At 43.0% G+C, this 144,179-nt stretch overlaps 1 protein-coding gene across 3 annotated transcripts; it reads right to left on the bottom strand.

Moving 5' to 3' along the window:
* Positions 1-77,010: 77,010 nt before the first annotated feature.
* LOC133390308 (sodium- and chloride-dependent betaine transporter-like) lies at positions 77,011-142,099 on the bottom strand. 3 transcript variants are annotated; one of them, XR_009764371.1, is made up of 17 exons: positions 142,012-142,099; positions 141,796-141,848; positions 127,255-127,466; positions 125,070-125,204; positions 122,521-122,661; positions 118,967-119,054; positions 116,757-116,889; positions 115,188-115,322; positions 111,614-111,717; positions 110,481-110,605; positions 109,379-109,491; positions 108,332-108,469; positions 105,422-105,524; positions 92,563-92,663; positions 90,823-90,993; positions 78,315-78,708; positions 77,012-77,080 (listed from the first exon to the last, which is right to left on the bottom strand). XR_009764371.1 is itself a non-coding variant. In XM_061638670.1 (15 exons), the coding sequence occupies exons 2-15, from the start codon at positions 127,460-127,462 to the stop codon at positions 82,981-82,983; spliced, it is 1,848 nt and encodes a 615-aa protein (XP_061494654.1). In that variant the 5' UTR covers positions 127,463-127,466; positions 141,796-141,960; the 3' UTR covers positions 79,063-82,980. The 3 variants fall into 3 exon arrangements, 1 of the variants encoding a protein (XP_061494654.1); XR_009764372.1 differs by lacking the exon at positions 142,012-142,099 and having other exon boundaries at positions 77,011-77,080; positions 141,796-141,919; XM_061638670.1 differs by lacking the exons at positions 77,012-77,080; positions 78,315-78,708; positions 142,012-142,099 and adding an exon at positions 79,063-83,133 and having other exon boundaries at positions 141,796-141,960.
* Between the last annotated feature and the right edge of the window lie 2,080 nt (positions 142,100-144,179).

Below are 144,179 nucleotides of genomic sequence, written 5' to 3'. Positions count from 1 at the left end.
TTTGCAGCCCTGGGCTGCTACTGGGACAAAGGATGGGATATCAATCAATCAATCAATCAATTGATAAGCAAGTGCCCAGTTCCTTATTTGTGGAGGCACTGGGAAAGAAAAAATATAATTGGTATAGGGCAGGCATCATACACACAAAAGACAGCTGCAACAAAGGTTGTGATCCCAACTTGTTTCAAGAAAATCACTTTCTTTTTTGAGTTTGCCTATGTGAACTGCAAGACAAAGTATCCCAAGCAGTCTTCCATGAAGCACTGAAGAAAATCCCTTGAGAAAGAGACTAATATCCTCAAAATGCTCCAGGAACATAACCATAGGTGCAGTTCCTTCTTCACGTTGGCCTTTTTCAATGGTCATTTCTGATCTTCATTTGTCTTTTTTTGAGCATCATACTTAAGAGCAACCTTGTGCAAAATTGAAGTTTTCAGCCAGACAGAATGCTGGGGTATTTCTTATGGACCAATCTCCTTGTCATGGGGATGTATGATTCGGGAGGGGGGGTTTAAAAGCTTACTTTGGGATACAACCCTCCCATTCCTTATTCATTCATTAGGATTCATTCATTCATATGCATTAGGAAGGAAATACTATATATATTGGCAACAAATGAAATTGGCATCACTCGTGACAGCGGTCTTCACAGAAATGAAGCAATGGGCCAGACAAATATCTCATTATCTTATTGGAGATTATCAATAGCAGAGGTGAATGATTTTGGGTGGCTTATTGGGATGCAAAACCTCCAGTTCCTTATTCATATGGTCAGCTATGGTTTGCATGGAAGGCAGAACCCTTGAAAGCAATTTGCACAGAGCATTGCACCAAGCACAGTGTTCAGAAATCTCATCTGGAAAGCATTCCGGGGGGGGGGAGAGAGAGAGAGGGAGGGAGGGAGAAAGAGAGAGAGTTTGGGGTGGCCTGAGCCTGTTTGTGTGTGATGTTGTACTGATGTACATGTCTGCTCTTGTGGATGGGTAAAACGCTGCAACGAAATAATCATCATGCAACGAAATAATCATCATACAACTGAAGCTGATGAACAGTCGCATGAAGATAGCTTCTTTTTTGGCAGTGTTTTATCAAAGTGCACTGCAGTCAGGAGAGAGAGAGGGGGGAGGGAGAGAGAGAGAGCAGGGGAAAGATAAAGATGACCAGCTGCAGCAAGGTGCATATACCCAGAGCTCTCTACAAAATTTGGAAATAGAACAAGGAAGAATTTCTAATGAAATGATTCTACTTCCAAAAAACAAGTTCAGGTCACTAAGAATTCCAAATTCAGGGGAAAAAATTGACTGAGGAGAATTTTGGAAACCCACATTTTATTTTTATTTATTTATATAGAGATTTCTACCCTGCCCTCCTAGTGTCTGTGCACTACTCAGTGGCAGCTTACAAGAATTTAAAGATAACATTGTCATAAAATGCAATACAATATATATAACAAATATTTTTTTTAAAAAAACCAAAGTTAAATATGCAACATTAAAAAGGGGGTGATAGTCAGTGTTAGTCATGCTCAGAGTAGACCCATTAATTTAATGGACAAGTAACTTCATTGATTTCAGTGGGTCTATTCTTAGGTGGATTTTGACCAATAAAAGCAAAGACTTTTATTGTAAAATATGACATTTAAATCAGATACTTGGCAAGCAAAAGCCTGTTGGAATAAAAATGCATTTCCCAGCTGGTGAAAGACAGGAAAAGAGGAGGCTACCCACATTTCACAGGGCACAATATTGGGGCAGCCACAGCGAAGGCCCTATCTGTCACTGCCACCAACTGTGCCTTCATCTAAGGCAGCCTTTCCCAACCAGTGTGCCTCCAGATGTTGTTGGACCACAACTCCCATCAGCCTCAGCCAGCATTGCCAATGGTCAGGAAAGATGGGAATTGTGGTCCAACAACATCTGGAGGCACACTGGTTGGGAAAGGCTGATTAAGGTAAGACACAGAGAAGGGCCTCCTTTTCCTATGATCTTAGAATTCTCCCATATTGTCTGTCTGTGATTTCCCAACAATGAATATGCAATCTACAGAGGATATGGCATTAATTTAATTTTGCTTATTTGTTTGTTATTTGCATTTGTTGAACAAATAGGTTTTGCAATGACTATTCATTTTCTCCCCCCCCCATTGCTGATTGGCAAAATGTTTGTCAGAAGAACGCCCCCGCCCAGTTCTTAATTGGAAAGGCTTCAGGGGTAAGCCTTCATGACATATGTAATACTAATGGGTATGGTTAATAGAGGACAAGGATAGAGAGCTCTCAGATGTCACTCTTCAAAGGTCTCTTGCATGCCACACCCTGTGGGCCACTTCTGAGTGCAAACTCATTAAGAGGCATCACTAAAAGTCATTCATTTTAGAAGTATCTGAGAAAGCAGAGAGAGCTGTCACTTTAAATTAATTTGAGAGCCACCTTAGGGGGGGGGAAGCAGCATTTGGGAAAATCACATAAAATTAAATGCTTTAAATGAAAGGTATTTAGCAGAATAAAAAAGGACAATGAATTAAAGGAGTTGTTTGTTAGCATTTGTGTCTCTTTAAAAAGGTTTTTGAATTATGAACCAGGTCAATTCAGCCACAACTGCAGCTCCTAGGAGTATTAAATTATAAATAGCTGACACAATATATGGAAAAGAAGTGGATATTGTGGGAAAGTAAAGGGCTTATTTTTTTCTTCTTAAAAAGCTGGAACACATTATAAATTTGAAATCCAGTCAATTGGTCATTGATTCCATATCTATACCTGCAGTGAAAGCACATTGCACATTTCTCCCTCCCTAGATTATGTCATTTAAACATATGAAAGCAGAATATGAAAAAGAATTCTGTTACCCTCATTTTCTATGTTACAGCCACACTACCCTGAACATGTCTGATCTCAGAAGCTAAGCAGGGTCAGGCCTCGTTAGTACTCGGATGGGAGACTGCCTGAGAATACCGGGTGCCGCAGGCTTAGAGGAAAGTAATGGTAAACCACCTCTGAATACCTCTTACCATGAAAACCCTATGAATATATCCAAAAGATTCATAGGGTCGCCACAAGTCGTAATCGACTTGAAGGCATATAACAACAACAACAATTTATGTGCAAGACTTTCCCCATCACAACAGAGCATTTTACAAAGTGATTTTTTCCCTTGCCCCACCTGCAGTCTGAATTATACAGTCCAGGAAAAGGTTGTATTGCATGGTTCTGCTGTGTGCATAGATTGGCGCTGAGATGCAGTTACACTGTTACATTTTGTATTACTAGTTGGTGTTTATAGTTCATTTGCTAACAATTTATTTAGGGCTAACCTTACCATAACGCAATGTGAAACATAAGAATATAAGAAGAGCCTGCTGGATCAGACCGGTGGCACATCTAGTCCAGCATCCTGTTCTCACAGTAGCCAGTCAGATGCCTGTGGGTAACAAGCAGGATCTGCGCACAAGAGCACTGTCCCCTCCTGCAGTTCCCAGCAACTGATGTTCAGAAGCATACTGTGGAGACAGAGCATAGTCATTGTGGCGAGCAGCCTTTGATACCCTAATCCTCCATGCATTTGTCTAATCCTCTTTTAAAGCAGTAGCTTCAGATGGTAGATTCCACAGGAAGCACCAATTTCATACTCCCACCCACAATAAACAATCTCAGATTGTCATTAAATATGAGTGCCTCTCAAGAGCAGGATGGAGAGTGTTATCTTGAGTTTATATTTCACATTCATGAGCATCTAGAGGCCTCCGTCATTTTGTATTGTATTGACAAATTGTTTGGGTTTCAAATTTATTGCATTATTAGTCAACAAAGTACTGGGGTTTAAATTTCAAGCAAACAACTTTAGATTTAGATTTAGCCTTCAGGGGACCTATAAGGGTTCAACAATGGAATAAGATGGTTAAGAAAGTTGTGGATCTCCTTCATTGGCGGTCTCTGGGCAAGGTAATGTGTATGGCAGATCCATCTGCATCGTACATTTAACACAGTAACATTTAATCCCTCTTCCCAAGGAGGAACTCTGGAAACTATAGCTCTGTGAGGGCAATAGAGGTCTTCTAAAAACTCTTGGCACTCTTAACAAACTACAGTTCCCAGGATTCTTTGGGGTAAGCCATGACTGTTTAAAGTGGTATGATAGTGTTTTATATATATAGTGCAGATGAGGCCTTACAGAGAATTCTGGAAGGAACACCACCATTCTGTATATAACTGTGACCAAGGAAAGTACCCTAAAAACAAATCTCTTCAGCCCAACAAGCACAGCCTCAGTCTTGGTTCTTATTTCTAAGAGTCTCAGGCCTCATAACACAACAATGGCAACAGCCCAAGGCTATCAAGTGTGGCTGACTCATGATCCGGCAGATCCTGCACTGGCTCATCCCTCCCCTGGCCCCAGAACGTCCCATTTTGCCTCTCCAGCCTCCAATTTCATTGTAATGGTAATATTAAACTACTAGTGTGCCTGTGCAATTGAGAGGGGAGAAGTGCTGGTGGCACTCCAGTATCAGCAATCTCTTATTACGGGTGGGGAACCACTGACCTATGCAACCCGTGGGGCCTTCCCTGATCCTCCTGCAGCTTCCTGTCAGTGTTTTCCAGCCTAATTGCTAGGATGGGAGATGGCAAAGTGAGGGCAGAGGCAATCTTCACACACTCTCCCTTTGTGTGTTTGTGTGTGTGTGTATAAGGGAGGTTAACCATTCCTTCCCCAGCAGCAATCTCCATGCAAATCACCTCTCTCTCTCTCTCTCTCTCTGTCACACACACACACACACACACACATACACACACACAGGCAATTAGACCTGAAAAAAGCAAAAATGTTGGTGTCAAGTCTAACTGCTGGGTGGGGGGTGTACGTGTGTAGATTATGTTAGAGGAAGTGTATAAATCAGTTGGTGTGGGTGTGAATGAGAGCATGAATGAATGATTGCTTGAATGTGTGTGTCTTGTGTGTGTTAGATGTGAATGAACGCATGTGTGTGGAAGTGTGTGAATGACAAGTACATGAATGTGCATTAAGATTTTCTGAAGTTCTAATCCCAGAGCTACCTTCATTTCAATATACCAATAAAAGCAATCTTCTGCTTCAGATCTTAAGAGTCTGTACATGAAGAATGGATATGCAGAAATGATACCAGATCTTTCAGCCATTATTTGATATGAAACTCTGGCTGACAACCACAAAAGATCCTACAGAACCAAAATTGGCTCGACTTGCTGTGTGAACTGGGTCAATGGAACAACAAAGTCTGTTAACAGGGCCAGTGCCAGGCATGACCTGCCTGCCCTGGGCCTGCAATGTCGTAGCCCCCCCCCCATAAAGGTAGCACAGAGCTAATAAGCCTGCCTGCACAACCCACGTACCTCTCCCTTCCCTGTGAGTGAGGTGCATCGGGATCTGATGCTGCTGTGGATCACGGAATGGGAGTGTCATCATCCCGCCTAAGGAAGGGGCCCTTTAGGACTGCTCTGGGCTACAGGGGCCCTTGGCCAGGGCCTGCCCTAGCCATCCTCTGGCACCTGCCCTGCCTCTTAAACTCACTCCTGGCATGTAAAAATACAGAGGGGTTCTGCCAGAGTTCTGTCCATATCAGGGTCAAGCCAAGCCCTTTCACCTCCTGAGGCAAAATAAAAGATGGTGACCTCCCTTCCCCATTCCAAATATAGAAGCCAATCAGCCTGGCAGATGAATCTTACTTCCATGCTGGTGATGGACAGGGTCCTCCACCACACCTGAGGGCAGCAGACTAAGGAGCTTAGGTGGCATAAGGCAGGCTGCATGGTGAGCACAGCTGCCTGAGGCAGCCACCTCATGGCCTAATTATAGGGCCAGCTCTGATCCTTATGTATCCCAGCTGCTGAATTCTAGGCCTGAGCCAAATTACAGACATAAGGGAATGAGCAGCATAATAAGGGGAGAGCCATTGCCAGTGAAAGGTTTGTGATACGGGAGGTAGGCCTGTGGGAACAAACCTTATGTAGAGGACCAGATAGTAAGTCCCTCTAGGCCAAATGAGCTTGACCAGTGCAAAGGGGATTGTTTAAGAGAAGGAATGAACTAAATACCGTTTATTGTTACAAACTTCCATCTGTAAAAAATACTAGTGATGGCCACCAACTTAAACTGCTGAAAAAGGGGATTAGACAAATTCATGGAGCAATCAAAGGTTCCATAGTGTCTCCAAGATCAGAGGCGCCATGCCTCTGGATATCAGTTGCTGGAGACTGTGAGTAGGGGAGTGCTCTTACACTCAGGTCCTGCTTGTGGGCTTCCCACATAGAGATCTGATTGGCCATTGTGAGAACAGGATGATGGATTAGGTGGGCCTTTGGTGTGATCCAGCAGAACTCTTCTTATGTTTGTCCTTTACAGTGAAGCATGTTTTTCATTCCTGCTTCTATGCATGTTCTCACAGATTATTTTTAAAGTACCTTACCCAGCTGTCAAGGTCAAGCAACATTAACAGTGAAAAGAAGAGAATCAACCAGAGAGGGGACATGGGTAGCTATGTGACCACTTTTGGGTAGGCAAGAAAGGCTAGTCCTGGACCTGCAATCACAAAAACATGTTGAATGGTTACAGTTTTGCTTCAGACATGAGTCACAGCAGGACAAGGTACCACTTTTAGACAGTTATTGAGTATTTGATTGTGCATTTTAAAGAGGTCCTGAGTTAAGACAAGTTATTCTTCAAATGGATTCCAGAAGCAATTTCCCTCCTGTCATTACAAAAAATTCAGTGGTGTGAGGTGGAATTGTCATTTGATGCAAGGATATTGGGGATAAAATTTGGAAGCAATAGATCCAGTAGTTGGGTTTAATCTGAATTTGGACTTTTCTGTAGTGCTACTGAATATCTGGAATGATGGGATTTAACCTCTGATAAACATGGTTTCATGTTGTAAATCTTTTGACTGTTGCCAATATTATTTTATATAGGTATCAGAAAACTGACAAGACCAACAATTATTCTATGGCAAGATTGTTGCCAAAATTGCCAAAATGGAGATGCTGGCAGACAGCATATGAAGAAAAAATGGGCCTTTTAACACCAGTCTCCATGTCAGATAAATGGAGCCATTTCATAACAATATTTTTGTAACCCACGCAGGGACCACTGGTGAAGGGCAAGCTATAAGTACAATCAACCAACCAATCAATTAATATAAATTGGACTTGCATCTCATTGAACAGGTTTGCCTTTGCAAACAAATGACAATAAACCCTCTTTGAGCTCCACCAAGATCACACCGACTCAACAGTTCTTTGAGCATGTATTGTAGTTAAGAATGGAAGAATCTGTCAATTTTGATTCTCTCAGTTTCTCATTTCCCCAATCTTAAATTCAGTTCTCCAGGTTTCTCCAGCAATTTGCAAAATTTAAAACAAACTAACCCTCATTAAAATTCTTCAGTATTTTTGTTCAAATTACTCCTAATAAACACATTTTTGCATTTCATTTTGACTTGTATGTATCTTTGCCACCAATTTCTCCTCGTATAATGCATTTTGCATGTTATTTTCACTAATATATTTGTTTTCACACACATTTCCCCCTAATATATGCACTTTTCTAAACATTCTTTGGTCGGAGAACTGCATCACAACATTCGGATAAGTACAAATTTTGAAGGATGCCTGTGTTTCGGCTCTCATATTGTTTCAGAAAGTGATAATTTGATACATTTAGCTTGAAATGAGAACTGAATTGAATTCCCCCCCCCATCCCTAACTACAGTGAAGGATGGTCCAGTCAGACTAATGGGGCACTGCCCCACCAACCTCAGCTTGCCCCCAGCCAGCCCCCACCTGCCTGCCTTCTTATTTATAACTCTTCCAGGGGATGGCCCTGTCTCTCAGCTTCTTCCTCCTTAGGCCAATGTAGAACACAGCCGGGGGGGGGGAAGAGGTGGAAGACAAAACAAGTTGGCTACACCTCTCGTTAGCTCTGGCTCCACCTACTGTTGGCCTCACTGCCTTCCACCTCACCAGTCCCAATGGGCACCAGCCACCACTGGTGTATTGTGTGCCTTTCCCTCACCATAGAACAGCCTTTCCCAACCAGTGTGCCTCCAGATGTTGTTGGACTGCAACTCCCATCAGCCTCAGCCAGCATTGCCAATGGCTGAGGCTGATGGGAGTTGTGGTCCAACAACATCTGGAGGCACACCGGTTGGGAAAGGCTGCCATAGAACAATGGCAGGCTTTCCCCAGGAACAGTCAATTTTTTAATAGAAAAATTTGACACTTAGCTTGTTCCCATACTGCTGCCAAATCAGCGCTGGTAACCCTCCTTGACTGTACTATCTCACATTCCCCATTGAAGAGACTATACCTGAGGATTTCAGTTTGGCTATTGACTTCTTGGTGATGTGAGCCATAAAACCAACGATGGAGAAAATAACAAATCCTGCAAATATGCTTGTTGTAGAATTTATGCCACAGAGAATGATGGAATCTTTGGAGAAGAGAGCACAATATTTATTTATTTATTTAAACACAATTTTTACCCCACTTTTCAACCCTCAAGATAATTTCTAGACAGGCGTGCAGTCATCCAGGGTCCCAGGAGGTCCCAGACCTCTTACTTTTTTGGGAACTGGGTCCCAGATGGGTCCCTAAGTCTCCAGTGTCCTACGAAGCCAATCAGCATGTAAGGGGAGTGTGTTAGCCACTGAGAAGAGTTCCAATGAGTGTCAATTGTAAGTAAGCCTTTATTAGTTCCTACTTCAAAAAGCTAAGACATGTTGCGGAGAGTGAGAATTCTGTAACTGCAGAAGACAAGAGTGAATCATGATGATAGCATCCCATCTACATCATCAACCAGTTTGGTAGCAGCAGGAGATAAATGTGTAGACACTGACTTTAGTAATTCAAGCAATATCTTGACAGTGAGAAAGGACAGTCAAATTATGATAGTAAAAGAGAAGCAGAAAGGAATATTCAAATCTGGCCAGATTATTCTATAATTTTAGAAGGCTGTATAATCTTAGAAGGGGGTGTGGCTGTGAGGGGGCGTGGCTGTGACTATCACAAATGGACCCTGCACTTCTGAATTTGCCACTACACTACTGCTTTCAGATTAAAAGACAAAAATGCAATTACAATAATGAGATGAAACCAAACACAGTATAAATTAAATCGTTAAAACAGCAGCACGAGTGAGGCATCAAACAACCGGGTTGCTTTACATTGCTGTTTCAGGTGGTTAAAACAGATGAAAGGCATGGTGGACTAGAAAAGTTTCCAAAAAGTCAAGTGAGAGGGTGCCAACCAAACTGCTTTCAGGAGGAAATGCCCACAACCTGGGTGCTACTGATGATAAGACCCACTCTCATGTCTCCACCAAGTTCTGAATCTATTGTTGTTGTTGTTATGTCCTTCAAGTCGATTACGACTTATGGCAACCCTATGAATCAGTGACCTCCAAGAGCATCTGTCGTGAACCGCCCTGTTCAGATCTTGTAAGTTCAGGACTGTGGCTTCCTTTATGGAATCAATCCATCTCTTGTTTGGCATTATGGTATTTTCTAGTGAATCATGTCCTCTCATTATGTGTCCAAAGTATGATAACCTCAGTTTCATCATTATAGCTTCTAGTGACAGTTCTGGTTTAATTTGTTCTAACACCAAATTATTTGTCCTTTTTGCAGTCCATGGTATGTGCAAAGCTCTCCTTCAACACCACATTTCAAATGAGTTGACTTTAAGTATAGGTAGATACATACAGGAGGTGGTATTCTGTTAGATCCGAAGGTCTTAAACCCTTTATATGTCAAGACCAGCAACTTGAATTTGGCCCGGTAGCAAATTGGAAGCCAGTGCAGGTGAGGAAGGACCTCTGTTCCACCACAACCTCTGAGGCAGACTAAGAGCATCCAGTTATGTCTACTGGGCAACAAAAGTGCATACAGAGAGCTGCTGAACCTCAACTGAACATAATTCTTTTAATGAAAAAAAAAATCAGTTGGTTTTTACTGGTGAGGGTCAGAGAGGGTGGTTTTTCATTATTCTGAAGGGCATTCTCATTCCAGCATCACTATTATATAATAGTAATTATGTATTTATTTTAGTTCAGGTAATTTTATCCCACTTTTCTGAGTTTAAAAACCAATGCAGAAATAAACATCACAACTTCTAAAACAACTACACAAATCAATGAAACCAGAAACTGATCAGTAGCAATTCACACACACATGAGAGAGAGGGGGGGGGAGAAGAGAGAGAGAGAGAGAGAGAGATGATTAATACAACAATACATTCATATATTAAAAGTTTGTGGGAATAATAATAATAATAATAATAATAATAATTTAACAACTACTTAAAAACAGAAAAGAAGCCTGATGGTTCTCCCTTGGGAGGGGATTTCAGAGCGCCACAACTGCAAAGGCCTTGTTCCTGGTACCCGCCATTTGAATATCCTGAAAGTCATCTGCTCCAGTACTTTGGGATGGGATGAAATATAGATCAAAGGAATGACTGAATGAATACAAAAGTAGAAATATAATGATCCACTATGAACTTTGACCCGGTATGGCACTGAGAGAAGGGAACAAAAGAGCATTGCACAGAAAAGTGTGAGATGGGGAAGAGAGAGAAATGAGAGCAAAGAGAAAGATCCTGTCCAATGTTTATGCAACAGCTTGGTTGCTACCACAAATTGTTTCTCCATGGTTGGATGGAGAGCCTTAAATTCAGCTTGAGGTTTATAAGCAAAGCCCAGGTTTCTAGTTAATGGATTGAGAGCAAGAAAGGGTTTAAGAGGTTTTCTATGTGAATGTTTAAAGCCTCTTCAACCACTCCTGGGACACAACTTATCTATGAATGAGCAGAGGGGCAGCAAAACCCAATTCTGAAGAACATCTGATGCTCAATGGCCCTGAGAAAGACTTCTTCATAATGGAAAGATTGGGCCAGGGCAAATTTAGAGAATTTGGGAGTGATCAACAATGAGGGGATATCTGGTATTGTTACCAATACCAATACCAATAGATGTTGTTAGACAACATTTGCAAATAAGCCATGAATTGTGCATGATGATGATGATGGACTTAAAAGCACTTTACTGTTATGGGAATGTTCTCATATTGCAGTCTACTGCCCATATTGGGCAACTTATGTGCCCCTGAATAGATCGTCAATGAGAGAAAGGGCCTTACAATTAGGGATCGAGGAGGAATCCTTGGCAGTTCAGTGGCAGATGTTCTTGGATGAAACTATCTCGACCCATTCCAATTTGGTTCAAGCTTTGTGTTGGGACAGAATCAGCCTTGGCTACCCTGATGGATGGCCCTTTTGGGGAGAGGGACAGGGGGAGTGTGGCCCTATTAATTTGCCTGGATCTCTCAGTGACTTTTGATACTGTTGACCACAATATCCTCCTGGACCATCTCTGTGAGTTGAGGGCACCATTTTATGGTGGTTTATGGGGTTGATTCCAGAGAGTCATACTGGGTAAATGAGCCTCAGCCCACTGGCAGCTGATCTGAACCATGCTACAGGGCATGATTTTGTCTCTAATGCTATTTAATATCTATAGGAAGTTGATGTGTTCGGTCATGAGGAGATTTGGGACAAGGTGCCACTGGTATGCTGATGACACCCCGCTCTATTTCTTTGTAACATCTGAATCAGGAAATGCCATGAATGTCCTAAATTGGTGCCTGGGTGCAGTTAAGGGCTGGCTGAGGACTAATAAACTATGACTGAATCCTGGTAAAATGGAGGCCCTGTGGATGAATGGTGCCCAGGTCTAGGAACTGGGTTGTTCAACAGCTGTGGATGGGGCTGCACTCTTTCTGAACAGCTGCATAGTTGGAGGTACTCCTAGATCCACTGTTGTCACTAGTGGCCCGGTGACCTCAGAGTGCCCATTACCAACTTTAGTTGGTGCATCAGTTATTACTGTTCCTGAACCGAGATAACCCCATACGATTAGACTACTGTAATGTGCTACATATGGACCTGGTTCAGAAGCTGCAGCTTGTACAAAATGCAGCTGTTAGGACCCTTAGTGGGACACACAGCTTTAAATATATTACCCCAATGTTGAAAGATCTGCATTGGCTGCCTATTAGCTACTGAGTCAAATTCTTGCGGTTGATATTTGAGCCCTAAACAACTTGGGACCAGGATATCTAGTAGACCACCTCCCCTGGTATAGACCAAGCTGATCTTTCAAATCTTCTAAGAAGCTCTTGCTCTTCATTCCATAACCAGCAGATTGGCACTTGGGGTCAATGCGGAAACAGACCATCTCATTGATAGCATCCATCCCCTGGAATGCTCTCCCCCGTGGGATTGCAACAGAGACACTCATTTATTTGTGATACACACTTGTGTTTTGTTTTTATCTATTTTTTAGGAAGTTTTATTGCATGTTGTTGCTATAAATCAGAGCTTGGAAAAGTTACTTTTTTGAACTACAACTCCCATCAGCCCCAGCCAGCATAGCCACTGGATTGGGCTGATGGGAGTTGTAGTTCAAAAAAGTAACTTTTCCAAGCTCTGCTATAAATGCTAAATAAAGTATTATAATAATTATTTTATTATATATAAATATATACCCAACGGACCTGTAAACATTGTTGTGAAATGTGTTATAGCTTCCCAAGGCAATCAGAGACCCCAGCCCTAGACCATAGGAGAAGAAGATTTGTGTAGCTGCATCCATCCAGACCTGCAAAGGAAGAAAATACTTTAAAATTCTATATGTGGAACATATTCTATGACCTCAGAGACCTCCAGCTGTTTAGAGATTGTCCCGCCTTGGGTAAATCATTGTGTGACAGCATAGCACTCCAATCAGATTGACTCCCAGTGCACCTTATAACCCTTAAAGCTCTCCTCTAGGTGAAGGCAAGCAGGGCTGATCTCACCATTTCCTGTAAGTCTCCCTCATTGTAAGGGATATCCTGTTTGCCTAACTACTGAAAGAGTGAAGTAGCTGAGATACATGAATGGGTGGAACAGTGAGTGAAAGAAAGAAGGCCAGTTATAAAAGAAAAAAGAATCTGGGTCTGAGTCCCAAGGGTAGGCAAATACCATAGGCAGAAAAACAGACAGAAGCACACAGGGAGACCTTGGTAGCTTCATTCACTGGCCAATTGCCCAGACCGATGGCAGAGAGCAATCTGGGAGCCTTATATCAGACACCTGATTGGCTCTCTGAGGTTACCTGACACACTGGCTAAGAGGCCTGTGGGCTGTTGTGGAAGCGTGCCAACTGGAACAGCCCACAGTTCGCTCCTCTGACTGGCAGCCCTGATAGCACAGGAAGCCAGTGCATGATCATGTAGCTCTCATATTGCTCAGGAAACATAGGAATTGGACTTTCTCCATTCTGATAGTTATCCTTCAGTTCTAGGAGTAGTTCTTGCAGCATAGTCTGTCATACAGAGAGCTTGGAAGAGTCCCATTTTTCAGCCCCTCTGTGCTACTTCCTTGGTATCAAGTGCTGTGGGATTTGAACCAGGAGTCCCTGGACTCTGAAAAGCCACTGCCAGTCACTGCAGACAATACTCCAGTAGGCAGACCAATGGTCTACCTCAGTATGCGGCAGTTTCCCATAATTTACACCCCTATACCTTTAACTAAACAGCTGGTATAGCACAGTGGGGAGGAGAGCCTGGCTGGGAGTCCAGAGTCGGTGAGTTCAAATCCCCGCTCATGTCTCCTGCGTGTCAAGGGCCATCTAAAGATCACCCCACAGTGAGTGGCTCAGGCGTTAAGTGCCCTACCACCTGTGCAGCTGTGGGCAAGCTGCATAGTCCCAAGGAGCCCAGTTGCTCCCCAGCTGGCAGTTGCGAACAAGGAAGGGGCTAGCTTGTGCAGCTGTGGCAAGCTGAGCAGGCCCTAGCCAGCTGGGGAGGACTAGCCTCAGAGGGAGGCAATGGTAAACTCCCTCTGACTACCACTTATCATGAAATCCCTACTCATAGGGTAGCCATAAGTCGGGATTGACTTGAAAGCAGTCCATTTCATTTTTCATACCTTTAACTGGAGGTGGCGGTGGGAATGGAACTTGGGACCTTTTGCATGCAAATCCTGCACTCTACCACTGAGCTGTGGCCCTTCCCACATAAGAAGAGCCTAATGGGACTGGCCCAAAGATCTGCATTCTGTTTCCAACTGTGACTAAACGGATGCCTCTGGGGAGCTCTCAAGCAGGGTATGAAGGCAATTGCCATCCCTTGTTAATGTTATTGTGATGTTGGTGTTGAGTGGCTACCATGTGGAAACATTTTCAGCAACCTCCACATGGCAGATATAATGCAAGGACCAGTCCAGCAGGGCATTTATGAGACATTCGTTTGGAAACATTGATCTAAATAATTCAATTCCTATTTACCTTTTAGATTCTGGAACGTGCTGGGAGAATTGACTGTTATTGTCTGTAGCAGTAATTAGTTCCTCCGTCACAGGTATCAGACAGGGATACAAACCTCAGACTGGGAAAGTTTGCTAAAATCAGGGGTGATATAAACGAGGATTCCCTCCTTCACTCCTGGCAAGGTGACTCCACAAAAGAACAGAATAAACAGCATGAAGTAAGGGCAGGTAGCTGAAAAGTAGACAACCTACAGGCAGGAAAGACAGAGAGATTTTGAAAGTTGCTGTGAAATGTAAAAATGAAACTAGTTCCCCATCCCTCCCAACAACGTGTCTCAAAATTAGGGTTGGGGGAGAAATCTGCAGAAGTCAGATTCTAAAGCAGATTCATCTGACTCGATCCAGGCAGATCATAACCCAAATCGTGAGTTCACTTCAGAATCTGCAGTTCAGCAGATCCCTTTATGAGGCATCCAGGAGCTGCAGCGCTGCCTCTGTCAGGTAAGTTGCTAACAGTTTTACTTCCCTTGATAAAGTTTGCCCATCCACCCACTCCCAGCCCAGAGAGGCTAGGATGCAGGGCTTCTCGCCACCATGTGCTTTGAATAGAGTAGAGCAAGTCCCCCTGCATTGTCAGGACTTGATGACAGAAGGATATAGGAACATAGGAAGCTGCCTTACATTGGATCAGACCATTGGTCCATCCAGCTCAGTATTGTCTACACCACTGTTCTTCCACCTTGGGTCCCCAGATGTTGTTGGACTATAGCTCCCATCATCCCCAGACAGTTGGACTATAACTCCCATCATCTCCAGACAGCATGGTCAACGGTCAGGGATGATACGAGTTGTCGTCCATCAACATTTGGTGACCCAAGGTTGAAGAACTCAGGTCTACACTGACTGGCAGTGGCTCTCCAGTCTGTCAGGTGGGGAATCTTTCCTAGCCTTACGAGGGGATGCTGGGGATTGAACCTGGGACCTTTTGAACGCAAAACAGATGCTCATCCACTAAGCTACATCCATCGACTTCAGGGGGAATTGCACAGGGAAAGTATTTTCATGGGGGCAGCCATGTTTTTTTCTGTACGATCCTCTCAAAGAATCATGGAATGTCATCAAGTCCCATCGTCCCCAGGGGGACTTGTTTTGCTTTATTCCAAGCATGCGGTGGCAAGAAGGCCCCTTTGTGCTAGCCACTCCAGGTTGTGGGTGGCTGGATGACCAAGCTATTTCCAAGGAAAGAAAATACGTGACCAACTTACCAGACAGTGGCAGTGCTGCACCTCTTGGATGCCTAAGTAATTTTTAAATTTTATTTATTTATTGTTACATTTGTGTTTCAGTGTGGAGTTTAAAAACTTTCCCCTTTAAAATCTGCATCCCATCTCCATGCAGAACCGGAACAGATCAGGGTTTATAGGACCCAACCATCACTACTCAAAATCCTCCTTTATAACCTTTGATCATGAATATTTTCTGGATATGTAAATATTTGATTATTTATGTTCATAACTACAGATTTCGAAGGAACCACCAACATTTTCTGACAATACCTGACAACTAATATGCAGAAGCTGTCTGCACTGGAAAATATCTAACAATTGCTAGTCAGTATGGGATATTATCTGCTTGCTAACATATAATAGCAGTCAGTATGTGACAGTATCTGATAGTTGACCTTAGGGATGAGTGACAATTTGATTCAATTCACATTTCAAGCTAAATTTATCAAATTTGCTCTTTCCAAAACAACATGAGAACTGAAGCACAGCCATCCTTTGAAGCTGGCACTTATTTGAATTTTGTGATGAAGTTCGCCAACCAAATAATGTTTACCAAAAATGTGTATATTAGGGGACGTATGCATAAAAATGAATATATGAGTGAAAATGACATGCAGACATGAATTGCATGATGAGAAACTGCTTGCATAAATGTATACATTAGTCAAAACTCCCTACTAAAATATGTTTATTAGAAATAAAGCACACTAAAATGCTGGAGAATTTTCAGGAGGATTTTTTTTTTAAAAAAATTACAAATTGCTACAGAAATGTGGAGAACTCAATTTAAGATTGGAAAAATGAGAAACTGACGGAACCCAAATTGACAGATCTTTCCATCTCTACCTGTAGTAGCAGTCAATATGTGAGAATATCTGATACAGACCAGTCTTTGAGAAATTATGGGAGTTGACATATAGCAGCAATCAGTATTTGATCATATCTGACAGATAGCTGTCAGTAAGTAGCAATATCTGGCAGCAAATATGCAGCAGCAATTGGTATCTGATGCGGTCCACATCAGCGAGCCCGGAGTGAAGAGATATGCTATCAAGGCAGAGTTCCATATCCAGCCATACCAGGGGCGTGACGACAACACAGTGCACAACAACATCCTGGGCAAGTGGGTGCTCCGTGACCAGGAAGTCCAAATGCCAAGTCAACTTCACCCACTTTGGAATGTGGCAACAAACTCTTGCTGGAGGGTCAGAAGGATAGGACAGGCCCTTGTGAGGCTTCCATAGAACAAAAAGGACATTTTCCCCTTAATAATGTTATTTGTTATTTAGTTTAATTTTTCTAAATTGTATTGCTTTTATTGATGTATTTTTATACTTGTGTTTATTTTTCTTTGTAAGCCGCCTTGAGGGCCTTTGGCCAAAAGGCGGGGTATAAATAATAATAATAATAATAATAATAGTATCTGACAGTATCAGAAAGCAGATTTTCAATGGAATGAGCACTGAGTTATTACCACCACCACCATCATTTATTTAACAAAAACAGGCAAGTCTCAAAACCTCAACAGCAAATTTCATTTCTGAAATATGAATGTTGTATTTTAGTTCAAATTTCATCATCAAAATGTGACTTGAAATGTGCCAGATTTCATTTTTTTTGGTGAAACTTCATTTCAGATGTATTTAAAAGCAATATGGCAAGGAGTCATTAAATGAAGCCACAACTCTCTTGGCACCAAAAGGTGCTTTGTGCTGAGAATCCCAAATTGAAGTCCAGCAACATCTGGAGGGCCACAGGTTCCCCATGTCTGCCTCAGCAATTTTAAATGGTCTAATTTTGTTTTAAAACTGTCCAGTTGGTTCAGTTTCAGAGGGCTGGGAAATGTTCCGGGGGGAAATGAGTGATGACTTTTGCTTTTGTGTTGTATGTTGATCTTGGTTTTATCCAGGTTTTGTTTAGGTAACTTTACTGAATGTTGTTTGCATTTTTATTGCTATTGTATTTTTATTATAAGCTGCTGAGAGATTTTTTTATATTAAGTAGTATAATATTTTTTTTAGCCAACAAACATTGTAAAAGCTGAGGGGAAATGTGAAAAATTGAATACCACCCACAGCTATTTTGCCTTGAAATGTAGAAGCCCTAATTAGAGACACTCACTCACTCACTCTCTCACACACAGATACACAAACCCCTGAAACTGGAGAATGCATTGGTGTTTTGGTTTTTTTGGATAAAAGAAGACACGCAGCAATCAAAAGTAGTACTGGAGAACACAATTAGCATGAAGTACCTTTCCAGTCCACTCAACACCTTTTCATATGGAGAAATAGTCCGGGATCCAGTCTAACACCAGTGTGCCAGCCAAAGGCCAGCGGGTATTACCTAGTTCCCCCAGGCCTCCAGATATCTGGTGCATATTTCTCCTGCAAAAAGGGGGAGAGAGAAAATCAGAGTCTGAACAATTAAGAATCTCCAGAGACAGAGAGTAGTTGCACTGGTAGCTGACAGTGGAAACTCTTGGCTCTGATGTCAGTGGGGCAATGAATCCACTCCAGGTTTTAGTCTGAATTTTCAAGGAGCTGTCCAAGGACCTTGGATAGCTCCTTGAAAGTTCAGACTAAAACCTGGAACGCATTCACTGCACCACTGATATCGGACCACCAGTCTTTACTTGGGGCTGATGCCCATTGGGGAGGGTGGGACAGAGGGCAGGGCAGCTACTGGTAGGTAGATTCAGTTGCAGGTGAAATCAGAGGCAACAGCAGGCTGAGTTAATAGTATTGACCCAAGGCAAACCGGCATACTTCTTTTAAAGCAAATACCACCACCACCACCACTACTACTATAAATAATAGGATCAAGATCCATATATTGATAGATGGGATGCCAAGAGGAATGAAAGGGAGAGGAGATGAACACCTGGACATTGTCAAGGCAAAAGTGATGGTCCAATGGAAGGAAGAGAGAGACGTTAGGAGCACAGCCCAGTTTACTAAATGCCTGCCATTGTTTTGTGGTCCAGGAGAAGGGAGGGGGAGCATAGAAAAGAGCATAGAAAGGGGGTTTCTCAGCTTCAGGCAGTGTTGATTGGATGATTACTTAGCTTCATTCCAATCCAGTTTCAAGACAGATGGAAATAGCCTCGCTCATTCAAGTGGATAACTTACACTGTGGATGGGCAGACAGGAGAGGCAATTGTTATTGGGATCACAGTGTCTGGGGAGGTGAGGTTCATCTCTTCCCTCTCCAGCCACAGTCGTGGCAAAAATGGCCCCCTCCCAGCTATGAGACTTAGACAAAAGTTTTCAGAGGTCTCAGCTTGGACTTTTTGTCTAAGCCTCATAGCTGTGTTGTTGGTGATTTTCATCATGATCATGGCTGGGCAGCGGCGGCTGGTATCTCCATGCCTTGGACACAGAGCTTGGAAAAGTTACTTTTTTGAACTACAACTCCCATCAGCCCAATCCAGCGGCCATACTGGCTGGGGCTGATGGGAGTTGTAGTTCAAAAAAGTAACTTTTCCAAGCTCTGCTTGGACAGGTCCTTGAAGGATCAGGCTAAAACCCAGAGCAGATTCCACTGCCTGTTGACATGGAGTCACCAGCTGCCACTGTGGCTGGGGAGGGAGCGTTTCCATGCTCATTCCCAATAACAATTGGGATTTAGCTCCCCACTCCCTGGTAACTAATTAAAGAAAAATATAAGATGCAGATATACACTTTGTATTCAGCATAACTTGTATTTTGGCCCTTACAGGCAGGGCCTCTTCTGCTTTGGAGAAGCCAGTCCAGGGATCCAATGGAAGGGGCACTGGTTCTCCTTTGTCACTCAGTCTGCACGTCAATGCACAAATTAAAGAAAATTCAAAGATGCAACTCCATACCACACATTCAGTGCAATGTGTCATTTGGAGCAACTGCCGGAGAGTGCTCTCCCCTGCACTTGTCCAGAGTTAGCCAATGATGAGAAACAAGACCATGTCTTACAGTACCAAAATCTGGTAGGATCTAGCATTCCTCCCATCCTGCCGAGGCAGAGATTAGCCCATGAGAACTCTGAAGCTTCTCCAAACCCCAGGCTGGGGTGGGGAAGGGGGATGCCATTCAAATTTTGACACTATCTGTTAGTTAAAAAGAGTTTCTGTGTTCAGAGTTTGGGTGCCCTCCTCATATTCCTTGTCAAAAATATTATGCTTAAATATGGGTGATGTAAGGACTTTCCTACAGAAGGTAAATGAGATGAGAAGAACCCACCACCCTCTTTAACATCCATCCATCCCACCAACCCCAGTCCCTACACTGAAGACCCCAATGATGGCAAAACCTGACTTAGGCTAGAGATGTACTCCCAGAACTCAGTCACAGTGCAGGTCAGGTTGGTAGTGCATCTCTCTGTGTTCCAGGCAGCCATGGCAGATCCTGGGTAGGAAAAGGTGCAGAGAGTAAAGGTCAGCTCCACCAGTTGAATTTCTGCTTGTCATGTAACTATCAGAGGAGGACTGCCATCATCTGAGGCTGCATTCAGATGGCCATTTATTCTGTTTTCCTGACATTTCCTTACCTGATATTTTTTTCATTTTATTTGATCTTTCACATGACATAAAAGTCATTTCTGGCAATCTAGGGGGATATAGTGGGCGTTTGGAGCTCATTTTCCATATTAACTGCTTCCAGAAAGAATCTGTGTACAACCCCATTAACCCAGGAAATTGCAGGAGTAAAGTGATGACATTTGGAACAGCTTATCAGCATACAGTTCTTTCCTGCTGTTCTCATGTGGGAATAGTGAGGGAACAGAAGTGTGCATATGGGGAAAGGGGCATGTCCAATAATGGTCATGGTTGTGTCACACCATGTCCAGTGGTGGGAATAAGATTTAGCACAACATGGTGGTCTATCGGTCAAAAAGCCACAGTTTCATAATGCAACAGGTACTGCAGCATGAAAGGAACATTAGAAATCAGGACAGACACACTACCATCATAATCAGTAAAATAACACAATAAACCCCATGTCTGAATGCAGCCATGGTGTTGGGCAATCCTATTATCTGCCACCTGCACCAGCAAACTCATTCAGGAGAAGGCATCAGATGGACAAACAGGCAGGCAGACAAATTTACAGAGGCAGGCAGATCCTTATGCAAGATAAGCTACTGTTTCACTGCAAAATTGGCATTAACCATTCTGTGCTCAGTAGAGGACTAAGTCCTGATCTAAAGTTTCATTCCAGGAATGCTCCAAAGCCCCTACAATGGAATCTGTACAAATGACTAGGGTGTGTGTTTAAGTGGCAGACACAGACGTTGCAGGTGTTTGGGTTGCTCTGGGGACCATCAGCATATGGCTCAGAAGTAGCAAAACAATACGGACATTTTGGCAAGACGTTTCACTGATGTCTGAGAACACAGCCAAACAAGAAGCCCAAAGAAGACAGAAGCGCAAGATACCTAGACGGCCTCTCAGCAGCTGTGTGTCTAAATGAAATGGAGTTCCATGGGGACAATAAGCACAGATGCTTTTTATGTCTATCGATTGCTCGGAGAGTTATGTTAAAAGGAGCCTTTATATTGATCAGAATGGCTTGGCTGTGAAGAAATGTATTGCAGGCAAGGAACCCAAGGAGCCCTGGGTCATCGCTCTCCCCACCCAGTTCAGGAAAGAATATGCTAGGAGTCAATACGGTCACAGCCTTCTTCTTACCTTTATTCATAGATGTACCGTATATTTTACTCATTTTATGTTAGAAATGGCATGATTTTGGGGTGTGTGTGCTTGTAACAGGTTTGCGACCGCATAGTGACATTTGACTGATTGTGAGCAATTTCTTGTTCAGAATTAGGCCATTCGGCATGAGCAGAGAATGGCAACGTGCATGGGGGAGGCATGGGGGCTGTGTACGCTAGCCCTGCTTCCGCTGTTCCTGCCTACTTCGCTCCTAACCTCCTTGCATTGAACCAGAAGCCTCCCCGTGATCAGGAACCCCACATTGTCAGAGTTCCAAATCAGGTTTCTAAGGATATTCAGCCAAGCATGTTTAGAAGCACACACCCCCTGCCTTTCCTGCTCAACACCAGCATGTGCAGGCACATTGCGGGTGCGGATGGTGGTGTGCACAGCCTCACTCCCAATTACCTATGGTGCCATTATGCTCTGGCATAATGCTCAGAAAGGGCTATACGGTGGCTGCCAATCAGCTGCCAGGCTAAGTTCAAGGTTCTGGTTTTGGTGTGCCTTATGCAGCTTGGGACAAGGATGCCTGAAAGATCATCTCACCCACTATATAACCAGTCGATCACTGTGCTCTGCAGATAAGGGCCTCCTGCAGATACCATCTCATCAGGACGTCTATTCCGCACTACATAGGAAGTGGACCTCTAGTGTTGTGGAACTTATGCTTTGGAATTCCCTCCCCTTAAACAGGGGTTCAGTCGTCCAGGGTTCCAGGAGATCTTAGACCCCTTATCTTTTTGGGAGCCAGGTCCAAGCAGGGTCCCTATGTCTTCAGTGTCCTACGAGCCAATCAGCATGAACAGGGAGTGTGTGAGTCACTGAGAAGAATCCCAATAAGTGTCAATTGCAAGCAAGACTTTATTAGTTCCTAATTCAAAAAGCTAAGAACAGAGCTTGGAAGATTACTTTTAAAAAGTAATTAATTATAGTTACAATTACATGGCCCCAAAATTAGTAATTACCATTACAGTTGCAATTGTTCTGAAAGTAACTGATTACTTTCTCTCAAAAGTAACCACTACAATTACATTTCAGTTACTTTAAAAAAATGCCTACAAGCTGCTGGCCTTGGCTGCTGCACATCTAAGTAGACTAAAACAACATTAAAAATAAACACACACATACAGAGGTAGTAGAATAATTCTTTTTATCCATAAGATAGCAATGGTGGTCTCTCCGCTGGCAAGGGAGGTGGGGAGGGAGGCAGAGGCCACTACTCAGTTCTTTGCACATCAAACCAAGTGCAACCCCCCCTCAGCCAGCAAACATAATCTCTCTCACTTAACCACCTCCCGGCCCCGGCCCTGCCACCAACTAAGGGACACTCACCCAAGCAAATATTTTCCCCTGAGATGCAAAAAAGTTAAAATGCCTCAAATGCAGCACAGTAGCCAGAGAGGGGGGTGGAGGCCATTTTGTGTGTCAAGTGCAAACACAGTATTCACACACACACACATGCATGTTATCATCTTTCACCTCCACAGTTCTTTATCTCCATTCTGCTGCCACCTCCTTCTCCTCCTTTATCCATGTTCTTGTCCTCCGGCTCCTTTCCCCCTCCACTCCATTCTTCACCACCACATCAATTTTTTTAAACAATTGTTTTCTCCACTTCACCCTGTCTCACTCTTCACCTCCTCACTCGTCACCTCCTACCCACCCGCAGAGCATGAGGGAAGAGCGATGCTGCACAGAAGCCCAGTTTGAGGCACATGATTTTCATCCACAAATCAGAGGAGCAGAAGACTTCCCCTGCTTCTCCCTCCCCAAGTAATGACCAAAATTGTAATGCTGGAATCATTACAATTACTCCACAAACGTAATAAAATTACTCCTAGTTCTATTACAATCAAAATGTAAAGGAATTACTCACTCACTTCTCAAAAAAAGTAACAAATTACAAGTAATTCGTTACTTGTAATGAATTACTTCCAAGCTCTGGCTAAGACAAGTTGTGGAGAGTGAGAATTCTGTCACTGCAGAAGAAGACAGAGTGAATCCTGATGATAGCATCCCATCTACATCATCAACCAGTTTGGTAGCAGCAGGAGATAAACATGTGGACACTGAATTCAGTAACTCAAGCAATATCTCTGAAAGTGAGAAAGAACAGTCAAATGATGATAGTGAAAGAGAAACAGAAAGCAATATTCAAGTCTGGCCAGATTATTCTATAATTTTAGAAGGTTGTATAATCTTAGAAGGCAGTGTGGCTGTGAGGGGGCGTGGCTGTGACTATCACGAAGTGACCCTGCACTTCTGAATGTGCCACTACACTACTGCTTCCAGATTAAAATACAAAAATGCAATTACAATAATGAGATGAAATTTATTTATTTATTAGATTTATATCCTGCCCTTCTTCCCAGTAGGAGCCAAGGGCGGCAAGGTTGTATTTTACATTTTACATTTAGAAGGTTGTATAATCTTAGAAGGGGGTATGGCTGTGGCTATCATGAAGGGACCCTGAACTTCAGAATTTGCCACTACACTACTCCCCTTAAATATTAGACAGGCGCAGTCTCTGCTAGCTTTTTGATGCCTACTGAAGAACTTCCCCTTTCGACAAGCTTTTAAGTTGATACCTTATCCCAGTAAACATCTGTATTGTAACCGTTTTTAAGATGTTTGTTAAGATGTTTTGTTGTGCAGATGTTTTTAAATAGGTTTTGTTTTTAAGATATTTTTGTTGTGTGTGTTTAGTTACTGTTGTTTGCCGCTCTGGGCTCCCTTGGGGAGGAAGAGCAGGATATAAATTAAATAAATAAATAAAACATCCCACTTCATTGATGTAGGCCAGGGATCAGGAACCTCAGGCCTGGGGCCCAGATGTGGCCCTTCAAGCTTCTCTGTCTGGCCTTCGGGACTCCTTCCACACCACACCACCTCTGTAACCATGCCCCTTGCCTGTAGGCCATGCCCTTTACCAGCCTTGCTTCACACCCTTCTTGCATATTTTTGCCTGTTCTGGAAATGCGTCCTTGAACTCTGATAGTCCCCTTTGTTTGCCTGGAAGGACAGAGAGTGTGTGTGTGCACGAGTATGTAGAAACTAGTCTACTGCACAAAGGTAACATTTACATCCATTGCCCTGCCCACTTTTGCCTCTGGCCCCACCCTTCACTGGTATGTGGTCCCCAGAAGATTGCTTAGAAGTGAATGTGGCCCTTGAGCAGAAAAACATTCTCTACTCCTATTCTGGCTTCATTCCAAGAGCATTTGAGGGGAGACGGCAGCCACTGGCAAGCTCTTGGAAGCTTTTTTTTTTTTTAAATTCACTCCTCACATTTTCTGGACCCCCACCCCTTTTGGTCACCTGCAAATGAGGGGGTGGATTTGGGAGCTCCATTTTGTCTCAGTTCGAGCTGGTTGGATACATGCCAGCCTCCTCTGCAGGGAATCCTGGTGCTAAAATCTCCTCCTCACCTACAAAACCACTCCCAACCCGCTCCATTCACAGTCTATTCCTTGAAACATCTCCTGTCAGCCGTTAAAGCTAAATGATATTTCAATGCTCAGAAGTGACAGCTTTCCTTCAACTGCTACAACATGCTAAGGTCAAGCCAAAGTGGAGGGCTATTGCTTGTTTGTAAGCTTCCTGGAGACATTTAGCCTACCGCTGTTGGAAACAAAAAGCTGCCCTAGATGGATGATGCATCCAAGGTCCCAAACCAAGTACAAGACAGAGGTGGGGCTTAGGATCCAGCACTTTGAGGCAATATTTGAGTCCATTTCACAGAAAGCAGGCTAGTAAGGCTGAACAAGTGCCTTGCTCAAGACTCCAAACACGAAAAGAGAGATGGAGTCTGAGTTCCCAAACACTGAAATATCCCAAAATAAATTCTCTCCAGTTCTTCAGTTCCTTTTTCTAAAAACATCCAAATCCTACCCAGATTCCCCCTTTAATTAATTTTCCACCCAGACACCATATCTATTCCCCTTCAATTAAGCTACCCCTCCAGCATTCCTTTTCCCTCTCCTCTGTTGCCTGCCACAAAAAAGAGAAACTCCCCATTTTTCTTTCTTCCAATCCATCCCTCTTTCAGTGCAGACCAATCCTCTCTTCACTGCCTCCAGCTCAAAGAGGAAGGGCTCAACGAGCAGAAAGGATACAAACTCTATGTTATATATCAGGGATCGACAACCTTTTGGGCTATGTGGAATTCTGAGAAAGTGCCGTGAGCACCATTCACAAAATGGATGCTGCAGGGGCTGTGGTATAACAGAAAATGGCTTCCATTTCTAAAAGAGCAGAAAAAGAGACAAGACCAAAAAATGATGTGGGCATACCTCCTATTAGCATCCTCCCCCCCAGTCAATGAAAAAAGGCACCTACATCAGCCACTCTTGGTCACAACGAAATGTTCTGTCCTAGCATCCAATGAAATGAAGGTATGTTCAATGTATGAGAGGCTGAGTTCATGCAAACACAAAAGGTTGTAGTCTATTAAGTCCTACTCAAAGTAGACCCATTAAAATAATGAATCTAAATTGATGAGGATGGCAAAATGATAACAGATGACAAAGAAAAGGCAGAAGTGCTCAATTCCTACTTTGGCTCAGTCTTCTCCCAAAAAACCCTCCCGGGAAACATGAAGTAGAAGGGGCAGGATTGGAGTTTGAGACTGATAGACAAATGGTCAAGGAATACCTAATCACTTTGAACGAGTTCAAATCAGCAGGGCCCGATAAACTGTATCCTAGAGTATTGAAGGAACTGGCTGAAGAACTCTCAGAACCGCTCTCTATTATCTTTGCGAAATCATGGAGGACTGGTGAAGAGCCAGATGACTGGAGGAGAGCTAATGTTGTGTCTATCTTCAAAAAGGGCAAAAAGGAGGAACCGGGGAACTACAGACCAGTCAGCCTAACATCAATCCCTGGAAAAACTCTGGAGCAGATTATAAAGCAGTCAATCTGTAAGCACCTTGAAAACAATGCAGTGATTACTAGGAGCCAACATGGATTTATGAAGAACAAATCTTGTCAAACTAATCTTATCTCATTTTTTGATCGGGTAACCTCCCTTGTAAACTGTGGGAATGCTGTGGACATAATATACCTCGACTTCAGCAAAGCTTTTGACAAAGTGCCCCATGATATTCTGATTCGCATGCTAGCTAAATGTGGGCTGGATGGAACAACTATCAGGTGGATCCACAGTTGGCTCCAGAATCATACTCAAAGAGTGCTTAACAATGGTTCCTTCTCAAACTGGGCGGAGGTAATGAGTGGGGTACCACAGGGCTCGGTCCTCGGCCCAGTGCTCTACAACATTTTTATTAACGACTTGGATGAGGAGGTACAGAGCATGCTTATCAGATTTGCAGATGATACAAAATTGGGGGGCATGGTTAATACCGTGGAAGACAGAAACAAAATTCAAAGGGACCTTGATAGGCTGGAGCATTGGGCTGAAAACAACAGAATGAAATTCAACAGGGATAAATGCACAGTTCTACACTTAGGAAAAAGAAGCCAAATGCACAGTTATAAGATGGGGGATACTTGGCTCAGTAACACGACATGTGAGAAGGATCTTGGAATTGTTGTTGATCACAAGCTGAATATGAGCCAACAGTGCAATGTGGCTGCAAAAAAGGCAAATGCTATATTAGGCTGCATTAACAGAAGTATAGTTTCCAAATCGCATGAAGTATTAGTGCTCCTCTATTCAGCATTGGTTAGGCCTCATCTTGAGTACTGTGTCCAGTTCTGGTCTCCGCACTTCAAGAAGGATGTAAACAAACTGGAACAGGTTCAGAGGAGGGCAACAAGGATGATCAGGGGACTGGAAACAAAGCCCTATGAGGAGAGACTGAAAGAACTGGGCATGTTTAGCTTGGAGAAGAGAAGACTGAGGGGAGATATGATAGCACTCTTCAAGTACATGAAAGGTTGTCACATAGAGGAGGGCCAGGATCTCTTCTTGATCATCCCAGAGTGCAGGACACGGAATAATGGGCTCATGTTGCAGGAAGCCAGATTTCAACTGGACGTCAGGAAAAACTTCCTAACTGTTTGAGCCATACGACAATGGAACCAATTACCTAGAGAGGTAGTGGCCTCTCCGACACTGGAGGCCTTCAAGAGGCAGCTGGACAGCCATCTGTCAGGAATGCTTTGATTTGGATTCCTGCGCTGAGCAGGGGGTTGGATGTGATGGCCTTGTAGGCCCCTTCCAACTCTACTATTCTATATGTTAGTCATATCTATTAACTTCAATAGAACTATTCTGAGCAGGACTAGCAATGAATACCACCCAAACTGAGCAGGAAGAGCAAACAGTCTCACATACATCATGGATGGGGGGGGGGGATTTGTTGTGATCTTTCGCAGCTACCATAAGAGGTAATAGCGAGCACACTGCTGCCTGTGGGCTCTTCATTGGTGATCCCTGTATATATTCTATGCTTGATTGGTCCCCCCCTTATCAGTGCAAATATTAAGGCACCTATTTCACTGAAGTGGTACAGCCATGCAACAGCAGATGGGTCTCAACCATGTCATGTTTTTTCCATTAAAAAGAGGACAGCAGAAACTCACCATAGTGAAAGAACTGAAGGGATAGTACAGTGCCCAGGCAATGATGACAATGTAATAGACATTCAGCCAGAAGGAGAGAACCACTGCAGCCAGCCCTACTCCTAAGAGATAAGAAATATCGTACGTTCAAAAGCCATCATGCCAAGGCTGACAAGGATCGGGTGTAGGGCAAGGTGAAGCTGTCAATTTTGGTTTAGGTTGGGATTTTTTATTTTAAAAGTCTTCATGAAAATTCATCAGCGAATTTCTCCTAATATACACGTTTGTATATTACTTTTCCTAGTATGCACATGCTTACAAAGCGGTTGCCCCTAATATAATGGATTTTAATGTTATTTTCACTATTAGAGATGCATTTTTATGCACAGGATTAGTCTATGCATTGTTGTACCCGTTACTTGGCTGGAGAACTGCATTACAAAATTTGGAGCAGTGGGAATTTCGAAGGATGGCTGCGTTTCAGTTTGTGTGTTTCAGAAAGTGCAAATTAAGTAGGTTCACCATTAATTGTGAACGGAATAGTATTTCTCCCCCATCGCCTGCTGGGTGCTAGTGAAGAGAGCAGTGGGTGGCAGTGACCTGGAAGACAGACATTGCATTGCTGAATGGTATCAGTTCAGAGGTTTTTTGTCTTGGCTGTAGGCTATAACAAATGATTAAAGGAACAAAATCGTTAACTGACAGTTTTGGGAGTCTGGCAGTCTTCGAGCTTTTATGGATCCCTTTATGTCCCTCTAGAGGGAAAATGCATTTTGTTTCTCTCAATGAATTTTTTGTGTGAGGGGATGAACTGGAAGGGGAGAGTCTCAGGCAAACATTTGCAACAGACTGAACCTCCATATCATTCCCAGTTATAGCATTCCCAATTACAATAAGCGGTGTAGTGGTCCAGGGACTCAAGGAGTTTTAGACCCTTTACTTTTTTGGTAGCAGGGTCCCAGCAGGGTCCCTATATCTCCACCATCCTATGAGGAATGTGTTAGCCACTGAGAAGTATCTTTTAACATGTGCCCTTGTCCTTTCCTGCTGTTTGGAGCCAATCAGAGTGAAAGGAAGTGAGTTAGCCACTGAACAGACTCTTCTTAGTAGCTAACACTCTTCCCTTTCATGCTGATTGGCTCCTCGGGATGTCTGTTGTTGTGGGGAAAGAATTAACAAGGATCTAATTCTAAACCCAGCAGCAAAACAGGGGGGTGATGGGATGGGGCATGGCTGTAACTATCATGAAGGGACCCTTCACTTCAGAATTTGCCACTACACTACTGATTACAATTGAAATATTTAGGATCATAGAGATCTTGGAAAATCAAGGAATTAAATATTTAATTTGGCAAATTAATACTACATATTATTGCCACAACTTTTTAAGGATTTAGGATTTCCACCTCACAATGTTGAATTTTAAAACTGAAATGTTACAATTCTGGGTTAGATTTTAAACAACAAACAAATAAATAATTAAATACTTGTTCATTCGAACCATCGGCAAATTTTGTCCTAGACTGCTCCCAGCCCAGTTTCCAATGACAGGACTGCCAGCTATGCTTTCCCTAAGGTAAAACATGTTCATTGATTCCATACAGCTAGAAAACTCTGGTCCGTGGCCACTAGCCATGATGGCTATGTTCTCCCTCCACTGTTGGAGGCAATATGCCTCTGAATGCCAGTTGCTGGAAATTACAAGTGGGGTGAGCACTGTTGTAATGTCCTGCCTGTAGGCTTCCCATGGGCTTCTGGTTGGCCACTGTGTGAACTGTGATGCTGGACGAAATGAGCCCAGCAGGGCTCTTCTTATGTTCTTGTGGTCAAGGTGAAGAAGTGGAACAGCACAGGATCCATATCCTATATGAGGAACCAAGTCTAGTGGGGGCTGGTGCCCATTGAGACTGATAGGCAGGAAGGCCAACAATAAGTAGAACCAGAGCCAATGTCGTGCAAAGCCAACTAATTTTGTCCCCATCCTCCTCCATGTTGACTCTTATCAGGGCAACACTGAGACTAAGGTGGAATAAGGTGACAGCCAGTGTCAGCACACGCTGGACTGGTTGTAAGTAAGAAGACAGCCAGGTAGGGGATGGTGGAGCAGTGCCCCATTTGCCCTAATGCACTAGCCTCCGCTGACCAAGTCCTGTTAATTTCCCCAGGGCCAACGTGTGTTGGGGTTCTCAGTGTCTCTTTTCCCAAGGTCATAGGGATGCAACAAGCTGCTGGGAATGCACCTCACCCAATGCCTGCAGCCGCCTCAACCACCTCTATGGGTTATTTATCAGTAGAGGCTGGTGGCTCCAATGTCAGTAGAGCAGTAAATTCGCTCCGGGTTTTAGTCTGAACTTGCTGAAGCACTTTGGACAGCTCCTTGAAAGTTCAGACTAAAACCCAAAGCAGATCCACCGTCTCACTGACATCACAGCTACCAGCCTCCACTGCTATTTATTTTGCATCAATTTTTGGAGCACACAATACCTTTAAACATGGGTGCTAGTTTCCAGACTCTAAGTTTGCCAGTGGAGGTGTATTGTTCAAGAGCTGTCTCCAGCAGGAAAAGTGGAAACCCAGCAAACACCATTGTCAGAAAATAAGGAATCAGGAAGGCACCTGGGTGGAAAAAGAAGAAAACATCACACTGCCTCTGCTTTTTATGGCTAGTAAACCACTTGCACATCAAGACTTACAAAACAAAACTGATAGAAACAGATATTTCCATTACTTATAGCAGTGGTGGGGAACTCCTTTCCAGTTAAGAGCCCCATTTCCTCTTGGATAACCTGTCGGGAATGCTTTGATTTGGATTCCTGCATTGAGCAGGGGGTTGGACTTGATGGCCTTATAGGCCCCTTCCAACTCTACTATTCTATGATTCTATGATAAAAAAGGAAAAAGGGGGAAATGAAAGAATTGACATTAAGGGACAATAAAAAGTGAAAAATTCAACATTATCTTATTTTTCTACCCTCTCAAATATCCACCTCTCTATGCTCATTTCAACCTTATGGTGCTTTCTTGACTAATATTTCCAGACATTTAGTCAGTATACAGTCAGTTTATCTTTTATTTAAGAAAATATTTGTTGGCCAGAAACAAAAACTCCTCTAGTCTGTAAGTATAGGTGGGATTACATTTTTATTATTTACTTTTTTCCTGACTTTGATATTAATGAGAGTGCTATAAAGTGTTCACTAGATATGAGCTGACCAAGTTGGTTCATAGCTGTAAAATGTTTAACAGGGCTGTAAATCTAATAAAATCTTCCTGAAAGACAAATACTCTATTATTAACTGCAGTCCTGAGCCTAGCCTTTGAGATTCACTTTTGCAATTTCCCTTCCCTCTCCATTTTTCTGATCAACCTTACACAGATGCAGGAGTAGAGACTAAACAAGGGGAACTGTGCTTCCAGCAGGGACTGGTGGTTCTGATGTCAGTGGCGTAGTGAATTTACTTCAGGTTCTAGTACAAACTTTCAAGGAGCTGTCCAAGGAGCTTCAGCTTCTTGAAAGTTCAGACGAACACCCAGAGTGGATTCACTGCCCCAGTGACATCAGAGCCACTAGTCTCCACTGAGTGCTTTCCTTTCCGAAGTCATGCATCTTCCTTTGAGGAAAAGTGTACAAGCATCTCAAGCGGGTATCCCCTCACAATTCTCCCTGTACACCTGGCATCATCCTCACGCAGTGGCCAGGGCTCACCACTGCATTGCCCCCGCCCCTCAAACTTGGAGCTGGCTCTGCTGCCCTGGGGTTCCTTTGCCAGGTAGCTTGGAGTCATCATTTTTGTTTTCCAGAATAAATATCTCACAGGAATGCTATGCCAGAGGTGTTGTAGGAAATTAAAATGACAGCTCCAAGCCTCCTGGGCAACCATAATGCCAGGATCAGGCAAGTCCATTGGGCCACCAGTGTAAAAGGGTTAGTCAGAAGGCTCTTTGTCCAGGCCCCTTTCAGACTTGGAGCCTGCCATGTGTGTCAAGGGAGGTGAGCAAGTTTCTCCTTCAAGTAAAACTCTAGAAATAATAATAATAATAATAATTGTTGTTATTATTCATTTTTCATTGGCGATCACTCGTGGCCTAGTACAATTGTCTTCCAGGGTAAGGTCTTTAAACAGTGGAGGCCAATTCTGGATCCACACAGCCTCCCACAGTGAGGACATAGGTTTCCAGATGGAAGATGGTCACGATGAGGATTTGCTTGATGTGCCTTCCCCTTAGCTCATTTGTCCCTTTTGCCCTGTACTTGTGCTTCAAAGTCCATAGCACCTTTGATATTGGCCGACCTCCAATTGAGACGCTCATGGGCCAAGGCTTCCCAGTTTTTGATGCTTATGTTACATTTTTTAAGATTAGCTTTGAGAACATCTTTAAACCTCTTTTGCTGTCCACCGATCTTCCGTTTTCCATCCTTAAGTTGGGAGTAAAGTAGCTGCTTTGGAAGACGGTGATCAGGCATTCGAACAACATGGCCAGTCCAGCGAAGTTGATGTTGGAGGATCATTGTTTCAACACTGGTGGTCTTTGCTTCTTCCAATATGCTAACATTAGTCTGCCTGTCTTCCCAAGTAATTTGCATAATTTTCTGGAGGCAGCGTTGGTGGAATCTTTCAAGAAGCTGCGAGTGGTGTTTATAAATGGTCCATGTTTCACAGGCGTACAGTAAGGTCGGTAGTACAATGGCTTTGTAAATAAGTATTTTGGTCTCCCTGTGAATATCCTAATCCTCGAACACTCTACACTTCATTCGGCAGAATGCGGCACTCACAGAGCTCAGACTATGCTGAATTTCAGCGTCGATGTCAGCTTTTACAGAGAGATGGCTGTCAAAATAAGAAAAGTGATCGACATTCTCCAGCGTCGCACCATTAAGCTGGATTGATGGTGCTGCAGAGGGATTGGTTCGCACTTGCTGATGAAGCACTTTGGTTTTTTTAATGTTAAGCGAGAGCCCAAGTTTTCATATGCTTCTGCAAAGACATTTAGGATAGTTTGAAGATCTTCCTCTGAATGTGCAGAGACTACATTATCATCAGCATATTGAAGTTCTATGACATAATAATAATAATAATAATAATAATAATAATAATAATAATAATATACTTGTTAGTTGCTTGTTACCCGAAGGTCTCCAAGTGATTTAAAACTAGGGATGGAAAGATCTGTCTATTTTGGTTCTTTCTGTTTCTCATTCTTCCAGTCTTAAATTCAGTTCTCTCTAGTTCTGCAACAATTTGCGATTTTTTAATTTTTTTTATCAAGTTTTCTTTTAATGTATAACAACCAAAAACAAAGATTGATCAACAAGAAGAAAAATCATATAAAACAGTACAGATTCCTGCATTGTGCAGGGGGTTGGTCTTATAGGCCCTTTCCAACTCTACTGTTCTATGAAAGTAGAAGAGAAGATGTACAAAAATCACACTGAAATCATTGTCTAATAGAGTGCCTCCAGAGCATACCATGTGTGCGGGGAGGTCTCCTCTCTTGCCCAGGCCCATTCCTATATTCAGGGCTGGATTATCGATTAGGCTTAGTAGGCTGAAGCCTAGGGGCCCAGAGCTCTTGGGGGCCCATGGGGCACTGGCCTGAGGGCCCCTGGAGCTACAGGGGACCCTCCGCTCTCCTTCCGCGATCTGCGGAAGCATCCACGGACTGCCATCCCCCTGCTATCCCCTCGCTTTACCTACCTTTCTGTTGTTTTTTGCAGCGCGCAGATTTGCCACCAATAGAGATGGCGGCCAAGGTTTCCTTAAGGGGCTGAAGCCTCTGCCTCCATCTTGGCTGATGGCACGCATACATACTACACACACGCGTTGCTGCCATCAACAAAGATGAACAAAGACAAACAAAAGACAATCTGTCTGTTTTGAGTTGGCAGCAAAGGATCAGCTGATGTCTGACTGAAAGAAAGCATGTGCAATATTTTCCTCTGAATAGACAGACTTCCCAGTCTGCATGTACAATTTTTAAAGGAAAGGCATAATGCAAAAGCAAAGTAAAAAAAAAATGGAAAGTACCCCTTAGAATTATTATGCTCTATAGAAATAAGAAATGCTTCAGATATGAATTTCATCTTATCATAGACCGCTTATGCCCTCACTGAAATTCCCAAGAGCATAATTAAGGTTCTCTCCATAAGATTGCACAGTTGGCTATTGTCTTGACAGGTGTAGATTTTAACACCAATGAAGAGTGGCATGAAAACTAAAATAGATGGTTTATTTGTTCAGTCACCGTTTGATTATCAGATTCAGTCTGTGCTGCTCAACAGAAAAGTGGCTTTTTGTGTGTTGAACAAGCAGACATTACTCCATATATTGTGGGATTCTCTGAAGTACAAAGGGGCTTACAGTCACTTCGAAACAGAAGTTTAATAGGAAGCTTCTCATTGGTCCATCTAGCTGACTATTGTCTACACTGGCTGGCAGTGCTTCTCCAGACTTTTCAGACAGTATTGTTTCCAAGCCCTACCTGGAAATGCAGGTGATTGAACTGGTGACCTTTTGCATGTGCCCTGCCACTGACCTATGGTCCCTCCCCTGTACAAGGAATGGGGCAAATGAGATGCATTTAGTCCAAAATATTTGAAAAGGGTAATGGTGCAAAAAGATGGATTGAGGCTATGGAGATTACTACAGATGCAAGCTGTAGTTAATCTGTTGTTGCTGTTCACCATCATTGTGCATGGTGCTTTTACAGGTTTCTGCCCCGAAGAGCTTAGAGTCTAAAATTCAGCACAGGTGAAACAACAGAAGAAGGGGAGGAAAGTGGAGGCAGAAGATGAACATGCGATTTACCTCAGTTCTATTTGCTTATGCTCAGTTACAGCCGGGCATGAAACTAGGAAGCTGTGCCAAAGGCTTCATGGAAAAGATGGACTTTGAAGAGGAACTTGAAGCAACCAAGAGAGGTTGTATCACACAAGTACTCCGAGAGGATTTCTTTTTGTTAATCAGCCTGGGAGGAAAATGCAGGTGCAAAGCTGAAATGAGGATCTTTACATTAGAATAAAGGGTGGTGTTATATAAAAACAGACCAATTGATTTTCTGGTTAGCAGGCAAAGATGGAGATTTCCAAATTTGGACCTGGCAAAATTTGGCAGAGGATGTGAAGTTCCTGAGAGCCTGGATGGCTTTGCTTCAGCTTGCAAATAATTCTATGGAAATGGAAAGACAATGTTGTGATTTTTCTCCTCCATCTGCCTTTTTTATATTCTTCTCTATAAGCAGGGCCAGACTGACAGTCATTACTGTATTAATTAGGAATCACTCTTTGTGTTACCATTTGCATTAATGGCTGCAGATCTAATTTTTTACCTCAGTGCTTCCGAAGGCCAGTTTGTATTGAAATGTTTGTTATGCTCAGCACACTGACTCTTCCATTTCTACCCAAACAGGGTAAGATAATAAAAACATTGAATTGGAAGGAATTTCCAGGGTCATAAAGCCTTCTACATGTGAGTGATAAACTAAGGGCACTTCCAGGTTGTTGCTATTTTCAGGTGGGATTCAGTTAGTATGTAAAGGTGAACCTACCAAGTTTGCACTTTCTGGAACAATATGCAAACTGAAACACAGACATCTTTTGAAGTTCACACTTCTCCACATTTGCAATGCAGTTCTCCAGCCAATTAATGTGTACAAAAATACATATACTAAGGTAAAGTGTGCATGAGAATTCATAGATAAAATTAAATGCAAAAAATGCATTATATTGCACAAAATTGCTTTGCAAAAATGTGTATATTAGGCAAAACTACATGATCAGGAGAAATTTGCACTAAAATGCTGATGAATTTTCATAAGCACCTTTTTTTAAAAAAATTGCAAGCTTTTATAGAAATGTGGAGAACAGGCTGAAAACACGAGAAACGGAAAGACACCAAAATAGACAGATTTGCCCGTCCCTATGAAGAGGTCAAATGCAAAGATGTATCACTGAACACCAAAGTCAGGATCATTCAGACATGGTATTTCCGATCTCTATGTATGGATGTGAAAGTTGGACAGTGAAAAAAGCGGATAAGAGAAAAATCAGCTCGTTTGAAATGTGGTGTTGGAGGAGAGCTTTGCACATACCATGGACTGTGAAAAAGACAAATAATTGGGTGTGAGAACAAATTAAACCAGAACTATCACTAGAAGCTAATATGATGAAACTGAGGTGATCATACTTTGGACACATAATGAGAGGACATGATTCACTAGAAAAGACCATAATGCTGGGAAAAACAGCAGGGAATAGAAAAAGAGGTAGACCAAACAAGAGATGGATTGATTCCATCAAGGAAGCCACAGACCTGAACTTACAAGATCTGAACAGGGTGGTTCATGACAGATGCTCTTGGAGGTCACTGATTCATAGGGTCACCATAAGTCGTAATCGACTTGAAGGCACATAACAACAACAACATGAAGAGGTCATGCTTCCTCCTTCCATTCTCCAAGGGCAGCTTGGAGGATTGTGACAAGGGAGAGGGCCTTTTCAGTTGTGGCGTCTAATCTCTGGAATGCTCTCCATTGCCTTCATTGACATCTTTTTGATACCAGGTAAAGATTTGTCTTTTTCCCCAGACTGAGATAATGTTGCTCTGTTATTTGTGTTCTGCCAATCTTCCTGTGACTATGAGGGTTGTTTGTTCTGTTTTTATGGTATTATACATTTATATTTTAATGTGTTGTAAGTAAGGATGGGGAGAAATTCAGTTCAATTCACATTTAAAGCTGACTCTATCAACTTCACACTTTCCCAAACAATGTGAGGACTGAAACACAGCCATCCTTTGAAATTTGCACAGATCTGAATTTTTCAATGCAGTCTCTAACCAAACAATGTTTGCAAAAATGCATCTATTAGGAGAAAGTGTGCATAAAATGAATATATTAAAATATCATGGAAAAATGCATTATATTAGAAGAAATTATTTTCAAAACTGTACATTAGTAAAAAAAACTACATAAAACGTGTTTATTATTAGAAATTGATACTAAAATGTTGAAGAAGTTTCATAGGATTTTTTTATTTAAAAATTGCAAATAGAGAGGGCAAAGTGAGGAGATGAAAGAGGGCAGCACTGCTTGACTCCATGATTAATAGGAAAAGCCTTCAAGTCAGCCTCGTTCACCGTAACCACAGCCTGAGAGGTTTTGTATAGCCTAATGATGGTTTTAATAAATGGGGAGTCCATATTTATTTTGGTCAATAAAGCTTCTAGGAACCCCCATTCAAGCCTGTCAGAAGCTGTGCATGCGTCAAAGGATTCCATAACCACCCTGGCTTGACTGTATACCAATGGCAAACAACATACCAGCTTATTTACTGATGACATAGCCATTTTGTTAAGTAACCTTCTCATAGCTCTCCCTACAACCCTCCAATTGCTACTCTGCTATGGCTCTGTATCTGGTCTGAAGATCAATATGTCAAAATCAGAAATTTTCTATGTGGGAGTTCACCCTAATATACAGACCAAAATTTGCCAGCTGTCAGTATTTATGATATGTCCAAAGTACACTAAATACCTCAGTGTATACTTTAATCAAAAGTCCCTCTACTTTGAAAAAAGCTAATTTTACCCCCATTTTGGCCTAGATACATCATGATCTTAAAGTGTAGTCTTGCATAAACTTTTCATGGTTAGGTAGGGTAGCAGTGATTAAAATGTCAGTGTTACCTAAATTTCTATTCTGATTTCAAACACTGCCTATAATGATTTCTCCTAAACCATTTAAAATTGGGCAAATGATGATAAACTGTTTCATTTTGTCATCAAAAAACCCACAGCTCAGCAATAAAGCTTTGTACAATACTACAGCAAAGGGAGGTATAGGAATTCCTTTCCAACACCTCTATTATGAGGCTTTTCAACTTGTTCACAAAGACCACTTGCTCACAAAGACACTAATAAATCATGGGTCCAGATGGAACCAGTAAAATGTTTGGACAGAGTACCACCCTTTCTTCCAAAAGTGCTCCAGTTTCTTACACAAATATCTGACCCCTTCTTTCGAACAACATGGGGGGGTGGAAACTATGGTAGAAAAAAATCCCCCACCCTGTCCCCATTAATACTTCTTATACAATAACTGGCTTTCTCTAAGGCACAACATTATCTCAATGTGATAGAATAGGGACAAGGGAGTCTTTTATGGCTCCGAAATTTCTGAGAATAAAATCTCACTTCCGGGAGAATTTTTGCATGCTCAGATAACACATATTGTGATATCTTGGTTTCATTGTAATCAAATTATACACTACTTGTTAAATCCAGAAGTAATGGGTCAGGCTGCTCAGAATCAAACAGCCTTTGAATCGTTACTGTTTAACAGGTTGCAAGATCCCCCCCGAAAAAACATGGTGTCCAAACTTTATACAATTCTAACTGATAACCACTGGGGTCCTTTTGTTGTCGCTAACCTATGATGGGATCAGGAAGAGCTATACCAGAGGAGAAATAGAAAGCGATGTGGTCAAAAAAAACCCTGAAATCTCTCTCAGCTTAAATTAGAGGGAATTCACTGAAGATAATTCATACATGGTATTTAACCCCACTGAAGCTCTCGAGAATCGTGGGCAATGCAAAGCCTGATAGCTGGTGCGACATTCATGCATATGTGGTGGTTTTGTTCATATGTACAAACATTCGAGACACCTGTGTTCTCAGAAATCACCTCTGTTATTGGTCAAATACTGATTATGATGCTGTCCCTAGCTCTGCTGAACATTTTTGAGGGTGGCTATCAAAACTTGTTGTATAAAGATTTGATTATATTTTTGCATAGTGCTGTATGTTTGAAAATAGCTCATAAATGATGAAAGCTGGAAGTGGTTTCATTGAACTCATAGAATGACAGAGTCTGGGATATCTGAAAAAGTAACCAGTTTGGTTAAAAAGTCTCATGGAAGGTCAGACACTGATTTTTTTTTATTGATTGGTTTCCTTTTATTCAATATAGGCAGGGCCGGATTAAGCTGAGGAGGGTCCCTAGGCTGATTGGTGTTTGGGGGGCCCTAACCCCACGCTTCACCTACCTTTCTGTTGTTTTTTGTGGCATGCGCAGGTTTGCCATCAATCAAGATGGCGGCCGAGGTTCCCCTAAGGAGCTGAAGCCTTTGTTCATCTTTGTTGACAATCTGTCAAATCCTGTACACTTGGCAAAATACATACATGTGAAGCATTCACGTATGGCAACGTGAAGTTGCACTGTGAGCTGCTATTTCCTATACAGAAATACTTTATGTGTAACATTTTCCATGTCTGAAATACCCTGAACTTGGTTTCTGGAAGCCAAATGATCAATAGGCTTAAACGTTCCTAACTGAATAGAATCAGACTGCCAAATGTCTAATAAATATTTAGATTTAACATATACATTTTTGATGAAATCCTAAGCATGATTGCATAGGAATAAATCCCATTGAACTCAATAAACATGCAAAAAGTCAAACCATTCTCAACAAACTTGCAAAGGAACCCCATTTTTACCTATTATAAAAAGCAGGCAAATTCATGAATACGCAAAAAAGAATGTACCTATAGCTGCAAATATTTCCTGTCAAACTTTTAAAAGCAGGAAAATTGGGTAGCTATAGTGAATGCACCAGGAGAGCAGGAGACTTGACCTCCTCTATGAGATACTGTACTGGCTGACAAATTTGTAAAAATGCAAACACAATTTGGGTTGTTCTTTCGCTGTCCAATCCATTTCCTGTGTAGCTTGGAAGAAGTCGGCAATATGTGTCTCTGAGCATATGGTGAGTGGTGACAACACCTGCAATCAGCCCAAATAACAAAAAAAAGACGTGCTATGCTGTGCTCGTCTCATTTTAGCAGGGAGGAAGCAACAATATTAAGACAGTTGATGTAATTCAGATATTCACTTTAAATATATTTTATTTACTTTGCAAGTTTCTTATGGTAAATTCTTTTATTTTCCTTCTATTTCTGTGAATATGTGAAGTACAGCAACACTTTGTACAATTTACATTAAAAACCTCCAAAACAATTTTGGAATACTGGCATTAACCATTGTGCAGAATAATCTCCAGTGGACATGAGGAATGTCTGAGGTTGCACAAGATAAACAGTAGGACAGCCTTTCCCAACCAGTGTGCCTCCAGATGTTGTTGAACCACAACTCCCATCAGCCTCAGCCAGCATTGCCAATGGTCAGGAAATATGGGAGTTGTGGTCCAACAACATCTGGAGGCACACTGGTTGGGAAAGGCTGCAGTAGGGGTGAATTAAATACATATATTTTAGCAAATTTCTGGATGTGCTCTATATTTTCAATGGACTCATGCCTACCTTTCCTTAACTGGAGTGGTTGAACCGTAGCAGGATGAACACATGCATCTTGGCCATGCCAAGTTGGTTTTTTTCCAATCAATAGATTCATTGTTTAAGTAGCAACATATTGTAATGAGTCTGATTTTATTTCAAAGCTGCAGTTTCAGATGCAACTGTTAATGCACCCAAAATAGAAATAGAATATAATCTCCAGCTGGAAAGACAAAAGGCTATCTTCATCATCAAATAACACTGACCAGTAAAAAGGCACTGAAAACAATAAAAATACATTTGACACAGACTTCTATGATGAAGAATGAGTGAAATATAATTCTCTAGGATAGAAGCTCTGTAAAAACAATAGTAACACAGGAAAGAAGTCAAGTAAGAAGAATGCAGACAAACATACAAAAAATGTAATTTTCCAGCTTTTGAGACACAGTCCTGATTGGAGGTGTTGCCACCACTCCCCATATTCTCAGAGGCACGTGTTACCAAATTCTTCCAAGCTTCACAGGAGGTGGATTAGACTGTGAAAGATCAACTCAAATTGTGTTTGCATTTTACAAATTTGTAGGGCAGTGCAATATCTCAGACAGTCGGTCAGGTCTCCCACTCCCCTGGTACATTCACTATAACCGCCCAATTTCCCTGCTTTTAAAGTTTGTCAGAAATATCTACAGCTATAGGTGTGTTCTTAAACTGCAAGGTTTTGCCTATTAGTGAATATTTCTACATATTTTTTAGGTAGTTCATGCTAGGGAAGCGGGACAAATTTGATTCAGGTCTCATTTAAAGACAAATCTATCAAATTCGCACAGGCATCCTTCAAAATTCACACATCCAAATTTTTCAATGCACTTCTCCAAGCAAACAATGTTGACAAGAATGCATATATTAGGGATGTGCATAAAAATGAATAGATCAGTGAAAATAACATGCAAAATGCACTATATTAGGATAAATTGCTCGCAAAATGGTGTACATTAGTCAAAATTGCATACAAAAATGTCTTTATTAGTAGAAATTTACATTGACAATACTGAATAATTTTCATGGGGATTTTTTTAAAAAATGTGGAGAGCTGAATTTAAGATTGGAAAAATGAGAAACTGAGAGAACTGAAATTGACAGATCCTTCCATCCCTAGTTCATGGTAGATCAAATACTTTGAAACCAGTTTGATCAGCTACTTCTGACAGTGACAGGAAAACTCATGAGTCATGACTGCTGAAGCGTTTGCTTCTGTGCAATCACAAAAGGCCAGGAGTATTTTCCTCCTGGCGAAGAGCTGCTCTAGGCTGGCTACTTAAGCATCACTAAGAAACAACAAATGCATCACCAAAAAAAAAAAAAAGACCACACCGATTTGCATACTATTTGCATGTGCTGATTTATATAGCTAGATGCAAATTTAGGAAAACATACTATTTTTAATAATATATATTTATTGTGTGAAGAAGGAACAAAACATGAAGTATCAACATTTATACCCCTCCCCAATAGGAGTTTGCAATACATATCTTTAAAACTCATTATTTGAGCATATATTATCATGATAACCATATCCTCCTACCTACATTTGGCAGTTAGTCATACATGTCTCATTCAATAGTATTTTCCATAAATTTCCACCAGGAATACATACCATAATTTAAGTTGAAACACATTCACCATAGTGGTGAAGACAACGAGTGGATGACCTATGTGCCTGCTCAATCTGCTTACTGTTGATGGGCAACTTGTGCTGTCCTTTTCTGTGACTCGTTATCTTAAAGTGGACTTAGACTGGGCAGCCCTTCATCTAGCGGACACCTTCAAATAGAGGGCTGTCCTCTGTAAAGTAGGACATCTGCCCACTCAAAGCTGGTAACCCTAATTGGAACTGATTTGGTAACAGATGGAGAAGCAGTGATATAATCAAAGGAAATGGGTAAATTAGATGATGAAAAATTAGAAGCAATAGAGCCTGGAATGGAGGAAATGGGTTTGTTTTTCCCTAAGAGTAGCAACAGAGTCTTGTTTGAGATTTTCAATTAGTATGGTCTGATTACAGTTTGGAGATCTTTCATGTCCCCTTCATGCCTGTGTACACTTACTTGGAAGTAAATCTCATTGTCAACAGTGGGTGCTTCTGAGCAAATGTGTCTAGGATTGGGATGTAAATATTGCTCACTGCTGAAGCAGAGACAGAGCATGTGGTCTAGGAACCTAGAAAGCTGCCTTATACTCAGTCAGGCTCTTGGCCCATCTATCTCAGCATTGTCTACACTAACTGGCAGCGGCTCTCCAAGGCTTCAGACAGGACTCTTTCCCTGGGACCTTCTGCATGCAAAGTATGTGCTCTACTGCCAAGCTATGACCCTCCATCTCCTCTACCTATCTCCAAACCCTCCTCTGCAAGGTAAAATCAGAGTCCTACTCTCTTCAGCACGCCAGGCATGGGGGGGGGAGAGGAGGAGGAGGCGAGAAGGCAGGATTGGTGTTGCCAGATTCAGAGTCAGAGAACAATCATATGCTTTTAAATCTCCCAATGTAACAGGTGACCACCACATCTCCTTCCATCCATTTCCTCCCAGCCATGTCAATTGCCTGGAGCCCTGATCAATTACAGCATGTTGAGGAGTGGGTAGTGGATGACAGGCTGTGGAGGTAACAGACAGGAAAAGTTGCAATTGCCTTGTCTCCTGCCTTACTGAGATACTTGAAAGTATATGAGTGTGCTTTTCTGGCTGTGAATCTGGCCACCCTAAGCAGGGAATGCAATGGCTGCCTCCTTCCCCACAGTTTTAGAACACAATCAGGGTCTCTGAGTAACAACCTGGCAACCCTCTTTTAAATGCTCTCAATCTTGATCTTCCTCATTGGTAAAATAGAAATGTCTTGTTTAGAGTGCCACTTATGCATTGCCAAAAAAGGAAAGGAAAGGAAAAGGAAATGCACCACCAAACAAGAGGGCACAGATTTGCATAAAATTTGCATGTCTTGCTTGTTGGCTTCCCGTAAACATCTGGTTGGCCACTGTGAGAACAGGATGCTAGACTAGATGGGCCTTTGGATCCAGCAAACTCTTCCTATGTTCTTCTGTTCAGGATTAGTAGTCATTGATAGGCTTATCGTCCATGCATTAGTTTAATCCCTTTTTAAAGCACTCCAAGTTGGTGACCATCACCACATCTGGTAGCAAGAGAATTCCACAGCTGGTGTTTAAGGTGTCTCTTTCCTAACCATCATCTTAAGCACATGTAGTGGAGGTTCAAAGGAGATGATGAACATCGCACTGGATACTGGGGTATTTTTTGTAATACGGAATTCCTTCTTGGAGAGACAATTGCTCCTTGTTTCCATCTTCTAGCCTTGGCTAAGCCAGGGCTGTTATGGACCTGAGAGAGGTGAAAGGCAGGCACTTGGAGAGGAAGGAGGAGGAAGAAGAAGAAGTCTCTTCAAGTACCTGCTTTTCCTGAGTCCATAAAAACCTCTGGCCAGGGTCACGAGACCTTTTTTTTCCCCAGTACCAGTGTAACTCTGCTCTTTGTAGGATTCTGGGATTGTTTTACATCATTTGGAAGGATGGGTTTTAAGTCCACCTAAGAAGAAGTGGGATGGCATCTTTAGCACAAAGGAAAAGGGGGAAAATGAGAGGGGGGCTCAAAACCGTTTGAAGGTGTAATGTTATGTCCAGGTCACAGCAGGTCCACTAGAGCATGGTTGGAGAACCTGTGGCCCTCCAGATGTTGTTGGACTCCAGATACCCATCACCCCTGACCATTGACTATGCTGGCTAGGACTGATGCACCTTAACGTCCAACAACATCTGGACGGCCCCAGGTTCCCCATCCTTGCATTAGAGAATGCTTCCCCACCACTGGAGAATTGCTTTCCTTCATAAAGGCAATGGAGGCAGAAATCCTTTGTGCTTACCTTGTAGGAAGTTTCATTGAACTCAGCAAGACTTATTTATTTAGGTCTATCCCACCCTTCTGTCCTAAAATAGGCACTCAGGCTGGCTCACAATAAAATCATACGTAATAAAAACACCAAAAAAAATCAAAATAGCTAAAATACAGTTAAGAAATCTAGGAGAGTGATATTAAAAGGGGACTAAAGAGGTAAATCTCAAAAGGGGAGTAGACATGCATAGGATTGTGCTGTAATAAGCTAAAATGATGACGAATAGTAGGTTTTCACAGCACTATGGTCAGTAGCTGCCAAGGGAGTAAGCAGCACCCCATAATGACACCGGGTACTATTAACCAAATGCAAGCCTTGATTGGATTAGCTCTCCTCCTCCATTCTTACCACAGAGATATGGAAGCGCCAAACAGTGCCTAAGCCAATGGCATATCCTATGCAGGAGAGCAAGAACTCAAATTTGCCTTTCTAAGAGCCTCTGTTGGGGACCTCCTCTTTCTTCTTCTTCTTCTTGAGGGTGTCCTTGCTCCCTGCAGCAATGGGCTCCGACTCCTCCAGGGCAGCTTCCTTCACCTCAGGAGGCGAGTTTAGCTTCACTGCATGCTGTTGATCTTTCCATTTACCTCCTGGAGGTGGGGAAGTGAGACAGAAGATCAGGGTGGATGGATCAGACTAGGCAAATTCCTCACTGGAACCTGACAAGTGTAAGAGAAGTGTATCATTTGCTGGCAGCCAGCAAGTGGGCTGAACTGTTCGAGTTAGCCTGTATTTCAGAGGCAATGCAATTTGAATAATTGTTGAACTTTCTCTGTGTATTTGAATTGATTGAGTGAGTGAGTGAGTGAGTGACACATTATATCCATTCAGAGTCTTTAGGCTGTGAAGACCCATATCTATAATTAACTCTCTCTGAGTTAGGGAACCTCAGCACTGGGGACTGAATGTGATCCTCCAGGACTCCCTATCTGGCTCTTAGGACCCTCCCCAGCCACACCCCTCCCTCAATATGCCCCCTCTCCCCAAGCCACACTCCTCATTGGCCCTGCCTTGCACACTCAAGTGTTTTTCCTGCCTCGAACATGTCCTTGGATTCTGATAATGCCTTTTGGTTGCCAGGATGGAGGACAGAGAGAAGTGTGGAAGCGTGTGTGGAAACTACCCGCTGCACAAAGATAAAATTTACATCCATTGCTCTGCCCAATTTTGCCTCTTGCTCCCCCCACCACAGGCATGTGCCCCCCATAAGGTTGCCCAGAAAGGAATGTGGCCCCCGGACTGAAAAATGTTCTCCACCCCTGTTTGTTTGTCTGTCCCAAATCTGTTGTTAGACAGCCTGTTGGGTTCTTTTTCATACCAGACATTAACAGTTTTGCAACAGGCAGAGATTCAACAGGTACAGCACTACCTGTCACTGCCTCTCTGTACCGGCATGCTAATGTAGGACACACACGGACCAGTGTATGGGAAAGAAAAATTCAAACATGACTCCGCTGGTGAGGGTGGCCAGGGTGATCCAGGTTTATTTTAATGACAATCACTTGGAGAGGAGAAAGATGCTAGGAACAGCCTCTTTTCTATGTAAACCATTTGGGCTCCGGCTGAGCATCAGTCCATACTCTGAGGGGGGAAATTTGTTGTCAAATATTTAAAAAGGTGTTGGAAATAAGAGGAGAACAATTGTTTGCTTTATCCACTGGGAACAAGCAGAAATAAGGTTTTATATTACTGAAAGGTGGACTTCCTACTGTCAAAACAATTTTGCAATGGACTATAAGGAATGGCACTGTCCATTACTGTGGTTTAGGGAATAATGTGACTATCAGGGAGGTGGGATGGTTTCTGATGCACACAAAGGTAGCCTAAGACCTCTGGGTGAAAACATTATTACATTTGAGGAAATTCTTGAAAGGGTTATTATATTCACTTATGGAGGTTTGGTATGACAACACGGCAGAACCACCATATTAGCAGAAAGAAAACAGCTTCCTTAAGAACACCAAGGGAAATCCTGGTCAAAGAATCTCCACCAAAATAAACCTGTGTCGCATAAGATTTATAGTATTAGCTCTAGGCCTGCAGCACTGAAACCATTTACCAACCCAGTAAATTTCATTTAAATCTACACCCAAGGTAATGACTCAGTAAATCTTCCAATATGATTCTCCCCTGGCTGCCTGGCTAGGTTGAAATAAGATTGCCATTTATTGGGGTTAAACGAAGACATCCTGATGAATGGTCAAACACAGCACTGCCAGCACTTCTGAGTAAGAAAAGCTAGTAATTGGTCATCATCTCAGAAGTACCTTTCTCTCTACATAGAGACACTTGAGGCTGTGCCCCTGGTCACTTCGCTCGCCAACCCTCTCCTTTTACCTTTCATGAATGCCACCCACGGCTTCCCTTTACAACTCACCAAAGCCTGTTCACAATGTGAACTGTTTTTTGATGACGTTCTTAGGCAAATATATAATAGGAGAAATACTTTTTGTCTCAAAATCAAAGCTTTTCTCTTATTAACTCAGAGCCAATTCACATATCCAACTGAGTTGAGACAATCCTGACTGATCTCAGCGGGTGGTGCAGCAAGTAATAATTCAACCCATCTTGAATGAGCTACATGTTGGCACAAGACATTTATTGATTGATTATTTTATCGATGTAATTTTTCTAAATCACATTTCATCTAAGTGGATTCTGGGGTTATGTACATTAGACATGAATAAAAATTAATCTGATCAAAAGCAATACAATAACAAATTGAAACAGGTTCAGAGGAGGGCAACAGGGATGATCAGGGGACTGGAAACAAAGCCCTATGAGGAGAGGCTGAAAGAACTGGGCATGTTTAGCCTGGAGAAGAGAAGACTGAGGGGAGATATGATAGCACTCTTCAAGTACATGAAAGGTTGTCACACAGAGAACGGCCAGGATCTCTTCTCGATCGTCCCAGAGTGCAGGACACGGAATAATGGGCTCAAGTTGCAGGAAGCCAGATTTCAACTGGACATCAGGAAAAACTTCCTAACTGTTCGAGCCATACGACAATGGAACCAATTACCTAGAGAGGTAGTGGCCTCTCCGACACTGGAGGCCTTCAAGAGGCAGCTGGACAGGCATCTGTCGGGTATGCTCTAATCTGAATTCTCGCATTGAGCAGGGGGTTGGACCCGATGGCCTTATAGGCCCCTTCCAACTATACTATTCTAAGATTCTATACAGATAACAGGAGGAGAGGCAGCAAAACTGTATAAGTACAAAGTAAACCAAGGGAACATAACTATTTAAAAGGAATGGCTGAAGACAAATGTCTTAACTATCCTGGCACAAAAAGATTGCAATGTTGGCACCAGTTGGACCTCTTTAGGACAGGAGCTATCTGTTACCACAGATGAGGCCCTCTTCTGTGTGCATACATAATGTACTTATACTACACAAGGCACTCAAAGAAGACATAGACAAGCTGGTATAGGAAGAAAGAGGCATTCCTTCAGGTATGTGGGTTGCAAGCCAGTTCTTGGCCATGCTGGCTGGGTCAATGGGGAATTGTAGTTCAAAATATCAGGAGGACACAACGTTAGCTACCTCTGATTGATGGCTATAAAGCAGAGATGGATAAACACGAGTCTGGCAGGCCAGATCCAAAAGATGCCAATCCTCTGTAGACCACTTTTGACAGATGGGTGGGTCCATTCAGTACCAAATGCAAGCCCTACCAGCGCCAAATTGTTCTAAATTAGAATTTAGCACTGAATGCAAACCCCACTGCTTTCAGAAGAGATTGGATCCATCTAGGAGCTCCGGTAGAGAGCTTCTCAGCGGAACCAATCCTAGCAAGGTTTGCATTTGGTAACAAATTTTAAAGGTGCTGGACTTGCAAAGGAACAATCAGGAGGGCACTCTAAGGCTCCCACTTGTTCACTGGCATCAGGTGTGGGGCAGGTGGGCATGGATGGGGAAGAACAGTCTCCTGAGCCAAATTAGGAAATGGGGTGGACCTCATTGGATCCATAGCTGGAGGCTCCCCACACCTGTTTTGAGGGAAGTACCAGCACCTTCAAATGGAAATGTGGCCTGTTTTATAATTTAGATGGTGAAGTAATCTTGTGTTATCATCTGTTGAGCTCAGCTCCACTCAACAGCTTTAGATTACTGCTGCAGTGAATGTATATAAAAATCAAAGTAGGAAACTCTGAGCTAAACTACACAAACATGAGATCAGGTACATGAAATACATGAAGCTGTCTTAAACTGAAACAGAACACTGTCCCATCTATCCTGCCACTGTCACTTGTGATTGGCAGTGGCTCTCCACCAATCAAATAGGGAATTAGGGTCTTTTCTCAGTTGAGCTACCTCAGATTCTGTAAGATGCAGATGATGGGCATTGAACCTGGGATCTTCATATACTCTGCCACTGAGTTAAGGGCGCTCCCCAAGTATCTCTCTAGGTAAAGGTTCCTGGTCAGTGCACTTTAGAATAAGGTAGAATCACACAGTTTAATGTTCTCCCATGTTAAATGCATATTTATAAATAATGAGGAAGTCCTAGAAGTCAGGGAGAAGGGTTCTAGCTTAGTCTTCTCTCTGATTTTGCAAATTGTCTATGCGCAGCACTGTATTTAGACTTGATTGTTGCTTGTGGCGAAGCATTCAAGCACACGCCTTGCCTGTAGTTCTGAAATTGTACAATCCAGGATCAGCTAATTTACCATATGATCTAATTGTATAGACCAGTGCTTGGAATGAACTAGTTCAACAAACTGAAGGCCATTGAACGTAGTTCAAAAATCTCTGAACTCCACTTGAAAGTTGTTCCTTTAATTTCCTTAGGTTCATTTTGGGGTAGAACTTTGAACGATTGCTAGCTCATCTTCACATTCATCCCCCACTCCCCACCCCTCCACAGGAGCCTAGACTATAAACTCTCATTTTGTAAAAAAAAAAAGTTCATCAGACATCTATAAAGCAAGTTAAAAAGCAAAACATGGAGGCAACATTCTAAGGCCTTTGGGGCATATTTGGAGGTGCTACTGTTGCTAAGTAATCAAAAGGAAGGAATATGAGTCATTTCCTGTACCTTCCCTGGTTAAGAGATTTGATGTTTTCCAACAGGAGCAGCTTGCAGCAAGAAATACAAGCACAGGAACAAAGCAAATTATGCCTTGAGTCTTCAACAGCTGTGTCGGTGGCACAAATCAAACAAGCCTTTTCTAGTATGGAAATACAATTACAGGGAAAGCTTCACCTGTTGATATTCTGTCTGTCAGATATCTTACTACTTGGCTGTGGCCCCTGATTTACTTTTGGATGCTATAGTTCAGCACAGCAGCTTGTAATATTCTGAATGCCGCACAAACACTCATTGGGTCACCTGCCGTTAATAGCACTGTATTTGGCTAGGAGCCAATAATCCCATTACAGTGGTGGTGCTACTGGAGGAGCCTGCTTGAGAGTGAAGGGGAGGGTTGCAGCTTCATCACTGCTGTTCCTCCAAGCTGTGGCAGGTGATGGGGGGGAGTCTGGTTGGTGCTTGGGAGTCACCTATGGCAGCTTGTCCAGGGCCCCGAAAAAGTCTGGAGCCTGGCTTCATACGACTTTTCACTATTACTCAGAAGTGCATCCTTGCTTTCCTATCTCAGTGTGAACAGCAGAGGACTTAATGAGTGCTTGTTAAACTGAAGTGTTCATGTGAATTTTTCTTCGTCACTATCAGTTAAATAATTTAACTTCCGTAATTTCAGCTTTTATGCAACATAATGGGAATGCACATTTTGCCCCTTTCAGCAATGATTTATTTAATGGCTGATCTGTTTCAGAAAAGCTGGTCATTGCCTGACAGTCAGAATATTAAAAATTTTATTTCTTTCTACTTATTTGCACTTAGCGAACATTATCCCAACAAATATTATTGCCAGGGCTTTTAATCTCAACAGCTTGCTGTGTTTAATTGACTGGATATAAGGATGGGACTTCAATTTAGACTTTGAACGCAAAAGCTAACAAATCTTATAATAAGCTAAACACTGCATGTGAGTCCCTTAGACACTGTTTGCTCAAACATTCTACTTGCTCAGGGCCAGGAATCAGCAACAGAATGCTAACAAACAGTACTGCTTATGGGGAAGGAATAAGAGGTCAGTTTGGATATGTGACTGAGAATCTCTTGTGTACAATGGACACATATACTGTATACCAGGGATGGGGAACCTCAAGCACAGGGGCCAAATGCATCCTTCCAAGCCTTTCTGATTGGCCCTTCAGACACTCTCAAGGCCATACTCCTTCACCAGCCCTGCTTGGCACCTCCTGCTGCTTTCCTGGCTGGAAGTAGAGTGGGGTGTCTGAGTGTGTGTAGAAGCTAGCCTAGTGTACAAAGGTAAATTTACATTCATTGCTCTGCCTACTTTTGCCTCTGGCCCTGCCCACCACTGGCTTGTGGCCCCTGGAAGGTTGTGCAGAAAGGACTGTGGTTCTTAGGCTCAAAAAGGCACTTCGAGGGTAAAGTTGCTCACCTCCATAGCAATCGTGATGCCCTGTCCACATCTACTATGGTTCCCAGAGAGGTGTCCGGTGCAACATCTGCTGCAACTTCTTGGGATCGGTTTCAGCTAATGCGGCCTGATGATGTGGACAAGGTGCTTGTGACAATGCGGCCAGCAACATGCCCTCTTGCCCGTTGCCCTTCTTGGCTTATTAAAGCTTGCCGAGGGGGTGTGAATGAGTGGATCCAGGGTGGGGTCAACACGTTGTTGTGGGAGGGAGTAGTTCCAGCCTCCCTGAAAGAGGAGGTGATCCATCCACTCCTGAAAATGCCCACCCTGGACCCATTGGTTTCTGACAACTATCACCGAGTCACAAATACCCCCTCTTTAGGGAAGGTGATTGAGAGGGTTGTGGCACAGCAATTGCAAGTATTCTTGGATGAAACAGATTATTTTGACCCATTCCAATCTAGATTCAGCCTGGTTATGGGACTGAATTGGCCTTGGTCACCCTGATGGATGACCTTTATCAGGAGAAGGACAGGGAGAGTGTGACCCTGTTATTCTTGATCTCTCTGTGGCTTTTGAAACCATTGACCATGGTATCCTTCTGGACTGACTTGGTGAGATGGGTATTGGAGGCAATGTTTTACAGTGGTTCCGATCCTATCTCCAGGGTCATTGTCAGAGAATAGCATTGGGTGATTGTTTTTTGCTCCCCTGGCAGTTGTGCTGTTGGGTGCCACAGGATAACATCTTGTCCCCGATGCTGTTTAACATTTATATGAAGCCCTTGGGAGTGGTCATCAGGAGACTTGGGGCAAGGTGTCAGCAGTAGGCTGATGATATCCAGCTCTGTTTCTCTGTAACATCTGAATCGGGAGAGGCCATGAAAGCCCTGGACAGGTGCCTGGACTCAGTGGTGGGCTGGATGAGGGCCAATAAACTGAGTCTGAATCCTAGCAAACTGGAGGCACTGTGGGTTGATGGTTCCTGAGTTCAGATAATTGGTCAGTTGCCTGCTTTGAATGGGCTCATAGTCCTCTGAAAGAGCAGGTTCATAGTCTGGGGGTGCTCCTGGATCCATCTTTGTTGTTAGAGGCCCAGGTGACTCAGTGGCTAGGAGTGCCTTTTACCAGTTTTGGCTGATAAGACAGCTGCGGCCATTTCTGGACCGGGATAGCCTGACCACTGTTGTCCATGCACTGGGAACCTCCAGGCTGGATTATTGTAATGCACTCTATGTGGGGCTGCTCTTGAGATTGATCCAGAAGCTGCAGCTAGTGCAAAATGCAGTGGCACGACTGCTCACTGGGGCAAGGCATTGCCAACATGTCACCCTGCTGCTGAAAGAATTGCTCATTAGCTTCCAGGCTAAGTTCAAGGTTCTGGTTTTGGTGTACAAAGCCCTCTACAACTTGGGACCAGGATACCTGAAAGATTGTCTTACCCCTTATATACGGTCTGCAGGTGAGGCCCTCCTGCGGATACCACCTTATCAGGAGGTCCGTTCCACACAACATAGGAAGTGGATTTTTACCGTAGTGGCACCTACCCTTTGGAATTCCCTCCTCTTATATATTAGACAGGCACCATCTCTGTTATCTTTTCGGTGCCTACTGAAGACCTTCCTTTTTCAACAAGCCTTTTAAGTAGAGACCTTATCCCAGTCTGCATCTCTGTTGGAATTTCTAAAGCTTTTTTAAATAGATTTTTGTTTTAATATGTTTTTAAAGTTGTTTTGTTTTACTATATCTTAAAGTCTGTCTTTATGATGTTTTAGAGTGTTTTTAGTGTTTTTGTTTGCTGCCCTGGGATCCTACAGGAAGGAAGGGCGGGATATGAATTTAATAAAACAATAAATAAAAAAGATTCCTTACCCTTTAGGGATGGGAAGAAATTCAGTTCAGTTTGTATTTAAATGTGAACCTACCAAATTTGCACTTTTGAAAACAATATGTGAACCAAAACACAGCCATCCTTCAAAACTCACCCGAATTTTGCAGTGCAGTTCTCCAATTAAGCAATGTGCACAAAAATGCAGAATAAAAATGCAGTGTGTATATATTAGTGAAAATAACATACAAAAGTGCATTATATTAGGGGAAATCGCTTACAAAAATGTGTATATCAATCAAAGCTGCATACAAAAATATATTTATTCGGATAAATTTACACTAAAGTGCTGATGAATTTTCATGAGTATTTTTTTAAAAAAAAACACCATGAATTGTTGCAGAAATATGGAGGAATGAATTTAAGACTGGAGAAGTGAAAAACTTGGAGAACTGAAATGGATGGATTTGTCCCTTCCTACCAGCCCTGATATATACTGATGTACTGTAACCAGGGAGGTTGAGGGCGGTCCCCAAACTTGGGGAAAGAGCTCTGAAGATAGGGAGGCTAAGAAAAAAGAGGCAGAGTGACTTCAGGAAGGAAAGGAGAAAAGAACAGGCAGTGACCAGAGAAGAATGGATGGATACAAGAGCCAGAAGTTATTTATTACACCTCTGTACCTGCTCTTCCTCCGAGAAACTCTCATCCAGGGAGTGTATTGGGCCAGATCTGCTTAGCTTCAGTAGCAGACCTGTATCATGTATCTTCAGAACAGCAGTGATGGGGAGCGACCCTCTAGATGTTTTTGCAAAACAACTCTGATAATCACAGAGCTTGGAAAAGTTACTTTTTTGAACTACAACTCCCATCAGCCCAATCCAGTGGCCATGCTGGCTGGGGCTGATGGGAGTTGTAGTTTAAAAAAGTAACTTTTCCAAGCTCTGGATAATCAGCCCCAGCCACCCAGCATGGTCGATGATGGCGTTGTTGTTCTACAATGTCTAGAGGGCCACAGGTTCTCCATCCCTGCTTTAGAGTCTAAAAATTATCTAGGCATTAGGAAGGCATGGGGAAAGAGTGGTGGGGTGGGGCTCTCACAGAGTTTAAGAACAGAAAGCAGCAAGTTGGACAACTCTTTCAAAGTTCAGAGTAAAACCCAGAGGGGATTCACTGCCTCATTGACATCAGAACCACCAGCCTCCACTGAGAGGAAGGAATGTCTTCTGAGCCGGACAGTGCACTATAGACCAAACTCAAATGCATCCAGCAGCCATTCAGAAGGTTTTTATGACCTGGGCACAAATAATAATAATAATAATATAGATTATATATTTATATAATAATAATATATTTATATAATAATATATTCTATTTATATATTTATCTATATATTTATATCATCATCATCATCAAAGGCTCCTGAAATAGAAAGGATCAAAACATGTTTTTTCTCCAAAGAGAAAACATAATCACAGAGTCTGTGGGGGCTTTATTAGCTGGTTGCAATTCCAAGCAAATCATAATGGCCACAGGCAAGTTGGGTGTCATTAAAATGGCAGGGACAGAAGCAGATGTCTAATTGAGTGAACAACAGCCCAAACTCTCTCATTAAATTAATTATAGTGCTACCTGTCTGGGTTATAAAAAAATCATCTTGGTAGCTATTAGATCTCCACCACAGGGACAAAAATATTTCTGATGGTAATTTTTACCGGTAATTTTTCTCTGTGTACTATCTAAAACCATTTCACATTCAGGACAATGTTGCCTTTCTTTGGAATTTCAATTTTGAGTTTGTGCTTCATTTATCCTGTCGTTTCCCCATCCCTGACTTAAGGGGAATGCATGTTCATGTTGGAGAACATGCAGTATGTTTCAGTAGCTTGATGGAGCAAGACACTGTTTTGTCAGGCTTCACGCAGATATCAGTAAAGAAACAGGTTTATTAACAGGTTTATATACAGCTCTTGGCAGGGCTCTTAAAACAGGCCTGCAACAGGATTTCTCCTGGGAACAAAGGGAAGGAGGAACTAAGCAGAGAAAGGAGAGGCTGAAGGCTGGGCTGCACTTATGGAGACAACATGCACCATTAATTCACTGTGCCGAAATAATACACGGATACATCAATTCCAGATCAATTAATTCAGAATCAAAAGAGTGTATGCTCCTGTGACTGTTCCTAGTTCATGAACTGTTGTCCTTGTTGTTGAACAAAGCTCTCTCTAGAAATCCAGTATCTCCCACCCCCACTCTACAAAGACCTGCTCTTTTCCTCAGCTCCTAGTCTCTGAGTTGCCCGACTTGAAAGCTTTCCCTCCAAATCAGTTTCCCTCAGCCAACTCCATTCGAGCTGTGCCTAAGGCTTCCATTCTTTAACTGGGTCACATCCACCTAAAGTGGCTCCCGTTGAGTTGAAGCAGGCCTGTGCCCAAGCAACATTATATTCTGCAGAGCAGGATGTGCCCATTGAGGGAAGGCCTTGATCCAAAAACTATTAGAGAGGCTCTGTTACATTGAAGCTAGTGCCCTTATAAAGAACTGTATGTAGCTCCCAGCAAAGCACATCTGGAGTCTCTGGGATGCTACAGAAGAACAAAAAAAAAAACATCCAGTCTTGGCAGGTCTGAGCAGGAGATGGTGCCATAGCAGGCAATGAGTCACAGCAGCAAGGCCCTGAACTTGAGTTGCGTTTGGTGCCCTCTCCATTACTGCTGTCATTTCCTCTGCTTTTCCTGTTACAGGTGACTTGCTTTCTCTCCTTGTCACTGCCACGCAATAGCATCCCTTCCATCTATTTTCAAATGGATGACACATCAGATAAGTCCCATTCTACATCACTTCTTGTTATACTGGCAGTTTCCTTAGCATGGTCTTTAAACAGGGTTGGCAGCTGCTACTACTTCCCTCCTCCAAGACAGTACACGATCTAGAAGGATGACTGTCCTTCGATCCTTGTTCTGCAGAATTGTTCAGCCTAAGACTCCTGTGAACACTTTTATAGGAAGTAAGCCCCAGCGAGGGCTTGCCCAAGAAGGCATTTTAGTTCCTGAGGGAGAAAAACAAATCCAAATTTCACCTTCCCCTCAGTAAGTAATGGGGTGCAGCTTTTCTAGAAAGTTCTCCTGAACAAACCTTGTATACAGGACCCACTCAAAACATTTTGCTTTCTGAAGTGAAGGACAAGATGGTGCCTCTTCCCCATTCCATGTACAGAAGCTGAGTGAACTGGAAGCTGCATCTTTCTTCCACACTGGTGAAAGGATAACATCCTCCACTGCAGCTGAGGCAACAAGCAGATTAGGGGGTCCAGGAGTGGCCATGTGGCTGGCAAAAGAGAGGAATAGCAGAGGAACTCAGGAGGAACAGCCAGGGAATGTCGCAACTGTCCCTCCTCTACATCTGCCCCTTGAAGCAGTTGCCTCACTCTGCCTAATGGTAGGGCTGGCTCTTCTCATAAAAATAAATGGGAACAGTGCTGAGAGAGCTGCTGTTCGTTTCAAGTGGAGTGGCAATTTTGTGGAGCTTTCCAAAAAGGTTGTTCCACAGGACATATTATGTTTGCAGCCCTGGGTTGAAAAGTCTGAGGGGAGAAATCTGGAAGAGCCATCATTCCCACTGGGAGGGGGAATAAGCTTTATAGGAAGTGCTACTGATGTGTGCCTCTTCAATTACAGGTCTGATTTATACAGAAACCCCCCTCTCTAGTTGTCGACATAACATGTTTTAATTTGTTTCAAGCTGTTTTTATTAATGTATTTTATATTGTGATCTGCTGGTGGATCCTACGGGTGAAGGGCAGATAATGATGTTGTTAATGATGATGATGTTTAGGCACGCTGGATTAACTCTGCACTATTCTCTTAAGGACAACCTAGCCTCCTCTTTGCCTAGGCCACGGATGGGGAACCTGTGGTCCTTGAGATGCTGTTGGCCCTGCTGACAGGCTGATAAGAATGAGAGTCCAACAACATGGCAGTGTCAAAAGTTCCTCATCCCTGGCCTCGGAGAAACCCTGTTTTAGAAGGACAGACAAAAGAAAGTATTTCTTCACACAGCACATATGAAATCCACTCCCATAAGAATTAGTGATAGTCACTAACTTGGATAGCTTTGTTGTTGTTATGTGCCTTCAAGTCAATTACAATTTATGGCGACCCTATGAATCAGTGACCTCCAAGAGCATCTGTCATGAATCACCCTGGTCAGATCTTGTAAGTTCAGGTCTGTGGTTTCCTTTGTGGAATCAATCCATCTCTTGTTTGGTCTTCCTCTTTTTCTACTCCCTTCTGTTTTTCCAAGCATTATGGTCTTTTCTAGTGAATCATGTCTTCTCATTATGTGTCCAAAGTATGATAACCTCAGTTTCATCATATTAGTTTCTAATGATAGTTCTGGTTTAATTTGTTCTAACACTCAATTATTTGTCTTTTTTGCAGTCCTTGGTATGTGCAAAGCTCTCCTCAAACACCACATTTCAAATGAGTTGATTTTTCTCTTACCTGCTTTTTTCACTGTCCAACTTTCACATTCATACATAGAGATCGGGAATACCATGGTCTGAATGATCCTGACTTTAGTGTTCAGTGATGCATCTTTGCATTTGAGGACCTTTTCTAGTTCTCTCACAGCTGCCCTCCCCAGTCCTAGCCTTCTGATTTCTTGACTATTGTCTCCATTTTGGTTAATGACTGTGTCGAGGTATTGATAATCCTTGACAAGTTCAATGTCCTCATTGCCAACTGTAAAGTTACATAAATCTTCTGTTGTCATTACTTTAGTCTTTTTGACGTTCAGCTGCTTTTGTGCTTTCCTCTTTAACTTTCATCAGCATTTGTTTCAAATCATTACTGGTTTCTGCAAAGAGGATTATTCATGGAGGATAAGGCCATCAACAGCTACTAGCCTTAATGGCTGTGTTCTATCTCCACTATAGGAAGCAGCATGCCCCACAATGCCAGTTGTTAGGAATCCCAAGGGGCAGAGTGCTTTTGTGCTCAGGTCCTGCTTTCAGGCTTCCCATGGGAACCAGGTTGGTCACTGTGAGAACAGGATGCTGGACAAGATGAGCCATTGGCCTGATCCAGCAGGACTCTTCTTATGTTCTTGGAAACTAATAATGGGCTTTATATAATCTTGTTTAATAAACATGTTGTGTTGCCAGTGCCACTGTGGATCCTGAATCTGTAGCCAATATTCAACTGACAATGCATCCATTTTTGCCTTTTTAGGGATGCCTTTGGTAACGTTTTATTAATGTGAATTGCTGGATATGCCATTCTTTAACCAAAATAACAAATACCTTCTTGGCTTAAGAACATAAGAACATAAGAAGAGCCTGCTGGATCAGGCCAGTGGCCCATCTAGTCCAGCATCCTGTTCTCACAGTGGCCAACCAGGTGCCTGGGGGAAGCCCGCAAGCAGGACCCGAGTGCAAGAACACTCTCCCCTCCTGAGGCTTCCGGCAACTGGTTTTTATGGCTTTTATGCAAGCTGGCACAACGGAGGGTCTTGGGCTGACTGAGGCAATGATCCTTGGTATGAATGCTACTAGCATTTAGAGGAAGCCATGTGCTTTAAAGGTATAGTATGGGTGTGACTACAGAAGCTCAGCAGCTGCCATTTTACTGCCACTTGTGGCAGCAAGAAAAAATAAAGAAAAGAAACCATACTGCTGCTGCTAATGGAGAGTCCACTTCCAAAGAAAGTGTTGGGGAATTTTGCCACCCTCCTGAAAAAAGATTTGCGCTCCAATTTAATGTCAGCAGCAGGGATGGAAGGATCTGCCAATTTCAGTTCACTCAGTTTCTCATTTTTCCAGTCTTAATTTCAGTTCTCCGCATTTCTGCAGCAATTTGTTTCGTTTTTTAAAAAAATCCTCAGGAAAATTCTTCACAACTTTAGAGCGCATTTCTCCAAATAAACACATTTTTAATCACTTTTGATTAATGTACACAATTTTTTCAGTTTTGATTAATGTACACAGATAATGCATTTTATGGCATTTTTAGATGTTTTAGTGTTTTTGTTTGCCACCCTGGGCTCCTACTGGGAGGAAGGGCAGGATATAAATCTAATAATAAATAAATAAATAATTTTTGTATGGTTTTATGCACACTTCCCCCTGATATATGCTTTTCTGGTAAACATTGGTTGGAGAACTGGATTGCAAAATTCAGATAAGTGTGAATTTTAAAGGATGGCTGTGTTTCAATTCTCATATCGTTCTGGAAAAATGCAAAATTGATAGCTCCAGCTTTAAATGTGAACTGAATCTAATTCCTCCCCCATCCCTAGTCAGCAGATAGGGTGGAGAATTTCAGGAACCTTTTTTCATCTAGCCTCAATCTGAAGGAGCAGCCTAAGGCCACCTCCTGAGTTCATATCTGGTGGAAGATTTGAATTGTAAGCTTCATCGTTCACATGCTTATGCCCAATACACACAATGCTATATGCCATAGTTATTATATTGATCAGTAGTTGCCTTACCGAGCAAACCACAAAGGGAGACAAATTGCCTTGCTCTTTGCCTTGTTGCTAGCAGGGAAGAAGGTGAGAGGGCATGTTTTTGTTTCCTTTACCACTTCCTGTTTTGGGCTTGTTTTTGTTTTAAAAATTTCCCTTCCATTGATTCCAAAGGGAGGGAACTAAACTAACCAGCTGCGGGGCTGACATAGTCTATGCCCTCTTGCAGGGCCATGTTGAGGAAATGTGAGGGCTTTGGATCCTGTGAATCTCCTGGCACTTGTTCAGATAAAGCTGCTTTGCTCTTTGCGACCTTGGAGCTCTGATGTTGGAGGGGTATCAGTTGCAGACCTTCCTTGGCCTCACAGAGGAGACACATGAGATTAGATCTGAACCTCTCTTAGAAAGAAAGAGCTGAAGATTCCTATGATCCCTGGGATGCCTTCCTAAGGACCCAGGCACAGGCTCTGTACGCACATTCAAAGCACATGGCTTCTCCCCAAGAACCCTGGGAACTGTAGTTTCACACTCACAGAGCTACAGTTCCCAGGACCCTTAACAAACTACAGTTCTGAAGATTCTTTGGGGCAAGCCATGCGCTTTAAAGCTACGGTGTGCATACAGCCTTATTAATATACAAAAACAGGCTTTCTGAGTGGTTGGGGAATACACACTTTGAAATGAAGGTTGTCAATGAAGCAGCAGAATCAGCCATCCAACCCCATCAAAAAGGCTTGCTTATCCTATCGCTGCATCACTGCTGGTCCTAATAAAAGGACATATTCTTCTGCAACAGCCACATCTAACTAATGCTGGAAGAGCAGACAATATCCACATGATGATATTCTTAGAAAATAATAATAATAATAATAATAATAAAAACAATGATGCAACTTTCTCAATTTTGTTTTGCCTCTGCAGCCGTGACACAGTTGACAGGGGATCTTCAAAAGCACAGAGCTTCTGGGAACCAAACTTCAGACACTTTTTTTTTTTGCTTCAGAACAGAAAAACACAATGCAGTAACATACAATGGCTCCATGGGCCCTTTGTCCTTCTCATTTGTTATGTCTTCAGGCATAGCTAATTATACTGCCATCCCTGTATTCACTCAGTCCCCAAAGGGTTTTTAGTATTTCATTGTCTCTATGCTATTGTTTTCTTAATAAGTCTTTCTTTCCTTAAAAAAACAAACACTCACCACTTCTCTACTTGAAAAAATTAGTTATTTAAAAGCTATCAAGTCAAGCTTTATGTTCACCGCCCAGAGAGCTGTTTGCTAGTCGGGCGGTATATAAGCTTAATAAAAAGAAAAAGAAAAGAAAAGAAAAGCTGGACAGGCTGAAAATCTGGTAACAGGAGTTAATTAAAATGTTGGGCAATTTTAGCATCAGGAAATGGTCTGTTCTGCCAAGAATGTCTTGTCCTATCAACAAGTGCAAAATATACCTCACTTAGAGAGCTAAGAGGATTCTCCCCTCCCTCAAGAAAAGGAATCTCCAGAATAGAACATAAACATATTGTATGTGTTAATATGGAGCTCAGAACAGCTTTTTTTAGCCTCCTAACAATCATGGCAGAGGGCTGGAATTGAAGGTCAGTTCACACATTATCGTTTCAATGAGGGACTGCATGGAATCAAGCCCCTTCCCACCTGGGTTAATGTTTAGAACAAAGGTAGCCAACATAATGTTGGACTACAATTCCCATCAGTCCCACCCAGCATGGCCAGTGGTCAGGGATGATGGGAATTGTAGTCCAGCTACATCTAGAGGCCATCACATTGGTCTAGAACAGCCTTTCCCAATCTTTGGGTCCCCAGATGTTGTTGGACTACAATTCCCATCAGCCTCTGCCACCATGACCAATAGTCAGGAATGATGGGAATTGTAGTCCAGCAACATCTGGGGACCCAATGGTTGGGAAAGGCTGGTCTAGAAGAACAAAGAATGTAGCAACCTTCTTTATGTCGTATCAGACCATTGGTCCATCTAGCTCAGTATTGCCTATATCGACTAGCAGCAGACAGGGGACATTCCCAGCTCTAGCTGGAGATGCCAGTAACTGAACCTCAGACCGTCTTAATGCAAAGCATGTATATCATTGAGCTAAGGCCCTTCTCCTTTTTTTCTGGAAGCAGACTCTACCTGTGCTACTGCTTGTATTGGTTGCCAAATGCAAGATCCTTTTTTAAAAGGTTTCTGCCATTTGACAGCTATTACAGGCAGTATCAAATCATAGAATCTACTTCCAGGATTCATCTTAAAAATAAAACTCCCTCAGTCCCTTCAAGGAGAGAACCTCACTCCTAAAGTGAACTGCCTGTGAGCCTTGCAGTTCTCTCATTTTTGGCTGGATGTTCTTCCATGAGGAGATAAATGGGTAGACTCCCTTCATTTTCCCTTCACAAGCATTCTTTCAGATTGATTGGGGAGGAGAGTGCCTCTTAACTTGTTCAGGGCACATTTACCTCCCAACTGAAACAAATATCTTGTGCCCCTTCCATCTAGGATGATTGTGGTGTGATGGGGTGGGGTGGGGGTTAGATTTATGCTCTAATAGGAGACAGGAGACAAGGGTTGCTGCTGGTGTACCATCTACCCTGCTGTCCAGCAGTTTCTCTGACCTAGCTGGCGGAGGCCATCTCGGCTATAGTATTGGAGGAGCCTGGAATGATAGTCCTGGGTGATTTCAATGTCCATGCTAAGACTGCCTCTAAGGTTCCGGCTCGGGACTTCATGGCCTCCATGATGACCATAGGGCTATCTCAGGTTGTCACCTGCAGGGCACACCCTCGACTTGGTTTTTGCCCCAGATGGAGGAAGGGGTGGTCTGGAGATAGGTGGATGGATGTCACCCCATTGTCATGGTCAGACCGCTTCCTGGTGAAGTTTAGACGTCTGGCTCTGATACTCCCCTGCAGGAGTGATGGGCAGATTAAGATGGTCCACCCCTGGAGACTAATAGAATCCACAGGATTCCTGAATGCCCTGGGGAAGTTCCCAGTAGGTAGAGTAGGTGACCCTGTTGAAGTCCTTGTCAAGCTGTGGAACAGCAAGGCACATCGGGCTCTTGACACAGTTGCCCCCGAGCATCTTCTCTGTTCTTGTGAAGCCTGGTTTTCACTTTGGTACACCAGTGAGCTAAGGGTAATGAAAAAAGCTGGATGACAGCTAGAGTGCAAGTGGTGAAAGATGTGCTGTGAGGCTGATTGGGCACAAGGAAACATCATACCTGTGCCTACTGTGTGGCGGTGAGGGTGGTGAAGGCGGCCCACTTCTCTGCCTCCATTGCATCCTCAAGTAGCCATCCAGTGGAGCTTTTCCATATTGTCAGGGATCTGTTGACATCAACTCCAGGAAATTGAGTTTTAGACCTTCAGAGGCCCACTGTGAATTGTTTACAAAGAACTGTGAGAGTAAAGTTGCTCACCTCCGTAGCAGTCTTGATGCCCCATCTACTTCTACTGTAGTCCCCAATGAGTTGTCCAGTGCAACATCTGCTGCAACTTCTTGGGAATGGTTTCAGTTGATGTGGCCTGATGACGTAGACAAGGTGCTTGCAATGATGTGGCCAGGGTGTGGTCAAAGCATAATTGCGGAAGAGAGTGGGAGGGAGTCTGTGACAATTACCAACCAGTCACAAATACCCCCTTCTTAGAGAAAGTGATTGAGAGGGTTGTGGCACAGCAAGTGCAAGTACTCTTGAAATAGATGAAACAGATTATCTTGACCCATTCCAATCTGGGTTCATCCTGGTTATGGGACTGAATTGGCCTTGGTCACCCTGATGGATGACCTTTATCAGGTTGGTGGTTCCTGAGTTCGGATAACTGGTCAGTTACCTGCTTTGGATGGGGTCGTGCTCCCACTGAAAGAGCAGGTTCATAGCCTGGGGATGCTCCTGGATCCATCTTTGTCGCTAGAGGCCCTAGTGACCTCAGTGGCGAGGAGTGCCTTTTACCAACTTTGGCTGGTGAGACTGCTGTGGCCATTTCTGGACTGGGATAGCCTGACCATTGTTGTCTATGCACTGGTAACCTCCAGGCTGGATTACTGTAATGCGCTTGATGTGGTGCTACACTTAAGATTGTTCCAGAAGCTGCAGCTGGTGCAAAATGAGGCAGCAAGACTGCTCACTGGGGCAGGGTACCGCCAACATGTCACCCCACTGCTGAAAGAAGTGCACTGGGTACCTATTATCTACCAGGCTAAGTTTAAGGTTCTAATTTTGTTGTACAGCTTGGGACCAGGATACCTGAAAGACTATCTAATCGCTTACATACTCAGTTGATCACTGCGCTCTGCAGGTGAGGGCCTCCTGCAGATACCACCTTATCAGGAGGTCCGTTCTGTACAACATAGAAAGTGGACCTTTACTGTAGTGGCACCTACCCTTTGGAATTCCCTCCCCTTAAATATTAGACAGGCGCCATCTCTGTTATCTTTTCGGCGCCTTTTGAACACTTTCCTCTTTCAACAAGCCTTTTAAGTTGAGACCATATCGCAGTCTGCATCTGTGTTGGAATTGCTTTTTAATATATTTTTAAACTTTTTTTAAAAAGCTGTTTTTAAAGCTTTTTAAAGATGTTTTTAAAGATATTTTGTTTTAAGATGTTTTTAAAGATATTTTGTTTTAAGATGTTTTTAAAGATATTTTGTTTTAAGATGTTTTTAATGGTTGTCTTGTTTTAATATATGTTAAAGTCTGTTTTTATGATGTTTTAGAGTGTTTTTAGTGCTTTTGTTTGCCACCCTGGTATTGTAACAGATCACTCAAAGAGCAATTTCAGAAACAACCCCATTGAATTAAATGCTGTCAGATTGTTAGCTCTTTTTCCTGAAAGGGCTTCTGAGAGATCAAAGCTAAATCTTGCTCCATCAGTACATCTCTGAGTCTGAAAAAGCTTCCCCCATTGTATCGTTGCCTGCCATTCACCTGTTTAAAGCACAGAAGCATTGGAAGAAGAAAAAAATACATTGACAATTGCAGACTACAGAGCTCATCCCCTGATATCAATACCAATGAGTATCCTTAGGAGAAGGATGTGAACACTAAGTGGTACTCAATGCTAGTCCTACTCATAGTAGACCTACTGAAGTTAACAGACATGATTAACAGGTTCATTAATTTCAGTGGGTCTGTTCTGAGCAGGACTCAGTTTCATCCTGCAAACAGGATAATAAAAGGCAAGCACCTAATATGCCTACAGTTTTTGTGCATCAAGGGTATGCAGTAAATAGATCCCTGCAACAGCACTGATGAAGGTATCTTCATGCTGAGAATTCCCCTAGGAATTCATGCTTAGAAATCTAAAGAGGCACCTACCTCCTCTCAAGGTCTTTTTGGGGAATTCAGGCAGCTTGACCCCCACAACCACCTCCACTATGAGCCTGCTGCCTTGCGATCCTCCTCTCACAGTTTGTTGTTAGGGATATTGACAAGGTGCTAATGAGCTTTCAGCTGGTGTCTGATCAAATCAACTCTCCACGGGTGGAACTGGACTCTATTGGAGGGAAAAATCAATCCCGCATGTTCTTGTAGCCATAGCCTGGAAAGGAAATTATTCAAGGACATTAGAGTATACTGGGAAGACAGAAAGTGACGTTGCCAAAAAGAGTGAGGATGGGAATGGTTCTCAAGGAGCTGGAAAAACTTTGAAGAACAGTGTAAGACAGAGTGGAAAACCTTTGGACCTCCTGATCCTGCTGAACTACAACTCCCAGCATCATCCCTGGCCCTTGGCCATGCTTGCTGGTGTAAGAGAAAAGGTGTCAAGACACACATGCACTGGAATTATGGTGGGCACAAGGCACTAGTATGGCTGACCTTGCTACTTGATGGCCCTAGGTGGTTGCCCAGGACTAGGGATGGTGAGGCCTGTCACTTTTGGTTCTCTCCGCTTCTAATTTTTCCAATCATAAATTCAGTTTTCTACATTTTTGCAGCAATTTGATATTTTTTTTAAAAAAAATCCTCATGCAAATTCTTCAGCATTTTAGTATGAATTTCTCTTAATAAACACATTTATGTATGCAGTTTTGATTATGTACATATTTTTCAAGCAATTTCTCCTCATTTTTGATGTTATTTTCAATCATATATTCATTTTTATGCATATTTTCCCCTAACACTTGCATTTCTGTAAACATTGACTGGCGACCTGCATCACAACATTCAAATGAGTGTGAATTTCAAAGGATGGCTGTGTTTGGGTTCTCATATTTGTTTCAGTAAGTGTGGATTTGATAGATTCATCTTGAAATGTATGTTAATTCTAATTTCTCACCCCATCTCTATCCAGGACAAACCTGCCTGAAGGACAATACATTTGCTGAAGCAGCAGATGGATGGGATTTTCCTTTCAAGCGCCATATTTATGGATATGCTTCAGGCCACTTATGCCCAACCTCTTGAGGGTCCCATGAAATCATGTGGCCCGGGCCAGTTGTGTGGCACTGAATAGCTGAAGTAGCCATTATGTACATAATTGCGACAAAAGCTGGATTTGGCAAGCAGGAAGGTGAGCCTCAAGCTGTCCTGGGTTTCATGGTGTAGGAGAAGGGCTATCTCTGGGTCTGGGAGGTGGAAGACTCATGAGTATTTTGTTCCCATACGCCAAAAATATCCCCCACAGAGTGCTGTTGCGCTCATGTCTTGCTTATGGGCTTCCTGGTTGGCCACTGTGAGAACATCATACTGGACTAGATGGGCTCTTCTTCTTAGAGACACGGCACCAGAATAATGAGGATCAGCTTTGTCATTGAGCAGAACAGGCTGTCCTCCGTAGGATAGGTCACATCTTTTAGTGAAAGCTTATGCCCTAATAAATGTATTCGTCTTTAAGGTACTCCAAGACTCATATTTTGTGGTGAGTGCCAAAATCTGACCAAGGGCCAAACTAGAGGTGATGCTAAATGCATCTTTAGAAATGACATCAGGGATATATGGATTTTCATCAGGACTGCAGTGCATAGGAATGGGGCATTTAACCCTTTCCTTCCCAGATGCAATCCTGACAAAAAATTCACTTGCACTGCTATTAGCCCTGGGGGGGGGGAGCTCCCATTGATGGCAATGGGAGCTTTGTCCCACAAGGCTAATAGTAGCACAGAGAAACTTTTAGCAGAAGCACAGCTGGGGAGGGAAGGTTTAAGCCTCCTCTCCACACATACTGCAGTCCCAATGAAAATCATCTTCCCAGTTGTTGTTATGATGATGATCATCATCACCACCATTATACCTTGACATAGTTGCAAATGATGCATTTAGTGTCAGTCTAGTTTGAGCCCAGGAGGTAGCTGCTGACAGCAAAATGCCTCTGGGGAGTCCTGTGTGTGAAATACACATGGCGCAATATACGAGATATATGTTCATGTTCATGCACATACATTTGCATACACGTGTGCACATGAATGCAAATGTATAAGTTGTGCACTAACCCTAATGTGCCATATATTGCATAGCCTGCCATTTCACACACTGCAGCTGGTGAAGTTCATTCTGAATTGGTATACGCCTGCCCCTCCTATGGTTTTAAAGGAGAAGGGGTTGAAGCCTCAAGAATGACAAACATAATATACATATGTGCACACTAACAATATTTCTAAAATTCTTCTCTATAGCAAAACAGACATTTTGATTCACTAAGGGCACTAGAAAATAAAGGGCTGCCCTAGATAAACAGGGAGCATTGTGTTCACTAGATGAGATCAAAGGATCAATTCCACCCCTCTGTGTGCTGCCAAGAATTCTCACTTTCAGCTGGTTAAAATGCTCAGTAAGTGCAGGCATCTGCATGCTGCCTGGATGTGAGATTTTCAGTTTCTGCTCAGAGTCTGTGTGAGTGGGATGCTGCTAAAAAGCACAGCATCACTTGGCAATTAATGCCCACTATTTGATTTATGCAGAGTCCTAAAAAGATAGCATGATTTCCGTTCCCATTTATGGAAATGGGTGCAATGCACAGTATTGGAATCCTCAGTCTAGACCAGCCTATCAGACCTGCTCACTTCAGTGCTTTTATTCCAGAGTTATTGGTGGAGAACAGTGAATTATTATAGTTAGGGCTGAAATGATTCCCACCCACCCCCTCCTGTCACCGCCATAAATCTGCAATGTAGCAATTGGGTGAGAATTTCCCTAGCTCAAAGTTTTTCAGTGGTAGTTAGACTACTGATATCATGAATAAAACATAGGCATTGTAACTTCTTTCATTTTCGTCAGGACGAAGGAAGGTCAAAAAAATCTTATACAAATGTAATTCCTGGAATTGCTGTATCAAACAAATGTTAGTCATGATGAAGATTGCTAAGTTCATTCAAACAAAATGAGACCTAAGCACTTACATGTGCTCTTTTGGCTCATTTATATCAAAAGAGCTTGGAACCAAGCTAGTTGAGATGTAGGAGACCCATGATTTGGGCATCTTGACACCCCCAGATTGGCTCAGGAGCGACACAGCTATCCTCTGCAATTTGCACTTCTCCAAATTTTGCAATATATTTTGCCAATCAAAAATGCACATAACAAAGTGTATATTAGGGGAAAGAGTACAAAATGCACATCCTATATACATTAGTGAAACTGACATTATGTCAATGAATGTTGCTTGTAAAAAGGTGCATATCAGGCAAAATTGCACACAAACATGAATATATTATTATTATTAACATTTTGTTAGTTATTAGGGGAAATGTGCACAAAAATGCATGTGAATATTCATACAGTCTTTTTAAATAACACATGGATGTGGAAATGGACAAAATGAACTTAAGGTTGGGAAAATGAGGAATTGAGAGAACCAGAATTACTTGATTTGTCCATCCCTAGTCTTAGCCATTTCTTCCAAACTGTTTCCACAGCAGAAATTCCTGAAAGCTGTTAGCAGTTTTGGGGACTGAGGGCAGGAGGAAGGCAAGTTTAATATGGGTTCCTATTCTTCCTCCTCCTCCATAGCTCTTAGAAATTTCTGTACATCTGAGTTAGTGTGGACCACCAGTGGTCCTTAGACCATAGTTCTACAACATCAGATTCACATGGACTTTGCATGGTGGCCCCATGTGTCAAAGCTGCAGGAGTCTCGCTATTTCCAGCTCATGAATCTTTTTGGGAAAATTCATGTGGATTTGTATTATAGCAACAAAAACTGTCACATGTTCCGAGAGCAGTCATTCATGAAGGAATCCCAGTTTTCTCATAACCTTGCATTTTTGCACAGATCTGTTCAGCCAATTTTTCTACCATGCAAGTTTGGCCGAAATTGGTCCTGACAAAGAAGTATGAGTAGAGCGACCTTTCTTTAAAGAACAGATATATATGGAAGGCCTGGGAATAGAGAGAAAATCATAGCAGAAAGCACTTTAGTAGTAGTAGTAGCAGTAGCAGTGAGGAGGAGGAGGAAGAGGAGCAAGAGCAGCTGTGCAGGACATACATTTTCAAGCATGTGCTTGTTGTGTTTCCCCCTTACATCAGGGGTGAGGAGAACTCCAGATGTTGTTAGACTCCAAACTCCAAACATCATCCACATCATCCACAGCCAGGATTGTTTGGTCAAAGAACAGGGATGATAGGAGTTATAGTTCTGACAACAGTTGAATGGCCACAAGTTCTCCACTCTTGTGTTACTGTTTGGAGTGTACAGCTAAAACACTTAGGCAAAGCACCTTGGACAGCTCCTTGAAAGTTCAGACTATAACCTGGAGCAGATTCCACTGCCCCATTGACATGGTGCCGCCAGCCACCACTGGGTATACACACCTAAAAATATAATACATGGTGGCTTTAACATATGCACTTGCAGAGGATAAAGCAAGAAATAGATGTAAAAAGAGATAAGAGAACATGAATAGTTGGGATGGAGAGAAAAAATAAGATAAAAAGAAGAGCTAGGAATTTGAAATTGATGTTAAGAGTGTTAGAAAGCCAGAGCAGGACAATGCAGTGCAGAAAATGGTATGGCTTGAGCAAGGCCATGTGTGGATCCTGCTGCTGTTCATTCATGTGACTTGTTGGCAGAAAATGAGCACTTGTTTCTGGTAATATGATTTCATCCCCCCTAGGGGAGTTATTGCTGTCAATAGAATTGGACAGTTGGAAATTGCTTTGCAGTCACTTTATAGGCCATACGTCAGTCCATTGGCAGTATTCTTGCTTGAAGGACCTGTAGGTGTTGCTGGCACCTCTGCCTGGTGTAATGGCAGACCAGCTCCCCCCACCATCCAGTTTCTTCCAGAGATAGAGAGGGAGACCTCTGAATGCTTTATCAAGGTTGCAAAGTGCCTCTATTTATAGCAACAAACTAAAGTCTTGTATACTTATGGTGCCAACAGTGATATATTTATTCAACAGGATCCTGTCACAAGGTGTACATCAGACCAGGGCAATTAAGAAACAGAAAACACAAGGACAGTCATTCTCTCCCCAATGCATTCATGCATATGTATTATTCTGAAGTATAGAGAGCATGAAAAGTGCATACACAGTCAGATAAGCATCTCATCCCATGGGTGAAGCCAATATTTTTGGAACAGATCCAAACATCGCAACCCATAAGCACCGCACCTGAAAACAAAGCAGGACAGGATTGGCTATCTGGTGTCACCTGATTTTTCAGGGCCAGAAAGATTCTGGACTATGATGGGAGTGTCCTGTCTTGAATTTCTTGTAGTTCCATCTTCCAGACAGAACCCCTGGTGGTACAGCAGCCAGGGGCTAATGCTCATCCCACAGGGTTCCCAGTTTGAGCCCCCACAATGTGCAATATCTTGATTCCCTCTTGTTGGCAGAGATTATCTCATTTAAGAGGGAGAATACTTTGTTTGCACAGTTAGCAGAGGGACCTCTGGGTATTTGTGATGAAGTAGAAAGCTTGGGATATCTTTAATGAACCAATGGTGTTTTTAAAGAAAAGGGCACAACAGATTAATCCAGTGAAGCGGCACTTCTCCCTTTTCAGCTCTGTCTATAGTGAGAATACCAGGAATGCTAGGAGGTTGCAGGCCCCACAGGATTTGCCTTGTATCTGGATCCATGCATTAAAAAAAAAAATCTGATCTGCTGAGTTCTTTCTCCACTTTGAGCCGTGTTTCAAGTTCTGAGCTGTTCTGTGTGAAAGGAAGCTCTTTGACATGCCATTCACTATAACGGGGAATCTAAAAATGACTATATCTTTCCCACCTTTTGACCAAAGTGGATGATGTTTACAGGTGTAGGAACCCCTCCCAAGGGATTAAGCAAGCCAAATTGTAGGCAGATAAATCCGCTTGAGTGTGTGTGTGCAATCACAGGGTGCCTTTGAAGTTTTAAAAAAAAAAGGCTATGACTTTTTGATTTTCTGCCAGAATTGGATGCAATGTGCAGGACCTGATCACCCCTTCTGAGGAGATGAAGCCTGACAAATTTCAGAATTATGGCTGCAGTGTTTCTCTCACAGGGGTAGACTTTACTGTTTGGGGTGGGTATGACAGGAATCATAGAGGATGGGGTGGTGGAAAAAAGAGCAGGGATTCTTAGGAAAGACTGTCACCTAGGAATGGAAAGATCTGTCAGTTTCAGTTCTGTCAGTTTCAATTTTTTCCAATCATAAACTCAGTTCTCTACATTCCTGCTGCATTTGCAATATAACTGTTTTAAAAAAAACCTCATGAAAATTGTTCAGCATTTTAGTGCTAATTTCTCCATTTTTGTGTGTTGTTCTGACTAATGTACACATTTTTGCAAGCAATTTCTCCTAATATAATGCATTGTTTTCACCAGGATATTCATTTTTATGCACATTTCCCCTAATAAAATGCATTTTTGTAAACATTGTTTGATTGGAGAACTGCACTGCAAAATCCAGATACAATAAGTGCAAATTTTAAATCATGGCTCAGCTTCAGTTCTCATATTCTTTGGGAAAGTGTGATTTTGACAGAATCTTATTTAAATGAGAACTGAATCGATTTTCTCCCATATCCTAGTGTCATCTCCCAGCAATGAGCCTGTTACTCCTAAGGGAAGTTGATGGTGGGTGGACATCTATTACCCCCCACCCCCACAGATTTTTGAGAATGCTATGGAGATCTCTCCATTGACTTGCATAGATGCCCATGAAAAACAAACACAGCTTTAATCCCTATCTCAAATCACTGTGATTGGGGTGCTCTGGGAAAAGAACTAGCCCTGCTCATCAGAATCAAAGAATCTCCACCCTTTCCCGATCTGGGCATTTCCCCAGTCAGCTTGGCTTTGCAGAGCTGTAACTACAGAGCCACTTGGGAGCTTAGGGGTCCCTGATCCACCTCAAGTCACCTTGTTAATGGTGCATGGAGGCATGAGAGCCTTCCCTAAATCACCCGGATTTGCCTCATAATTTGGGGTGCAGATAGAGCAGATATACACACCCCTAAGGAAGATGCAGTACAGTGCTTAGTACTGATGGTGCTTACAAGCAATTTACATGGTTTGGGGGGGGTACAGTTCTCCTGGAACTATACACTGCTTCACAATGCAACTGAGTGAGGGGGGGATAGTTGAGTCTGGATCCTTATTTTCTTCCATCCAAGAGCAGTGAGAGAGGCAATGGGGTGGTTGGCTTGCTTGCATGTGAGGGATTCCCTTTTGCATACCTTTCTGGGCTACATCCTGTCCTGATGTTGCTCCACGTCAACTGACTGACTTTCTGTCTTGCTGGCTAGGATGGTGACATCAGTAGGCTGTGTTGAAAGCTGGCTGGATGGCTGGTTAGGAGGCAGGTTGGCAAGCGTGCTGCTTCAGTGGCTGGTTGTTTCACTAGCTGGCTGCCTCTCTGGTTGGGTGGCTCCATCATGGGAGCAAAGATCTAAGGGGGGAAATGGCTGACACACTCCAAACCCTGGCTTCCATCTCCGGCCTGGGTGATACCCTGTGGCTCTTCCTTGCCTTCCATTGACATCAATGGAAGCTTCTCTTCCCAAGCAAATAGCAGGTGTGGAGAGCAAATCCCAATTGGGACTGAAATGGAGGGACAAGACTTAATGCTCTCCTGATCCTTCACTAGGGCAGATCTGGATTGGGGTCCCTATGCCTGCCATTTACTTTTTAAAAGCCATCCATGCAAATTGCTGATTGCATGGATGGCATCTTATCTAGTTGCTAATGAAACATCAACAATTTGTTGGTGTCAACATATTGATGTAAGAACTAGTAGACATTGTCTAATTGTTAGGAATTTATTAGGAAAGTGTGATTTGTTATTGTATTTTCATTGAAATTTGTTATTGTTGCTTTTTAATAATGTTATTGCTATTTAATTTTTGTAAATTGTACTGTTTTTATTGATATGTATTTCTATATTTGTGTTTATTTTTTTGTAAGCCGCCTTGAGGGCCTTTTGCCTAAAAGACAGCATAGAAATAAACCATAATAATAATAATAGCTTGGCCCTCAGAGGAGCCATCCATAAATACATTTTGAATGTACATCAAAAAGAGGGTAATCAGATCAGTGAGAACAGAGGCAGGGAGATGTTTTCAGCTCAAGAGACACATTTCATCATGGGCAACCTTGCAGGGACCGGCATGCCAGTAGTGGCTGTGGCCAGTGGAAAAAGTGGCCAGTGCAATGCAAGTGACATTTATCTTTGCACAGGAGGCTACATTCCAGCCACTCAAAAGCCAAAGGCTTCTGTTTCTACACACCCACCCACATTTCTTTGCCGCCCTGCGCTTCTACTGGGAGGAAGGGCAGGTTATAAATCTAATAAATAATAAATAAATAAATTTCTTCATCAAGGCAAGAAACAAGTAATATCACAGTTCAAATACTCATTCCAGACCGGCAAAAGCACGCAAGGATGGTGATGAGCAGGGTCAGTAAGATGTGTGGCCTGAGGACAGGGGAGTGTCATGGGGAGGTCCAGAGGGCCACATTTGGGAGGGGACCTCTTGAGTTTGAAAGAGCTTGCTATTTTGGCAATCAGTTCTGATAGGTTTGAAATGTTTGTTTTTTTAATTGCCAAGTTTTTATGGGCTCCCTCTCCCCTCTCCCCTCCCCCTGCTGACCCTGACAGGAGCCATTGTGGAGTTCAGCAGCTCAGATTCTGAGTGTTTGGAAATATGTGGCAACCCTGAAACTGGAAACTGTGCACTAAAAGCAAAAAATGTAATTTAGTTCAATGTGCACACGGTAAAACAATCTCTGCAAAATTAAGGGTGCAAAATTGTAAACACCTATTGATGGCTCCAGAGACAGTGATTGTTCTCTTCTGGGTGTTGTCTGGCAAATAGCCGAATCGCTCAACAAAGATTCCCTACGTGGGTAAAATCTAGTATTATCTCCCAAAATAGAACCTGTTGGCTGCTCAGTGACAGTATACAAGTGTTGTACCATTAAAGTCACAGAAGCTTGAGGAAATAAAAGGACAGTTCAACCCATTACATAGACACCATAGCCACAAGGCATACATTGTCACAACTAAGAGCTATGGAGCAGAGCTTCAATGGAGTGATATTTATCTGCAGAAAAGAAAAAGAATAATGAACACCTTGCAGAAAATTTGAGGTGCTGGCTGTATGAACATCCACATGTAAAGCCAAAGGCTTGACTTTTCTAAAAATATTGGGCAGAAAAGCATGGCAGGCTTAAACCATTTTAAATGGAATGGAGCAACATATCCCATAATCCTCAAAGATCGGTGAACTCTTCTCAGCTTGATTTGGAAATGGCTTGGTATTTAACAGCTTTCTTCAGGAAACAAGAAGTCCTTCTTTAAAGAGGTCTCTCCCAGCTCAAACTGCTGGTGCATGCAAGCTGATGGGAGCACAGTCATGTACATGATATTTTCCCTTAGGAAGTTTAACATGGTTTCATTTGCCCTGCACCCATCCCCATTGCACAAGGTACAGCAGAGAGCTGCTTGGAAATTCAGCCCTCTCCTCCACTGGGAAAGAGCCACAGTACAGAGAGCACAGGCTTTGAATGCAAAAGGCCTCAGGATCAACCCCTGGCATCTTCCAGTAGGGCTAGGAAAAACTCTTGTCTGAAGCCCCAAAGAGCTGCTGCCAGTCAGTGTAGATCAGGAGTTGCCCACCTTTTTGGACCAGGGGCACATTTTGAATTCAACCACAGCTCCGACTTCATTCATTGGCTAAAAATACTGACAGACAGGGGCAGCCAGGCTGGCTCATTTCACAGAAATCACTTAGAAGTGTAAGTTTCTTTTTAGGAGGACTAGAGGCTTCTTTTTTAAAAAAAATAAATAAATTCAGAGTTTGGGGTGCTTTCCTTGGGATACCATTGGAGGCCTTCTTGGTTCGACTCGGTATAAGGCAGCTTCCTATGTTCGAATAAATCTTGATAAAAATTAGTGAGACCATGATTATGTGCAAACCTGTTTAGCAAGCAAGAAATTAAAATATTAAAAATATGGTGTGCCATCATTTCAGTTTATCTCATCCCTGAACATTAGCCATTCTTGATGGGGCTGATGGGAGTTGTAGTTCAGCAATATCTGGAGGGCTAAAGGTTCACCACCTCTGCTCTAATGGTTTCACAAGCTCATCCATGATGTGCTCAGAGCTGTAATAATTGACTCTCTTTCCCCCTTTTTATTGGTATTGTATTGTTAGGTCACAGTCTTTGTTCCTGTTTTTGTCATTCCATGTCAAAGAGAGGGTTTTAGATCTGGGAGGGAGACCAACAACCATATACAATGTTTACAAGAAATAATTAAGAGAATTGATTGGCCACTCGCCTATCAAAAGCCTGCTTGGTCATGAGTGCTGCTCATGTAATTCAGAAAGCAATTGAGGCAAGTGGTATTGAAAGGAAGTGAAATAACGTCTTTACACAGTCCACAAAGCTGCTGGCTTTGAAGTTCATGTCATTTCACAGCAACCAACAAGGGCTGCATTAAAAGAAGGGGGATCATATTAGACAACTTCGATGCCTGGTCTGAAAAGCAGCTGGCTATCAACAGCTATTTTGCCAAACACTGATAGCCTATGTGCAGGGTCTGGTTTTACATTCTGAGCCAGAGAGGAACTTTTGGAGAATGTACTTATTTTATTTTATTTATCATTCACCATCATCATCATCATTAATAATATTTATATACCACTTAATATGCAAAGTCCCCGAACTGGTTTACATAAAATACCATGATGTCATAAAAAAGAATATACATAGAACATCATGCACAGAAATATATCAGTAAAAACAGAGAATCCATCAATAAAACATTGTTAAATATCAATAAATAATAAAACAGCAGTGTGATTAATCTTAGGAGCATATGTTACTGCATAGCAGTAATGCACAAGGCTGATGGAAACTTCATGCAGAGAGAGCTTTCGCTGCAGGTGCCAGTCAAATGACACAGTTGTTTGATATTGTAGTGCCACTGTCACTTGAAAAGGTTGGCACATAGATGAACTCCATGCTGGTGTCTTCACTGAACCCAGTGAAGGATGATCATCTAGAAGGGAATCCATGAGCAGCTGACACAAGACAGATATTTCATGCTTGTGAGGCAGTTGAAAGAGGTTATGACTTAGCTATAGACATCTCCACAGATATAGATGTTATGCTTCTGCTGTTGCACTTCCTGACCATTAAAGTAACTGAAATCCGACCAGTCTCTGTAACTGTTAGAAAACAAAGCTGCAACCTGTTATTGCCACTTTTGGAACACTATAGGAAGACAGGCAAAGTAACTTCATGGTTCCACATCTCACCCAGAGATGTATAGCCTGGATAGCAATAGAATGATGGAACTCCAACATCAGATAATACCAAGGAACATTGGGGAACATTAATTTAATATAATTTAATTTAATATAATTTAATTTAATTTATTCAGTTAAAATATTTCTATACTGCATTTCATATTTCAATATGAAATAGCAAGGTGGTGAAAAAATATAAGTACAATAGAATTATAATTCAGAAAATAAACAGAACTTGCTAGGTCAACAGCATATAAGTTTAACAACAAACCAACTAGAATTAGTGTCCAGTAAAGGCCTCAGAAAATAAATGGGTTTTCAGCAAGCACTGAAATTACATCAGTGTAGCTGCTTGCTGCAATTCAAAGGGGAGATGGTTCTGCAGAAAGGGTTCCACTACTGAAAAGGCCCTCCTCTGGTTGTTGCTACATGAGTATCTGCAGGCCTCGGCATGATCAGGAGAGCCTCATTCAACAACTGAAGTGACTAGACAGGCTGATATAGGGAAAGGCACTCCTTTAGGTAAGCTGGTCCCAAGTTGTTTAAGGCTTTATAGGCCAAAACTAAAACCTTAAACCTGGCTCGGTAGCATATTGGCACACAACATGTAACATGTGCACAGTAGGATGCCTCAGTGAGCACCTTAGCTGATGCATTTTGCACTAGTTGCAGAACAGCCCTAAGGGCAGCCCCATGCAGATCACATTACTGTCATCTAATCCTGAGGTTATCAATGCAGGAGTCACAGGAGTACCACTGTGGCAGCTTCTCAAAAGAAGTGGTACCAGCCTCCTCACTGCTGTGCTGGAGCACCATCATTGCAGGTGGCCAGAAGGATGTTCTACAGTTACTACGTCAGCAGGAATCACATGACACAAGTGGCCAAGGGGTTTCTCCTGATTCTATAAAGCTGCTGACTCTTGCTCGATTCCTCAGTTTGACTCTGATATGCTCTTTATATAGCCCATCTCTACCACCAACTTCATTCTTTACTGCATTTATAGATCCAAAACAATTACATGAAAGGGAGCATCCTGGCATGGCCTTTTGCCCACAGCAGTCCTCCCTAAACCTGCTTAGTGTGGACTGTTCTCTTCCCATCATTCAGTGCCACTACCGTACCTTTCCATACATTTCCAATTCCTTTTTCTTCCCTTCCATTTTTTTAGTTTAACATCCATATACACTATAAACATATGAAAAATTGCAATTAGTTATATCATGCTTAATTTATCCATTGTCATAGCTTCATTTGTTTTATATTATTTTCAATTTTTCCTAAAAAAAATCTCTTATCGATTGTATCCTTCCCTCCCATTACTGTATGCATCTTGTAATTTTGTTCATCAGCATTGTATCCCATTGTAATTTGATGACCAGATCGTTTTAAATTGTATTTGCTGTGTTTTTATTTGATGTACACCGCCCAGAGAGCTTGCTATGGGCGGTATAGAAATGGAATTAAATAAATAAATAAAATAAATACCTTTCTCTTCCAGAGGTTTAGTGTTGGTCTAGTGTCGGCTCTCCACCTTCTTGCAGTCAAAACCTGAACTGTTATCTGCATATGGGTAACCAGAATAAAAGAATCTTATCCATCCTGATTATCTGTGTGTCCCACAAGCATCATTACTGGGTCTAAATGTAAATTAAATCCTGTAACTCTCTCTGATAGGCTGTTCGATGTTCACACACAAAAAAAACCTCCAGCCAAAGGGCAGTCCCACCAGATATGCACAAAAGTACCTCTGGCTTTTTCACATCTCCACCAAAAAACAGAAACTGATGGCAAGATTTTCACTAATTTAACAGGCATATAATACTGTCTCTGTGTAATAATTTTTAATCCCTTAAATTTATACCAATCAATCACATTTTTCATGGACTTCCCAGTTTCTTAACATGTTGCAACATGAATATCTATCCACATAGATAGCATTGCCAGGAACACTGCCTGCATTTCGCCCTGGGAATTCTTTGTCTTTCTACATGACTTTCCATGTTGAAGCCTGATGAACTGGAACAGACAGACAGCTCTAAAAATAAACAATCTCCCTTGGCAGAAAAGGGTCATAGGTAGGAAATACAGAACTGTGCCATGTTCCAGAACTCAAACAAGGTGTGTTTTTTTAGATGTTTTTGTTATATTGTTTTAATAGTGTTTTTAAGATTGAGTTGTACTGCTTCCTCTGGTTCCCGAGGGAGAGTTCCCCCTTTCTTACCAACAGGCACACTGGCAAATGAAACATAAAACAACAGCAACATTCACTTTAGAAGGAAAAAACAGGAAGGCAAGGGAGTGAACAAGACCCTTTTCTGGTGCCCCTAATGATACAACACAGTTGTTCCCATGGGCAGAAGGGTTCTCTTCACTCTGATGACCTTGCCAGAAGGGGGGAATGGAACATCCCTTTCCCCCTCCCCCAGTGTTCAGGCTGTGGCTACGTACACACCATACATTTAAAGCATGTGACACCCCCCCAAAGAATCCTGGGAATGGTAGTTTGCCTATCACAGAGCTACAGTTCTCAGCACCCTTAACAAACTACAGTTCCTAACCATGGAGGCTGATGGCTCCGATGTCAGTGGGGTAGTGAATTTGCTCTGGATTTTAGTCTGAATTTTCAAAGAGTTGTCCAAGGTGCTGAAACCTATTCCCAGCAATAGGGTCAGCACCTTGGACAGCTCTTTGAAAGTTTGAATATCAGAGCCACTGTTCTCCACTGGCTCCTAGGATTGTTTGAGGTTAGGGTTAGTGTCCTGGCCAGCCCCATTGGATTCAGACTCAGACTCACTTGTGTTTTCCTCCATTATGTTTAATGTGGAACTTCAGATTAGAGAGGACTGCGAAAGCTAAGATGTTGTTGCAGCAATTAGACTTGCCCCTCAAGACTCTTTAAGAAGGCTCAGGGCAGGCTCTCTATTTGCATGGGGAAGATGTCTCTGAATGGGACTGGGCTAGCAAGCGGGTGCTCCTACAAACAAGGCAAAGAGAGGGTGCCAATTGTGCCTGTCTGCACATCAGCCAGTGCGTCCTTGGTGATGGGGGCAGAGGGAGGTCAGGCAGATCTTCCTTGGATGCTGTCTCTGGTCCAGCCTCAGATTCCTTCCCATTGTCAAGAGGCGGCAGCCGAAGAGGAGGAACATGGGCTGGTTCATTGTCAGACAGCAGCGTTTCTTCAACTGGAACTGAAATTAAGGGGACAGAGTTGTCACTGTCTACAGTGCTGCAGTCTTCTCCTATTTCAGCCTCTTGCTTTTAATTCTGATGAGACAATACATCCACTGTGGGTTCCACTTGACCTTCTGTAAGGTATTTGTCAAAAGTTTTCTCTAGCTATTAAAATGAAGCACAGGTTGTGTCCAAGTTCATAACTCAAAAGCTCCACTCCTTCCATTAAGTTCTGTCAACTGCTAATTGATCAAAATTCTGCAGACTGCTCCCTTGGCCAGAGGTTATATCATTCTGACCTCCTCTACCCCATAGGACAGCAAAACCAAAATCACAACCCAACATTGCTCCATAATTAAACAAATGGTATTTATTGAGCATATTTTAAGTACAAAGGTGTATGAAATATATATAGATGAAAAATAAACCTCAATATGCTTTCAAGGGGTGGAGCTAGTGTTGCCAACTTTTTTTTAATGTTCCTGTACAGCCTGACATGAAAACATTTAGCAAATGAAGCATCCCTCAGTTTTGAAATAAACAGCAAATTTACTGTAGCCATCATCCAGACATGACAGCATCAGCCATGTGCAGAGTCATGGCTAGCACCTGAGAGATGGTCGAGTAGAAACACTAATAACATGAAGATTTGTCTATGTGGCCACGACAATTAGCAAAATAATGATGGCTTGGAATTCTGACAAATGGCACCTTGGCATGGATGCCACCTGGCTGCAAGCTCATTGGTTGACTTTAGGCACTTATTTATTAGATTTATATCCTACCCTTCCTCCCTGTAGACACTTCTGTGGCACATTCATGGGAGCCGCTTAAGAGTGGGAATTGGCCGAAAGTCAGGGTTGGGGAACCTTTGGCCCTCCAGATGTTGCTGAACTTCAACTCCCATCTGCCCCAACAAGCATGGCTAATGCCTAGGGATGATGGGAGTTGCACTTCAATAACTTCTGGAAGGCCAAAGCTTCTCCATATCTTCTCCTATGGAAGGCACAGGAACAGAGTCAGAAAAACTTGGCAGTCCTACATATGATGTCTTGTGTATATAGAAATACTGTAAACAAGAGTCTGATTGCTTTTTATAAACATTCATATTACTGATGGTAACCTTGAAATTAGGAACTTTTTCTCCTGGTGGAAAAAAACCCTGATGGCTCAACATTCTGATGAGCATATCCTTGTTATGGGCTGGATCCAACATCTTCTGTCCACTGGGCAAGAGCTCTTGTACTAGTGGATCAGTGAGCTTTAATGTTGCACAACAAATCAATCCAATCCAGCAGTTGTGCTAACAGAAACTCCTGCACAACAGATTGCCTACTCTGTTGTGCAACAAAGTTACCAGCAATCTGCTTATACATTCTCTTGCAAAATAATGTTCCACTGGTGCAAACCATTTTGCCATTATTGGGACAGAACGCCTTGCTCAATCTAGAAATGGGGATGAAATTTGGCTCAGTTTGTATTTTAATGCAAACCCAACTAATTCACACTTCTTGAAACAAAGCACACACTGAGTTGCAGCTAACCTTTAGACAAACTGCAGTTCTCCAGCCAAGGAACATGTACAAAATGTGTATATTAGAAAAATAATATACACAAATGTATTCTTTTAGTTGAAAGGATGTGCAAAAATGTGTAAATTAGGCAAAGTTGCCTAGAAAAATGTTCATATTAGGAGGTGGGCACTAAAATGCTGATAAATTTTCATGAGAACTTTTTTAGAAAATGGTAAACCGATGCAGAGATGTGGAGAACTGAACTTAAGAATGGAAGAATGAGAAAGTGAGAGAAACCAAAAGTGAAATATTTGTCCAGCCCTAACCTGCTCTTTGCATATCAACACGGGCTTTCATCGTTGGTCTTGGAAATGACTAGAGGGGAGGTGACCCTGCACTTCATCCTGAGTAGCGCTGATGTGAAATGCAAGGGGTGATGAGCCTACTGGGAAGTGACTATGGTGCTATTATATTCAGCATATTTCTATCTGGAAAGTTGACAAGGAAGTCTATCACATGGGCTTGTATCCAACACTGCTTCCCCTTCCTACTTTCCTCCCTGTTGCAGCCCTTCTGGAGCAGCAGGAGGAGGAGAAGTGGAAATCCCACTGCACAGGCGGAATACCACTTGTGCAGTGTGGGGTGCAGCCCATGGTAAATATATCAACAAAAACATCAGCTCAGTGTGCAACAGTAGCAAAACTTGCCCAGAGCTGCAAAAGAGGATGCATCCCACATCTAACAAAATTGCATCAACTTGTTTCCTTTCTAACTACTGGAGCAAACAGAATCTGCACCAGGTGGGGGGGGGATGGGGAGTGTTATAAACATCTATGTGGCTGTTAAAGAGAAAGGATAGTTTGCCATGTTGAAACCTGACCAGAGTGCCATTGGGGGAGGGAGAAGGAGGGGACTGTCTCTCATGAGATTAGTCCTCAGAAGCACCTATATCTCTGGTTCTTGTGTGGGGATAAAAAGTAATCACAACAATCTTTCTTTCTTTCTTTGCAGGTAACAGCAATCTTATAAACCTATCCTCAACTTACTCCCAGGTGCCATCCTTATCATTAATATATTTAAGAGTAGGCTGTTGAATCTTGCCCTTCCCCCACTGGAACCTAAATAGCACCCATACAACCAGATTGTTCCACTTCCAATGGCTATTTAGATACATTATGTTGAAAACAAAGCTGGATAGTTGTTGTTTTAAAAAAAATCACATTAAGACAAGAGACTCTGGCTTGCACCTCTAGACCTCCATACTTAGAAGTAAGCCCCACTGGTTGGAACATATCACTTCTCAGTAAAATAGGGTGGCCAGGTGAAAAAACGGGCTGAGCTCTGCACATTTTAACTTGCTGAAATACCCTCTTCTACATAACTGTTAGAGGTACAGGAGCACAGTCGCTCTACATGCAAGCCTGCATATAGCTGTAAGACTGCAGCCACAATGTTCATGAAGCAGAAGGAGCTCCCTCTTTGGGTTTAGGACATTGAGTTGACCTTGGATAGGAGCGAACACTTACACAAGAAACAAATGGAAGGAAGCCAGGCCTCTGTGCACAGAATTTTTTTTAGCTTTTAGCTTTTACCATCTGGTGAAAGACTTCAGCTCTGGTATTTCCTACACTTGGTATTTCCTACATTTCCTAATGTAGTTTTGGGATTTACTTATAGAGCTATTCCATTCAATCTGCATTTCTCTAATTTTCCAGCAACTCAAGGATGTCACATGGAGCTGTATCAAACGAAGTACATTCAAGCTGAAATACTGTCTGCCGGCTGCATTTCCTTTCTGCACTAGTCTCTTCTCAAAGGGAAAAAAGAAAGATCTTAAGTGGCTTTGACATGTTCTTTTTCTGACAAATTCTTGCTTCCAGTTTATCGCTTTTTCCCCTGCAGGAGCTTGTGTCTAACAGGGGTGGTTGAGTGATCAGGCTCTGATTTTGAAGTCCAAATGGGGGTTGTTGCCACTCTGTTTTTAAAAAAACAACTCACCTGTAGCAGATCTATGTGACACAGGAACGTAGGGAGCAGCCTCTTTATATTGAATAAGACCATTGGTCCATCCAGGTCAATATTGTCTACACTGACTGGCAGCAGCACTCCAGGATTCCAGCCCTACCTGGAGATGCTGGGGACTGGACCTTCTGCATACAAAGCAGGTACTCTACCACTGAGCTATGGCTGTTCCCGTCTGAATTTTGAATTGTTTGTTTATTTAAAGTTATCCACCAAATTTGCCACAGAAGCACAATTCCTAAAGTTAGGTTATGCAAATAAAGCTGAAGATTCAGGTTTTCAAGGTATTTGAAATGTTTTGCCAAGAAGTGGAGGAGGCAGTGGAAGGACATTTGAGGAAGCAACCAGGGACCTGGAATGCCCAGCTTTGTAACAATTTATTCTGACATATTGCTGCCAATTTATTTCTAGAGGAAGAGCACATGCTTTGCAGGCACAAGGTCCTAAGTTCAACCCCTGGCATTGCCAGTTAAAAGGTTTTCAGGCTGCACCTGAGCTCAGGTTGCCCCTCAGCTAATACCTTCCCAGACCATTTTGCAGGTCTACAATGGCTGTTCTATTGCTGTGGAAACAGCAGCCGTTCCAACCTGTGCAAACAGATGCTAAGTCAATGTAGAGTGAAGGTGGTGACTTCTTAAGTGACCCTGTTAAGTAGGAAAACATGAGGAGCAACTCATCCCAGATGAAAAACAGAAGCCACCAGAAATAAGGACAGAGACATCCAGAATGTAAAGAAGTCATTCCCTATGAGTTCTAAAAGTTGGTCTCCTTCTCTGTTGTGATGAGCACTTCCTTGACTGGGCACTGGCTTCCCGGCTTAGAACACTCCCACTTTCCAGACAAGCCAGACAGGTGCTTCTTTGGCTGGGGCAAGTCCTCTGCTGCAGAAGTGAGCTGGCATAACCGCTGCGGAAAGACAGGCAGGGAGCAGACAACGTCTCTGTTAATTAAACTGTTAGACAAACTGACACCCAATTGCAACCCACATCAATTGCTGTGGGAAAGGCATTCATGAGCTAATCCATTGCATTCCACTTCCTAATGCATGCTTACTGAAAGATACATCTAAAAGACCAGAGGGGAAACAGCTGAATGGTCTGATCCATTTTGCCTTTAGGCTCGCTTTTGGTTGGCATGTTATGGTGCACAGTAAACACTCAGTAATGCTTATAGACAAGTGGGTAGATGGTGTGATTGAACAGCATTAGGGAGAACAATAAAGAACCCCCTAACACCTTAAAGCAGGGTTGGGGAATTTCAGGCCCCAAGACCAAGTATGACTCTCCATCTGGCCCTCAGGACTCTCCCTAAGCTATACTTCCTCCTTAGCCACACATCCACTCCCCAGACCACACCCCTAACTGGCTCTACTTGGAACCCTTCTTGAGTGTTTTCGCCTCGCTGAAATGTGTCCTTGACCTCTGATAATGCCTCTTTCTTGCCTGGATGGAGGATAGAGAGGGGTGCGTGACTGTGAGTAGAAACCAGCTTGCTCTATGATGGTAATATTTACGTTTGTTGTTCTGCACATTTTTGCTGGTGGCCCTGCCCACTACTGTCATGCGGCCCCTGGAAGGTTGCCCAGAAGGTAATGTGGTTCCTGGTCTGAAAAAGGTTCCCCACTCCTGCCTTAAAACTGTTATGTCCCCTGCCTCATGGTCCTGCTGCTGGCCTGAGGAGAACAGTTTCAGATGATGCATCAGCCATCTCACTGGAGGGGGAGCCTTCAGGATACCTATCTACACTGCCATGGCTTGAGGATGTGGCTCTTCCATCATCATCATCATCATTGGATGATTCCCCTGAAGCCTCTCCTGCTCCATAACCACGCAGGATTATGTTCTGACCCTTTAAAAAACCCAAAGGGACAGAGCTTTTGGAAGGTCAAGTCCTGCTAGCCTTTTTATGGCTTAGATGACTAAGTTTGCGCTGAGGCAACACCTTTCCAATTCAACTAGCAGGGTCCCAAGGGAGCTTCCCAGAGTCCTGATTTGCCTCATTACATACCTGACCAATTGGACAAAGCTCTAGTATTCCTTGCTACTTTCCCTTTGGGCTTCAAGCCCCAGCAGAAGAGGATACTAACCCATTTTATTGTGGCATAAGGTTACATAGGGCAATTGTAATAATTGACAGCTTCAACTGCTCTCACATTGACTAGGCAAATGCATGTTTGGTTGACAGCAAAGACACCAAATTTATAGATGTAAGAAATTGCTGTGCTTTGGAACAGTTGGATGTGGAACTGACTAGAAAGGAAAGGCATCTGGCTGGCCACTGTGTAAAACAGGAAGCTGAACTAGGTGGATGTCTGGTCTTCTTCAGCAGTTATATTTTGTGGTTCTTAGGTCGTAGATAGCTGTTCCCTCCCCACCATTCGCATAATATCTACGTGGAGCATCTTCCCCAATACCAACACTTCCTATCTTTTGCTGGTGTCCTTTCTATCCCCACAATTTGGCTTTATTTTTTAAATAAGCACCAGCCCTGACATCTACTGAATTCAGATTCAGATCTTTTAATGAGGTTCTGGCTTCAGCTTCTCTTGCCCAGATACCATCCCTCAGGGCAAATTCCTGCTGAGCTTCAATAAGTACTTCTCCTTCAAAGATCCTAATCCAGTTCTGGCTATTCATATTGCAGCTGCCAAGCAGGCCTCCACGATTATACACAATCTTTCTCTTCAGAAGAGGCCTAGTTAATTGTACAACTCTAACCATTTTAGAGATTAAAAAAGCCTGAGGCATGAAAAGCTAGAGGCAGAAGGGGGTTAGCACAGACAGTGAAGGGGTGGAGGCAGGTGTGTCATCCCAGCAAAGGTGTAGCACTCATTGGGATGGGTGGGGCAAGGTTGGGGGAGTTCCAGAATGGCAGCCGCCGCAAAGAGGCATGCACACCTGCAGGGCTGCTGCTAACTCTCGGCTCCCTAACCTCTCCGCCTTGCCCTACCCTATCCCAACAAGTGCAATGTTGCTGGCAGGAAGATGGCACTGCTGGCTGTGCTAAACCACTGATGCCTCGAGCCTTTCATGCCTGCCTTTCATACAGAGGGTGCCCTTCAAGGGCTCTTTTGCAGCCATGCTTTGAAGCAGCAGCAGTTTACTCCACCAGTTAACTTCAGGATAAGGACGGAAGGATCTGCCAATTTTGGTTCTCTCCGTTTCTCCTTTTGCCAATCTTCAGTTCAGTTCTCCACATTTCTGCAGCAGTTTGTGGATTTGTTTGTTTATTTTTTCAAATCCTCCTGAAAAATCCTTCAGCATTTTAATGCCAATTTCTTCTAATAAACACAGTTTGGGATACAGTTTTGTTAATGTACACATTTTTCCCAAGCTATTTCTCCTAACATAATGCATTTTTGTATGTTATTTTCAGTAGTGTATTCATTTTTTCGCAGACTTTTACCTAACATATGTATTTTTGCGAACACTGGCTGGTTGGAGAACTGCACTACAAAATTCGGATAAGTGCGAATTGGAAAGGATAGCTCCGTTTCTGCTTTCAAATTGTTTCAGAAACTGATTGCAGGAGGAAGAAGGAGGGGGGACCCCAGGATGCCCAAAAAGGAGAATTACTTGATTAAGGAATCCAAATTGGTTTATTAAAAAGAGGAAAGAAGCCCAACGTGTTTCAGCCACTCTGAACTTGGCCTTCGTCAGGGGCTAAAGATTAAAACATACAATGATCCATTTAATGACATGTCATTTGGTATTACATTGTATGATATGAGATGATATGAACAAGTTACTAAATGGATCATTGTATCTTTTAATTTTTAGCCCCTGTCAAAGGCCAAGTCCAGAGTGGCTGAAACGCGTTGGGCTTCTTTCCTCTTTTTAATAAACCAATTTGGATTCCTTAATCAAGTAATTCTCCTTTTTTGGCATCCTGGGGGGTCCCCCCTCCTTCTTCATCCTGAGGTCTTGGATGCCATCCACTTTTGCTGTTCAGAAACTGATTGGCCTTTAAATGTGAACTGAATCAAATTTCTCCCCCATCCTTACTTCAGGAGCAAAGGACGCCTGTACTCGCTGCACTGCCAATGCAGATTATTTCCACACTATGGAGTACAAAGCAGACAGTATGGAAATGCTTAACTGCTACAGTGAACAACAGCTGTCTGAGAGCATAAGTACAATTTTTTAAGCACCATGTAAATCTCTCTCTCTCTCTCTCTTTTGATAAAACACTCAAGATTTGGCTCAATCCGGTGCCATGTCAAGAGAATCCACACAGAGGACACCAAGTTAAAACAACAGACAACATTAACAGCACTCTTCACATTCTTAACCTGAATGCAGGTGTTAGCATAGCTCAGTTAAATGTCAGAATTTGCATCTGGGACTTTTGTAATCTTAACTAATCTTGGCACCTCACAGCTTCAGGATTTAGCATGTTGTTGTGATTCATGGAACACTGGTTAGCCCAGCTGCTCTGAGCAATAGGAAGCCCGTGAGCTTGTGACGAAGCCCCAAGAATCTCAATTCCCATTTTTTTGATTGTTTAATGAAGTCTTTAGCCCTCAAAATTGCAGAGAGAAGTTTGAAAAATGTGATGGCAAAACATTACATATGTCTGCCTGTTTCTGTCATTACTGGAGCTCCAGAGGCAAATAAAATGTTTCCATTTTTAAAAACGGTTTCCTGCATTTAATTAGTTACTGTGATGCTTCTACAAGAGCTTTCTAAAGATAATAAATCTAGAGTTCTGCATGTAAGTGGAATGAGTCAAATCAGAATGACATATCAACAAGGAATTGGGCTGTTAACTTTAGGCTTTTTCAATCAATTAATTTTTCACAACTTTTCAAAGATGAAAAGAAATTCATAGAATACCTGTCTGCTAAGAAATGTGCGATTCCCCCCCTCCTTTGCTTCTGGAATTGATTCCAAATGTTACACAGCTGCCTCCCCACCCCACTTCAAAAGTTAGTGTTATTTTGGTAATTGATTTTTGGGGGAGGGGGAACACATTTGTTCCATTTGTGTATCTAATTGTTTCATTTTGTAATGTTTGTCCCATCTGTATATGTTAACTATATTCATAGGTATTATGGCTTTCAGCTAAGAAAATAAACTGAAATGCACAAGCTACTCCAGTGTAAATGGTTTTATGTTCTCTTCCTCTTGGCTTATAGTTCCTAAAGTTTACTAATATTGTGTTAAGCTGTTTCTACACTAGGGTCCTTTAATGCCACTGATGGCATTGCTGTTTCACAGACAGCTGGAACAGAGGCTCATTCAAACAGACCAAAGCATTGTAGGATAAAATGAACATGCTGCAGACATTTGGAGAGAGACACCATGCAGAGGTCCTTATAGGCAAATGCAAGAAGCCTCCAAGCCAAGGTGGGTGAGCTGACATCCTTGGCTTTAAAGGGGAGCACAGATATATTGGGCACAACAGAAAGCTGGTGGAATGGAGAGAACCAGTGGGTAGGGATGGAAGGATCTGCCAACTTTGGTTCTCGCAGTTTCTCATTTTTCAAATCGTAATTCAGTTCTCCACAATTCTGCAGAAATTTGTGGATTTGTCCCACACCATTAAAACCAGTGGGATCCTGAATAATCAAGACATTCATATCCTTAAGCTCATGACTTGGAGATCTTCACAGGGAAATACAGCATGGTGAACAAATTGTAAAGAGAATGAATGAATCATGTAAAGAATAAACAAATATTGATAAAACAGTGGTGAATTAAAACCTCTAGAGCAGGTGTGGAGAACCATTTGCCTTCTAGACATTGCTCAATTGCAGCTCACATAATTCCTGGCCATTGGCCATGCTTGCTGGGGCTGGTGGGAGTTACAGTTCAGCAACCTCTGGAGGGCCAAAGGATTCCCACACCTACTCTTTAGAATGTGTTTGCTTTCCTTATTCCTTTTCACCCCACTTTGATCATACCATGACGTATGCTGTGTGACCAAGGCTGCTTTCTTCAGCACAGTGGACTAAAAATGGCTGAAGCGTTTACAAAGGTTGTAAAGGAATGATCAAGGCAGAGCCGCATCGTCTCCTGAAAACACACTTTTGCTCTCCTCAACACACACAAAAGTCATCACTTGTCAAAAAATAAGCAATTCATTCCCCGTCAAAGAGGGACCCACATTGTCCCTTCCCATGGTCACCTCAGAGCTTTCCCGCAAGTAGATGCCCTTCTCATCACATGCATGAAAACATGTCATTGTACCCCACGTAGCTGTGGACTCACTCAGCTGGAAACTACGAAGACTTTTTACATTGCAGTATTTCTGTTTTTTTCCTTCCCACTGCATTTTGTTCATTGGTGCCCTTTGCCTCCTCTGTGTGTTTTCCTTACAGTTCTCCTCCTTTTTTTCCCTTCCCTGTCTAGGGTTTTGCCTCACAACTTGTCTACCTGAGGTGAACATCAAATGAGCGCCGACATACAGCCTGTCATATCTCATTATGCTAGAATCTCTAGTCAGTAAACAAGGGCCTGCAGGCACAACATCAGCTTCCCGGAGGTCAGAGCACCAGGAAGGTGCCCTTTGCAAAGTTCACTCTCTTCAGTGCTAGTGTGAGATTTCCCAGCCATTTGTCACTGCAACTTAAATTGCTTCACCAAGACACATGCATGCACACACCCAATGAGGTGCACACCTAAAAGATTGTATTTTATGCTTTTCAAATTATTTGTCATTCCATACGCTGCAGTTTTCAATGAGCCAGCAACAATGATGTCGCATCTTAAGTTCCACGAGATAAAAAGACTATGAGTCAATTCAGAATCAGACTAAGCTATGGTTTGTATTAACCATAGTTTTGGGACCTAAAGCAAGGTGCCAGGTTCCAGATAAGGGTTGTGGAAACTTTTTTTCTTTCAAGGGCCACATTCCCTCAGGTGTAATATGTCAGAGTCCACATGCCAGTGGTGAGAAGGAATAAAGCCAGAGATGGGCAGTGCTACAGTCAGAAGTGGATGAAGCCACCCATTTTCTCTATATACTGGGCTAATTTCAAGGCCCTGATTTTAGAGTATAAAGCCCTATACAGCTTGGGACTAGGATAGATCGTCTCACCCTTTATATATCCAGTCAGTCACTGAGCTCTGCAGGTGAGGGCCTCCTGCAGATACCATCTTATCAGGAGGTCCGTTCCACACAACATAAGAAGCAAGCCTCTAGTGTTGTGGCACCTACCCTTTGGAATTCCCTCCCCTTAAATATTAGACAGGCACCATCTCTTTTTGGCACCTGTTGAAGACCCTTCTCTTTCAACAAGCCTTTTAAGCAGAGGCCTTATACTAGTCTGCATCTGTATTGGAATTGTTTTTAAGATGTTTTGGTTAAGATGGTTTTAGTGCTCTACCATCTGTTTGCCACCCTAGGCTCTCTTTGGGAGGAAGGTTGGGATATAAATTTAATTTAATAATAATAATTGAAAAATTGAAATAATAATAATACTTTCTTCCATTCCTTCTCTCTGCCTCTCGTTCTTTCTATCCACCCAATAGGCTGCTGGGAATGGAGAGGCTCCTCTTGCCAGAAATCGGAACTGATAACTGCAGAGGGCCTCCCCGCATGGCCGCTGACAGACAGACAGGTCAAAAGGGTCTGTTTTCCTGTGCCTGGGGCCACAAACCAACAAAATTAGGCTAAGAGCCACATAAAACTAGACTGAGGGCTGCAGATTACCCACTCCTGCTCCAAATGTGCAAGCTCAACATGGTTTAGAGCAATAACTTGGTTTTTAATAATCAGTATAGGTTTTTAACAGCCTTTGGAGAGTAGATGGTCTGAAACTATGATCTGTCAATTCAGACATTACACTAGAACAGTTAAGCTTGCTTAACCATAGTCGGGAATGGTTTCTACACAGTCGGGAATGGTTTCTACACAGTGCCAATGTTGCTTAGTGGTCTTCCTTTCCCCAAACAGACTGGGGCTCCCTGGTCATTTCCTTGACGTAATGGGCCTTATGTAAGGCTCTGGTCTGCCAAACTCAATCTAATATAACCAATATGGGAACAGGGGGCATATCAAACCAGGTATGCTGTCTGCCAGGCTTGTGCAGACAATTAAGAAAAACATTTTCCATAATAGTCAGCTAGTGCTCTGTTTCAATTTGTGTGTGGAGTTTATTGTATTATAACTGGTAATTTGGAGGGGTGCTTTATTGCATTATAATTGCTGCAATGCTGTGATATCTTTTATAAAATTGCAGTATATAAATATTTTTATAAATAAATAAGCTTTATAAAGAGGAATGCCTGCAGTTAGGCAGAATTAAGGGTTATGTTCTCTAGAATAACCAGTGTCAAATCTTGCCCCCATCCAATTAGTGCTCTGTGCATCTCAGAATGTGATGAAGGGTCACGTGACTTTCCCCCGTTATGAAGGATTACTGATCCAGCTGGTTTGGAATGAAAAGTCACTGATGTTCAGCAACATCACTTCATAGGTTACGGTGACACAAAAAGGCAATGTTTCTGGGAAACAGCAAAGGCCATTCTAAGTTTCTGTACAACGAAATTGATTGAAGACATTAACTTCATCTCTTACAAGCCAATGGACAGCCCTACTCAATAACCAAGCTAGATTTTGTGACATTAGAGGTGCCTCGCTTTATGTTACCTCTTTTAATGATCCTTTGGTTTTCAGGAGAATGAACACAATGTAGGATGGAATGCAGATCATAGAAGACAGCGCCATCAACCAGCCCACCGCGATACCCCAAGGTGGATATTGATATACGTTGTTATATGTGAGTGGTGTGTATCTAATGAGTGAAAACAGGAAGGTCGCCTGAAGAAGACAAAAGCAGACAGCATGACTGCAACGCTAAATGGAAAATTAGAAATATGCATGAAGAGAGAAGGGTGAGAAGAGCCTGTATACTGATAACTTGGCATTCTCAGCACAACTGTTTCAGCTATAAAGACAACCCATATTGAACTCCTGTCATGTTAGCCCATGGCAAGGTGCTTGTGAGGATCCTTCAGTGCATCCTTCCTTAACTTGGTGTTCTCCAGATGTTTTGGACTGCAACTCCCAGCCATCATGGCAAAAGGGAGAGATGATGGGAGTTATAGTCCAAAATGTCTGGAGGGCACCAGGTTGGGGAAGGCTACTGTAGCGCACACAGGATTCAGCCCAGATTTAGCTTCTGGGCTTCTATTCTAAACAGTATTTTTCAAACATGTGTAATGGGACATCAAAAGCTAAATGGACCATACTGTGGAGGCTGGTCCATTTGGACAAATGAGGCACTCCTTGACCAATCTCAGTCAGCCTTCAGTCAGCCTCCATCTTCCTGCTTCCTTACTTACAACCAGTCCAGGGGTTGGCACTGGCTGTCAACTTCCTCCTCCTCAATCTCAGAATTCAAAGGGGAGGACAAAAATAGAATTAGAACTCTCCGTCATTGACTCTGGGTCTGCCTGCTGTTGGCCTCCCTGCCTTCCACTCTACCAGTTCCAACGGGGATCAGCCACCAGTGGACCACAGGGAGTCATACCTGTATATAGACCCGGAGACTAGGTTTTCCAGCCTTGAGATCAATGGCTGGACAATGTAAAGCCTGAAGTGTAGCAAGCAGCAGTTACTGCTCTGCTGCCCAGGTAAGGGCAAAAAGCAAATGTCCTACTATTCTGACATTTACTGAATGTATGGTTGTTTGTTTCATGAGATTTCTTTCCCATGCTTTTCCAAGGGCTGAAGGTACACAAGAGGAGCCCTGCTGGATCAGACCAAAGGCCTACGTAGTCCAGCATTCTGTTTCCTACAGTGGCCAGCCAGATGCCTATGGGGAGCCCACAAAGCAGCACATGAGGGCAGTCATTCTCTTGTGCCTGTCATTGTTCCTCAGCTACAGTTATTCAGAGGACCACCTCCTCCCTCATGAACCTACCATCAACTCAAATCCGAGAAAGAGAGCATCCTATCATCATCCGTGGTTCACCTGGTGGCGATGTGGGAGAGGATGCCCAGATTATTGAACTCATTGCTACAGGAGAACTCTTTGGTTTCAATGCTACCTGGAGACCTTTTATTTCACCAGGCTTATGGCCTGATTGGTGTCAGGGAGGGAGGGAACTGGCAAGGAAGAGGAAGGAAGACCAGAGCCAGGTAAGTGGAGGGGGCGGAGTTCAGATTACAGACTTAACCAGAGACTTGCCCAGCTGAAAATACTAGTGTGCTTTATGAGAAAGCCAAATTTGTATTCTGAACCACATTGTTACACAAATCAGCAACACTGTTACAGAAGAGCAAGAAGTTCTATACAGCAATTCTAATGGAAATTTCAACATTTCATTCTGATTCAGAGATGCCCTGCTTAAGTAAAACATGACACAAAAGAGGCTATCTACCTACCAGACAAACTCCAGGTGTGAGAAAGAGCCAGCACAGTTTAACCAGGGGCCATGGTCGGTAGCCAATCATATCCTCAATGTTGTCATAGAAACGGTCTGCTCCTTGATCCCCACAAAGAAAGAGAAGAGTTGTTTTTTAAAAAAAATCAACATAAATCCATGATATTATGAACCACTCAAATACATGACACAGGTTGCCTTGAGTATTAAAAATATCATCAGCACAGTGATTTATGTATTTCTGTTCCTACTTTTAACAGGGGATAAGGGCAATCCAATGACAACCATACCGAGAGACCATTTGGTCAGCTTCACGGCTGACTAGTTTTGTACCAGGTTTTTCCGTATCTCAGCCTAACACTAGCCCAGGTATGGGGAACTTGTGGTCCTTCAGATATTGTTGGAGTCCATCTCCTATTGTCCCTGATCATTGGCTTTGCTGGCTGGGACTGAGGAGGGCTGGGAATCCAGCAACATCTGAAGGGCCACAGGTTCCTCGTTGCTAATCTAGCCAGCTACAGTGAAGCAAACTGAAGGGATTTTGTGGTTAGGAATACAATTTGTTGGTATATTCATATTAGGCAAGGAAGTTTTAGTATTAAAAGATCTGAGGAAGACCTGAAACCTTTTATAGCATTTTAGAATGTGAATAAGCTTCTATGAGAGGTAACCCTTTTTTGGTGGTTTATAAGGTGTTTTATTGTTTGTTGTCTTCTTTGTATCTTATCTTCAAAGTGAAAATGTTCTGTTGCTCTTTTTCCTCTTTAGGCGTAATGTTGTTTTATGTTCTGTAAGTTTGTTGTTGTTTGTTATGTGGCTGGTCTGTTTTAGTGGCATATTATCTGTTTCGTCACAAGTAGTGCTGGGCCTGGCCTCCACAGGCAAAGGCGGTATGCTTCCGAATACCAGTTGCCAGAAGCCGCAGGAAGGGAGAGTGCTTTTGCACTCAGGTCCTGCTTGTGGGTTTCCCATAGACAACTTATTGGCCACTGTGAGAACAGGACACTGGACTAGATGGGCCATTGGCTTGATCCAGCAAGGCTCTTCTTATGTTCTTATGATGTTTGTGAGTTTTGTGAAAAGAGCCCCTGAAGACTGGATTAATCTTTAGCGGTTATGTGAAATTCTAAATCAGGGAACTTTTTGGCTCCACAGCCCAGATCCTTATCAGGATCAGCCTTGCAGGCCAGATTTGACAGGCGAGTGGGGTCGCCAAATTGTCAATTACATGAAGTCACTATGGTGCCATATGACTGACAGGTGGGTCATCTCACCCACTTATCAAAATCCCTTGTGTTGGGTTCCCAAGCACCCAAGAGCCAGCTGTGTCAGGTGCTTAGTGTTGCTAGCCTCATGCTTCCCAAAGGACCGAGCACATAGCTGGCAAAATGATTCTTTCTCCCCTGTCAATGTTTAAAGTTTAAATATATGAGGCAGCCAAGGGTTCCCCCCCTTTTTTTACCCAAAAGAAAGCCTTCAAGCCGCAACTTGGCTGCTCATAGCAGCTGGGCCATATTTCTAGGACAGATTCCGTGCCACTGCAAGATATCTGAGGTTCTTGCAGGGTACAACAGATTGCTTCCCCCATGGGGGAGAGGAAGAACTGTTAGTATCTTATTCAGGACTCTACCAGCCAGAGGACACAGCTGTGCTACCATTCTCTGATGCAGAGGAGAAGTCCTCTACAGTATCTCTGTCTCCCCAGCCTTGCAGACTGTAAAAGAAGTTGAGGGCCCTTTAATCAGCCAGCCAGCATTTCCAGGTCTTGTCAGCATACAGAAGGCTCAAGCTGGCACTAACTACTTGCAGAGGCGACATCTGTAGTTGCTTCAGGAAAACACTTCATCCTGCTGCACTCCCTTGGAGCTGTCCAGGATCTTATTCTTAGCTGCTTGGATTTCACTAGGACCAGACACGGCCAGCTCCTACTGTGAGCCGCAACCTCCCATAGCAATGGACAGTAGGTGTCCCTGCGTTGCCTAGAAATCTGGGGGATGCTTCTTCTTGTCAGTGAGCATTGCTCAGTTGCCAAGGCAACACAAAGATGCTTGTCCAACTTCTGGGGCAGTGCTTTGAAGTAGGTGGACTGTGCAAAGCATGCTCTGTCATTATTTATTTATTTATTAAATTTATATCCCACTCTTCCTCCTAGAAGAAGCCCAGGGCGGCAAACAAAAACACTAAAAACACTCTAAACCATCTTAAAAACAAAAGACTTTAAAACATATTAAAACAAAGCAGCTTTAAAAACATAATTTTAAAAAAGCTTTAAAAGCATCTTAAAAAGTAATTCCAACACAGGCACGGACTGCGATATGGTCTCTACTTAAAAGGCTTGTTGAAAGAGGAATCACAGAATCATAGAATAGGGGCCTTTAGGGCCATCAAGTTCAATCCCCTGCTCAATGCAGGAATCCAACTTAAAGCATACCTGACAGGTGGCTGTACAGCTTCCTCTTGAAGGCCTCCAGTGTTGGAGAGCCCACCACCTCCATTGTTGTACTGCTCTAACAGTTAGGAAGGTTTTCCTGATGTTCAGTCAAAATCTGGCTTCCTGAAGCTTGAGCCCATTATTCTGTGTCCTGCACTCTCGGACGATCGAGAAGAGATCCTGGCCCTCCTCTCTGTGGTAACCTTTCAAGTACTTGAAGAGTGGTATCATATCCCCCTCCCCCAGTCTTCTCTTCTCAAGGCTAAACACGCCCAGTTCTTTCAGTCTCTCCTCATAGGGCTTTGTTTCTAGTCCCCTGATCATCCCTGTTGCCCTCCTCTGATCTTGTTCCAGTTTGATTGCATCCTTCCTAAAGTGTGGTGTCCAGAACTGAATGCAGTACTCAAGATTGGGCCTAACCAGTGCTGAATAGAGGGGAACTAATAATTCACGTGTTTGGTAGGCACCAAAAGATAATTGAGATGATGCCTGTCAAATATTTAAGAGAGGGAATTCCAAAGAGTAGGTGTCACAACACTAAAGGTCCACTTCCTATGATGTGTTGAACAAACCTCCAGATAAGATGGTATCTGCAGGGGGCCCTCACCTGCAGAGCTTAGTGATCAACTGAGCATATAAAGGGTAAGACAATCCTTCAAGTATCCTGGTCCCAAGCTGCACAGGGCTTTGTACACCAAAGCCAGAACCTTGAACTTGGCCTGATAGCTAATGGGCAGCCAGTGCAATTCTTTCAGCAGAGGGGTAAAATGTTGGTTATACCCTGCCCCAGTGAGCAGTCACACTGCTGCATTTTGCACCAGCTGCAGCTTCCAGACTAACCTCAAGGGCAGCTCCACATAAAGCATGTTACAGTAAATCAGCCTAGAGGTTTCCAGTGCATGGGCAACAGTGGTCAGGCTATCTTGGTCCAGAAATGGCAGAAGCTATCTTACTAGCCAAAGCTGGTAAAAGACACTCTTAGCTACTGAGGTCACCTGGGCCTCTAACAACAAAGATGGATCCAGGAAATACTCCAGACTGTGAACCTGCTCTTTCAGAGGGAGTACGACCCCATCCAAAGTAGGCAATTGACCAGTCATCCAAACTTGGGAACCATCAACCCACAGCCCTTCTATTTTCCTAGGATTCAAGGTCAGTTTATTGGCCCTCATCCAGCCCACCACAGAGTTCAGAGTTGTTACAGAGAAATAGATCTGGCATATTGCTGACACCTCGCTCCAAATCTCCTGATGACCACTCCCAAGGGCTTCATGTAGATGTTAAAAAGCACTGGGGACAAGATGGTACTCTGCGGCACCCCACAGCACAACTGCCAGGGGACTGAGAGCCATTTTCTGCTATTTTTGGAAAATGACCCTGGAGGTAGGATCGGAACCATTGTAAAACAGTGCCTCTGATACCCATCTCACCAAGTTGGCCCAGAAGGATACCATGGTCAATATCAAACTCCACCAACCGGTCAAGTAAGAATAACAAGGTCACACTCCCGCTGTCCTTCTCCTCATAAAGATCATCCATCACAGTGACCATGGCCAATTCAGTCCCATAACCATGCCTGAACCCAGATTGGAATAGGTCAAGATAATCTGTTTCATCCAAGAGTACTTGCAATTGCTATGCCACAACCCTCTCAATCACCTTCCTTAAAAAAGAGGTATTTGCGACTGGGCGATAGTTGTCACAAACCATTGAGTCCAAGGACCATCTCTTTCAGGGTGGCTGGAACTACTCATTCCCGCAAAGACAGATTGACATTGAGGACAAGCATTACCCAATCATCTTGGCAATGTAGGGGCATCTGCCTTGATCCCTGGTGCTATGATGCAAGGCTGAAGGCTAAAACTGCCCTTGCACTATCATTCATTTATAGAGCACCCAATATTTTCAAAGAGCTATATATATATTAAAAGATAAGGCAGATTTGCCTGCCAGCTCACAGTCTAACAGATATTACACAAAAAGAAAAGAGAATGGGGAGGGAAAAGGAAATCAAGCACTGGAGCTACTGTGCCTGAACTTCCTGGGAGGCAGGGGATCCTACATCCCAGTGGCCCTTGGTGGCCTGGCCAGTGGCAGAGGCCAGAGTATGTCTCCCTTAACCCCTGCAGTCCCAGGGCAGTCACAGAAAAAGCCCCCCCCCATTTCACTCCCAACAAAACCCACTCCCCATTTCACACCATATTTCTGGATGATTCTTTGGTCCAACTGTATTTTATTCAGACCTATGGATTAATAGGTGGAGGTTGGGATGAGGGACTACAGGCCCAATCCTGTTCCCTATTCCAAACATGCTGTGAACATGTGAAATGGGCTCTTACTATAGGCTAATCATAATTGGCCTGTCTGTAGCACCACTGAAGTTAATACTAGTTTCTGAATTTTACCACAGAAGCACAAACAACTAGGATGTGCCCTCTCTCTGTTTTCATCACTAGGCTCTAAAATCATCCACATAGCTGAACCAACAAGAATCATTCAAAAGCCCATGGCATTTAGACAAAAATGAAACAGTTACATTTATTAAAAGTTATTCATGGAATTTGGGTGATTCAAATTCTAAAGCCCAAGTGCTCAACTTCTCTGTGAATCACAGCAGCTAAGCCACTGGCAAGTCCCTATGAGCCCACCCCCACACACAGATGCCTGCAGTGACATCAGGGAAGATTAGCGAATTGGAGCTAGGCAAGATCAGAAGCCAAAGAGGACACACAATGAGTACACAACCTGTCATAATAGCAGGTCCTTCACTGGTTAAGTGGAAGGTGCGGGAACAGACCTTTTAGGTAAGCAAAAATGACTAACAGCAGCAATTTGGGTTGTAGTCACGTCCGGTTAGCAGCACTGATAAAGCTTTCTTCACTAGCACACTTCCTGCAGAAATGCTACACTGAAAGATTTCAGCCAACCCATCAAAGGCAAGGGGTGATGTAGTAGAAAACAATGGAACCTGACGCGAATGGATTTACTGAGTCCTTGAACAGGAGGTTGGCACGCTCTATCTTTTAAAAAGAGGATAAAAAAATTAATCAGGCTTAAAGAGTCATCAGTTCAGTCAACCAACACTGCTCTCCAGCAAAAGTGGAAGCTGGAAGAAGGATATGCCAGCCCCCCAGGCCCAGCCCCAGTTATCTATTTGAAAGGATTATAAGTATTGCTTTAGGGAAGAGCCTTCAATAACTCCTGAGGGAGAGCTTTGTTTAAATAAATGGAGGCGTTTGCTACTATCTTGGACAACCTAGAGCACAGAAACTGAAATACCGGCACAAAGCAGCAGTCCATGCAAGCAGAACTCCTGTGCTTGATGGCATTGCAATATCATTGTTTCAAGAAATAGACAACCCCATATCTGGACTGTAAACAGCACTGTTCTGCTAGCCATATGATTAGGCTTCTTCATGGACTTGAACTGCACATTGTCTTATCTGTATTTTCAAGGCTGCTATTTTATGCATACTTACTTATGCACCAAACACAGTAAGGTTTACTGGTGAGCAAACATGCAATTTATTTATGTACCATAAATCAGCTCCTCAATGCTCTGTTGCTTGAATATGAACACTTTAATGAGTGTCAGGCCCTCCAGATGTTGTGGGGCCCCAGCTCCCATCAGCTCCATTCAGCATAGCCAATGTTCAGGAATGGTGAGAGTTGGAGTTCAGCAATATCTGGAGGGTTGCAGTTTCCTACCCCCTGTTTTGTATAGGCAAGAATTCCCAGGCACAACAGCATCTCCCCAGAACAGACACAAGGGGCAAATGCTCCCTTACAACCACTCAGTCTGAAAAGCACACATAGGCAATCTTTCCTGTGTTTTACACAGCACCAGTTAGCAGTGCTTACAGCAGGAACAGGATCATCATCATTTTTCAATCACTTTATACAATAACAAGTATGAAAGCAACTTGGCAAAAATAAAATAAAAAGCAATTAAAACCATAAAAAATTAAAATAGTGACAATACAAAATCCATAAAATGCTCATCCAGCAATTCCAACAGGGCACCGCATACCAGTGGGACTCTCAAGTTTACCCTGAAGTAGGACAGGACAAAGCACAGGCCGCTCCAAAACGAGTAGTTTGAAAGAAACAAAAGGGAAGAGAGTATGAATGGGAAGGATACTCCAGTGGTTGTGACCTGCAAGGTGTGTGCCATGTTTGTTTTCTTGCCTGAGAACAACATGGTGTACACGTGCAACAAGTGCAAACTCGTGGCACTGCTGGAAGAAAGGGTGAGAGGCCTGGAACAGCGGGTGGCCACACTGAGGACTATAAGGTGAAGAGTTCTTAGACAGAACACTGGGACAACAGCAGCAAAGAGAACTGGAGGTGGAAGAGCAACAGCATGTGGTAGCAGAAGAGGAGGCTGCTTTGGAGAAGAACAATGAAGTGGAGGAAACTCTGTGGGAAAGGGTGACAGTTAGGAGCAGAAGAGCTAGAAGACACCCTTCACCAGTGGAACTATGGAACCGCTTTCAACCACTCGTGGATGAGACTGGAGGACAGCCTGTGGTGGAAGAATTACAGGAGACCCCATGCGACAATGAGGAAGCGGCTGAAGCTCAATCAAGCAGGGACAATGAAACCACGCCCCACAACAAGAAGAGAAGAGTACTAGTAGTGGGAGACTCCCTACTGTATGGGATCGAAACCCAAGTATGCCAAGAAGATCCGTGGACTCACCAGGTATGCTGTCTACCAGGAGGACAGATTAGAGACGTGAAGGAAGGGTTGCCATCACTCATCAAGCCCACAGACAGGTATCCCTTTCTCCTCATCCATGTGGGAACAAATGATAATGCCAAACGGAGCTATCAAGAAATCACATCAGACTTTGAAGCTCTGGGAAGGAAACTCAAGGACTTTGTGGCCCAGATAGTTTTTTCATCCATCCTTCCAGTACTTAGAAGAGGAGTAGAAAGGGAAAGAAAACTACTCAATGTGAATGAATGGCTACCAAGGAGGTGCCGACGTGAGAGATTTGGATTCTGGGACCATGGGCTATGCTTCCTGGAAGATGGACTGCTGTCAAGTGATGGGTTGCATCTCACAAGGACTGGGAAGAATGTGTTTGGCCACAGCATGGAGAAGTTCATCAGGAGGGCTTTAAACTGAATTCAAGGGGGGAGGGAGACGTAAACTTGGTGGTAACGACTGATGAAGGCTTGTGCACAGGAACAGGAACAGAGAGATCGTCTCTAATAGGGCCCAGTAACAGTCCTCAGAAAAATGAAGTAAGGAAGCCAAGCCACAAATCACATGGTCTTTGATGTCTGTATACTAATGCACAGAGAATGGGAAACAAGCAGGATGAACTTGAACTCTTAATACAGGAGGGTAATTACAACTTGATAGGTATAACTGAAACTTGGTGGGATGACTCCCATGACTAGAATACAGCAATTGAAGGATATAACTTGTTCAAAAAGAACAGAAGGAACAAAAAGGGAAGTGGAGTCACGTTATATGTTAAAAAATATATATCCCTGCACAGAAATACAGGAAGATGAGCTTGGTTTCCACAGAGAGTATCTGGATTAAAATTAATGGGGCAAGTAATAAAAGGAATGTGGTGCTTGGAGTCTACTACCGACCACCCAATCAAGGAGAAGATGAGAATGTAACTTTTGAAAAGCAAATTGCCAGTGTTTCAAGGAGGCACAATGTAGTAGTAATGGGGGACTTCAATTATCCCGATATTTGTTGGGAGACAAATTCTGCCAAACATGGCCCCTCCAAGAAATTTCTGACTTGTGTTGGAGATAACTTTCTATTAGGTTGCATTAACATTAGTATTGTTTCCAAATCATGTGAAGTATTAGTTCTCCTCTATTCCGCACTGGTTAGGCCTCATCTTGAATACTGCATCCAGTTCTGGTCTCCGCAGTTCAAGAAGGATGTAGACAAACTGGAACAGGTTCAGAGGAGGGCAACAAGGATGATCAGGGGACTGGAAACAAAGTTCTATGAGGAGAGACTGAAAGAACTGGGCATGTTTAGCCTGGAGAAGACTGAGAGGAGATGTGATAGCACTCTTGAAGTACATGAAAGGTTGTCACACAGAGGAGGGCCAGGATCTCTTTTCAATCGTCCCAGAGTGCAGGACACAGAATAATGGGTTCAAGTTGCAGGAAGCCAGATTTCGAATGAACACCAGGAAAAGCTTCCCAACTGTTAGAGCCATACGACAATGGAATCGATTACCTAGAGAGGTAGCGGGCTGTCCGACACTGGAGGCATTCAAGAGGCAGCTGGACAGCCATCTGTTAAGAATGCTTTGATTTGGATTCCCTCATTGAGCAGGGGGTTGGACTTGATGGCCTTATAGGCCCCTTCCAACTCTACTATTCTATGATTCTATGAACCACTAAAAGGTGAGCACCAATGTAGGAGGCGAATTTAATCAAAGGCCTGGGTGAATAGAAAGGTCTTAGCGTGGTGCCTAAAGACTGCCAAGAATGGTGCCAGGTATCTCTTGCTGGGGACAGCATTCCACAGATGGGGAGGCTACCACTGAAATGACCCGTTATTGTGGCCACCCTCTGCACCTTCCTCAGGTGGGACAAGAAGTCTTTCACAGTCTACTTCTTTCTTTATTAGAATCACTCAGGTCCACCGAAGTGTCTTAAATTTACAATGCAAAATCACATATTCAGGATCTCTTAACAGTTAAGGCAAACTGTTTTGTTTTTAAGATGTTTCTAAAGATGTTTTTAGTGTTTTATTGCTTGTTGTTTGCTGTCCTGGGCTCCTTCTGGAAGGAAGAGTGGGATACAAATTTAATAAATAAAGAATAAGGTATACCTAAATCTGTGCTCACTGTTTCTCAGCATGCACTCTTCCTCCAAGAGCTTTCTTCTTCTTCTTCCAGTAATCTCAGCCACCACCAGCACCTAGGTGGTCCACCAGAAATTGGCGAGTGGTCTGCCTCTGGACCATCGTCTACTATCAGCCGGCTCCTGGTTGCTTACCTGCACAGGTGTCCAACTTGTGGCACAAGTGCCAAAATACTAAACTATAAACATTTTAATAGCACCTGTCAAGTTTTCAAAACATCCCCCGCCTATAGCAGAAATCTTTGTAATACCTCTGAAACGAAGACCAGTGTTGTTATGACTACACCTTGTCCCTGTATACTGCAGAGAAGCTGAGAGAATGACAGATTATTTGACCCCAATGCGACCTTGCAAGTTTGCAGCTGGGTAAGATTTGAGCTGGACATTTCCCAGTGCAAGGGTTATGCTCTTAGCCATTATGCTACACCAGCTCTCTCTCCCTCTCTCTGAATTTTTCTGCATGGGTGCACATGTGCAAGAAAGATACATTTATTTGAACATACAAGAGACAAGTCATGGATTCATTCCATGGCCACCCAGAACATTGCTTTGAGCTTCCTTTCACCCAAGGCCAACCAGTTATCTAAGATTCTAATAGCTTTAATCCAGTTTTCTTCTCCAGCAGGAGGAGTGTCAGTGAGATCTCTTTTGGAATGACTAATCTCAAGGTTATATATACTGGGGCTGTTTAGAAAGTGTTCCCTGGGCTGTGTTATTGAAGTATCTGTCTTCCAAACTTTTTTTTTAAGCTGTGTGTGTGGGTGGGTGTTAAATAGCAGGATTCCCAGCCCCCAGCCCTTCCACACTTTTCCTTCTGGCAACTGCAACAACAGCAGCAAGTTGGCTGGAAACAGCACGATCCTTTCACAGAAATAAAGCTGTATGCAGGAAATCCTCAAATCTTTGTCACGAAGCCTGCTTGACAGGCAGGGGGAAAGCTGCCAGGCTGTGTGGGTGGCATCGTCACGGCTGACAACAGGCAAGCCTGGAACATGTGTCTTTATTTACAATGTTTGCTGTAATACTTTGCAGTATAAGCATTGGATCTGGGCTGCCAAACTACGGAGCCCAGGGTGGGGGGAGGACAAGAGGAGAAACAATAGCTGAGCATGTCAGTTTACCTACCTGGTATTTCATGCCAATATAGGGCCAGGTTTGGGGTGGGAAGAAAGAGTTTTGGAATGGCGGTAAGAAATGAAGAGCACAATCTGAGCGCATTTAGCCATGCACGCTTGCACACCATAGATCGGGGCCCCTTCCCAAGTGTTGCCTGCTGTGGCATCCCATTATCAAAAGAGCTGTGAATGCATTGTGTCTTTACAAAAAGCCACCCCATTTTGCATAAGTAGTTGCTGGGATGTTGACACTGGGATGTTACAGGTTGGGAAATTATTTTTCATCCTTCATGTAACACTTTTATTAGGTAAAGCATCTTAAAAGCATCTTATCGACAACTTGGAGCCTGAGGGTGTGATCCTATGGACCCTGGGAGATTTTCCTGGGGCAATAGGATAGATCAGATGCATTCTCCAACAATGAGGGCTCCTCCAATGCTCTGGTACAACCAAAGTCAGACCTTCAACATCAGTAAGGGCCCCCAAGGGGGTGTTCTGGGGGAGGGGTTTGTCAGGAAACAGCTTCAGTCTGAAGGATCCAAAACCCTCCAGGTCCCCAGACACACTCCAAATTTAGACATGTTTCTGAGCATGTCTAAACCTTTCGCTTCTGTCTTTGCCACTTGAGATGTGTATTTTTAGGATCCACCCTGCTTATTATTTAATTAATTAACTAATTAATTAATTTGTTGATTACCTCATACCCAACGGTCTATAGGAACTAACATATTGAAAAACATACAATATCAAATAGATTTTAAAGCATACAATATTAACAGAAATTTAAAAGCATTTAATATGACAACTTAAAATCCAAACACAAATAAAATTAAAACCCAAACAAAAGAAACTAATTACCTAAGATAGCACACCTCGAGGGCCAAAGGCGTGGGTGAAAAGGAAAGCCTTTGCCTGGCGCCTAAAGATGGATAAAGAAGGCACCAGGCATGCCTCTCTGGGCAAGGCATTCCACAGCCATGGGCCCACTGCGGAAAAGGCCCTTTCTTGTGTTGCCACTCTCCAAACCTCCCATAGAAGAAGCACATAAAGAAGGGCCTCTGATGACGAGCGCAGGATCCAAGTCTGTTCATACGGGGACAGGCGGTCCTTGAGGTATTGAAGTCCTGAGCCACATTAGGCTTTATTGGTCAAAACCAGCACTTTGAATTGAGACCAGAAACTAATTGGTAGCCAGGGTTGATGTGCCAGAATTGGTGTTATATGTACCAACCGACTGACCCTGGTCAGAAGTCTGCACTTGCTGGAGTTTACAAACTGTCTTCAAAGGCAGCCTCACGTATAAATTGCAATTGTGATTTGTTCTAATTTGTTTTAAATGTTGTATTTTAAATTGTTGTAACCTACCCTGGGACCTTAGGGTGAAGGGTGGGTTAATATTAACAATAATAATAACAACAACAGTAACAATGAAGGTAATGTAAGTGAAAGTTGGGGTAAGTTTTCCCCCTAGGGCTGCAATCCCTCAGGGGTGGGGGAGTGATTGGAAGTCACATACATACTGGCAGTAGGTGGAGTTAAAGTCCCAAAGCATGTGTATACCATTCCCCCCACCCACCACCCACACACAGCGTGTGCAATGGAACCTTCCCTCCTCTGTCCCCCCTACACATCCCCTACATCTGTTCGAGGAGTCCCTCCAATCCTCAGGAGCAGATTGGGGGAGGGTGTGGAGGGGAGAGGAGGGAAAATTCCAGTTGCACAAGCATGCATCCTTGCACTGATGGAATGAGATAGTTGAACACTGCCCACATTCTCCCTCTCCCTCACACACACACACACACACACTCATGCACCGACACAGATATCTCACTTTGCTTCTGTGCTGCACACTTCTGTTCTCAGCGCACAGGAAGGTAATGCAGGGACCTGCCCCTGTCCTCCACAGGCAGCTCAGCAGCAGGATCCAGCCATGCACCCTGTTTCCCACCAATCAGCAGAGGGGAGATCACGGGGACAGGAAGTTTAAACCTCCCCTCCCCATAATCCCTTCCTCATACTACTCAGCTGGTTGGAGCAACAGAGCTCAGTAGCAGGGAAAAGGGGGCCTTGGATTCGCAGGATCTTGGACAAGAGGAGGTAGGGCCTCCTAGAGAGAGGCCAGGAAGTCCTCACGATTAAAATTTAGCATTTTAGTGCAAGTATCTCCTAATATATGCAATTTGGACAAATGCAATCATTGTTGCGAGCAATTTTGCCTAATATAATTCATTGTGGTATGTCATTTCTCAGTAACACATGCATTTTTATGCACCCTTTCCCCTAATACTTGTGCACATATTTTGGTTGGAGAAGTGCCTAACAAAATTCAGAGAAGTGATCATTTTGAAATTTACTTACACTTTGATTCACGCATGGTTTCAGGAAGTGCAAATTATGTATGTTCACATTAAAATGTGAACTGAACGAAATTTCTTCCCCCATCCCTAGACTTTCACATACCATAAACCCATCCAATGCAGATGACTTCAAAGACGGCAAGGAAGAGAAGACATGTCCCACTGGCTGCATAATAATCAAACAGCTGGAAGATGTACATTCCACCCTGCAAGAGGCACAAAGGAGAACAGGAAGACCATTTGCAAAGAGCTAGAGCAAAGCGTGAAAGGAAGGCAAGAAACAGATGTGCAACAACATATGGAGGGCCACAGGGTCTCCATCCCTGCTGTAAGTGAGTTTCACAACATACTACCGCAATCAGATGGCATTTGGCTTGGCTTGCCTCCCAGAAAAAAAGGCTTTATAGCAAGACATCTTCCTCTGTGCCTGTTAACTCCATATGTTGTTGGACCCTAACTCCCATCAGCCCCAGCCCACATGGCCAGTGCACAGAGATTATGGGAGTTGTAGTCCAGCAACATCCAGAGGGCACCAGGTTCCCCATCCCCGGCTTTTAGGTCTTATGCCTTAGTAGGGTTGTTCACAATCCTCCTGTTGTCCTGCATCTCATAGCATAGATTCGCATTTTCACAATACAGTGATCTAAGGGGCAAGCTCCCAATACTCCATGCAACAGGAACCTGAAGGAGGAAATGGAACATGACTCTTGCAGTCTTTTTCTTCTGCCAAGAACAGGGACTCCTCCCATTTGGGCAATGGAAAATCGGCCCAGCATCTTGTGTTACCACTGGGCCCACAGCCAGACTCTGACCGCCAAGCAAGGATCTGATCATGCCAACCTTTGGTGCCAGCCTTGGCTTCCCTATATAGATGGTAGGTTATTTATTAAATTAATTAATTATGAACATCATATCCTGTACTTCTTCCCAAAGAATCCCAAGATATTCTCCAGGACAGATCATTCTTTGCCTTCAGGAGCTTGATGCACAGCCTTTGAATCCTCACAATGTGTGAACAGACCTGACGTCCCACAGTCACACACCCTTCACAGATTAAAATAGGAACACTCTTGTAAGAGGCCCCTTACCTCTGAGGTCTTCAGTGTAGCCCCTATAGACACCATGGCACCCTCAGACACTCCTGTTGGCACCCACTAAGCCCCCTGCCTCTCCCAATTTTTATTTTTTATAAAAGTGAGGGTTTTTTGGTTGCTTGGTTGGGGGGCTGCCTGTTTTTTGGGGAGGATGACTTCTTTTTACTCCATTTACAAATGCGTTATTTGTTTTGGTATGTATGTAGGTGTTTTATCTGGTTTTCCTGGAGGGGAGGTTGAGCATTGCCAGTTTTTCTGATGTAAAATGAGTATTTTTTTGGTGCCCATGACAGTTTGCTAGATTTCCTCAGGCCAAAAAAGATTGGAGACCCTTTCCCGCACTTTATGACACCTTGCCAAAAGCTCTTCTCCGTTTGCTACACTTTGAATCATCCTGCCCTACACTGGCTTTTAAAGCGTGCGTTGCTCAACTGATCCTAACCGTTGCCCTTTTAAGCATATTTAATCAAAAATATTCATCTCACAGCTCAAAACACACAGAGGTGTGTTTTCTATCTGCACAAATGCTTATGGGTAGGGATAGAAATACATGTCAATTTTGGTTCTCTCCAAAATTGATTTTCCAAGATTTTTTTTCTCTCCAAGGTTTTCCAATCTTCAATTCAGTTCTGCAGCAATGTGCAATTTAAAAAAAAAAAAATCCTCATGAAAATTAATTTAGTGCAGATTTATCCTAATAAACCCATTTTTGTATGCAGTTTTGACGAATGTACACATTTTGCAAGCACTTTCTCCTAATATAATGCATTTTGTATGCTATTTTCACTCATATATTCATTTTTATGCACATTTCCCTCTGATATTCGCATTTTTGTAAACACTGTTTGGAGACTGTGTTGCAAAATTCAGAGAAGTGACAATGATTGTGTTTCAGTTCCCATATTGTTCCGGAAAGTGCAAATTTGATAAATTCAGCTTTAAATGCAAAACAGATCAAATTCCTCCCTCACCCCTACTTATGGGAAGGGAGAAAGGAAGGGAGCAGAATGCAGCATATTTTGAATTTAGCATTCTGAATTTAAATCAGGTCCTTGTCACACAATTCAAAAGAAAACACACACAATTGTCCTGTATTATGTTAACATATTTAAAGGTTCAAAATGAGCCATGTCAGCTGCAGCATGTGAAACGTCAGCCTCTGCGCTCAGGGGTGCCCGAGTGCTCATGAGCATGCATTCACATGCACGCGCATCTGACTTACGATGCATCCATTTCCCACCTCCTCGGAGAACTGACTTCTAGAACTTAGGGAAAAGAGCTGAACTCTCAAAAAGGTTTAAAGCAGGAGTGGGGCACTTCAGGCCTGGGGGCCAAACATGGCCCTCTAGGCCTCTCTGTCTGGCCCTTGGGACTCTCCTCAGGTCATGCCCCTGGCCACTTCTGCTCCACACCCTCCTCTAGTGCTTTTGCTTGCCTGGGATTGTGATGATGCCTCTGGCTGGCCTGGTTGGAGAGATGGGCATTTGCGTATAGAAGCCTATCATCTTGTGGGGCTGGACCTGCTGTACAAAGATAAGAATCGCATTTGTTGCTCCGCCTACTTTTGCCTCTAGTCCTGCCTACCACTGACGTGTGGCCTCCAGGAGACTGCCCATGAGCAAATGCAATCTTTGGGGTGAAAATGATTCTCCACGCCTGGTTTAAAAGGCATCCCGAGGGCAAAGTCGGGAAGAAAACAAGGATATTGGTTTATTTGGGACAGGTGCCAGAAAACACGGATGTGTCCCTGGGGAAAAGGGATGCATGCACATATGGAAATACAAATCATGTTGCAGCTTCTCATAACTGTTTGTAGGGGCTTAGAGTGCTGGAGAGTAGCTCATATAACACTGGCTGCTGGGGGGGGATGTCCTGCACAATCAACTCTTTTTCCCCTCCCACTCCTCTCCACTTCTCACCTCCGTGACCAGCAGCAAGCCAATCAGGTAGCAGATCACTGCAATGCCCAGGATCAGTAGCTCCCTGCGCCCTTTCTTGCGGAAGACATCTGGAAACAGGTCAACAATGGCCGTCACCAAGCTCTCGACACAGACAAACTATGGAAGAAATCCTATCAGGAAAAAGCGGGTTCCAGAGTTTCCTTTTCTCAGTCCTTCCTCTCCCCAGCTTCCTTTCTTTCTGGGCCAAGCGTTGTCAGGATTCAATCCCAGCACATGCAGGATCAAGCTTGAGGTGCAGTGCTGGAAACCAAGTCTGCCCCATACCTTCCCCCAGCATTTGCAATGGCATCCCCAAAGTGAGATCTGGTCTGAATCCTTCAAAATAGGTGCATGTGACTGCCTTGGCACAAGCCAAAGGGGCTGAAAACCAAGGCTTTCCTGGCCCCTGAAGAGAGACCATCACTCAAAGACAGAAGAACTTTATTTTTGTACGCAGAAGGTCCCAGGGTTAATTTCTGGCATCTCCAGTTAAAAGGCTGAGAACACACCACTGTGTGAGACCCTAGAAAGCCTAGACCAGTCACAACAGATAGTACTGGGTTAGATGGGCCATCTGTTCATACATCTATATCCACATCCAAATCCATATCCATATCCATATCCATGCCACCATGCATTGTAATGCATATGTGAATAAATCCATAGTTAGCCAATTCAGCTACTACTTCTTCTCTCCCCCCGCCCCCACCTGATATTTAACAGTGCGAGCATCCTGGAAAAAGGCACGTTTTAGTTGGAAAACAAAAAAAAGGTGGAAGAATGGATGTAACAACAAGAGAGCTTGCATCTGTGCTAGCAAAACTCTGTGGATGCAATGCACATCTGATAGAGGTGCAAGTAAAAGCTTCCTACATCTTTTCCCCAACCTATATGACTAATTAATGCTTATTGTTTATTCAGGCAGTTGCTTGTTCAGGTAACATGTTATAGTTCCCCTCCCCCCCCATAAAGTACTATAATACACTCCCAAACATAGGAAAAGAGGATTTTAATTTTTTTCCATACTTGACTGTCCAGCCCCAAGAAGATCAGCATGAGGAAGAACAAGCAGGACCAGAGCTGTGACACAGGCATCAAGGTTACAGCTTTTGGGTAGGCGATGAATGCTAGGCCAGGACCTACCAATCAGATGAAAGCAAGTCGAACAGGGGTTTCACTAGCCCAACAGGTAAAGTCTACACCTACACCTATCAAGAGGTGTCTTTCTATGCATGGTGGAGTTAACGCTCTTTAGCTTTCCAACCTCCATTTAAGATTTTTCTGCTGGCCTTTCTAGGCATTTTTTTTTAAAAAAATCCCCTCATAATGTTGTAGTGGGACCCAGAACAAAAGCTTGCACTGTGTAGTAATCAGAGTTCTGGATTCCATTCACTCCATTCCACACACACCCCAGCAATTAGTCAGCATTCCATGCACACTGAGCATGCTCAGTCCTCTTTTGGGGGGGGATCACTTAAGGTGCTGATACCTTCTCCTTGTGCATGGACTGTGCCATTTTAGCCACATAAGTAACCCTTGGAGAACTGATCACTACTCTTATATACAAGTGGGGCCCTGCAACAAAATTTTGCAATGTGCAAGACTTCAGTTCACAGTTCCAGCCACCCGATTATTCCATGCCTCCTACAGTTTTCTGTCCCCCAACACAACAGTCAAATCAGCATTCTGCATCCAATAAGCATGCCCAGCCCTCACTGAGCTGTTTTGGGGGGCTTTCCCTCCTTAGGTTTTTTTTCTGACATTTTTATACTTTTTCAAACTTTGGGGGTTCCCCCATGCCTGCTGCTACACCCCCTTCTTGTTTATGGATGGTGCCATTTTGGCTACATAAGGACCCACTCTTAGAAAATATCACTGTTAGCAGAAATGATTAATGGTTTTCCATCTTTCCTCTACAAGGCAATGATGGAGAACCTGTGGCCCCCTACATGTAGCTGGAGTACAGCTCCCATCATCCTTGGCCTGTCAGTGTTAACAATACTGAGCTGGATGGACCAATGGCCAAACTCAATAAAAAGCAGATTCCTGTTGGGCATACTCATTCCTAAGACCCCATCCCACAATTTATATTTTGCCAGTCTCCTTGCTGCAACCACCACATGCTGACCTGATTCAGCTACATCCGAGATGGGCACACCCTGTTCTTGTGCCATGAAGCCCAACACAGAGAAAATGGCAAAGCCAGCCACAAAGCTGGTGGCGCTATTCAGGAAGCACAGCATAAAGCAATCCCTGTTGGGGCAAATGCGAGAGATAAAAAAGCATGGTGTGCCACTAACAATTGTTCCTGTTCTTTGCACATGTCTTGATGCTCAGCTTCCTTAACAGAGTCAGTCTAGATTTATTATTATTATTATTATTATTATTATTATTATTATTATTATTATTATTATGCTCATTAGCAGAACAAACAATTTGTCTAGTCTAGTCATAGACAACAATGTTGAGATAGACAGGTCAATGCTATGACCAAATATATGCCATATATTTATCTCTCTGTGTGTGCACAGTCGTGTGTGTGTGTGTGTGTGTGTGTGTATACACAGGCCATCAGTCCAGAACAACCATTAAATTATATCTTAGCTAAATGACTTTGCAACATTAAGCAAGGCCAGTAGTTTTTTAATTTACTTATTCAGAACATTTATATCTTGCCCTTCATCTCAGTAGATCCCAGAGCACAGTACAAAATACAGAACACATAAAATCATATAAGACAGAATAATAATTTATAATTAAAAATTAAGAGCAGCTAAAATAACCGAGCTACCTACCACCAACTAAACAATACACTAATTCACTGAAAATGCCAGGACAAAAAGGTATGTGTTTAATTGGCATTGAAAAGATAAAAGTTTTGGCACCAACTGGACTTCTATGGAGAGGGCACTCCACAAGTAGTACACAGGTCTCACTGAGAACAAGCAAGTCCTTGGATAAATCATGATGGGTATATTGGGAGTGGGGGATAAAGTGATCTGTACAACTCAAAATGAACCATCATGACGACAGGAAGATCAATGTCCAAAACTCTGGTGGGACAAAAAAGTCTATATAATAGTCCAGTCAGAGAATTTAAGCTACTGGCCTATGAATTTTGGACTTGCTTTCTGCACAATCCCAAGGGAGTCTGTTCATTCTTAGGCATGGGAACACAGCTGCAGCTGAGGGATATACTGAGGCAATGATATCCAAAGAGTTCAATACAAAGTGACAGGGAGGAAATCCAGCTCTTCCTACCTGTAGCAATTGTTGTTGTACTTGTTGTAGCTGCCCAGGGCTGTCAGGCATCCCTGGCAGATGGCATAAGAAAAGAAGATCTGAGTGCCTGCATCCATCCATACCTAGGAGAAAGAAAATAGGCTTTAAGATGTTTTTCAGATGTTTTGTTTGCAAGATGTTTTTAGTGCTTTATCATCTGTTTGCTATGCTGGGCTTCCTTTGGGAAGAGAGGCAGGATATGAATTTTAAAAACAAAAACAAACAAAATAAACAATGAAAGAAAAGGAAAATAATTTCTAAATTCAAGAAGCAAACATAAGAAGAGCCCTGCTAGAACTAATGGACTTTCTAGACCAGCACCCAGTTCTCACAGTGGCCAACCGGATGCCTATGGAAAGCCCGGAAGCAGGACCTGAGTATAACAGCACTCTCCCTACTTGTGATTGCCAGCAACTGGCATTCAGACGCATACTGCCTCTGGCAGTGGAGGTAGAACATAGCAACTATGGCTAGTAGCCATTGACAGCCTTATCTTCCATGAATTTGTCTGATCCTCAAATAGCCATGGCCTGATAGAAACTGCATCATTTAAGATGCCACTCACAAATCATCTGTGTCAACTGCTGTGCTTTTGCACCCATGGGACCATAGGTGCCTGGGCACACAGTGGGAGAAACTCTGCACATACAGGTACAAATTTGGAAATAATTATTATCAGTTAAATAGTAATCCATTACATCTCCCTATAGTGGAAAGACTGTGACCAAGTGACCTGTGTGCCTGTTCAGTCTGCTATCCAAGTGCCAACTGTTGATGGGCAACTTCAAGGCCTCTGATGTGCTCCCTTCTTATCTTTAAACCAGACTTGGACCTAACAGCCCTTCAGCTAGAGGCCTCCTTCAAACAGCTCTGTAAAGTAGGACACCTGACCACCCTACTCATGATTGTGGAGTTACAAAAAACACTGAAATAGTTCTGATGCTTCACATATTCCTGATTGCACACAACTGATACGATAACTATGCAATTTTTTCCCACCGGGTTTCTTTTGCTAGGAACTCTGGTCTCTCTGGGGAAATTCTGACGTTATCCATGAGAAACTCAAGCCAGATCCGAGTAAATTAGAAGAGACATCATCTTTCTCTTTCTTAATCGTTTTCACTTAGGGCTCGGTGAAGGTACTGAATATTTAGCTGAAGTGGCTGTATTTGCTGTGCCTTAAGTGGCAATGACTTAACATAGCCATATTTGAAAATATTCTGTCAAATAGCAATCCTCATGCTACAATGGACTCCTGCTGCCCTTTAGAAAGGGCTGTTGCCTTTAAGGTGGAATGCTAGGAACTGCTGTAAAGGGAACAAGGTTGCCCTGAGTGCCCTGGATAGTCTTTGTCCAGCATCTAACAACCTTAATCTCGGATGCATTTTGAGAAATGCCATATCCTGAAATAAAATTGTAGATAGTTATTCCAAGTCAGAGTTCCCTGTCTCTCAGCTCTCTTTTCTCTACTACTCCCATGTGGACTTCTCTATGCTTTTAGATGGGGGAGGAACCTTAGGCTTAGAGGCTGAATGTGGCCCTCCAGGCTTCTCTGCCCGGCTTACAGGCCTCTCCCCAGGAATAGTGCTCACTAGCTGTGCTCTTCACTCTCCTCAAGTGGTTTTGCCTGGCTGTAATGTATTCTTGAATTGTAATATGACTTCCTGCTTCCTTGGATGGAGAGATGTGCACGTGGACACCTCTGACTATTGCATGGTTAGAATTGTAGCCTACTATACAAATGAAAGAGTTGCAAAAGTTGCTCCACCCAATTTTTGCCTGTGGCCCCACCCACCATTGGCATGTGGTCCTTGGAAGGTAGCCCATGGGGGAATGTGGCCCTCAGACTTAGAAAGGTTTCCCACCCCTCTTTTAAGATCTATCTTAGAGCCCCTCATCTCTGTGACATTATTTCAGGCTGTTAGGTGGGTGAGCACATGAGACAGGGCCTTCTTAGTGGTGGTACTGTAGTTCCAGAATACCCTTTGGGTGGAGATTCATTGGGTTCCCCTTTACTTTAGGCAGAAACAGAAATTGTTTTTTATCGCTTAGCGCTCCATTCTAAACTGATTTTTAGAATGACAGCTGCATGAACACACACACACACTGTAACGGTGACTTCAATTGTGTTTGATTGTATCTTACTTTTCTTTTCTATGTAAGCCACTCTGGGAGTTCTATGAGCAGAACAGCAGGATGTAAATAAATAATAATAGATAGTGATGATAATGATAGACCATGGAGAGGAAAACCCACCATTTTTCTACCTGGCTCATCTATCTCTCTTCTCTGCCTGTTCTCCTATAGCAGGGGTGGGCAACCGGTGGCCCTAGGGCCATGCACAGCCCTTGGCCTAATTTTAAAAAGCTTCTAAGTGGTCAGTTCAGAAATCTGGTAAGATCTGTCCCTCCCCTAGCAGCCTTCTGGGTGCGCAAGGAAGAGGCAGGAAAGAAGGGGGTGTCAGAAAGAGACAGACAATAAGGAGCGGTCCCTCCCACTGTAATGATGTGTTAGCTATATTATTATTATTATTATTATTATTATTATTATTATTATTTTGCTGTTGTTGTTGTTGTTTGTACCCCAGCCTGGTATCTATATGGATGAAGGAAAGCTCCTACTGGGAGAAAGGGCAGGATATATATCCAATAAATAAATAAATAACAAATAAATAAATAATTTTATTAATTAGGAAATAATAGTTAAAATTATTTTTCATTGGAGAATTACCAAAGTCCAAGCCTTGGCATTTTCAAGAGCTTATAATAGTGCTAGTAATGTGAAGGGATGAGGGAGAAGTTTGATTCAGTTTGCACCCACCTAATTTGTGCTTTCCAAAACAGTACACAAAACAAAACATAGCCTTCCTTCAAAAGTCGCACTTCTCTGAATTTTGCAGTGCAGTTCTCCAGCCAAATAATGTGTACAGAAATACATTTATAAAGATAAAGTGTGCATAAAAATGTATATATTACTAAAAAATAACACACAAAAATGCATTAGAATCATAGAATAGTAGAGTTGGAAGGGGTCTATAAGTCCATCAAGTCCAATCCCCTACTCAATGCAGTAATCCAAGTCAAAGCATACCCAATAAATGGCTGTCCAGCTGCCTCTTTAATGCCTCCAGTATTGGCCAGCCCAACATCTCCCTAGGTCATTGGTTGCATTGTCATACCGCTATAGAAAACTGCTATGATTCAATAGGGAAACCTGCTTTGCAAAGATGCTTGTATTAGGCAAATCTACATACAAAAATGTGTATACTTGGAGAAATTCACACTTAAAAGAATCACGAACTAATGTGGAAATGTGAACTTCAGATTGGAAGAATGAGAAAATGAAATCAACAGATGCACCCAGCCTTTATAATATGCAGTACTTTATGTTGGCATGCAAATTTTATTCAATTGGTTTAATTTGGCCATGCTATTATGTGTTATTATGTTAGCCACTTTGGTCCTTCAACATTTGGTAGGAGAAAGATCCAGTCTTATGAAATCTATCCACCATAATCAACTGCATCAGATCAGAACTAGCCATATAAGCTCACCTGGGGATCTGCCAGTCTTGAAATATCTGGCCTCAAGTAGAACAGAATCCCTTCTGTTGCACCAGGTAGAGTGACTCCTCGAATTAGTAGAATAATTAACATCAGATAAGGGAATGTGGCAGTGAAGTAAACCACCTGCAAAGCAAGCAAAACACAGATATGGACACAAAGTCCACCAGAACGTAGGACTGTGACCAGGGTTAGAGAACGAAAGCATCTGCAGAACAAATTTGTAGAAATTTGGAGTGGAGTTTAGTTATTATACAGCCATAAGAGTTGCTGTATACTATAGTCGGCATGGATTTTTCGCATTCCACAATGTTAAATTGAAAATACCCCCATGCCATTCTGATGCTTCCCATCAGCTCATTTCAAAACAAAACCTTACAAAACATATAGTCCTGAACTCAGAACCACTTGCTTAACAACCCTCTAAATTTTCATGGCGATACACAAAACAGTCAGAGAGAATTGAGAGTTCAAAGTGTAAAAAGAGAGAGAGAAAACCCCAGAGCCCTTTTGGGACTTTTTTCTGTCAAGAGTTCTCATAATCCCAGACTCATGGTTTAACTCTCCTGAACAAACCATGAGCTGTAAACCATAGGACAAACCCTAGTTAGAGCTCATGGTTAGCCTGGAGAGAACGAACTACAAGCCTGAGTTCAGACAACATACTAGGCCAAGCTATGGCTTAGCTCAGCACAGCAGCAGAACGACCAAGGAAGAGCAAAACAGCTGCCGTCTCCTCTTCTGGAGCCAACGCATTCACACTGAACCACAGTTTGGCTTCATGTAATGTGCGAGCATGGCAATTGGCTTGTATCGGTGCTGGGCCAAAGTATTCAGTGCAGCAATTTATTTTATTTTGTTTTTGTACAATGGGGCAGGGACTGACTCAGTTGGGGGTGCAAATTAATTGCAAGAATTTTACTTTTACTTTAAATACAAGGGATGAGGCAAAGGTGCTTTCCCCCCCTTAAAAATAGAAAATGTCTAGCCACCATTTCAAGGAGGTGCCCAGCTATGTTCCCAAGACAGCATATCCTTGGAACAGTGGTGTGTGTTGTTCCCAGGAGTGTTCCCAGGAATATAGCTAGAACAGCCAAGCTGCCACTTGAAGCAGTAGGAAGGCTTTTTGTTGTTTTCCCTTAAAATATGCATTTCATATGCGTTTTCTGGGCTGAGAACAGCATCACTAAATTATGAGAAGTGCGCAGTCCAAAAGGATGACTGTGTTTCAATCCATGTATTAGTCCAGGAAGTGTGAATTAGGTCAGTTCGCTGAAAAAATGCAGACCAAATGAAATACTCCTGCATCCCTAGGTGACACGATACTGCACATTTCCCTGCTTCCAACGTGAGTGTGATGCAAAGTAAGCGTGGTGAATTATGCACACTGCCATAATATCACAACATCTGGTAAGCAATGATACCAGTTCCTGAAATCCATGTGTCCCAATTTGACTGGAAGATCCTCTCCTCCTTCCTTTCTGCTCCTTCTCTGACAGAGAGGCTGACAGGACAGATCGATACATTTTAAGAATGAGCAAAGCACAGGGTTGCTCCTACTTTGCCGGTGGACTTCACTCCTTTCCAGATGCAGAAGTAGCAGATGATCCAGGCGAGCAAGAGGCAGAGAGCCAGTTCCCACCGCACGGTGCCCAGATTATGTATCCCGTCCGTCATTCCCAAGGCTCGCCTCCTGCCAGCACAGATGAAAAGAAAGGAGTATAGGATGATGTCCCAGCCTGACCTTCCCTGTCAGCCCATCCCAGGTGATTATTTTCATGGTTGGGAAAGGCTGGTCTACACTGTCAGGCAGCGGCTTTCCAGGGTTTATTTATTTATTATTTGATTTATATCCCGCCCTTCCTCCCAGCAGGAGCCCATGGCCGCAAACAAAAGCACTAAAAACACTTTAAAACATCATAAAAACAGACCTTAAAATACATTTAAACAAAACAACCTTAAAAACATTTTTTTTAAAAGAAAGCTTTAAAGATATCTTTAAAAAAGGGTTAAAAATGTATTGTTTAAAAAAAGGGTTTAAAAAACCATATTAAAAAGCAATTCCAACGCAGACACAGACTGGGATAGGTCTCAACTTAAAAGGCTTGTTGAAAGAGGAAAGCCTTCAAAAGGCACCGAAAAGATAACAGATATGGCGCCTGCCTAATATTTAAGGGGAGGAGTCTCTCCCAGCCCTACCTGCAGATGACACTGGGGATTGAACCTGCGACTTTCTGCATGCAAGGCAGATGGTCTACCACTGAGCTATGGCCCTTCTATCATGCCAGTGCTAAATGACCTTCCGTCATGTTTTTCCTTTTTGTCCTCTGGACTCAGTTTTAATTTATCTTATTATATTGAGCAATGGTCATTCCCCCCCCCACAAAATCACCCTCCCATCTCATCACATTGCATGGTATGTCCTCCTTTTTTATGTTATGAGTTGTACTCAGTTACATTCAAAGTAGACCCAATGAAATTAATGAACCTAGTTATGTCTATTAACTTCAATAAGTCTACTCTAAGTAGGACTAACATGGAACACAACCTTATGGGCAGTAGCCCATGCTAGCTCTACTCAGAGTAGACCCATTGAAATTAATAGACATGACTAGGTTCATCAATTTCAATTGGTATACTCTGAGCAGGACTTAGTTGAATACAATCCAAAGGGTTTCTGCTAACACAAGGATTTTTGGCTGCGTAAGGGAACTTCCCCTCCCTGATCTCTCCCCACACACACCCTAAATCTGTTCTAGGGGTTCCTCCAACCCTCTGGAACAGATTTGGGGAGAGTGTGGTGGTGTACAGCAAGAAAAGAGGGAGGGGAAGTTCATTTGCGCAAGCTGAAATCCTTGCACTACCACAAAGCACTATTTTTTTCACTCATTCAGAATTAATCAGAGCCCTTTGATTGGTTGTCATACTCAAGGGAGTTCCATTCATCCAGCAACTGCCCCTTCCACTAGCTATAGGTGTGTCTGCCCTGGGGGGGGGCGTGTATGTAAAAGGAAGGGAGTGAGACTCAGTGGTAGAGAGAGGGACAAGCGGGTTCAATCCTCAGCATGTCCAGGTAAGGCTGGGAAAAGACACATGCCTGAAACCTGGAGAACTGCTGCAGAGAAGTGCAGACAAGACTGTGCTAGATGGACCAATGGTCTGACTTGGTGTAAGGGGGTTTCCTGTGTCCTAACCAGCCTGGCCAACGATTAGGGTTCATGGGGGCTGTAGTCCAAAACATCTGGAGGAAACCAGTTTGGGGAAGGGTGATGTAATCTGTGAACTTTGATGCTTCCATTTCCAAACATGAATTGGGGGTGGGGGTGCCTCAATTATGAAGCAAGCTGAAGGTGGGAAATTTAAGGGTGGCAAACCTTGGACAACCTCACCTACTCCAATCTCTTGGTTGTGGGCAGGGAGTCAGCCTGGACTGCAAAGATGAAGGGGGTGGTAAAGAAGGATGATTGGGGGGGGGAGAATAGAGGAGGCAGTCAACTGGGGAGGGTGGAAATTTAGACTTTTAACTTCCAAGAGTAAAAAAGCCTGAGATGTGGGATGTATGAATGTTCACATCACTATCCAACTCTTGATTTTTTTAATTTTTTTTTTTTTAGTGCACCTGACCACTCTGACAATGCTGTGGATCAACCCAATGGGGTCCCATATGTCTGGTCCATTCCTTTCGTTTGAACATTACAGTGGCCACATTCGAACAGCTCTGACTATAAATTCTGGGGAAAGAAAGGAATCTGAAAAATCAGAATACATACTCCCAGAACTCAACGACTGGAGAAGTGGCATTAGTTCGCTCAGTCCTGATGTCCTGACTAGAGATGTTCAGAAAGTCCACACAGTGCTCTGCAAAAGAAGGAAGGGAGTGACTGGGTGGGAGTCTGCGGTGCTCCAAGAACATTTGTCCCGCCTTTCACTGGCTCTGAGTTCCAGAAGGAAGTGGCAGCTGCTGATTTATATGGAATCCAGATGTTTGTGGAATGCAGGTTATTATTAAATAATGTATGCTGCAGTAATTTAGGGCAGCGCTCCCAAGCCCCCTTTCTCCCTCCTCCTCTCCCCCCCCCACATTTACCCTCTGTCATTGCTTTGCAGTCATCCAAGTCCGCCCTCTCATACGCAAGAGGCAGTTTAACAGTGAAATTCCTAGAGATGGAGGTAAGTCACAGAAGCATCTAGGAGTGGTAGTTACAGAAGCTGAGATTATATAAAACAGTAACAAAAGGCCAAAAGGGAGAAAGCAAGAGAAGGAGCAGGGATTATAAAATGTTAAGCATGAGGGAATAAAAAAAAATCTTGGAGGAAAGAAAATCATCCAGAAAACATCCTTGTGCATGGATGTGGTTTGGAATGGCAGGGTTGAGCCCTTCTTGATGTCAAGGGTGCCCCATGCACAGGATGGCTAAGTGTCCTACTTTACAAAGGGTCAGTGGTGGCTGGTGGCTGCATGTCAGTGGGGCAGTGCAATCCGCTCTGGATCCTTGAAAGTTCAAACGAAAACCCAGAGTAGATTCCACTGCCCCAGTGACATGCAGCCACCAGCCACCACTGCAAAGGGCAGTCCTCTATTTGAAGGAGTCGTCCGTTTGAAGGGCTGCCCAGCCTAAAGATGTAAAGCTAAAGACCCACATGGAAAGCAGTTGGGGGCCTGGAGTTGCACATCATCAGTTAGCACCTGGACAGAAGGTGCACAAGTCACCTGGTCACACATTCTTTCCCATTATAGTGAGATGTACTATATTCCTATTTAAGGTATCACAATAATTTCTAAATATGCTTCTATGCATGTAAATCTTCAGATCTTATGCAAATATGTGTCCTCTTTTTTGGTGATGCATATGGGGACATTCTTATTTATTCAGTTTTAGTTATTTATTACTTTATTGCATTTATATTCTGTTCCTCTTCCCAAAGGAGCCCAGGGCAACATAAGAACAAAAGAAGGAGTCCTGCTCGATCAGGCCAATGGCCCATCTAGCCCAACAGCCTGTTCTCACCATGGCCAACCAGATGCCCATGGGAAGCCTGTGAGCAGGGCCTGACCCCAACAGCACTCTCCCCACTTGTGATTCCCATCAACTATTCCAGTATTCAGAGGCATCCTGCCTCCCACAATGGAGGTAGCATAATAAGCAGGAAGGACCCCGTGCACAGCAGGGCTGGTTTTACCACATTTTAAAATGAGTGAAGTTTTACCCATGACCACCCAAAGTAGGGGAGGTCTGCAAGCTTCATTCCGGTAGTCTGTGGTGTATCTAAAGATCTGCAGTTGAAGATGGGAGATGGCACATCCATCACGTTAAATAATCACATTGATTTTTAATTGTTTTTTTATTGCTTCTTTTATTTTTAATGTTGTATTTTATTGTGCTACAATTTGATTTCTACGGAATGCAATAAAATACAATATATAAGGATGAAAAGAAGCAATAAAATATAGTCAAAAATAAGTGTGGGAACCACTTTAATGAGATGCCCCTCAACACCCCACCTCCCACCCCCCAAAGACCATAGTCTAAAATTAAAACTGCCGTATTTGGAAAGTGTGAAGAAAAGGCTGCCTGCAGAATGGGAGAGGAAACAGAGACTCAAGATGAATTTTTAAAAATTAAATGCCTGGCATAAGTACAAGATATGGAAAGTTACAACACTGATACGCGCGTTCCAGCCTGTGGAGAAAGAAGCAAAAATGTGTCCACTTAACAGACTATAACAGAAGACAAGAGGCATTCAGAGGTCAGGCAGAACCTCTGAGAAGTGGCCTCGCTTCTCCAGGGGCCCGTGAAGTCTGAATAACATGAAATAAACCAAAGGCTGACTATACAAAGGTGCAGTTCACAGTTCCACTGCATGGAACTCTGGTCTCTTCAGCAACCTGAAAGCGAGAGGGAGGCAGGGGCTGTGTGGGGCTTATTGCTATGCAGAGAGGGCAACGGTACAACCTTCTTATCCACTCAGTCATGAGTTCAGGGGGTTGCGGTTGGCTCTCAGAAAGGTTGCCCCTACAGCCAGGAATCAGTCAGGCACACAAAGGCTCAAAGAGAAAGAACTAGACTTCATTACAGGGAACAGAACAGATGACAAGAAGTCTGACTGAATGGGAAAGTGTTACCTGTCCAACACAAAACAAAAACCACTTCTGGGAGTTGCACTCATGAGATTACAATGGGCATACCCTTAGGGACATTCTTCACACAAGGATTTTTCTTCAGAAGTAGAAAGACAGTGTATTTCCTTTCTGGAAAAACCTACACCCCACGTCTCTAAAATATTGGTTGGACTTGGGTGAGAAAAACTGGCAGGATCAATCTCCTCAAAGACACAGAGGAGCTTACAAGCTCTCACTCGACTACCATCCAGAGCCAGCCCTAACATTAGGCAGAGTGATGGAGAGATTCTCAGCCAGTAGATGTGGGAGTGCCTTTCACTTGTCCTTATACTGTCATCCACAACATCCAGGGTTCATTCACTGCTCATCTTTCAATGTGATCTAAGCAGAGCTTGGAAAAGTTACTTTTTTGAACTACAACTCCCATCAGCCCCAGCCAGCATGGCCAGTGGATTGGGCTGGTGGGAGTTGTAGTTCAAAAAAGTAACTTTTCCAAGCTCTGGATCTAAGCCCTCACTGGCCAGCAATGCCCTTCTGCATTCTACACAGGTCAAACTTTTGCCAGTCTCTATGCAAAAGAATAAATGGACACAAAATCTGACATCAGAACTGGCAAGATTTAAAAGCCGGGGGTGGGGGGGATCAATTCAACCACCAGGTAAATGACCTGTGAGTGGCCAACCTGTAGCAAAGACAATTCAACAGGAGACTGCAATGTAAAACCACCGAACTTCAATACACTAAATCAAGACAAAGGATTTTTAGTGCATTGTGTGTGTAACATTTAATTGGCCTACCAATGGCAAGATGTTTGTATTATCAACTACTGTTTTGTGAACTACCTCTCTGTACCTTTGAATTTACTTTTCTGCATTTCATTTCCCTCTGACCTCACTGTTTACAATCCCTTTCCCTCAGTGTATATATATCTGTAACTCAGGATAACATTTGAAGCACCTGATGAAGTGAATTGTAGTCTAGGAAAGTATAAATTTGTTCGGTCTTTAAGGTGCCACAAGATTCGTCGCTGTCTTAAATTGTCAGTTGGTTATTATTATATTTTTACTAGCAAGGAGGTAAGAAAAAAGCTTAAATTTTTCATTTTGTGTGCCAAAATATTGAGCCTGGCCCTATAAAGCAAAGTAAGATGATCTACTTTTTTCAAGAAGCTGTTTATGAAATTGCATCTTGTCAAAGTCATACCTGAGTTCCAGGGATTACTGCAACTGGCCCAAGGGAGAACAGTAGCAAAGGAGTTAAACAGGTAGAACAGGGCCCAAGCCAAAATGATGATGTAGTAGATATTCAGATAGGATTCAATGACTTGGGAAGCATATCCAATTCCTGGGGGGGAGGGGGGAGAGAGAGAAAGGTGAAAGTTAAAAACGGACACAGAGGGGCCATAAGTTCCTATCAAGAAGGGATTGAAAAAGAGTTTTCATTGGAAAATGCCTAGGTCCAGTTATTTATAGGACCAAACAAAGTTCAGAGAATGGTCTGAAGCATAGATGGAGGATCTGTGGCTGTCCGGATGTTGCTGAAATTGTTGGTGATGATGATGATGATGATGATATTCTGCCCTTCCTCCCAAAAGGAGTCCAGGGTGCCAAATAACAAATGATAAAACACTAAAAACATATTTAAAAAATCTTAAACACCATTCCAATACAGATGTAGACTGGGATAAAGGTATCTGCTAAAATGCTCGTTGGAAGAGGAAGGTCTTGAGTAGGCTCCAAAAAGAGAGAGCCTCTTTAGTATTTAATGGGAGGGGATTCCAAAGGGTAGGTGCCACAAAACTCCCATCCTCTACATCTCCTACATCATTGGCCATGCTCACTGGAACTGATGGAAGTTGGAGTCCAACACACCTAGAGAGCCTCTGGTTCCCAATCCTTGGTCTAAAGACACATGATGGCATTCTACTGCTAAAGCTAAGTAGGATCGGTCTTGTAAACCCTGTGGATAAGAGACTTCCCGTGGAACCATGTTTGTGTAAGTTGCTCTGAGCCTGCGAAGAAAGAGTGAGGAAGATACAATGAACAAAAACACAAGTTTCTATTTGCACAAAGGCCTCCCTCCTATGGACATGGCATGGCCAAAACAACTAAACTGAGCTTCAGCATTTTGGGGAATAATTCTATGTAGCTCCTTTGAGTGTCGATACTTATCCTGCTGCACAGGTCACCAGACTTAGGGAGAAACCCGGACGTTTGCAGAAATACAACAACCACCAGCAGTAGCAACAACAGGAGCATGTGCTCAAGCAGAGGGATAAGGGGGAAGGAGTACAAGGAGAATTCCTGCTCTGGGCAGCAAGAAGAAGGGCTTTGAAGGCCCCCATTGGGTTGGCTGCAATGGAGAGATCTGTCAATTCCAGCTCCTCTCAGTTTCTCATCTTCCAATCTTAAGTTCAGTTCACCACATTGCCACATCAGTATGCATTTAAAAAATTCCAATAAAAGTGTATCATCATTTTAATGTGCATTTCTCTTAATATACATTTGGTGATTGCAATTTGTCTAATATGCACATTTTTGCAACTCATTTGCCCAAACATGATGCATTTTTTTGTATTTCCTTTTCACTGATATTTGCATTTGTATGCATACTTCCACTGGAGAACTGTGAATTTGGAAGGACAGCTGCGTTTTGGTCCACGCATTGTTTCGAGAGGTGTGAAAAGTGGGTTCACCTTCAGCAGCTCTCTAACTCAGATAAGGGAGCTACCCAGAACTGGGCCACTTGGCCCCTGAGGAGGGAGGGCTTTTGAAGACATCAACTAAGCCAGCTCACAGCTGACCTCATCTGCACCTTCAAGGCCTCCCAGGCTTCCCTCCCCAGGTCCACAGTCTTCCCAGAGACACCTATGAAGTGAGGGCTTTGAAGTCACACCTCCCCCCACCCTATATACACATACACACAATTGTGTTGCTAGATCCCACACATATATATTGAAGAGTCGGTTGATATCTTTAGGTAGCATCAGCTGCATTATACATGGCAAGGAGGCAGTTTATATTCACACAGGTATTTCTGGAGTACTTCTCCCCACTGACAATCTCAGGGCTCTTCAGACACTGCTGAAATTAAGCCAATTTAACAATGCTATTTAAGTAGTCAGCTACCGTTCTTCTGCTGATAGAGAAATAAATTATGCATAGAAATTTTTCCAAATGTTCATATTTTGTCATTATTTGAACAATCATATTTTTCTAGGTGCCGAATATGCCCTGTAAGCTACGAATTCTGGGCACCTTCCCCATAACATCATCTTCAGGCCCACCATATCACAAGAGAGGGAGGACCCATCTGCAGTATACAATTTTCAGAGTTCTCTGGGAAGAGGAACTGACTGTTAAACCACTCTGGGAACTGTAGTTCTGTGAGGAATAGGGATCTCCTAACAAGTCACAGCACCCTTCACAAACTACCTTTCCCAGGATTCTTTGGGGGAAGCCATGACAGTCTAAAGTGGAATAATAGTGGGATAAATGTATTGTGTGAGTGTGGCCTTTGTCTCCATCTTTTGATGGAGTACTCCATCTGTGTGGAGTACTAGCCCTGCCCCCAATATCTACACTTCAGAATGACTCACCCCTTTGCACTTAGACGGCCATTCCAAACAGGTACATCAGCAGCTGGCTCTGAGCCATGCCCTGTAGCTGGGGAGCTCTGAGGGAATTAAATCAAAAAGTACACTGAGTGCTTGATGGAAAGTTACCAGGACCTTCCATGTACTACCAACTTGCCTTCAAAGATAGGGCAGATCTTTCTCCAGGCAGTGATCCCACCCTGACTGGTGTATTGCCCAAGGGCTGTCTCCAACAGGAATACTGGAATCCCACAGGCAAAGAGGAAGATGAGATATGGGATGAAGAAGGCACCTGTGGGGAGAGGGGCAGACAGAGAGAGAGAGAGAGAGAGAGAGAGAGGAACTGCTGAAACAAATTCATTTGTAAAAGCCTTTTTTAAAAGTGACACTTATATGGGCTGGATTAACAGATGCTAAATAACTAACACAAATGAACATATTAGAGCTCCATCACCATTTTTGTTTTTAGAAAAACCACTTCAACGGGGTGCAGGGGGGGCTATTGACAGCAAAGGAGCAGTAAGTAAGTGAAATCCTTTTCCTATCCACCTCTTGTCTGCTTCAAATTGCCCCTCTCTCCGAAGGATTCCAAACACATGACTGCCCCCACAAACATGATTTTAGAACTTCGTGGGCTTGAGATGACGTTTTGGGAGGGGGTAACTAAGTTCACAGTCATTTCACCCAAAAGTCTAGTCTTGGGTCACTATTCATTTAAAGCAAATTTAACACACATTTAAAGCATATGACTTTCCCCCCAAAGAATTCTGGGAACTGTAGCTTACCCTTTTCAAAACTATAATTCCTGGCATTCTTACCAGCCAACAGCTCCCAGGGTTCTTTGGGGGAAGCAATGTGCTTTAAATGTGCTTTAAATGTATGGTGCAGATGTGACCTTGGTTAACTTTCTTCATTTCAGCAGCCTAATTTAGGTAGGAAAGTTAATTTTATTGTTGCTGTTTTTAAACAATTGGGAGTCACAAACCCTTTCCCATCTACTAGAAATTACCTACAGAAGGTCGCATTCTGCACCCCTCCACATGCAGCATAACCAAACCAGAATACTCAATATACAAAAGTTAAAGAAGAGATAGATGAAAAGATCCCAGAATAAGGCTCAGCATATGAGCCTCAAATACTTTACGTTTACATATACAAACATATTACTGGACAGATACTCACGCCTGAGCCCATTTTTTTAATCTAAGTCAAATAGAGGTGACAAGATACAAAATTCTGTGTTTAATTTGCAAATTAAAAATTAACATTACTAACTTTGGATGGCCCACACCTACAGTTCTTAAAGAACTCAGATGTTAAATTGATCTCCTAACTAAAATATGCAACCTTTCACCAAAATTGGACTCCTTAGTGAAAGGGTGGATGGCACCCAACGTAAAGGGGATTTTTAATTTTAAAAAGTAATAAGGGAGATCTCCTGAGTAAATTTTAAAAGGAAAGGTCCTTTTGTGGACTGGTGACTAGTTAATGACAGGAAGCAGAGGGCAAGAATGCCTCAAGGCCAGCTCTACCATTAGGCAGAGTGAGGTGGCTGCCTCAGGAGGCAGATGCTCGGAGCGGAAGGGACAGAGAGCAGTGGTGAAATGTTAAAGCAGGGATAGTCAATGTGGTGCCCTCCAGATATTGTTAGACTCCAATTCCCATTAGCCCCAGATAGTGTGGTCAGTGGATGATGGGAACTGTAGTCTAACAATACCTGGAGGGCACTCATGTTGACTACCCCGTGTTAGGGGATAGAGTTGTGTGTGCTGTGGAGCTTGCTCTGCGCCTCTAAGCCACCCTGCTACCCTAAAGTGTGGTGGAGGCTGCTGTTTTCCATTGCAGTGAAAGACTCCTGCAGATTTTCCTATTTGTATCCATGGCCTTCAAGAAGTAGAGAATCTTGCCCATTGTCTGTTGTGTTGTCTGTTATACATCTCCCCTAAACCAGGAATCAAGACGTAGTTTCAAGACAGAATACCTAAGATACAGGATGCTGCGGAAGTCTGGCAACTGCTTTCTGACAGGGACAAATACGTGGTTCACAAGATAACACTGGCAGCACAAAAGATGAGCAATCAATCTGCTGCACAATGTGTAGTTGGCAGGTGCTAAGGGGACCGTCTTATCTAAGAGTCTACAAGCCAGTCCATCATCGTATAATTTTTTTCACTCCGCATTGTAAATTTTATAGAAGGCTTTATGCTTTAGTCTGTATAATTCATAGGTTTGCTGTACTGCAAGCTTAAAATTTGTTGCCAGGTGGTTCTTGTTATTTTATGATGACTAATGGCCACAAGTAAATTAATGGCACTGAAAAATTATGAACACTAGACACTTACCACCTCCATTCTTGTAACAGAGATAAGGGAATCTCCAAACATTGCCCAGTCCAATAATCTCTCCAGCCACAGAGAGTACAAACTCCACTTTGTTGGTCCACTGGCCTCTCTCCTGTAGCTCATCCTTCCCCCTTCCTGGCTTTTCTTCTACCTCTGGCACAGCCATGGTCCCATTGGATTCCATATCCCAAGGTCCTTTGCTTTCCATGGCTCTGAAGGGGAGGGGAAGATAACAGGGAATGCAGATCACATGATATGGGAAATTGTCATCAGATTTGCATCAAACTGTATTGTTGTCCAGACAGTTTTCATGTTCAAGGACCTAAGTTAGTCATGTCCAGTAATTTCAATGGGTCTGCTCTGAGTATCACTAACAATGGATACAACCCACAGTCCTCACTGATCCAAAACCACTTCCTCCCATCCGTGTGAATCAACAAGGACCAGTGCAAATGAAATATCTCAAGTATCTGGACTACAAGAATCAGAAGTGCTGATCTTTATTCATTCAGGAACATAGGAAATTGCCTTATACTGAGTCAGGCCATATGTCCATCAAGCTGAGTACTGTCTACGCTAGGGATGGGTGAGAAATTCGATTCAGTTTGCATCTGAAGTTGAATCTATCAAATCTGCATTTTCCAAAACAATGTGAGAACAGAAATACAGCCATCCTTTGAAATTCGCACTTATTCAAATTTTGCAATACAGTTCGCCAACCAATGTTTACAAAAATGCATGTGATAGGAGAAAGTGTGCATAAAAATGAATATGAGTGAAAATAACATACAAAAATGCATTGTATGACAAGAAATTGCTTGCAAAAATGTATACATTAGTCAAAACTGCCTACAAAAATGTGTTTATTAGGGGAAATTTCCTGGAGAATTTTCATGAGGATTTTTTAAAAAAAAGGTTTTTTGCATATTGCTACAGAAATGTGGAGAACTTAATTCAAGACTGGAAGAATGACAAATGGAGAGAACCGAAAATGACAGCATTTTCCTTCCGTAGTCTACACTGACTGGCAGTAGCTCTCCAGATAGGGATCTCTCACAGCCCTACTCGGAGATGTTGGGGATTGAACTGGAACCTTCTGCATGCAAAGCAGATGCTCTGCCACTGAGCTATCGCCTTGCCCCATTTATTTACTGACTTTCCTCTATAAGAAGCTCAAGGTGGCAAATCTGGTTCTTTCTCACATCCCACGTTCTCCTCATGACAGCCTTGTGAGGTAGATTAGGCTGACCAGTTATAACTAGCCCAAGGACATCCACTGAGCTTTATGGCTAGGTAAGGAACTGAACCCATGTCTCTCAGTCTTCTACTCCAACCCTCTAATTACTATACCACTCTAATTACTTGTTCTCCTTACAAAACCAGAGAAATTGGATGTGCTCATGATGTGTGTGCTGATCTAATCTTAATAGTTAGACCTGGCTGCAATAGGTCTAGGTCCAAACTCCAGCTCAGTACGGATGTGCTAGTTGCCTTTGAAGTAGGGATGGGGGGGGGAATTCAATTCAGTTCACATTTAAAGCCAAAATCGATCATATTTGCGCTTCCCAAAACAATATGAGAACTCAGTCATCCTTCGAAATTCACGCTTGTCCAAATTTTGCAATGCTACAACCAAAGTTTACAAAAATGCATATATTAAGGGAAAGTGGGCATAAAAATTAATATATTAGTAAAACTAACATTAAAATGCCTTATATTAGGAGAAAGTGCTTACAAAAACGTACGCATTAGTTAAAACTGCACATAAAATTGTGTTTATTAGGAGAAATTCACACTAAAATGCCAAAGAATTTTCATTAGGATTTTTTTAAAAAATAAATAAAATCACATTGCTGCAGAAATGTGGAGAACTGAATTTCAGATTGGAAAAATGAGAAACAGAGAGGACCAAAACTGACAGATCTTTCCATCCCTATTTTGAAGTCACTTCATTTGGGAGCCAGTTTCTATCTTGTAAAATAAGAATAAACAATTGGCATGTAGGCAAAAAGGTTGGCCATAGTAAATTCATTTGCATAAACTATACATAATACATCCACCTGTACATTTGCAAAAAATTGTATAACTAAAATTATAAACACCGAGTGTAACTGTTTAATGAGAAGAACTGGATTCTTAGAACCTTATCTAGCTGAAACATGCCTAAGAATCTTTGCATCATTATAGTTTAATTTGCAACAGCTAAGGCAAGTATAGCCCTGCCCTGGTGATAACTTTGAGACCTTTTATCTAACAGCAGTAGCTATAATAGGGGGAAATGAGTTAATTCGTATCGATGTAGCACTGCTGTTTCTGTAAGTGATTCAAAATCTGAATAAAATTCATGTTTGCAAATAAAAAAGTGTGCTTCCTGCCATCTACACAGTTATAATATATTAATATTTAATTCAATCCAAATACCGGATTTTGTGCAACTGAACGCAAAATGTGCAATTTATTATGTACAACTTGAAATAAGAATGTCTGTCATTAGAATTCTGAATCTAAACGGATTTGTAAAAAAGAAAGAAAAAAACACGAAAAAATATAAATGCCCCAAATACTTAAACATAAAAATAAATTGCAGTCAGACAAGATTTAGGATCTCAGTGGAAGCAGCTTCCTTTCCTTCTCCTCACCCCTAGACACACAGCAACCCTACCTCCAAAGGCTGGCTGGCTTTGTTTATTTATTGTGGGAGGGTTGCTCCTTTTTGGGCAGAACTCACAAACCAGTTTACAGAAATTTCTTACAACAAGCATCAACAAAAACAAAAATCAGTTAAAACAAGGGCTCCCAAACTGTGGTCTGCAGAGTTTCATTCGGGTGGTCTGCAGCATGTCTGTAAAAATACAATTAAAACTCAAGCAGCACCTGGCACGGCATATGACAATTGCTGCAACTAGCAGAAAAATCATTAAGTGGTCAGCCAAGAACCTTAGCAATTTTCAAGTGCTCTGTGGGAGGAAAACATTTGAGGACCCACTCAATTAAAATATACAATAAAGCAAGAGGGGAAACTGCCATGAGGTTGTTTCTGCTTCTCGCCTCAGGGGAAGATGTTCCCTCAAAAGCCTCTGTAGAGGCAGTTAGAGGGAGAGGCCACCACAGGGAGCTGGAGGGTGGCAGCTTACCAAGCTATTGGTGCTTCTTCCCCTCACTCCTGTTCCCTCTTCTCCATCCCAGCCCCGAAACGTCTTCTCCCTGTCCCAGCCCATATTCTCTTCCTTCCATTTGTCCAGACTCAGAGCTTGGAAAAGTTACATTTTTTAACTACAACTCCCATCAGCCCCAGCTAGCATGACCACTGGATTGGGTTGATGGGAGTTGTAGTTCAAAAACGTAGCTTTTCCAAGCTCTGCATTTGTCAGTGAACCCTACAAAGATAGCTGAGATACTTGATGCATAATATCACTGACCCAAGGCCACTTTCACATCATATGTTCAAAGCACTATTACGCCGCTTTAAACAGTCACAGCTCTCCTCAAAGAATCCTGGGAAGTATAGTTTGTTAAGCGTCCTGAGAGTTGTTAGGAGGCTCATATTCCACTCACAGATATACAATCCCCAGAGTGGTTTAACAATCAATTCCTCTTCTCAGGAAGCTCTGGAAATTGTAGCTCTGTAAGGGGGAATAGGGTCTCCTAAAAACTCTCAGCACACTCAAGAAATTATACTTCCCAGGATTGTCTGGGGGAAGCCATGAATGTTTAAAGTGTTTAATAGTGCTTTAAATGTATGGTGTGAATGTGGTTCCATTGAACCTTCTTTTCAGCTGTTGTTTCATCAACGAACTTCCACCTGCTGTGCTGAGGATCAGCTTCACCTTATGCACTCACACGCACGCACACTGACGCATGTTATCATCTTGCCTCTCTGAGATCCTTGGATAGCTAAGAGAGTCTTCTGCTGTTGCCAGATCTGTAGCAAACATGCCATCTGGTTAATCAGCTAGGGAAAGTGCTTGTTCAGCACAGATACCTCTGCCATCTCTTCAGAGTTCCATGGGTTGTCAAGTGAATGAAAACCAATGCTTTGTAATGGAACCCGTTTTGAACTGTCACAGTCTTCACCGCATTGCAATTTGCGGCCGCCAAATGCAAATCATCAAGCATAACAGCACTTCAGCCTACACTTATCAGCAGTGTCATTATTGGCCGACAGCAGAAGATCCAGCTTCAGTTTATTTGCTTATTAGGGATGGAAACAAAGCACATCTACATAGCCAACCAGTTTTTATTGCTATTTACTTGCATGATGGTAACACTTATTCTGATGAAGCAGAAAAATGACGAACTTACAGTGATGTAGAGCAGAATATTTTCTGCAGAAAAAAATTCAGTACTTTATTTTTCCCACAGGATTTTTTTTCTGCTTCATAAGTTCATTACTAACAATGAGAGGATTCCAATTGCAAATTCAATATTAAACCAACTTGGCAGTTTCAAAGATTTTAACTTTGTCTAGTACATATTAATACAAGTAAAATATACATGCTAAATTATATCATTCTCTAGGGCATCAGAAACATTTATGATGCAAAGTAACCTATGGTAATTAGCCTAATATGCAAAGTTCCCTTTGCAAATTAGGTTAACTAGCATAGAGTAGTTTGTGTCAGAAAGTCTGCCAGAAAATTTTTCAATTCAAAATTTTTCAGCAAACCCACATGGTTGCAAACATCACAATTCAAAGTTCTAGCAACCCTGAAATAAGCTGTTGATCGCTTGTTTACATATGTCAATTAATTTAAATGCATGTACATTTTCTGTTGCCCACTCTAAGCTTATACTGCAACACTCTTAATTTCCATGCTTGTTTTTATGTTTGCAATATTTTGGTTTTCCACAAAATTATTTCTTAAAGGACTAGATGTCAAGGCATACAGCCTTGAGGCAGGTGGGTGACTCAATAACAGTTCAGGCATCTATAGGCATTTCAGCCTGCAAAGAGAACTATCCAAACCGAAAACGAAGGCCAGAGGCAGCAGTTATACAAAACTAGATGAGACCCTATTCAAGGATATAAACTCTACAGAAAGAATAGAAGCAACAGAAAAGGAGGGGGAGTAGCATTATACGTCAAAGACAAATACACCTCTATGGAAATCCAAGAGAGTGAACAAAGTGGTCCGGTAGAGACCATTTGGGTAAAAATAAATGGAGAAACAAATAAAACCGACATAGTAGTAGGTGTCTACTACAGACCCCCTGGCCAAGAAGAGGTGGTAGATGAGGCCTTTCTCAAACAAATCTCTGAAATCTCAAGGAGGCAAGAAGTAGTAGTGATGGGGGACTTCAACTACCCGGATATCTGCTGGGAGACAAACTCTGCAAAGCACAAAACCTCCAACAAATTCCTGATGGGCCTTGCTGATAATTTCCTCTTTCAAAAAGTAGAAGAAGGAACAAGGGGATTGGCAATCCTGGACCTGATCTTAACTAACACGGATGAATCGGTCACGGGAATTAAAGCGGTCGGTACCTTGGGGGAAAGTGACCACGTAATGCTGGAATTCGGGATTCTGGGGAAAGCCAAAGAAGAATATAGTCAAATATGGACCTTGGATTTCAGGAAAGCTGATTTTAGCAAGCTCAGGGAAATGATGGGTAGGATCCCATGGCTAGATAGACTAAAGAAAAAAGGAGCCCAAGAAGCGTGGGAGTTCATGAAGAAGGTATTACAAAAAGCGCAATCGCAAACAATTCCAAAGAGGAAGAAAAATGGAAGACATCGGAAAAAGCCAATGTGGCTACACGGAAGACTGGTGGAGGAGGTAAAAGTAAAAAACAGCATGTATAAAGAATGGAAGGAAGGACACATCACCAAGGAAGAGTACCAACGAGCGGCTCGGGCTTGCAGGAATAGCGTAAGGAAAGCTAAAACCCAGAATGAGCTGAGGCTGGCGAGGGAAGCGAGGAACAACAAAAAGGGGTTTTTCAGATATGTTCGAAGCAAGAGAAAGACCAAGGAATCGGTGGGACTGCTTCTCAATGAGGATGGCAAAATGTTGACAGATAACGAGGAAAAAGCAGAACTGCTCAACACCTATTTTGCTTCCGTTTTCTCCCAAAAAGGGAACAGTGTGCAACCTTGCATCGGTAGCAATCTCAGTAAGGGGTCGGGACTGCAGTTCGAGATTGATAAGGAGATAGTCAGGAAATACCCAGAGCTTGGAAAAGTTACTTTTTTGAACTACAACTCTCATCAGCCCAATCCAGTGGCCATGCTGGCTGGGGCTGATGGGAGTTGTAGTCCAAAAAAGTAACTTTTCCAAGCTCTGGAAATACCTAGTTAACCTAAATGAGTTCAAATCTCCAGGGCCTGATGAACTGCATCCCAGAGTATTGAAGGAACTTGCTGATGTACTCTCGGAACCTCTTGCCATCATCTTTGAGAAATCCTGGAGAACAGGAGAGGTGCCGGAGGATTGGAGACAGGCAAACGTCATCCTGCTCTTTAAAAAGGGTAAAAAAGAAGATCCGGGGAATTACAGGCCGGTCAGTCTGACTTCAATACCGGGAAAGATATTAGAACGGATAATAAAAGAGTCCATTGGTAACTATCTAGATGACAATGCTGTGATTAGTAGGAGCCAGCATGGGTTTGTCAAGAAAAAATCCTGTCAAACTAATCTCATCTCTTTTTTTGATCGGGTCACTAGCTTAGTAGATGGTGGAAATGCTGTAGATGTCATCTATCTAGATTTCAGCAAAGCGTTTGACAAAGTCCCCCACGACCTTTTGATTAGCAAACTCGTCAAATGCGGACTACATGGAAATACTGTCAGGTGGATTCACAACTGGTTGGAAAACCGTACTCAAAGAGTGGTCGTCGGTGGCTCTGCTTCGGACTGGAAGGAGGTTTCAACTGGAGTGCCACAGGGTTCTGTCCTAGGGCCGATACTCTTCAACATTTTTATCAATGACTTAGATGATGGGGTGGAGGGAAGCCTTATGAAGTTTGCGGATGATACGAAACTGGGAGGGATAGCTAACACAATGGAAGACAGGAATAAAATCCAAAGGGACCTGGATAGACTAGAAAATTGGGCTGAAATTAATAAAATGAAATTCAATAAAGACAAATGCAAGATTCTGCATTTAGGCCACAAAAACAAAATGCACGGGTACAGGATGGGAAATACCCGGCTTAGCAGTAGTGCATGTGAGAAGGACCTTGGAATTGTAGTGGATCGCAAGTTGAACATGACCCAGCAGTGTGTTGCTGCGGCAAAAAAGGCAAATGTGGTTTTGGGCTGCATAAACAGAGCTATAGTTTCCAGGTCAAGGGAAGTAATAGTCCCACTATATTCTGCATTAGTCAGGCCTCATCTGGAATACTGCGTTCAGTTCTGGGCGCCTCATTTTAAGAAAGATATAGACAAGTTGGAGCAGGTTCAGAGGAGGGCGACGAGGATGATAGCCGGTATGGAGAACAAGTCTTATGAGGAAAGGTTGAAGGAACTTGGCATGTTCAGTCTGGTGAAGAGAAGGCTGAGGGGTGACATGATTGCACTCTTTAAGTACCTGAAGGGCTGTCACATGGAGGAGGGTACAGATTTGTTCACTGCTGCCCCAGAGGGTAGGACTAGGTCTAATGGTTTTAAGTTGCAGGAGCGTAGATTCAGATTGGACATTAGAAGGAACTTCTTGACAGTAAGGGCAGTTTGGCAATGGAACCGACTGCCTAGGGAGGTGGTGGGATCCCCTTCGCTGGATGTCTTCAAGCAGAAGCTGGACAGCTATCTGCGGGAGATGCTGTAGCTGTGGACTTCCTGCTGTGAGCAGGGGGTTGGACTCGATGGCCTACAAGGCCCCTTCCAACTCTATGATTCTATGATTCTATGATTCTATATTAATAACAGTGCTGTGGGAGCAAGCACTTAATGGCTCTCACAGCCCTACCAGGAGATGCCAGCAATGGCAGCTGGTGGCTCCATGTCAGTGGGGCTTTCACACCTTGGAAAGCTCCTTGAAAATTTGGACTAAAACCCAGAGCGGATTCCACTCTGACATGGAGCCACCATCTGCCACTGGATGCCAGGGATTGAGAACAGCCTGGAAAATAGCCGCCAGTCAGGGTAAACAGCCCTGGGCTAGATGACCCCATACGCCAGAATGTTTTATAAGTCACCTTCCTATATCATATTTTCAAAAGGCAAGAGAAAAGAAAGGGAGTACTATTGATCTATATATCCTGCACAACAACCAACTACGAAGTTACTAAGAAGACATTGTTAAGCACACCGCATAATTTAGCGTGGCACTTACAAAACACTCCCAAGTCATACATCCAGTATGATTAAAGCATGAATTGAGTCTGGCATGCATGCATGTGTGCATAATTTATCAGTATCATTTCTTTCTGGAGTCATTACTGGGATGGAGCTGGGCCTGCTGAGCTTTGTAAACAAGATCAGAATCTAGACCTGCAAGATCAGAATCTAGATGGAAATCCCTGCACAATCTACAGGGCGGAGATTGTCATTCGCTTAAAAAAGGGGTGGGAAATCTCAGGCCTGGGGGCTGAATGTGGCCCTCCCAGCCTCTTTCTGGCCCTCAGGACTTTCTCAAGACCTTGCCCCCTCCCTCGACTACACCCTTCCTCACCAATGCTCTGTGCCCTCCAGTGCTTTTTTGTAGCTGCAATGTGTCCATGAATGATGATAATGTCTCTTGCTTCCCAGGATGGAAGTGTAGGGATATGCAACTGTGGACTTTCCTCTTTTGCTTCATGTATAGTGGCTAGTTATGGTACTAGGAAGGTAACAGTTTCCAAAACAGCAGGCAGGGGGCCTGCACAGATCCTCAAGAGTTTGCAGAATGCACCATGGAATAATTAACTACAATCCTATACACACTTATTTGGGAGTAAGCCGGTGGGATTTACTTCTGAGTTGATCTGCGTAAGATTGCACTGTAGCCCTTTCATGCCTTCCATTCCTGCTCAAACACACCCTCGTGTCAGCTTACGACCAAAATAATTTACCATAAAATCTCATAAAACTAAAATACACACACACAAAGCGGAAGACTAGCAACCTTTCACATCCTAGCTCATCAAAGCCCAGGGTAAATACAAGCATCTTTGGCCTCTGGTCTACTATACACATTTACCTGGGTGGGAGTAAATCACATTGAACTCAATGGAGAATATGTCTGAGTAGACATGCATAGGACTGCACGGTTAATTTGCTATCTATAGATATAGGTATGCATAATGCTGGGAAAAGCAGAAGGGAGTAGAAAAAGAGGAGGGCCAAACAAGAGATGGACTGATTCCATAAAGGAAGCCACAGACCTGAACTTACAAGATCTGAACAGGGTGGTTTACAACAGATGCTGTTGGAGGTCACTGATTCATAGGTTCGGCATAAGTCATAATCGACTTGAAGGCACATAACATCAACAAATGGCAGTAGGTTCCCCCCCCCAATTGTTCCATTAGAAAGTTATTTGACTGGGATTCCTGAACATTTAGTTTGACAAAGTGGGGGGGGGGAGAAATACTCAGACCTCTTCCAGAGGATGACGTTGGTTGGGATGATGTCATCAACAATGTGTTCTGGATGGGACAGATAAGGGTAATGGCACAGCTGCCTACGATTCCCAATGGAGGACTGTCATGCTGCTGATACACATGCAATAAGAGAGCCGATTTCCCAAGCACTCGACACATGGATCTCTTTGGAAGGAACTCTTTTAGCCAGTGTTCAGAGATGGCCTGCCAAGCCAGGCTATGGAGCAACCCCAGTGGTAAAGTCCAAGGTTTAGCACCTTGTATCACCAATTGTTGGCTGAAGGACTGTTGCAACATGCTTACAACAGCAACCTTAAGCTATAAAGATAAGGGATTTCCTTTATGAACTCTTTTAAATGATCTGCACTTTCTAAGGCTGAGTACACACCGTACATTTAAAGCACATCTCCCCCCACCCAAAGATGCGTGGGAGCTGTAGTTTGTCAATGGTGCTGGGAATTGTAGTCCTGCAATAGGTAAACTACAGTTCTCAAGCATCTTTGAGGGGAGAATGTGCTTTAAATGCATGGTGTGTATGCAGACTTACAGACAGATTTATATATGTACCAATAAACCACACATGGGCTGATGTGTGCTCATACATGGGCAAAGACATGGGCACAGAGACCAATGGAAATCAGCTGTTAAAGTTGAACTTAATCCCTATACGTGTCTTTCTCCCAGGTGCCACTGAAATCAGTGGATCTTATTTCTGAGAGGGCATCGTAGGATTGTTAAGACCCCCCGAATCAATTCACACTTCTAAACTATTCAAGTTTAGTGATTTTACAGTAATTACAATAAAGCAAAAGGCTGGACCACTGGTGGCAAACACATCATTCAGACTGTCACTGTTTTGTGGGAGGGATTTAAGCGCAGGGATGTAAGGAACCATTGTTCTCTGTAGTGTTAGCTGCATGCGGCACTGTTTCAGTTCCACTGCAGACAAAAACTACACTATTTGTCGCACTGTCCTCTGTGCAGAAATTATGTAACTCACATAATTTACGTTGTCATTATGTTAATCCACCCCAATCATTTCAGTGCAAAGGAAACGCAATGCAAATGGAGGGGGGAACATAATAAATTACACATTGTTTGTGAAAGCTGCAACAGTGAATACTAATCGTATTCGCTGGAATAATTTCCGTTCTGGACATGGAACAATAAAGCGAACACTGGCAATTTCCATCACCACCTCTTTCTGTTTTTGTTTTTTCTATTCGAGAGTATATCAGAAATTTAGGTTTCCACCATGAAAGTGAATTAAAGTGCTTTATCACTCTAACCGCCACAAATCCATTTTTTTTAAAAAAAGAGACTTCTTGCTGTTAGGAAAGCGACTGACAAATGCACTGAAAAGTGTAAGACAATGAATGATTAATGGGAAGACGTATAAACACCCCACAAGCAAATCAGGATGAATTCCGGATGAATGCTTATTGTCCTATAACATCTCCACAACCAAATCAGAATGAATGTTCAATAAAGAACAGTCATAATCTAACTTCAGGGTAAGCTTTGTGCAAGCAAATCAGAATGAATGCTCAATAAACAGGTTGTCTGGAGGAGCCTTAAATTGTTCCAGACAAGCACAGACTGTGATTCTGCATGACACAACTTTCTGAAGACAGGTAGTGTTTGTCCTAGTATGCATAGCTAACAACTACTAACAAACAGAACGGGAAAAAAACCATAGTAAGGTAACTGCTTCTTGTACTTTGCCTCTAAGGGGCTATATCAAAAATGCTAAATGATATAGTTAGGGAACATCCTCAAATCCCTAATGCCCACAACAGATATTCCTGAGGATATAACATTTGTAAAGCTATAATTTGTGCTTGCAATGAAAGACTGAAAGGACCATTCCTTTCAGCCGTGGTGCAATGTGAGCATGCCGCTAATGCCATGAAGAATAACTGCCTCCTGGGCACATAAAAATCAAAAGGTGGCCATGTGAGTCCATAAAAAAATCCACAGTTGGGCAGTACCTTTATTAACAAAATGTCACAAAAAAGCAAGAAAGCTTTTGAGTCTCCAGAACTCTTCATCAGGCTAGGTGATGAAGAGTTCTGGAGAGCTCATTAGCTTGCTCACTGTTTTGTGACACTTTAACTGTTCCTAAGAAATGCATTGCCCAAGTATGGATTGCCCAAACTATGTACTGCCGGCTCATGCCTACCTAGGAACATAGGAAGTTGCCTTATACTGAGTCAGGCTATTGGCCCATCTAGCTCAGTATTGTCTACACTGACTGGCAGCAGCTCTCCAGGGTTTCAGGCTGGGTTTTCTTCCAGACCTACTGTAGATGCCATTGGGGATTTAATCGGGGACCTTTGGCATGAAAAGCAAATGCTCTACCATTAAGCTATGGCCCTTCCCCCTAAGGCTGAGACTATGGGTTGTATCCAAGACTAGTCCTACTCAGAGGACTAACTTATAGCCATGGTCTCATGGATAGAACACTGTTTTTCCTGGCAAACAGGGTTTCTGGGCCATTAATGTCTGCGTGACCGGCAGAAGTTCACAGGGGAAGCTTTTTCCCATCACTGCCCCCCATGCCAGGAAAATGCAGCAGTTAAAGGCACAGGAACCCTGCACAGGAACAGTTGGAAGGGAAGGAGGCAACAGCCCTCTCTCTAGGGTTTACCAATTTTCTCTTTCTAAGGGCATACTTCATCAAGATATATGCGAGCCCCTCTTAGGTCATCCCAGACTGTCAGTATTTTGCGGGAGGGATTCCAGCATCTCCAGAAATCTTGCCTTGCTCAATTAAAGAGGGTTAAAGTGCAAAAAAATCGCTGGCCATTAGGGAAATAACGGGGACATTCATTGAAAAGTGTGGGATGAATGAATGCTTAATAGGAAGATGTATAACCAACTTGTAAGCAAATGATGAATTCAGGATAGATCTTCATTGTTGTATAACTACCTCGCAAACAAATCAGAATGAACGCTCAGTAAAGACTAACCTCCACATAAGATTTATGCAAACAGATCAGAATAAATGTTCTACAAACAGGTCGTCTGGAGGAGCCTTTATTCTCTCTGCAGGATATTCATTCACAATGTTCTCCCTCCATACAGGCAGGCACCCTTGGACATTGGCTTTTTAAATCTCATGCGGAGTTTCTAGATTAACTAAGACCAGTTTTTTTGGTGTGTGGGTATATTCTGCAACAAGTTATTGATGAAATAATTAATGGCGGATGTATACTGGACCGTCCACACAGCGTTCCATTTTATTATTTGTTCTGCAGTGCTTCTCCAATGTGACTGCATTGTTGCTGTCTGGAGAAGCTAAGATGCAACCAAAGCAAGACAAAAATAACGCAGAACATTTGTGGCATGAAAAGTTACAGGATTGCAGCAGGAATCTATAGTACATGTACCAGTTGAATACAAGGCAGTATCTCTGCCCCAAAACCTTTGCAGCCCCAAACAGTACTGAAAGCGGGATTGCGTATAACCACCCCAATATCATCATGAGCACAAATCATCTTGAATGCACAATGGAAAGGATGTCTGGAGAAGCCCTAAATTCTCTTCACACAGAGAGCAGACTCCTCTCTCTCTCTCTCTCTCTCTCTCTCTCTCTCTCTCTCAAAAGCATGTTTTCCATAAGGTGCCTGTTTTCTTTGGAGAAACAAAATGTGGCAGGGAAAAATGTGATTTCACAACCTCGTTATAGTGAAAACAAATTCTTGGAGCCTGGCCTCTTATTTCCTACATGTGCGTGCACACACACACACCCTGCTGTCCCTTCAGTTGCCTATGTTTTATAACCCATTTCCAGCCTGTGCATTGCTTGACCTAAGGTCAGCCTTTCCTTAGACACACACAGACACACACACACCGCTTCATTTCCCTGTTCCTTTCCAATTCTATTGCTATAGCTATATTCCTCATCATGCCCCACTGCTGCGCCCATTGCCACTCACCCATCCACCTCACTGGCTATGTCTCTAATGCCTTGCATTGCCTATACCCCTTCCAACTAGGCATGGGCGAATCTGTTAGTTTTGGTGTCTTTCTGTTACTCATTTTTCCAATCTTAAATTCAGTTCTCCACAGCTCCACACAAGCTTGCAATTTTTTTAAAAAAAATGAAAATTCATCAGCATTTTGTTCGAATTTCTCCTAATATGCATATTTTTATATGCATCTTTGCCTCATATGCATATCTTGCAAAGCCATTTCCCTTAGTATAATGCATTTTTGCATGTTATTTTCACTAATATATGCACTGCATGCACATATATTATGCATTTTTGTACTCATTGCTTGACTGGAGAACTGCACAGAAAATTCAGAGAAGTGCAAATTTTGAAAAAAAGCTGTGTTCATGTGTTGTTTTGGAAAGCGCAAAATTGGTAGGTCCACCATTAAATGCAAACTGAATCAAATTTCTCCTCCATACCAACTTCCAATGTGATTTTCCACAGTACACTGATGTGGAAATGAGTGTCAAAAAAAAAAAGTAAAGAAGGAAAAATCCCATTGGGGAATTCCCTGAAGGCTAATTCATTTTCTCTTCATTTTCACAGGCACTCTTAGAATCATAGAGTTGGAAGGGGCCTATAAGGCCATCAAGTCCAACCCCGGGCTCAACGCAGGAATCCAACTTAAAGCATACCCGACAGGTGGCTGTCCAGCTGCCTCTTGAAGGCCTCCAGTGTTGCAGAGCACACTACCTCCCTAGGGAATTGGTTCCATTGTCATACCCCTCTAACAGTTAGGAAGCTTTTCCTGATATTCAGTTGAAATCCGGCTTCCTGTAACTTGAGTCCATTATTCTGTGTCCCACTTACCTGGGACTAAGCCCCATGGAACACAGTGGGCTTGACTTCAGAGTAAGCACATATAGGATTGCACTGTTAGTCTCAACTCTCCCTGGGCCAAAACGTTGCTGCCTTGAGAACAATTTCCCATGCTGCATTTCTCTCTCTCTCTCTCTCAACTTCTTTGACTAAAGCAGGGCACCAAAGCTGTGACAGGCAAAAGGAAAAGTCACTCACCTCAGGTCCCACAAGGAGCTCCGTCTTGTTCCAGTTAAGTCACAGCAAACCAGCTGGGGAAGGAAAAAACAACAACAGCAACAAAATATTAAGAAACAAATCTGGAGCCACTGAGAGAGACAGAGCTAGCCGAGCAAACAATCCCTGCTCTCTTCGCTTGCTCTCCTCCTCCTCCCTCTCCCTCCCCTTCCACGAGATATTCCAAACAATTATCACCAGAGTTCTCTTGTGGGTGGAGGGTTGGGAGAAAGCGGGTGTGTGTTTTTGTGCATGGGGGGGAGAGAGAGCACTCTCTCAGATCGCCTTATATTTCTCTGGAGGGAAGCCAGCAGGCAGGCCAAAAATGTGGAGACTTTAGTCATTTCACAACACCAAAGGGGCATTTTTCACACATGCGTTTACTAGGACTGCAGCCTGAAATATACTTGCTAGGAAGTTAACTCAATGGGACTCAGGTCCAAGTAAGGCATAGGAGCGGTCCAACAAAGATCAGTGTGTGACATGTTCTGCATCTGTAACATTTCTTTCTTCCATTTGTACTGCCCACCCTCCTTCCTCCAGATTGCTCAGGGTGGTGATGTTTCAGTCTCATAACAGCGCTGCGAAGCAGGTTAAGCTGCCAGACAGAGGCTCTACCCAAGGCTACCAGCTGAGCTTCAGAGCTAAATGGTGGGTCTGAAGTGCATTTCTCACATGAAAACTCAAACCTCAAGCCACACACAAACCTATTTTGGCTTGAGTAACTGTTGAATGAGCTTGCTTCTGCTTTTCGGCTGCATGACCAACATTTACATGTGCATCCCAAAAGGATGCAAGAGACCCAACAATGCTTTTAAGGCTGGGAGCAGGGGTTCTTAATCTGTGGTCCACAGATCCCTAGGAGGGTCCATGAACCAGGCACAAAACACATCAACTTTCAGTGCAATAAAATCAATTGTATGTATCTATTAATGAGGTTCATAGTTTATATCAGATTCTCAAAGGGGTCCATGGTTAAGAACCACTGGCTGGGGTAGCAACTCCCTATTAAACCCCATCACATCAAAATGGCCCATCCTCTAGCAGACTTTCATACAGTGGTCTTCAAGGGGTGGGCCAGGGCAGTACTCACCAATGGGTTGCATGTCAACTTAAGTTGAATTGCAAGAGTGACATCACCACCATCATTCTCTTTCCTTTTTTGTTTCATTTCCTTTTGCATAGGGCTGGGGTGGGGTCTTGGCCTGTTTTCAAAAAGGCCTCTGTGTCTTGCCCAGAGCGTGAATCATGAAACAGAGGCGAGACTGGAATTAATTCCTGTTTTATTAGAATAACATCAAAGGCAAGGCGTTTCATAGGCTTAGCTATGCTAACTCAGTACAGTCCCTAACTAAGCTACCTAGGCATCCTCTGCAGCATGTGAAGAAAGTTGACTCAGCAATCAGGTCAGGGGGGCGCCGCCTTAAGTAGGGAAGGTCTTCGCCCGCAATCTCTGACTCCTTCGAAGTCCCACCCTCTCGCAACGTCTCGTGCGGGGCAAAGGGGGGCGAGCCTCCGCCGGCTCATCTGACAGTGCAGGCTCAATAGGTGCCTCAGGAGGTGGGAAAACATTTGAAGTGCCAGGTGAGGAATCCTGGGGGGAGAGGAGCTGGTGCACCCACCCGGTCATTTCTCAACGGCTCTGTTGGGGCATCTGTCGGAGGCGTGAAGTCGGCTTTGGTGGGAGAACTGTCTGTGGGAACTGGCAGGCTGTCAACTACCCCCCCTCCCTCATTGTCCTCGAAAGTCTCATCTACCTCCGATTCCTCCCCCTGCTCTATCTGAGGAGGCTGGGGCTTGGCCAGTTGCATCCCGGTCCAGTGGGATCGTTTTCAGCCTCTTCTTTCTGAGGAAGTGGACAAGGTGCTCTCTACTGTGAAGCCAACCACCTGTCTGCTGGATCCTTGTTCCTCATGGCTCATTATGAGCTGCAAAGACAGGCTGAGCGAAGGGATCAAGGCAGTGGTAAATGCATCCTTGGAAGAGGGTGCAATGCCATCAGCCCTCAAGGAGGCAGTAATAAAGCCCATCTTGAAAAAGCCCTCCTTGGATCCCCAAGAGTTAAATAACTTTCGCCCAGTCTCTAATTTACCATTCTTGGGCAAGGTGATTGAGCGAGTGGTGGCCAAACAGTTACAGACACACTTGGATGAAGCAGATTATCTTGATCCATTCCAATCAGGCTTCAGGACTGGACATGGAACTGAAACAGCCTTGGTCGCCCTGGTGGATGATATGAGGAGGGTGTTGGATAGAGGAGAATATACTTTCCTAGTCCTCCTGGATCTCTCAGCGGCTTTCAATACCGTTGACCACGGTATACTTTTGGATCGCCTGGAGGGATTAGGAATTGGGGGCACTGTTTT

Source organism: Rhineura floridana, chromosome 8 (genome assembly GCF_030035675.1).
Source record: "Rhineura floridana isolate rRhiFlo1 chromosome 8, rRhiFlo1.hap2, whole genome shotgun sequence".
In the NCBI taxonomy this organism is placed as follows: Eukaryota; Metazoa; Chordata; class Lepidosauria; order Squamata; family Rhineuridae; genus Rhineura; species Rhineura floridana.
This window is presented reverse-complemented; position numbering and strand designations above follow the sequence as displayed.

What these genes read in the sequence shown, in the direction of transcription:
- LOC133390308 (XM_061638670.1), bottom strand. Translation starts at nt 127,462, where the DNA reads ATGGAAAGCAAAGGACCTTGGGATATGGAATCCAATGGGACCATGGCT. An exon ending in GATCTGCCCTATCTTTGAAG is followed by an intron (nt 122,662 to 125,069) that starts GCAAGTTGGTAG and finishes CCTCCCCCCCAG; the next exon opens with GAATTGGATATGCTTCCCAA. An exon ending in CTCGGATGTAGCTGAATCAG is followed by an intron (nt 109,492 to 110,480) that starts GTCAGCATGTGG and finishes TCTGATTGGTAG; the next exon opens with GTCCTGGCCTAGCATTCATC.